Source organism: Phocoena sinus, chromosome 13 (genome assembly GCF_008692025.1).
Source record: "Phocoena sinus isolate mPhoSin1 chromosome 13, mPhoSin1.pri, whole genome shotgun sequence".
Lineage (NCBI taxonomy): Eukaryota > Metazoa > Chordata > Mammalia > Artiodactyla > Phocoenidae > Phocoena > Phocoena sinus.
This window is the reverse complement of record NC_045775.1, coordinates 76,976,277-77,120,455: the sequence shown is the minus strand read 5'-3', so window position 1 is coordinate 77,120,455 and position 144,179 is coordinate 76,976,277. Positions and strand designations below refer to the sequence as shown.

The 144,179-nt window shown below is 40.5% G+C and overlaps 3 protein-coding genes and 1 non-coding gene across 11 annotated transcripts in view; 2 read left to right on the top strand and 2 right to left on the bottom strand.

Annotated features, from left to right (window-relative positions):
• Positions 1 to 61,168, top strand: part of CHMP3 (charged multivesicular body protein 3) — an 80,742-nt gene extending 19,574 nt beyond the window's left edge. The window contains exons 2-6 of the mRNA XM_032652462.1: positions 5,016 to 5,076; positions 27,141 to 27,320; positions 57,451 to 57,572; positions 60,157 to 60,271; positions 60,624 to 61,168. Coding sequence (XP_032508353.1) covers positions 5,016 to 5,076; positions 27,141 to 27,320; positions 57,451 to 57,572; positions 60,157 to 60,271; positions 60,624 to 60,766 — 621 coding nt within the window. The 3' untranslated portion in view covers positions 60,767 to 61,168. The remainder of the gene's footprint in view (positions 1 to 5,015; positions 5,077 to 27,140; positions 27,321 to 57,450; positions 57,573 to 60,156; positions 60,272 to 60,623) is intronic.
• LOC116764587 (UPF0729 protein C18orf32 homolog) lies at positions 28,398 to 30,639 on the bottom strand. Its single transcript, XM_032653307.1, has 2 exons — positions 29,962 to 30,639; positions 28,398 to 28,411 (listed from the first exon to the last, which is right to left on the bottom strand). Exons 1-2 carry the CDS (start codon positions 30,197 to 30,199, stop codon positions 28,398 to 28,400), a joined length of 252 nt encoding a protein of 83 aa, XP_032509198.1. The 5' UTR covers positions 30,200 to 30,639.
• Positions 54,985 to 55,091, top strand: LOC116764856. The gene has a single exon (XR_004353063.1). It is a non-coding gene; the product is annotated as a U6 spliceosomal RNA (small nuclear RNA).
• Positions 61,169 to 74,336: 13,168 nt separating the features above from the next.
• On the bottom strand, positions 74,337 to 137,143 carry KDM3A (lysine demethylase 3A). 8 transcript variants are annotated; one of them, XM_032652319.1, is made up of 27 exons: positions 136,993 to 137,125; positions 136,245 to 136,459; positions 135,040 to 135,474; positions 128,622 to 128,777; positions 127,288 to 127,398; positions 124,270 to 124,372; positions 123,448 to 123,572; positions 122,768 to 122,840; positions 122,575 to 122,663; positions 116,152 to 116,315; positions 114,084 to 114,598; positions 103,232 to 103,436; positions 94,344 to 94,558; positions 91,322 to 91,474; positions 91,088 to 91,183; positions 90,584 to 90,711; positions 88,647 to 88,842; positions 87,192 to 87,364; positions 86,560 to 86,796; positions 85,111 to 85,282; positions 82,462 to 82,549; positions 80,836 to 80,966; positions 77,497 to 77,616; positions 77,277 to 77,416; positions 75,837 to 76,013; positions 75,621 to 75,755; positions 74,341 to 75,044 (listed from the first exon to the last, which is right to left on the bottom strand). In XM_032652319.1, exons 5-27 carry the CDS (start codon positions 127,396 to 127,398, stop codon positions 74,964 to 74,966), a joined length of 3,627 nt encoding a protein of 1,208 aa, XP_032508210.1. In that variant the 5' UTR covers positions 128,622 to 128,777; positions 135,040 to 135,474; positions 136,245 to 136,459; positions 136,993 to 137,125; the 3' UTR covers positions 74,341 to 74,963. The 8 variants fall into 8 exon arrangements, with proteins under 8 accessions (XP_032508208.1, XP_032508210.1, XP_032508211.1 ...); XM_032652320.1 differs by lacking the exon at positions 136,993 to 137,125 and adding an exon at positions 135,765 to 135,817 and having other exon boundaries at positions 135,310 to 135,521; positions 136,245 to 136,381; XM_032652324.1 differs by lacking the exon at positions 136,993 to 137,125 and adding an exon at positions 135,765 to 135,817 and having other exon boundaries at positions 135,310 to 135,517; positions 136,245 to 136,381.
• Between the last annotated feature and the right edge of the window lie 7,036 nt (positions 137,144 to 144,179).

The window sequence follows — 144,179 nt, the reverse complement described above, 5'->3', positions numbered from 1 at the left end:
TTTGACTGTTTGAGTGTTGAATTTTCTTTCCTGCTCTTTCTGAAAGTTCTGGTTAGATTATAACAGTGTCTTCATATTTCTGGATGTATCACCTACAGTAATTTTGAGTACCTGTGTTCCCCTTGGACATTTGTAAATCAGTATTTTATATTTTTATCATGAGTTTTAACAGTTGCAAATGGTATGATTTTTTGTATATAGTAAATGTTGTTGTGTTTGAATAGAATTGTTAGGACACTTCTAAAAGTATCACAGTGATTCGATACCTATCAATGTTCATTTAAAACATACATGCACAAGTTCTTATTTATAGTCAGACAGTTTTCATTATTTTTTTCTCTTTGAACGAGAATCTCTATTTTTTTCTATTCCACTTTCTCCTATAGATTTCTCGTAATGTAATACTTTTATGCTTGAAATAATTATACTTGGAACAAAAATATGTAAATACTTTTTATGATAAAAACACTCAGTGAACTAAGAATAGAAGGGAGCCTCCCTAACATGATAAAGGGCATTTATGAAAATTGACAGCTAACCTTATACTTCATTATACATTATTAATTGTGAAAGACTGAAAGCTTTTCCCTAAGAGCAGGAACAAGACAAAGACACCAGATGTTTTGCTACTAATCAACATTGCATTAGAAGTCCTAGCCAGAGCAGTTGAGCAAGAGGAAGGAATAAAAAGCACTCACACTGATAAGAAGTAAACCTATTAATTTGCAGATAACATGATTCCGCAGATAGACTATGCTAAAGATTCCTCACGCACCAGAAAATTAGTTATAAGTGAATTCAACAGAGTTGCAGGTTTCAAGGTAAATATTTTTAAAAATCAGTTGTGTTTTTTATACTAGCAATGAAAAATCTAAAAGGGAAATTTTAAAATTTCATTTACAGTAGCATCCAAAATGATAAAATACTGAGGGATAAATTTAACCAAAGAAACAGTACATTTGTACACTGAAAACTACAAAAAATTACAGGAAGAAATTCCAAGTTTATGGATTGCAAGACAATGTTGTTAAGATGGCCGTACCACCAAAGTGATCTGCAGATTCAGTGCAGTGCCTGTCAAAACTCCAAATGCCTTTCTTGCAGAAATGGAAAAGTTGAGCCACAAATTCACATGGAATACTACAACAGGTTCCAAATAGCCAAAACCATACTGAGAAAGAAAAACAAATTTGGAGGACCCGCAGTTCAAGATTCCAAAACTTATCATAAAGCTATAGTAACTAAAACTGTGGTAATAGCATAAGGATAGATGTATAGATCAGTCAATAGAATAGATTGAGATCCCAGAAGTAAACCCATACATCTGTGGCCAGTTGACTTTCTATAAGGGTGCCAAGATCATTCAGTGAGAGAAAGATAGTCTCTTCAACAAGGTCTGTGACAAGTGGATATCCACATGCAAAGAAACGAAGCTGGGCCCCTGCCTCACTCCATATACAGAAATTAACTTGGATCAAAGACCGAAATTAAAGTCTTTGACCTAAAACTATAAAACTCAGAAAACACATAAAGGTAAGTCTTCATGACCTCATGGAAATGGATTCTTTTGCCATAACACCAAAAGCACAAGCAACAGAAGAAAAAAATAGACAAATTGGAATTAATTAAAAGCTTTTGTGTATCAAAGTACATTATCAAACAAGTAAAAAGATAAACTATGGAATGGGAGAAAATATTTGCAAATTATATATCTGATAAGGGTTTACTATCAGAATATATAAAGTACTCATATAACTTAACAATAAAAAGACAGCTGAATGGATAGAAGACATCAATAGACATTTCTCCAAAGGAGATATACAAATGGCCAACAAACACATGAAAAGATATTCAACTTTATTGATCATTGAGCAAATGCAAATCAAAATCATGAGATACTCTTTCAACAGGTCCAACAGATTGGCTATAATCAAAAAATTGGAAGATAACAAGTGTTGATAAGGATGTGGAGAAATAGGAACCCTTGTACATTGCTTGTGGGAATGTAAAATGGTGAAGCCCCTTTGAGAAAAAGTTGTGGAGTTCCTCAAAAATATAAAATAGATCTATCATACGACCCAGCAATTTTACTCCTAGGTTTATACCCAAAAGAATTGAAAATAGGTACTCAGACAAATACTTGTATACAGATGTTCATATTCACAGTAACCAAAACATGGAAGCAACCCAAATGTCCGTCACTGGGTGAATGGATAAACAATTTGTGTTGTATGTACACTCAAGGTAATATTATTTAGCCATAAAAAATGTTGATAGGGACTTCCCTGGCAGTCCAGTGGTTAAGACTTCACCTTCCAGTGCAGGGGGTGAGGGTTTGATCCCTGGTCAGGGAGCTAAGATCCCACATGCCTCGCAGCCAAAAAACTAAACCATAAAACAGAAGCAATATTGTAACAAATTCAATAAAGGCTTTAAAAATGGTCCACATCAAAAAAAAAAAAAACAACTAAAAATGTTGATACATGGTACAACATAGATGAACCTCAAAACCACTATACCTAATGGAAAAAGCCAGACACAAAAGACCACGTATTATGATTTCTTTTATATTAAATATCAAAATAAGCATATCAAAAGACATAAAAGCAAATTCGTTTTTGCCAGGGAATGGGAGGGAGGATGGCCATAGGGGAAGATTATTTATAGGTTATAGTGTATTCTTCTGATATATTGAAAAATTTCTGAGACTATGGGGAGTTGTTGATTGCACAGCATTGTAAAGGCACTAAATGCCCTTGAATTGTACATTTTAAAATGGCTAAGTAGGGCTTCCCTGATGGCGCGGTGGTTAAGAATCCGCTTGCCAATGCAGGGAACACGGATTCAAGCCCTGGTCCAGGAAGACCCCACATGCTGCGGAGCAACTAAGCCCATGTGCCACAACTACTGAGCCTGCGTGCCACAGCTACTGAAGCCCATGTGCCTAGAGCCCATGCAGTGCAACAAGAGAAGCCACCACAATGAGAAGCCCGCACACCGCAACAAAGAGTAACCCCCGCTCGCCACAACTAAAGAAAGCCTGTGCACAGCAACGAAGACCGAAAGCAGCCAAACTTTTAAAAATAAATAAATAAATAAAATTTATTTTAAAAATGGCTAAGTATAGTTACGTGAATTTCACTTAAAAGTATATATATATTTAAAGCTAACATTAACTTTTAAAATTGTATAACCAGTTTTAAGTGCTTTAATATTTCATCTGGGTGGAGTTATTAGAGTTGATGAATAATAAATATTTTACAGCTTTTGTTAAATAATTTTAAAGTCATTAAAAAGTGAAATTTATTGGAAATACATCTTAAGGATATGAATTTTTTTTTTTTGCTGTACACGGGCCTCTCACTGTTGTGGCCTCTTCTGGTGCGGAGCACAGGCTCCGAACGCGCAGGCTCAGTGGCCATGGCTCACGGGCTCAGCCTTTCTGCGGCATGTGGGATCTTCCTAGACTGGGACACGAACCCGTGTCCCCTGCATCAGCAGGCGGACTCTCAATCACTGCGCCACCAGGGAAGCCCAGGATATTAATTTTTTAATGCCATTTAGTTCATGTATTCATGGATGAATGCTAAAGGGTTAGCATCAATTCCATTCCTGTTTTATTATTTTTTACCTTAAATCCCACAACCATTGCTTATTATAAAGGTGAACCCTGATCCTCATGATGGGCTTATTGGTAGGAGTTCTGGTAGTAATTGCAGACACCAGGGTCTCCAAATGTTTGAATCTGCAGCTACTAGCGATGCCCAGTCATACAGGATGAGGATGTCTTTTATCTTTTTGAAAGCCTATCCACATATTTCTGATAGTAAGATCACCAGGGCTTTGGAGGTGGACTGGTGGATTGCAAAAGCTGGGCTGTGTGACCACCACCCTTCACACAGACACCGAGGTCCATGCCAGCAAATTGCTCCTTGTCCAGAAGCAGAACCAGTCCCAGTAACTTGTAGCTGTATTGTAGCTGTGCGTGGTTGGATCATCTCTGGGGGTAACCCGTTCACCTAAGGAGCCAGTGTGCCATGGCTGTGGTCATCTTCTTGTGTCTGAAGGGCTGCGCCAACTGCAGGGGGTCCTTGGATGGCATGGCTGTGATGCAGAGAAGACAGCCTCACCGTGAGGAGTCTCAACTAGAAGAAAGCCCTATATTATGTTTTATTAGACTCAAAATGATGAGAAACATTGTTAATATAAATAAGTAGATGGTAGTGGAAAGGATTTTTCTGTGTCAGTGTCACTTAGTTTTTTGAACTTCTGTGTCATATGCCAAAAAGCAATAATTGATTAAATGTAAAATTTAGTTTTAATGATTTATCAGCTGATAACTCAGATTTTCCTTCATTTTTGAAACTGAAGAATTAGAAGGAAATGCATAAGAATTTGGTAATAATTAGAGTCATTCACTACTTTTTCAACACCTATAGCAGTATTTCTAGTTGGCCCTATGTTTAGTGCTTCAGAGGTTTTTGCCTCTCGGGGAAACCTATCATGGTAAGAAGAGACACATAGGTTAGAGGAATATATTTCTTTTGTAAAATGAAAAAGTGTAATTGTTAAAGGGGAGAAGGAGAAGGTGAATTCTTATCACATAGGCAGAGAAGTTTTTTTTTTAATAATTATGTATAGAAATTGAAAATCTTCTGATGCCCATAAAACCTTTCTATGCCCATGGCACCTCATGAAAAATGTTTATATACCTGCAGGGTACTGAACTTTCTTGGGGAGCTTGTATAAAGTGCTTCATACTGCCTTCAGATAGGAATCTTTGAATAGTTTGAGACTTCTATGTACTGTGAATAAAAAGATGGAAAAAAAACACAGAATTTGGTCAGAGAAGAAAAAAAAAGAATTTGGCCCTAAGGCTGTTTCTTTCAAAATAGATTTATATTCTTTCTAGCTTGTGTCAGAAATAAATGTAGAATTAATATAAAATTCTTTAAAATGTGGTGAATTGGGGATATTGACTTCTCTTATAATTCCTTTTGTAAAATTTTTCCCAGGTGAATGAATGGTCATTGAAGATAAGAAAGGAAATGAGAGTCGTTGACAGGCAAATAAGAGGTAAATTATTATTTTACATCTCCTATTCTTTATCTTGGTGTATTTTGCATTAGTTCATAAAAGTAAACTGTATCTACATCTATAAAACATAGTTTATATTAATTATTTATGGCTGCCCTAATTATTTGCTTTCTAATTATAGTAAGAAAAACAAGATATAATCAACTCAAAGATCTTTACATTTGATAAGAACTAAAATCTTTCCTCCAGCCTGGCATTGAGCTATTCAAGGGGGAGAAGCCATGTTCATTCATCTGTGATTTCCTAGAGTCCAGGTTACTGTTGGAAACAAAGCAGGCGCTCACATTCTGTGGTAGACAGAATAATGGCCTCCCAAAGATGTCCACGTCCTAATCCCCAGAACCTGTGAATATGTTCCCTTACATAGCAAAAGGGAACTTGCAGATTTGATTAAATTAAGGATCTTGAGGTGGGGAGATTAATCCTGGGCTATCCAGGTGGGCTCAGAAGAGTCCTTGTAAGAGGGAGGCAGTATGTTGAGAAAAAGTGAGAGAAAAGGAGATGTGACCACAGAACCAGATGTTAGAGTGCTATGCTTTGAAGATGGAGGAAGAAGACACAAGCTAAGGAATGCAGTTGACCTCTAGAAACTAGAAAAGACAAGGAAATGGATTCTTCCCTGAAGCTTCCAGAAGAAACACAGCCCTTCCAACACCTGGATTTTAGACTTCTTTTTTGTTTTTGTTTTTTAATATTTATTGGGCTGTGCTGGGTCTTAGTTGCGGCACACAGGATCTTCATTGTCGCATGCAGGATCTTTTAGTTGCGGCATGCAGGCTCTTAGTTTGCGGCATATGGGATCTAGTTCCCCGACCAGGGATCGAATCCAGGCCCCCTGCTTTGGGAGCGTGGGGTCCCAACTGCTGGACCACCAGGGAAGTCCCAATTTTAGACTTCTGATCACTACAATTAAAGAATAAATTTTTGTTGTTTTAAGCCATTTGGAAAAAAAAAGTAAATAAACCTCTTCCTACTTACAAAGAAATGGTTTTATGGAATTCAAATTAAATCAATTGTATGTAAGGAATGCAGTTCCATTTTTGCTACAGTTTATCTTAGCATGGCTGTAAATTGAGCAAAATATGTTTCTAAATAAAGTTGATTATTGTTGAGTACTACTTAAAACTAAGGTGACTTGCAAAGAGTAACATTTAAAACTTTTATGATTTTTAACACTTTCATGATTGGAGAAAAATTAATAACAGGTATCACCATATCACTCCTTTTAAAAAAGAATTAGAATAGCAATATAGGGGTAGGGAAGTAAAACGTATGAACTATTAGGTATAAAATAAGCTACAAGGAAGAAAAAATAAGCTACAAAGATATATTATACAACATGGGGAATATAGCCAATATTTTATAACTGTAAATGGAGTAAAGCCTTTACAAATTGTGAATCACTATCTGTACATCTGTACAGATGGTAACTTGTACATCTGTAACTTATATAATATTGTACAGCAATTATACTTCAATTAAAAAAATAAAAATGAAAAAAATACTTGTAAATAAGATATTCCAAAAGTAAATAAATAAAAAATAATTACAGAGGGGAATTACATTCATAGCCATGATGGAGTAATGGTTATGGATTTGAGCTTGCACTCCATTGTAAATAAAGAAAAAACTGGACAAAAGCTGTGAAACATCTGTTTTCAAACATTGGATAACTGTCAGTGCAGGATTTTGATCAGTGAGAAGAGGGAAGCAAAAGGAGAGAGCCCTAATATGGTCCTCATTTTCTGCCTAGGGAGACTTTCAAGGTCATAGCTGTGGAAGGAGATTCCAAGCAGAGTGTGGTGTTCTCACTGAATTGAGGAGGAAGAGACTAGGGTTCAGGGAGGCTGCAGTGGCTGGAACTTGTGGGGCAGAGTATCAGAACAAGAGCAATATCCAAAGAAAAAGCTGTAAATATTTGCACAGGGTCCCATTGAGTCTTTAGCTGACTACTAAGCTGTGCATACTTAGAATGAGATTTTAGGAGGCTAGGCAAAGAACAGTTACTGGGGACAGAACAACTACCAGGAGGGGGCTATAAGCTAGACAGTTCCCAGAGTTAACAGAGGATTGAGAGATGGTAGAGTTCTGACCAGACACAGTAAAGAGACTTTGTTGAATATCTGGGGCATTCAGTAGAGACTGCAGAAGGGTCATGCCTTAATATTAAGGTGAAAGTAGCCCTAGCTTAAAGGCTACCATATGCCCACACCAACGAAGCTTAAAAGCAGATCTGTTACTGTATAGCACAGGAACTCTACTCAGTGCTCTGTGGTGACCTAAATGGGAAGGAAATCCAAAAAAGAGGGGATATATATATATATATATATATATATATATATATATATAGAGAGAGAGAGAGAGAGAGAGAGAGAGAGAGAGAGAGAGAGAGAGAGAGAGCTGATTCACTTTGTTGTACAGTAGAAACTAACAACATTGTAAAGCAACTATACTCCAATAAAAATTAATTTAAAAAATAAAATAAAAATAAATAAAAATTAAAAGAAGTCTTGAAAGCTGAACTACCACAATAAAGCTGAACATTCTTTAAAGCTCTTTAAGGCTGAACTACCAAAATTGCAGATACTCCAAAATGAAACATTTAGAGTGTTCAACATCCAATGAAAAGTTATTAGGAAAGTGTGACCCAAAATCAAGGGAAAAATCAGGAAATATAAATAGACCCAGAAAAAAAATAGATGATCAAATGAATAAGCAGACAGGGATTTTAAACAGCTATTATAATATGTTGAGGGATTTAGAGGAAAACATAATGAACATATGTTTCAAAGGAAAACATGAACATAATGAAGAGGTAAATAGAAGATATTGAAAAGAACAAAGTAGAACTCAGATGAAAGATCTAGAATAAAGTGAAGTAAAATGAAAGCTTCACTGAATGGGTTAAACAAGCAGATTATACACTACAGAAAACAAGATCAGTGAAATCAAAGATAGTAATAGAAACTATCCAAACTGCAGTACTGAGAGAAAAAAGTAAAAAAAATAAAAAATCAAATGATCCAACATGTAATTTGAGTCTCAGAAGGAAAAGAGTCCAGAAAGGATCACATGATATAATAGCTGATGAAAACTGTAAACCCACAGATCCAAGGAACTCCAATTTCAAACGGGATAAACACAAAGAAAACCTTGCCAGGACGTATCATAAGCAAATTACTGAAAGGTAACAATAAAGAGATAAAACAGTCTGAGGAAAGGGTAATGATTAAAGTTTTATTATCAGAAACAATATGAACCAAAACATCTTTGATACAATAAAAGAAAAATACCCACATTATCCTAGAATTCTGAGTCCAATGAAAACAGCATTCAAAGGTGGAGTAAAGATACTTGTATACAAAAGCCAAGAGAATTTGTTGCTAGTAGGTCTACAGTACAAGAAACGTTAAAGGAAGTTGTAAGCTGAAGGAAAATCATACCAGATACAAATTTGGATTTACCCAGAGGAATGAAGCATGCTGGAAATTATAAGTATGTAAGTAAATATAATGTTTTTCTCTTTTAAGAGTTTCTTTTTAATGATTGTTGACTGTTTAAAGTAAAAGTAATAATATGGGGCATAAAACATATGTAGAACTATGACAATGTATGACAATAATAGCACAAACAGTTGATTCATGTCATCTTTAGAAACCACATAAATTCAGTTAGTGTCTCACAAACCTTGTTTATTCCTGTTTTGTGCTTTGCTTATTGTATACCTTCTCACATCCATAGCTCATTTATCTGGTTAAATGATCTTCAAGCTCTGTCTTTCTCCTCATGGTTCCTGTTATTTCTCATTCATAGCAATTTATTAGTTAACTAACTAACATGATATCAGAAAAATAATAGTGGGTTTTGGAGTCCTTACACTACCAGATTTAAACCATCACTGCTATCAATTAGCCACCCGTCCCTATTAAAATTCTTTGAATCTCACAGAACTGTACTGACAATTAAATCTGTGAATGTATGTAAAATGTTTAGGACAGTACTTGGCATATAGTAGACATTTTACTACATTTATGGTGCTACCAAAAAAGGAGGGTGGGGGTTACTTTAGACAAAGTATAACTTTGAAATAATGTGATTGCTTTAAATGTTACTTGCATATGAAGGTTTACCACTAAAACACTTTCAAAGTCTTTGATTTGTTTTTTTTTTTGTGTTTTTGTTCTTTTTAGATTACATAGCTTTATTTAGTCTTTGATTTGAATTTTATTTCTTTATTTTTGTACAGCAGGTTCTTATTAGTTATCTATTTTACACATATTAGTGTATATATCAATCCCAATCTCCCAATTCATCCCACCACCACCCCACCCCCTGCTTTCCCCCCTTGGTGTCCATACATTTGTTCTCTACATCTGTGTCTCTATTTCTGCCCTGCAAACCGGTTCATCTGTACCATTTTTCTAGATTCCACATATATGTGTTAATATACAATATTTGTTTTTCTCTCTCTTACTTACTTCACTCTATGACAGTCTCTAGGTCCATCCACATCTCTACAAATGACCCAGTTTCATTCCTTGTTATGGCTGAGTAATACTCCATTGTATACATGTACCACATCTTCTTTATCCATTCATCTGTCAATGGACATTTAGGTTGCTTCCATGACCTGGCTATTGTAAATAGGGCTGCAGTGAACATTGGGGTGCATGTGTCTTTTTGAATTACAGTTTTCTGTGTGTATATGCCCAGTAGTGGGATTGTTGGGTCATATGGTAATTCTATTTATAGTTTTTTAAGGAACCTCCATACTGTTCTCCATAGTGGCTGTATCAATTTACATTCCCACCAACAGTGCAAGAGGGTGCCCTTTTCTCCACACCCTCTCCAGCATTTGTTGTTTGTAGATTTTCTGATGATGCCCATTCTAACCGATGTGAGGTGATACCTCATTGTAGTTTTGATTTGCATTTCTCTAATAATTAGTGATGTTGAGCAGCTTTTCATGTGTCTCTTGGCCATCTGTATGTCTTTGGAGAAATGTCTATTTAGGTCTTCTGCCCATTTTAGAATTGGGTTGTTTGTTTTTCTCATATTGAGCTGCATGAGCTGTTGATATATTTCGGAGATTGATCCTTTGTCTGTTGATTCATTTGCAAATATTTTCTCCCATTCTGAGGGTTGTCTTTTCGTCTTTTTTATGGTTTCCTTTGCTGTGCAAAAGATTTTAAGTTTCATTAGGTCCCACTTGTTTATTTTTGTTTTTATTTCCATTACTCTGGGAGGTGGGTCCAAAAAGACCTTGCTGTGATTTACGTCAAAGAGTGTTCTTCCTTTGTTTTCCGCTAAGCGTTTTATACTGTCTGGTTTTACATTTAGGTCTTTAATCTATTTTGAGTTTATTTTTCTGTGTGGTGTTAGGGAGTGTTCTAATTTCATTCTTTTACATGTAGCTGTCCAATTTTCACAGCCCCACTTATTGAAGAGACTGTCTTTTCTCCATTGTATATCCTTGCCTCCTTTGTCATAGACGAATTGACCATAAGCGTGTGGTTCATTTCTGGGCTGCCTGTTCGTTTCCATTGATCTGTGTGTCTGGTTTTGTGACAGTACCATACTATTTTGATTACAGTAGCTTTGTGGAATAGTGTGAAGTCAGGGAGTCTGATTCCTCCAAGTCTGTTTTTTTCCCTCAAGATTGCTTTGGCTATTGGGGGTCTTTTGTGTCTCCATACAAATTTTAAGATTTTTTTGTTCAAATTCTGTAAAAAATGCCATTGCTAATTTGATAGGGATTGCATTGAATCTGTAGATGGCTTTGGGTGGTATAGTCATTTTCACAGTGTTGATTCTTCCAATCCAAGAACATGGTATATCTCTCCATCTGTTTGTATCATTTTTAATTTCTTTCATCAGTGTCTTATAGTTTTCTACATACAGGTGTTTTGTCTCCCTAGGTAGGTTTATTCCTAGGTATTTTATTCTTTTTGTTGCAGTGGTAAATAGGAGTGTTTCCTTAATTTCTCTTTCTGATCTTTCGTAGTTAGTGTATAGGAAGGCAAGAGATTTCTGTGCATTAATTTTCTATCCTGCAACTTTACCAAATTCATTGATTAGCTCTAGTAGTTTTCTGGTGGCATCTTTAGGATGCTCTATGTATAGTGTCATGTCCTCTGCAGGCAGTGACAGTTTTACTTCTTCTTTTTCAATTTGTATTCCTTTTATTTCTTTTTCTTCTCTGATTGCTGTGGCTAGGACTTCCAAAGCTATGTTGAATAATAGTGATGAGAGTGGACATCCTTGTCTTGTTCCTGATCTTAGAGGAAATACTTTTAGTTTTTCACCATTGAGAATGATGTTTGCTGTGGGTTTCTCATATATGGCCTTTATTATGTTGAGGTAGGTTCCCTCTATGCCCACCCTCTGGAGAGTTTTTTTCATAAATGGGGGTTGAATTTTGTCAAAAGCTTTTTCTGCATCTCTTGAGATGACCGTATGGTTTTTATTCTTCAATTTGTTAATATGGTGTATCACATTGATGGATTTGCATATATTGAAGAATCCTTGCATCCCTGGGATAAATCCCACTTGATCATGGTGTATGATCCTTTTAATGTGTTGTTGGATTCTGTTTGCTAGTATTTTGTTGAGGATTTTTGCGTCTATATTCATCAGTGATATTGGTCTGTAATTTCCTCTTTTTGTCGTGTCTTTGTCTGGTTTTGGTATTAGGGTGATGGTGGCCTTGTAGAATGAGTTTGGGAGTGTTTCTTCTTCTGCAGTTTTTTTAGAAGAGCTTGAGAAGGATGGGTGTTAGCTCTTCTCTAAATGTTTGATAGCATTTACCTGGGAAGAAATCTGGTCCTGGAATTTTCTTTGTTGCAAGATTTTATATCACAGTTTCAATTTCATTACTTGTGATTAGTCAGTTTATATTTTCTGTTTCTTCCTGATTCAGTCTTGGAAGGTTATACATTTCTAAGAATTTGTCCATCTCTTCCAGGTCGTCCACTTTATTGGCAAGAGGTGCTTGTAGTAGTCTCTTATGCTTTGTATTTCTGCAGTGTCTGTTGTAACTTCTCCTTTTTCATTTCTAATTTTATTGATTTGAGTCCTCTCCCTCTTTTTCTTGATGAGTGTGGCTAAAGGTTTATCAATTTTGTTTATCTTCTCAAAGAACCAGCTTTTAGTTTTATTGATCTTTGCTATTGTTTTCTTTGTTTGTATTCCATTTATTTCTGCTCTGATCTCGATTTCTTTCCTTCTATTAACTTTGGGGAGTTTTTGTTCTTCTTTCTCTAGTTCCTTTAGGTGTAAGGTTAGATTGTTTATTTGAGATTTTTCTTGTTTCTAGAGGTAGGATTGTATTGCTATAAACTTTTCTCTTAGAACTGCTTTTGCTGCATCATTTGGATCATCGTGTTTTCATCGTCATTTGTCTCTAGGTAGTTTTTGATTTCCTCTTTGATTTCTTCAGTGATCTCTTGGTTACTTAGTAATGTGTTGCTTAGCCTCCATGTGTTTGTGTTTTTTATGTTTTTTTCCCTGAAATTTATTTCTAATCTCATAGCGTTGTGGTCAGAAAAATGCTTGGTAGGATTTCAGTTTTCTTACATTTACCGAGGCTTGATCTGTGAGCCAAGATGTGATCTATCCTGGACAGTGTTCCGTGTTCAGTTGAAACGAAAGTGTAATCTGCTGTTTTCGGATGGAATGTCCTATAAATATGAATTAAATCTATTTGGTCTGTTGTGTCATTTAAAGCTTTTGTTTCCTTATTCTTCTGTCTGGATGATCTGTCCATTGGTGTAAGTGAGGTGTTAAAGTCCCCCACTATTATTGTGTTACTGTCGATTCCCTCTTATAGCTGTTAGCATTTGCCTTGTGTATTGAGGTGCTCCTGTGTTGGTTGCATATATATTTATGATTGTCATATCTTCTTCTTGGATTGATCCTTTGATCATTATGTAGTGTCCTTCCTTGTCTCTTGTAACATTCTTTATTTTAAATTCTGTTTTATCTGATATGAGTATTGCTATTCCAGCTTTCTTTTGATTTCCATTTGCATGGAATATCTTTTTCCATCACTTTCAGTCTGTATGTTCCCCTAGTTCTGAAGTGGGTCTCTTGTAGACAGCATATATACGGATCTTGTTTTTGTATCCATTCAGCGAGCCTGTGTCTTTTGGATGGAGCATTTAATCCATTCACATTTAAGGTAATTATCGATATGTATATTCCTGTTACCATATTCTTAATTGTTTTGGGTTTGTTTCTGTAGGTCCTTTTCTTCTCTCGTGTTTCCTACTTAGAGAAGTTTCTTTGGCATTTGTTGTAGAGCTGGTTTGGTCGTGCTCAAGCTTTTGATTTCTCCATCAAATCTGAATGAGATCCTTGCTGGGTAGAGTAATCTTGGTTGTAGATTCTTCCCTTTCATTACTTTAAGTATATCATGCCACTCCCTTCTGGCTTGTAGAGTTTCTGCTGAGAAATCAGCTGTTAACCTTATGGGAGTTCCCTTGTATGTTATTTGTCATTTTTCCCTTGTTGCTTTTAATAATTTTTCTTTGTATGTAATTTTTATCAGTTTGACTACTATGTGTCTTGGTGTGTTTCTCCTTGGGTTTATCCTGCCTGGGATTCTCTGCACTTCCTGGAGTTGGGTGGCTATTTCCTTTCCCATGTTAGGGAAGTTTTCGACTATAATCTCTTCAAATATTTTCTCGGGTGCTTTCTCTCTCTCTTCTCCTTCTGGGACCCCTATAATGCGAATGTTCATGCATTTGATGTTTCACCAGAGGTCTCTTAGGCTGTCTTCACTTCTTTTCATTCTTTTTTCTTTATTCTTTTCTGTGGCAGTGATTTCCACCATTCTGTCTTCCAGTTCATTTATCCATTCTTCTGCCTCAGTTATTCTGCTATTGATTCCTTCTAGTGTATTTTTCATTTCAGTTATTGTATTGTTCACCTCTGTGTGTTTGTTCTTTAATTCTTCTAGTTCTTTGTTAAACGTTTCTTGCATCTTCTCGATCTTCACCTCCATTCTCTTTCTGAGGTCCTGGATCATCTTCACTATCATTATTCTGAATTCTTTTTCTGGGAGGTTGCCTATCTCCACTCATTTAGTCATTTTTCTGGGGTTTTATCTTGTTCCTTCACCTGGTACATAGTCCTCTGCCTTTGCATATTGTCTTTCGTTCTGTGAATGTGGTTTTTCTTCCACAGGCTGCAGGATTGTAGTTCTTCTTGCTTCTGCCGTCTGCCCTCTGGTGGATGAGGCTATCTAAGAGGCTTATGCAAGCTTCCTGATGGGAGGGACTGGTGGTGGGTAGAGCTGGGTGTTGCTCTGGTGGGCAGAGCTCAGTAAAACTTTAATCTGCTTGTCTACTGTTGGGTGGGGCTGAGTTTATGTGGCTTTATGGTTATGTGTGTGATATATGTATGTATGTATGATATACTTCAGTAAAACATTTAAAGAAAAATAATAGTAACTTAAAGCAAAGTATAAATACAAGTAGTTCTTATCTTCTTATGGAGGACTCAGGGTAGTCCACATTTTTAGCTTTCAGCCGAATGTAACACATTTAGAGCACTCATAATAGGCAATACTGGAGTGAATTTAGAACATTCATTTGCCCCTCTCCTCAAATGCACATAGTTAGCTTGCGTTTTTACCCCCATGACTATAAAGGTAATAATACACACACTGATGCAGAAAAGTATAAATAAGCAAGTTAAAATCACTCTGAAATCCTACCACCCAGAGATAACAGCCACAAGCATTTTGGTGATCATCGTTTCAGATACATTTCTGTCTGTATTTGTACTTACATATAAATACTTGTTTATAAATGAATCATAGTATTCTTGCTGCCATTTTATTTATTACATTAAAATATACATAACAGAAGTTGACCATTTAAAAAAATTTTATTGAAGTATAGTTGATTTACAATCTGTTAATTTCTGCTGTACAGCAAAGTGATTCAGTTATGTAGATATTCTTTTTCATATTCCTTTTCATTATGGTTTATCACAGGATATTGAATATAGTTTTCTGTGCTATACAGTAGAACCTTGTTTATCCATTCTATATATAATGGTTTGCATCTGCTAATCCCAAACTCCCAATCCTTCCCTCCCCCCACCCTCCTGGCAACCACAGGTGTGTTCTCTATGTCTGTGAGTCTGTTTCTGTTTCGTAGATATGTTCATTTGTGTCATATTTCACATTCTGCATATAAGTGATGTCACATGTTCATAAATTGATCATTTAAACCATTTTGAAAAACACAGTTCATTGACATTAAGTACATTTACATTGCTGTGCAGCCATCACCACTGTCCATCTCCTGAATTTTTCCTTCATCTCATATTGAAACTCTGTAGCCATTAAACAGTAACTCTCCATTTTTCCTTCTCCACATGCCCTGGTAACCACCATTCTGCTTTCTGTCTCTATGTATAATTAGACTGTTCCAGGTACCTCATATAAGTGTAATCACAGAGTATTTGTCCCATTGTGTCTGTCTTATTTTACTTACCATAATGTTTTCATGACTCATTCATGTTATAGCATGTATCAGAATTTCCTTCTTTTTATAAGACTGAATAACGTTCCACTGTATGTAAATATCTCATTTTGTTTATCTGTTCATCTATCACTAGAAATTTGGGTTATTTCTACCTTTTGCTATTGTGAATAATGCTGTTATGAACATGAGTGTACAAATATCTGTTCAAGCCCCTCCTTTTAGTCCTTCTGTGTATATACCCAAAAGTGGAATTGCTAGGTCAAGTGATGATTCTTTATTTAATTTTTGAGGAGCCACCATAGTGTTTGCCACAGCACTGCACCGTTTTACATTCCTAACATCAAGGGCTAAGACATTCAAAAGCAACCACACTTACAGGGGAATATAGGTGGTCACTGTGCATGCCCAGGGAAATACACAGGCTCTGAAAAGGCTAACTTTACACCTCAGGATGATCTCCAGTACAGAGACACCATACAGTAATAAAACAAAATAACCATATCAAACCCTGAGGAAGTGGGAGAATCTGGTTTCCAAAGTTATCATCTTAAAAAGTTTAAATGTCCAGTTTTCAACAGTAACAACAACAAGATCACAAGGCATACAAAGAAACAGGAAAGTATGGCCCATTGAAAGGAAAAGAAATGAATAGAAAATGTCCCTGAAAAAGACCAGGTGACAGATTACTAAATAAAAACTTTAAAACAGTGATCTTAAAAATATGCAGGGCTTCCCTGGTGGCACAGTGGTTGAGAATCTGCCTGCTAATGCAGGGGACACGGGTTTGAGCCCTGGTCTGGGAGGATCCCACATGCCGCGGAGCAACTAGGCCAGTGAGCCACAGCTACTGAGCCTGTGCGTCTGGAGCCTGTGCTCCTCAAGAAGAGAGGCCCAATAGTGAGAGGCCCATGCACCATGATGAAGAGTGGCCCCTGCTTGCCACAACTAGAGAAAGCCCTCACACAGAAACAAAGACCCAACACAGGAAAAATAAATTAATTAATTAATAAACTCCTACTCCCAACATCTTCTTAAAGAAAGATGTGGACAAAGTCAAGAAAATGATATATAAACAAAGTGGAAGTATCAGTAAAGAGATAGAAAACATGAAAAGAAGCCAAAAATAAATTCTGCAGCTGAAAAGTATAACTGAAAATTTAAAAATTGCTAGAGTTATTCAGAAGCTGATTTGAGCAGGGAGAAGAATTAGTGAACTTGAAAATAATACAGTTGAAATGTTCAAGTCTGAGGAACAGAAGGAAAAGAATTTGAAGGAAACAGAGCCTAAGGGACCTGTTGGACAGCATCAATTGGATCAACATACACGTTGTGGGAGTCCCAGAAGGAAAGGAAAGAGAGAAGGGTGAAGAGAGATTATTTGAAGAAATAAAGACAGAAACTTAACAAATTTCCTGAAAAACATGAATATAATCATTCAAGAAAGTCCACACACTGTAACGTAGAATAAACTCAGAGACCCGTGCCAAGGCACATTATAATTGAACTATAGAAAGACACAGAGAGAATGTTTAAAGCAGCAAGAAATGACCTGTCACATACAATCAATCCTGAATAAGATTTTCAGCAGATTTCTCATCAGAAATGTTGAGGGCCAGAAGACAGTGGGTTGATATATTCAAATGCTGAAAGAAGATACCTATACACCGAGAATCCCATACCCAGCAAAACAAAGGAGAAATTTTGACATTCCCACTTAAACAAAAGCTATGGGAGTTTGTTACCACTAGACCTGCCTGGGAAGAAATGCTAAAGGGTGTCTGTACTTCAGGTTGAAATTAAAGGACTGTAGACAGTAACTGGAAACCATATGAAAAAATAAATACCTCCATTAAAGGTAAATACATGGCGGGCTTCCCTGGTGGCGCAGTGGTTGAGAGTCCACCTGCCGATGCAGGGGACACGGGTTCGTGCCCCGGTCTGGGAAGATCCCACATGCCGCGGAGTGGCTGGGCCTGTGAGCCATGGCCACTGAGCCTGCGCGTCCAGAGCCTATGCTCTGCAATGGGAGAGGCCACAAAAGTGAGAGGCCCGCGTACCAAAAAAAAAAAAAAAAAAAAAACAGGTAAATACATGGGCAATTATAAAAGGTAGTATTCTTGTAACTTCATTTTTTGCTTTCACATGATTTAGGAGCCATGTGCATTTTTAAAAAAGTAGGCTATATTTTTGAACACAGTGCAGAAAAATGTGCTTTTGTGACATCAGTAGCTGTATGGGGATGGGGACAGAGCTGTATAGAAGTAAAGTTTTTGCATACTATTAAAGTTAAGCTAATATAAATTCAAATTAGTGTTATAACTTTAGGATATTAAGTGCATTCACCAGGGTAATCACAAAGAAGGTAGATATAAATTATACACTAAAGCAAATGAAAAGGGACTTGAAGTTTCACCATAAGAAAAGAAACAGATAAATACAAAAGAAGACATTAATGCAGCAAATGAAGGATGAAAAAGCTGTAAGACCTACAGAAAAAATTGCAACATGGCAGAATTAAGCCCCTCCTCATCAGTAATTACTTTAAATGTAAATGAATTAAACTCTCCAATTAAAAGGCAGAGTTTGGCAGAATGGGGGCAAAATGACCCTAGTGTACACTGAGATACAAATAGGTTGAAAGTGAAAGGAAGGAAAAAGATATTCCATGGAAATAGTAACCAAAAGAGTGGAGATTGCTGTGCTGATATAACACAAAATAAACTTTAAATTAGAAAAGATTACAAGAGTCAAAGAAGGACATTATATGTTAATAAAAGTTTTAATACAGTAAGATGTAATCTATGCACCTAATAATAGATGATCAAAATATATGAAGGGAAGTAGATCTACAACAATAGTTGAAGATTTTAATAACCCATTCCCAAAATTGGATATAACCAGACAGAAGATAAATAAAGATAAAAGAGGACTCGAACAACACTATAATGAACTAACAGACACATACAGAATACTAATAGACATATACAGAATAGACATGTGCAGAATACTCAATGCAACAACAACAGAATACACATTCTTAAGTGCACATGGTACATTCTCCAGGATAGACCATGTGTTGGGCCAAAAACCAAGTCTCAATCAGTTTAAAAAAAATAAGAAGGAAAATTAGAAAATACCTAGAGATGAGTGAAAACCACAGCACTATATATCAAAACTTTTGGGATGCAGCAAAAGCTCAGAGGGAAATTATAGCTATAAAGATGCTTTACATTAAAAAAGAAGAAAGATATCAATCAACAACCTAACTTACAGAAAAAGAAGAAAAAACTCAACCTAAAGCTAACAAAAAGAAGGGAATAAGAAAGATTAGATCAGAGAAAAAGAAATAAAGACTAGAAAAGCAGGAGAGAAAAATCAAAGAAACTTAAAGTGAGTTCTTCAAAAGAGCACCAAAACTGATAAACCTTTAGCTAGCTTGATGGTGGTGGGGAGGGAAGAAGGGAGGAGAAGGGAGAGGGAGAGGGAATCAGATTCCTAAGATCAGAAATGACAGTTGGAGCACTACTATGATTCTACAGAAATAAAAAATGTAAGAGAGTACTATGAACAATTGTACGCTAAAAAAATTGGATAATTTAGATGAAATGGACAAATTCATAGAATTATAAAATCTACCAATACTGAAACACCAATAGAAAATCTGAATAGACTTATAACTCTTGAGATTAAATCAGTAATCAAAAATCTCTCCCAACAAAGAAAAGTCCTAGACCTGATGTATTCACTGGTGATATCTACTAAACATCTAAAGAACTAACACCAATCTTTCTCATACTTCTTCAGAAACTTGAAGAAAAGGGAACACTATCTAACTTCTCTAAGGACAGCATTTCCCATAGCAAAGCCAGACAAAGACACTACGGGAAGAGAAAACTACAGACCAATACTCCTTATGAACACTGATGCAAAAGTCCTCAACAAAATACAAGCAAACAGGATTCAAAAGGATTATACACCATGACCAACCGGGATTTATTCCTGGAATGCAAGGATGGTTCACCTATGAAAATCAGTCAATGTAATACACCACATCAACAAAATTAAAAAAAAAAAAACTATTCCAAAAATTTGAATAGGAAGGAATGCTTCCATACTCATTCTATGAGGCCATCATCACCCTGATATCAAAACCAGACAAAGATATCACACACAAAATAGAAAAGTACAGGCCAATATCACTGATGAACATAGATGCAAAAATTCTCAACAAAATATTAGCAAACAAATTGAACAGTACATTTAAAAGGATCATACTCCATGATCAAGTGGCATTTATCCAAGGATGGAAGGATGGTTCACTTTATGCAAATTAGACATTGTGATATACCACATTAATAAACTGAAGAATAAAAATCATACAGTCATCTCAATAGATACAGAAAAAGCTTCTGACAAAATTCAACATCTGTTTATTATAAAACCTCTCAACAAAGTGAGAAAAGAGGGAGCATCACTCAACATGATAAAGGCCATCTATGACAAACCCATAGCCAACATCATACTCAAGGTTGAAAAGCTGAAAACATTTCGTCTAAGATCAGGAACAAGACAAAGATACCCACTCTTGCCCTGTTTATTTAACATAGCATTGGAAGTCCTAGCCATGCAGTCAGACCAGAAAAAGAAATAAAAGGAATCCAAATTAGAAACGAAGAAATAAAACTGTTACTATTTGAAGATGACATGATACTATGTGTAGAAAATCCTGAAGGTGCCACCAAATAACTATTAGAAATAATAAATGAATTCAGTAAAGTTGTAGGATACAAAATTAATACAGAGAAATCTGTTGTGTTTCTTACACTAACAACAAACTGTCAGAAAGAGAAATTAAGAAAACAATTCCATCAGAAAGAATAAAATACCTAGGAGTAAATCTAACCAAGGAGGTAAAAAACTTGTACTCAGAAAACTGTAAGACACTGATGAAATAAACTGAAGATGACAGAAACAAATGGAAAGATATACCATGCTCGTGGATTTGAAGAATTAATGTTATTAAAATAGCCATACTACTCAAAGCCATGTATAGATTCATTTCAGTACGTATCAGAATTCCAGTGGCATTTTTCACTGAACAAATAATTCTAAAATTTATATATGGAAGCACAAAAGACCTCAAATAGGCAATAAAACTGATTTAAAAATGGGCAGAGAACCCGAATAGGCATTTTTCCAAAGAAGACATACAGATGGCCAACAGACACAAGAAAAGATGCTCAGCATCACTAATCATCAGGGAAATGCAAATCAAAGCCAGAGTGAGATACCATCTCACACCTGTGAGAATGGCTACTATTAAAAAGACAACAAACAAGTGTGGATTAAGATGTGGAGGATAGGGAGCCCTTGTGCAGTATTGATGGGAATGTAAATTGTGGCAACAACTACAGAAAACAGCATGGAGGTTCTTCAAAAAATTAGAACTACCATATGATCCAGCAATTTTACTTCTAGGTATTTTTCCAAAGAAAACAAAAACACTAATTTGAAAAGATATATTCACTCCTATGATTATTGCTGCCTTACTCACAGTAGCCAAGATATGGAAGCAACCTAAGTGCCCCTGATAGATGAATGGATAAAGATGTGGTGTGTGTATAGACATATATAAGCTAGAATACTACTTAACCATAAAAAGGACTGAAATCTTGTTGTTTGTGACAACCTGGATGGACCTAGAGGGTAATATGCTAAGTGAAATTAAAACAGAAAGAAAATACCATATGATTTCACTTGTACTTGGAATCTAAAAAACAAAACAAATGAACAAACGTAGCAAAACAGAAACCGTTATTGATACAGAGAACAAACGGATGGTTGCCAGAGGGGAGGGGCGCAGGTAAATGAGTGAAATGGGTGAGGGGGATTAAAGGTACAGACTTCCAGTTACAAAATAAATGAGTCACAGGGGTGAAATGTACAGAGTGGGGAATATAGTCAATAATAATGTAGTATCATTGTATGATGACAGATGGTAACTAGACTTATTGTGGTGATCATTTTGTAGTGTACAGAAATACCAAATCACTATGCTGTACACCAGGAACTATTGTAGTGTTGTAGGTCTATTATAGTTCAAAAAACCACAAACAAACAAGCTCATAGAAAAAGAGATCAGATTTGTGGTCACCAGAGTTGGGGTTTGGGGGGAGTGAGAATTGGATGAAAGTGGTCAAAAGGTACAAACTTGCAGTATAAGATAAATAAGTACTAGGGATGTAATGTATGACAGGATGAATATAATGAACACTGCTGTAGGTCATATATGAAAGCTGTTAAGAGAGTAAATCCTGAGTTCTCATCACAAGGAAGAAATATTTTTTCTGTGTTTTATTTTCTGTCTATATGATGATAGATGTTAACTTACTGTGATCATCATTTCATGATCTCTGTCAGTAAGTCATCATGCTGTGTACCTTAAACTTATACAGTGCTGTATGTCAGTTATATATCAATAAAACTGTAAGGAAAAAAACTTCCTACAAAACTGTCTAAATAAAACCAGTATGCTACTGGCATGAAGACAGTCATAAAGACCAGTGAGATAGAATAGAGAGCCCAGAAATCAACCCTTTATATGGTCAAATATATGTGAGGACCATTCAGTGAGGAAAAGACAGCCTTCTCAACTAATGGTGCTATGTAAACTGGATTTCCACATGCAAAAGAATGAGTTTGGACCCTTACCTAAAACTATATATGGAAATTAATTAAAAATGGATCAGAGACCTAAATGTAAAAGCTAAAACTAGAAAACTCCTAGAAGAAAACAGGGCCATAGCTTCACAACATTGGGTTTGGCAGTGATTTCTTGGATATGACCTGAAAGCCACAGGTAACAAAAAAATATAACAGACCACATAGACTTCATGAAAATTAAAAAGTTTGTGAATCAAGAGACACAGTAAAAAGAGAAAACACTAAAAGGGCAACCCATAGATTGGGAGAAAATATTTGCAGAATATACGTAGAACTGACCTCATAAAACTCAACTTTAAAAAGCCCTCTTCAGGCACTTTCCTGGTGGTCCAGTGGTTAAGATTGCACACTCCCAATAATGGGGGCCCGGGTTCAGTCCCTGGTCAGGGAACTAGATCCCACATGCCGCAACTAAAAGATCCTGCATGCCACAACTAAAAGATGCCACACGCTGCAACTAAAGACCCCACGTGCTGCAACTAAAGATCCTGCACACTACAACGAAGATCCTGTGTGCCACAACTAAGACCTGGTGCATCCAAATAAATATTCAAAAATGGACAAAGGACTTGAATAGACTTTCAAGTCTATAGGAATAGTTTTGAAGAAAACATACCAGTGGTCAGTAAGCACATGAAAAAGAATGCTCAACATCACTAATCATTAGGGAAATATAAATCAAAATCAGGATGTGCTACCACCTTATACCCATTAGGATGGCTGCTGTCAGTCAAAACGAAACATAAAGTAACAAATGTTGGCAAAAGGATGTGGAGAAGTTAGAACCATTGATCACCATTGGCAGGAATGTAAAATGGTGCAGCAGCTGTGGAAAACAGAGCTGTTCCCCAAAAGGTTAAAAATAGAATTACCATGTGATCCAGAAATTCCAGTTTCGAGTATTGCTGTGGGCTGAAGGTTTGTGTCCTTCCCAAAATTCATGTGTTGAAGCCCTAATCTCCAATGTGATAGCATTTGGTTGAGGGCGGGGGTGAGGGGGGTTGCTTTTAGCAAGTAATTAGTCCATGAAGGTGGAGCCCTCATGACGAGATTAGTGCTGTTATCAGAAGAGACACAAGACAAATAATAATCTGTCCTCCATGTGAGAGGACACAGCAAGAAAGGCATCCATCTGCAAACCAGAAAAAGGGGGCTTCCATCAGGAACTGAATTTGCCAGCACCTTGATCTTGGACTTCCCAGCTTCCAGAAACTGTTTGAAATAAATTTCTGTTGTTTAAGCCACCTAATCTATGGTATTTTATTATAGCAGCCTGACTAATCTCACTAATACAGATATTGGTACCAAGAAGCTGTAACAAACACATAAAATGTGGAAGCAGCTTTGGGACTAGGTTAATGGGTAGAGGCTAGAAGAATTTCGAGTTGCGTGCTACCAAAACCCTAGTTCGCCAGGAGTGGACCTTTAAAGATGATTCTGGTGAGGGCTTAAGGGAAAAAACAGAGCTGGAGAGAAACCTCCATCTTCTTAGAGAAACACATAAATAACCATGTACATAATGTTAGTAGAAGTGTGGATGGTAAAGGCCGTCCTGATGAGATCTCAAACGGAAATGAGAAACATTTATTGGACGGTGGCGAAAAGGCAATTCTTGATAAAGTGGCAAAGAACTTGGCTGAAGTGTGTTCAGGGTCTACTGTTTTTGTGGAAATTAGAACTTGCAAGCAATGAAATTGTGTGTTTAGCTGAGGAGATTTCTAAGCAAAATATAGGAGGAGTGGCATGGTTCTTCCTGACTACTTATAGTAAGATGCGAGGAGAGAGAAATGAGGAAGGAATTGTTAAGCAAAGTGGAACCAGAACTTATAGATTTGGAATAATCTCTGTTTGTCCATATTGCAAAACTGAGAAAGCTGGTTCAGAAGACACCAAGTGTATGGCTGACCTATGTGACTGACCACTTGATAAGATTAGTATGGGTGTGACCCATGGATTTTATCAGCTACTCCAGAGAGATCACTGCCAGTCTGAACTGATGGGGACGGATCCAGGTCAGAATAAAGGAAGGCTGTCTGACTTCTTAGATTTTACAGGACAAGACAGTAAAACTTAGGCTTTTAACTTGCACTTTTCTTCGGGGAAAGGAAAGAATGTCCCCAAATCTGATTCAGACATCATCAGGGCCACTACCTCAGTTCCTATATATGCTAGGCTGCCTCCAACCAAAGACCCCTTGCCTGGCAGAGCCTCAGCTTGGGTGGGGCCCCCACAGAAAGCTGCAGCATGGTGGTACCCCACCAGCCATCGTGGTGACATTGCCACCCTTGTGGGTCTGAAAGTCAGAATATCAAACCAAAAGAGGTTTATTCTTATTTTTTCTTGTTTGTTTGCTTGTTTTTATTGGAGTATAGTTGATTTACGGTGTTGTGTTTAGTTTTTGCTGTACAGCAAAGTGAATCAGTTATACATATGCATAAGTACACTCTTTTATAGATTGTTTTCCCATATAGTCCATTACAGAGTATTGAGTAGAGTTACCTGTACTATACAGCAGGTTCTTATTAGTTATCTATTTTATATATAGTAGTGTGTATATGTCCATTCCAATCTCCCAATTTATTCTCCCTCCCCCACCCCACCCCCAAACAAAATAAGTTTGTTTTCTACCTCTGTGGCTCTACTCACAGAGGATTATTCTTGAGTCTTAAGAGCTCATGGAGTTTGCCTTGCTAGGTTTTGGACTTGCTTGGGACCTGTCACCCCTTCCTTCTTTCCTGTTTTTTGCTTTTGGAGTAAGAATGATTATTCTATGCCTGTCACAAATTCGTAGCTGGAGAAGAATTTGCCTCAGGTTGAATCAATACTTCAGGTCCCACCCATATCTGATTTAGAGAATATTTAGATGAGACTTGGACTTAAACATTAAAGTTGATGCTGGAATGAGTTAAGACTTTGAGGCTGTTGGTTGGAATGAATGCATTTGCATATGAGAAGGACATAAATTGGGGGGGTACGCAGAGGCAGAATGCTATAGACTGAAGGTTTGTGTGCCCCTAAATTTCATACATCGAAACCCTAATCCCAATGTGAATGGTATTTGGAGGTGGGCCTTTGGGAGGTAATTAGGTCATGAGGGTGTAGCCCTTATGAATGGTATTAGTGCCCTTATAAGAGGAGAGACAAGAGGTGAACTCTCTGCCCTGTGAAGATACAGCAAGAAGGCATTCACCTACAAACCAGGAAGTAGGTTTTTACTAGGAACCCTGATCTTGGACTTCCCAGCTTCCAGACTGTGAGAAATAAATTCATGATTTTAAGCCATGAAGTCTATGGTAATATAAAGAATATACACAAATGATTTGAAAGCAGGGTCCTCAAAAAGATACAGTGTACACTCATGTTCATAGCAGCATTATTCACAATAGCTAAAGGTTGTGAAAGCAACCCAAGTGTCTGTCGATAGCTGAATGGATAAACAAAATTTGGTATATATATGCAATGTAATATTTGGCCTTTAAAAAGCAGGGTGTCTGATACATGCTCCAACATGGCTGAACGTTGAAGACTTTATGCTAAGTTAAATAAGCCAGTCACACACACACACACAAAATACTGTAGGATTCCTGTTACATGAGGTACCTAGAGTAGTCAAATTCATAAAGACAGGAAGTGGAATGGTATTTGCCAGGGGCTGGTGGGAGGAGGGAATAGGGAGTTATTATTTAAAGCCTTTGAGTTTCAGTGTTGAAAACTGTAAAGAGTTCTGGAGACGGATGGTGGTGATGGTTCACAACAATATGAATGTACTTAATACCACTGAACTGTGTACTTAAAAATGGTTAGGATGGTAAATTTGATGTTATGTATATTTTACCACAATTGGAAAAAATCTCTACTAATCATAAAGCACGTAACATAGACATATCTTACCTCTGGTTGATACTGATGTGATACTTTTTGTATGTTCAGGCTTTCCTTTAGTTGTAGGTTTTTATAAATCATTAATAAATGTACTGAGGTTGTACTCCTGTAATTGTGGGAATACTGCTTATTGATTATGAGAGCAAGCTCTGGAATTCATTTACAGTATTCTTTTTCTTTTTGGCCACGCCATGCGGCTTGCAGGATCTGAGTTCCCCAACCAGGGATTGAACCCAGGGCCATGGCAGTGAAGGGCTGAGTCCAACCACTGGACCACCAGGGAACTCCCTGCATTTACAGTATTTTTAAAGTTCCTTAGTACCAGTACCAACAGATGTTAGAATAGGCTTGCAAAGTCAGTTTTGAAATTTTGTGTAGTGTATTAGGATTTACTTTTCTGTTTGCTCTTTTTTTTTTTTTTTTTTTAAGGGCTTCAAATGCTTGGCTTTTTATTTGTTTATTTATTTATTTATTTATGGCTGTGTTGGGTCTTCATTTCTGTGCAAGGGCTTTCTCTAGTTGTGGCAAGCGGGGGCCACTCTTCATCGCGGTGCGCGGGCCTCTCACTATCACGGCCTCTCTTGTTGTGGAGCACAGGCTCCAGATGCGCAGGCTCGGTAGTTGTGGCTCACGGGCCTAGTTGCTCCGTGGCATGTGGGATCTTCCCAGACCAGGGCTCAAACCCGTGTCCCCTGCATTAGCAGGCAGATTCTCAACCACTGCACCACCAGGGAAGCCCTCTGTTTACTCTTATATTACTTTAATGTTTCCAGAAATAATGAATACCAACCACATTAATTATTTTTATTTAGTTTATATCCTCCTATCTGTTTTCCTGTTTAATAGATACATTTAGATCACAGTAAGAACAGATTTCAGTGCCAATAACTCTCCTGGTTTACCCTTAATTTTTTGATGTTCTGTCTTATGTTCTAAATTTAGATATCCAAAGAGAAGAAGAAAAAGTGAAACGATCTGTGAAAGATGCTGCCAAGAAGGGTCAGAAGGATGTCTGTGTGGTTCTGGCCAAGGAGATGATCAGGTCAAGGAAGGCCGTGAGCAAGCTCTATGCATCCAAAGCACACATGAACTCCGTGCTCATGGGGATGAAGAATCAGCTGGGTAAGACGGCGGTACCTTACAGTCACATCATTAGCTGATGCTCTTGCCGTTATTATGACACTGGTTTCCTTGAATAGGAAGGTCTTTTTTTTTTTTTTGACATCTTTATTGGAGTATAATTGCTTTACAATGGTGTGTTAGTTTCTGCTTCAGAACAAAATGAATCAGTTATATATATACATATGGTTCCCATATCTCTTCCCGCTTGCGTCTCCCTCCCTCCTACCCTCCCTATCCCACCCCTCCAGGCGGTCACAAAGCACCGACCTGTGCTATGCGGCTGCTTCCCATTAGCTGTCTACCTTAACGTTTGTTAGTGTATATATGAGGAGGGACAGTCTTAGCTCTGGTTTTTATTCCTTACATTGTCTTAATTGGAGTGTTATACAAAAGCAAAATATACTTATTACTCTCATTTTTATTTTATTGTTATTCATTTTCTTTTGCCAGTGTTGTTGAAATAATGGGAAAATCTCCATCTAAATGTACTTTGTTTAGAATTCAGACTGTATTTCCTCATGTGAACAGTGTTGTAAAGTGACCTGAGGGTTGAGTCATAGGCATAAGCAGTGCGCCCACACCTTAGAGGGAGGATGAAGGAAAGAGTTTCTTCGGCCCTAGGCCCAGAGTTGCCCCAGGCAGGATTTTAAATAGTCTAAGTTTGTCTTTGGCTTTCACTCACCTCCTTTTCTGCCTCATCTCTGACTTTCAACCTAATGCTTTCTTACATCTTAGGAACCTGCAGGCCCTGTATTGGGTATTCAGCATATATGTGTACTATCAGTGTAATTTTTTTTTTTAATGATATATTTTAAGGAAGTTGCTAGGGCTTCCTTGGTGGCGCAGTGGTTGAGAGTCTGCCTGCTGATGCAGGGGACGCGGGTTCGTGCCCCGGTCCGGGAAGATCCCACATGCCGTGGAGCGGCTGGGCCCGTGAGCCATGGCCGCTGAGCCTGCGCGTCCGGAGCCTGTGCTCTGCAACGGGAGAGGCCACAACAGTGAGAGGCCCGTGTACCACAAAAAAAAAAAAAAAAAAGAAAGTTGCCAGAAGGCTATACAAAAAGCTAATAGTGGTTGTTACATCTGTGGAGCTAGAACAAAGAAATGAGAGTAGAGAAAGAACATTAACTTTTCATTTAACCTGCCCTTGCATTGTTCTACTATGAACATCTGCTATTTTCATAATACAGTTTTCAATACCTTAAAAAACAAACTAAATTAATCAACTGGATTTAGTTGCTAATGAGAATTTATCTTATCCCTCAAGTAGGGTGGGGCAGAAAAGTTGAAACACATTTATATCAAAGGAAGTCCAAGGTGGATCAATGACTTGACCAGACACAGCTTCACAGAGCCTCAGTTAGGACTCAGGACTTCACTGGGGACCCAAGGCAGGGAGTCCTTTCTAACTTCTCCTTGCTTCAGAGAAAATAAATATTCTATAAAGATACATCTCATCGTCTTTGAATATTTATAGATCCTTACACTAAAATGAAGAGGCCCGGGATGAAAGATCATGTGGAGAGGCCCAGACCAGCAAATAACTGTGCAGTCACGTCACTGTTGCTGAAAACCACGAATTTTAGTGTCTTATTATGGAACAAAATGACTGATACAATCTAAACTTTAAAAAAGAAGAAGAAAAAAAATATTGCTTCTCCATAACTATCCTGATGCCATCACACTATTACAATCCTGATTTCTGATGTGGTTAAAAAATCTTACTTTTAAATATTTATATTTTAAAAGAAAAAGAACAACAAGCTAAACTGAATAGTTAATACATTCATAGGAATAGAAGGAATACGACAAGGATTAGAATTTTATAATATACATTAGCCATTTATGTTAAAGATGTTCTATTTTTCAGAGAGGTTACCCCATTTCCCTGTCTTTTCTGTCTTCCTCAGAGCAATAAACAGTAATTACTACTCTCATAGATAAGCTGCTCCATTGAGTTAGACAGTAATTCCATCTTTATGTTTCAAGTCATTATCATCTCCAAAAACTACCTTTCATTTCACCGCACAGTCTCACTGCACTGTTTCACAGTCAGATTATACTCCTCAAATTTGAAGAGCCTGCATAAAAACTAGAGGCCCAAGGATTTTTAGGGACTGATTCAGTAACAGTGTCTACTGGTATGAACCTTTTATTTATTCATATTTTTAAAACTGCAATAAAAGAAATGAAAGCTACTTTAATGAAAAAGGAACTCAGGAATGAGGTCATTAAATATAACTAGCTACATTTTAAATACAAATACCAGGTATTTCCTGATTAGTGTCAGGTAAATATGTAAACTATCTAGCCCAAATTCTGGTCTCAGGAAAAAAGATCAGAGACAAGTACAAAGAAGGTGCTTCATACTATCAGATCCATTTTATGTTTTGTTTTGTTTTTTTTTTTTGCGGTACGCGGGCCTCTCACTGTTGCGGCCTCTCCCGTTGCGGAGCACAGGCTCTGGACGCGCAGGCTCAGCGGCCATGGCTCACGGGCCCAGCCGCTCCGCGGCATGTGGGATCTTCCCGGACTGGGGCACGAACCCATGTCCCCTGCATCGGCAGGCGGACTCTCAACCATTGTGCCACCAGGGAAGCCCTATCAGACCCATTTTTAAAACAATGAGATCCTTTGTGACAGTCACTTAAGTCTTTCTTTTTATCAGAGATTTCTGTTGCTCCTCTTGTTGGTAATCCATTTATGTCTGCACCCTTACAGTCTATTTTGCCTTTGTTTTTATCATTGGATTCTCTTATAGCTTTCCTAGGCCACATACAACTAACAAAGGGGGAAATCAGAGGGTATGTATATGGTTCCAGGAACTTTTTGTAGACCCAGAGCACAACTAGAATGACGATGCAGGGAATGCACACCATTGTCCCAGGCTTGAGATCCTGACCTGCGACCACCAAGCCCCAGTGGCAGTGTCCACGCTTCCAGAGGGGAAGTCACAGGGGGACAGGCCACAGCCAACGCAGTGGGCACCGCCCAATTTAATTTTCAAAAACTCATTATAATATTTAAAAATAAACATAATTTAGTTACCTTTCAGTGTCCAGTATAATACCGTTGTGATCTTCCGCAGGCATCTGTCTCCAGATCACTGACAGCTTGAGGCATAGGTTAAATTTTACATCCAGTTGGTTTCTTTTCTTACTTATTTTCGGTTAAGTGAAGAAATCCTAACTCAGAATTAGAGTTCTTTGAGAATAGCAGCAAATAACTGTCAGATAATTAGACTGAGTACAGATTCAGAAATTACAGGGTAATTTTTCACTAAAGAATATCTTCAGGGAATGCCCTGGTGGTCCAGCGGTTAGGACTCTGCGCTTTCACTGCCGTGACCCAGGTTCAAGCCCTGGTCGGGGAACTAAGATCCCGCAAGCCGCACAGTGCAGCCAAAAAAAGAATATCTTCAACTCTGTCAGTTACTACATTGATGAGTACATCACACTCAAAAGTTAGAAGACTTGAATGTTTCAATGTAAACGCTGGTGCCAAATGAGTACTTAATTCATTGTTTGGTCGTACTTGGCTCTGAAGGTATTTCTTTATGTTCATTTTAACATTTGAGTGTGGTTTTTTTAATGTACCTCATAGTGAATATATGAGTTTCTTTCTCCAGATACTGAAGAAAACAATCCATGGATTAAGAAAGAGTAAAAAAAATAACACAACTGTTTGTACCATATCTTCTTAACTTTTAACAACTGTGTTATTTCAGCCCTAAAGTGATGTATCTAGGCTCTTTAAATATTGGATATATAACCTAGATATATGCCTTTTGGACAAGCCAAGTACTCAGTACTGTGGAGAAACAGTCTAATCTTATCTGTTATTTTGAAAGCTTAACTAAATATACTTGACTTTTACAGCCATCATTGAAAGCTTCATATTTACTCCCTATTTTTTCTGCAACATGCTGAAAAGATACATGTTCAGTTGACCATGATAAGCTTATTTTTAAATTTTTCAGCATTTCTTTTACTGAATCAACATCAAAAAACATATAGCTTATTTTGCCCTTTTTCCCCCTATGAATAAAGCATTGTATTCACAGACCCTTCTTCTCCCCAGGTGCAAAGATAGCAGTACACAGGCTAAGATAGCACGTGCTTATGTACCTAACACCCAGAACCAGCACAATTTGACATTTTGTTATATTTGCCTCAGTTTTTTTAAAATTAATTTTTATTAGAGTATAGTTGCTTTACAATGTTGTGTTAGTTTCTTGCTGTACAGCAAAGTGAATCAGTCATACCTACACATATATCCACTGTTTTTTAGATTTCCTTCCCATTTAGGTCACCACACCACAGCATTGAGTAGAGTCCCCTGTGCTACACAGTAGGTTCACATTAGTTATCTATTTTATACATAGTAGTGTATATATGTCAGTCCCAATCTCCCAATTCATCCCACCCCCACTTCTCCCCGCCTTAGTTTTTATATTGTAAAAGAAAGCAGTATTACTAAAGTTGAAGCTTCTTTAATACACCTTTGCAGTTCCATTCCCTTCTCTTTCAGCCTCCTCAGAGGTAACCACTATCATGAATATTAAAATTTGTATAAATGGTATTATACTGTGTGTACCATTCTGCATCTTTTTTTTCCCATTTATCATTGTCCTGTTGAAATATACCCATAAATATAATGATAAATATATTTTGATATGATGATAAATATATTTTGATAAATATATTGATATAATGATTATATAGTTTGATATGATAAATAAATATGTTTTTAACTACTGGGTGGTATTCCATCCTGTGAATGTTTCACATTTTATTTTTCTCTTCCCTGTTGATGGACATTTAGGCTGTTTTCAGTTTTTGCTATTACTAAACAGTGCTGGTGTGAATGTCTTTTCACTTTTACACATGTGTTTCTTTAGGACAGTTATATACTCAGAAGTAGAATTGCTGGGTTAAAAACAGCTGGGTTTAAATTTTGCTAGAATTGCAAAATTGTTCTCCAAGGAGACAAATTTGTATTCCCATCAGCGCAGATAAGGGTTCTTTTTTCCATACCTTTCCACCAACCTTTGTCAGACTTCTTAATTTTTGAGAAATGTTATAACATTTCCCTGGGAACTAGTGAGCTTGACCAGTCTCTTCTGTTCACCTTTTCTTCCTGTGTACTGATTCCAAACTATCTTTGCAATGAGTTATAGCTCACAAATATTCATTAATCTACATGAAAAATATCTCTTCTCCTGTAGCATGTACTTTCAGTAATGAACGTAACTGTAAACATAACGTATATCAAGAGCCTGTTTATCCCTTAAGTATACATCCATAATAATATATTATGTTGTTTCAAATATGTATTATATTGTGGCTTTATCACACCTGAAAAGTAAAATATCTGCTGTTTGGTACTTGTACGTTAAAATACTCTAGGGCTCTGTTCTAGATCCTCTGCTCTTTTCCATTTTGCCTCTCTCCCCATAGGGGATCTCATCTAACCTCATGCCTTTAAATGCCATTGATTTCCAAATCTTTATCTTCAGGCCTGACTTTATCAGTGTATAGTTGGCATCTCCACTCATATCTTAATGGATACGTCAAAATTAATAGGCCCATCCAAGAATCTTGGCTGGTCTTCATCTGTATCCCCGCCTCTCCCTATATTTTCCCCTGGGAATCCAAGACATCATATAATTTCATCTGCAGATATTTCGACATGGGTTTCTAAAAAGCAAGGGTTCTATCCCTTCTGTTTCTTTGTCCTTCAGTTCTTGGGTATGTCGATGTCTTCATTTCATTTCCACTATATTTTCTATTTCTTTCTGAAAGGAAAAGATTTTAGTCAGTTGTTAGATTTCCCAGACTGATCCTTTAATTTTTTTATCTTTCCTGTTTTCACTTTGGAAATAATCATAGTACCTTCCTCATAGAAGTTGTGAGGCTTAATTCAGTGCCTGGAACATGGTAACTGCTGTATATGTAGGTTCTAAATGTTATTGTCATTATCGTCATCAATTTGTCTTTGTGTTCTACTTTCTGAGAAATTTGCTCAACTTTATTTTCTATTCCTTCTCGAATTCTTTATTTTAGCTGTCTTAATTTTAATTTTCAGGAAAGAGTTCTCTGATCTTTTTTTAAAAAAATCATCTTGTTCTTATTTCATGAATGTAATTTGTTCTTTATTATTGATAGTCTTTTTTTTAATATATATATATTTTTATATTCCTTTCCATTATGGTTTCTCTCAGGATGTTGAATATAGTTCCCTGTGCTCTACAGCAGGACCTTGCTGTCCATCCATTCTGTATGTAGTAGTTTGCATCTAATAACCCGAAACTCCCAGTCCATCTCTCCCCCATCCCCTTGATAATCTTTTTTCTTCTTTGCTATTTTATTTATTTATTTATTAACATCTTTATTGGAGTATAATTGCTTTACAATGGTGTGTTAGTTTCTGCTTTATAACAAAGTGAATCAGTTATACATATGTCCCCATATCTCTTCCCTCTTGCATCTCCCTCCCTATCCCACCCTCCCTATCCCACCCCTCTAGGTGGTCACAAAGCACCAAGCTGATCTCCCTGTGCTATGCAGCTGCTTCCCACTAGCTACCTATTTTATGTTTGGTAGTGTATGTATGTCCATGCCACTCTCTCACTTTGTCCCAGCTTACCCTTCTCCCTCCCCGTATCCTCAAGTCCATTCTCTAGTAGGTCTGCATCTTTATTCCCATCTTGCCCCTAGGTTCTTCATGACCACTTTTTTTTTTTTTAGATTCAGTATATATGTGTTAGCATATGGTATTTGTTTTTCTCTTGCTGACTTAACTTCACTCTGTATGAGAGTCTCTAGGTCCATCCACCTCACTACAAATAACTCAGTTTCATTCCTTTTTATGGCTGAGTAATATTCCATTGCATATATGTGCCACATCTTCTTTCTCCATTCATCTGTTGATGGACACTGCAGTTGCTTCCATGTCTTGGCTATTGTAACTAGAGCTGCAATGAACATTTTGGTACATGACTCTTTTTGAATTATGGTTTTCTCAGGGTATATGCCCAGGAGTGGGAATGCTGGGTCATATGGTAGTTCTATTTTTAGTTTTTTAAAAACTAAATAGTGGCTGTATCAATTTACATTCCCACCAACAGTGCAAGAGGGTTCCCTTTTCTCCACACCCTCTCCAACATTTATTGTTCGTAGATTTTTTGATGATGGCCATTCTGACTGGTGTGAGATGATATCTCATTGTAGTTTTGATTTGCATTTCTCTACTGATTAATGATGTTGATCATTCTTTCATGTGTCTGTTGGCAGTCTGTATATCTCCTTTGGAGAAATGTCTATTTAGGTCTTCTGCCCATTTTTGCATTGGGTTGTTGGTTTTTCTAATGTTGAGCTTCATGAGCTGCTTGTAAATTTTGGAGATTAATCCTTTGTCAGTTGCTTCATTTGCAAATATTTTCTCCCACTCTGAGGGTTCTCTTTTCGTCTTGTTTATGGTTTCCTTTGCTGTGCAAAAGCTTTTAAGCTTCATTAGGTCCCATTTGTTTATATTTCCATTTCTCTAGGAGGTGGGTCAAAAAGGATCTTGCTGTGATTTATGTCATAGAGTGTTCTACCTATGTTTTCCTCTAAGAGTTTGATGGTGTCTGGCCTTATATTTAGGTCTTTAATCCATTTTTTTTTTTTTTTTTTGCGGTATGCGGGCCTCTCACTGTCGTGGCCTCTCCCATTGCGGAGCACAGGCTCCGGACGCGCAGGCTCAACGGCCATGGCCCACGGGCCCAGCTGCCCCGCGGCATGCGGGATCCCCCCGGAATGGGGCACGAACCCGCGTCCCCCGCATCGGCAGGCGGACCCCCAACCACTGCGCCACCAGGGAAGCCCCTTTAATCCATTTTGAGTTTATTTTTGTGTATGGTGTTAGGGAGTGTTCTAATTTCATTCTTTTACATGTAGCTGTCCAGTTTTCCCAGCACCACTTATTGAAAAGGCTGTCTTTTCTCCACTGTATATTCTTGCCTCCTTTAACAAAGATAAGATGACTATATGTGCGTGGGTTTATCTCTGGGCTTTCTGTCCTTTTCCATTGATCTATATTTCTGTTTCTGTGCCAGTACCATACTGTCTTGATTACTGTAGCTTTGTAGTATAGTCTGAAGTCAGGGAGCCTGATTCCTCCAGCTCCGTTTTTCTTTCTCAAGATTGCTTTGGCTCTTCGGGGTCTTTTGTGTTTCCATACAAATTGTGAAATTTTTTGTTCTAGTTCTGTGAAAAATGCCAGTGGTAGTTTGATAGGGATTACATTGAATCTGTAGATTAATTTGGGTAGTAGAGTCATTTTCACAATGTTGATTCTTCCAATCCAAGAACATGGTATATCTCTCCATCTATTTGTATCATCTTTAATTTCTTTCATCAGTGTCTTATAATTTTCTGCATACAGGTCTTTTGTCTCCTTAGGTAGGTTTATTCCTAAATATTTTATTCTTTTTGTTGCAGTGGTAAATGGGAGTGTTTTCTTAATTTCACTTTCAGATTTTTCATCCTTAGTGTATAGGAATGCCAGAGATTTCTGTGCATTAATTTTGTATCCTGCTACTTTACCAGATTCATTGATTAGCTCTAGTAGTTTTCTGGTAGCATCTTTAGGATTCTCTATGTATAGTATCATGTCATCTGCAAACAGTGACAGCTTTACTTCTTCTTTTCCGATTTGGATTCCTTTTTCTTCTGTGATTGCTGTGGCTAAAACTTCCACAACTATATTGAATAATAGTGGTGAGAGGGGGCAGCCTTGTCTTGTTCCTGATCTTAGTGGAAATGGTTTCAGTTTTTCACCATTGAGAACGATGTTGGCTGTGGATTTGTCATATATGGCCTTTATTATGTTGAGGAAAGTTCCCTCTGTGCCTACTTTCTGGGGGATTTTTATCATAAATGGGTGTTGAATTTTGTTGAAAACTTTCTCTGCATCTATTGAGATGATCATATCGTTTTTCTCCTTCAGTTTGTTAATATGGTGTATCACGTTCATTGATTTGCATATATTGACGAATCCTTGCATTCCTGGGATAAACCCCACTTCATCATAGTGTATGATCCTTTTAATGTGCTGTTGGATTCTGTTTGCTAGTATTTTGTTGAGGATTTTAGCATCTATGTTCATCAGTGATATTGGCCTGTAGTTTTCTTTCTTTGTGACATCTTTGTCAGGTTTTGCTATCAGAGTGATGGTGGCCTCGTAGAATGAGTTTGGGAGTGTTCCTCCCTCTGCTATATTTTGGAAGAGTTTGAGAAGGATAGGTGTTAGCTCTTCTCTAAATGTTTGATAGAATTCGCCTATGAAGCCGTCTGGTCCTGGACTATTGTTTGTTGCAAGATTTTTAATCACAGTTTCAATTTCAGTGCTTGTGGTTGCCCTGTTCATATTTTATGTTTCTTCCTGGTTCAGTCTCGGAAGGTTGTGCATGTCTAAGAATTTGTCGATTTCTTCCACATTGTCCATTTTATTGGCATACAGTTGCTTGTCATAATCTCTCCTGATCCTTGGTATTTCTGCAGTGTCAGTTACTTCTCCTTTTTCATTTCTAATTCTATTGATTTTAGTCTTCTCCCTTTTTTTCTTGATAAGTCTGGCTAATGGTTTATCAATTTTGTTAATCTTCTCAAAGAACCAGCTTTTAGTTTTATTGATCTTTGCTACTGTTTCCTTCATTTCTTTTTCATTTATTTCTGATCTCATCTTTATGATTTCTTTCCTTCTGCTAACTTTGGGGTTTTTTTGTTCTTCTTGTCTAATTGCTTTAGGTGTAAGGTTAGGTTGTTTATTTGAGTTGTTTCTTAAGGTAGGATTGTATTGCTATAAACTTCCCTCTTAGAACTGCTTTTGCTGCATCCCATAGGTTTTGGGTTGTGTTTTCATTGTCATTTGTTTCTAGGTTTTTTTTGATTTCCTCTTTGATTTCTTCAGTGATCTCTTGGTTATTAAGTAGTGTGTTGTTTAGCCTCCACGTGTTTGTATTTCTTACAGATATTTTCCTGTAATTGAAATCTAGTCTCATAGCATTGTGGTCGGAAAAGATACTTGATACAATTTCAATTTTCTTAAATTTACCAAGGCTTGATTTGTGACCCAGGATATGATCTATCCTGGAGAATGTTCCATGAGCACTTGAGGATAATGTGTATTCTGTTGTTTTTGGATGGAACGTCCTATAAGTATCAATTAAGTCCATCTTGTTTAATGTATCATTTAAAGCTTGTGTTTCCTTATTTATTTTCATTTTGGATGAGCTGTCCATTGGTGAAAGTGGGGTGCTAAAGTCTCCTACTATTACCGTGCTACTGTCAATTTCCCCTTTTATGGCTGTTAGCATTTGCCTTGTGTATTGAGGTGCTCCTATGTTGGGTGCATAAATATTTACAATTGTTATGTCTTCTTGTATTGATCCCTTGATCATTATGTAGTGTCCTTCTTTTTCTCTTGTAATAGTCTTTGTTGTAATGTCTGTTTTGTCTGATATGAGAATTGCTACTCCAGCTTTCTTTTGATTTCCATTTGCATGGAATATGTCTTTCCATCCCCTCACTCTCAGTCTGTATGTGTCCCTAGGTCTGAAGTGGGTCTCTTGTAGACAGCATATATATGGGTCTTTTTTTTGTACCCGTTCAGCCAATCTATGTCTTTTTGTTGGAGCATTTAATCCGTTTACATTTAAAGTAATTATCGATATGTATGTTCCTATTACCATTTTCTTAATTGTTTTGGGTTTATTATTGTAGGTCTTTTCCTTTTCTTGTGTTTCCTGCCTAGAGAAGTTCCTTTAGCATTTGTTGTAAAGCTGGTTTGGTGGTGCTGAATTCTCTTAGCTTTTGCTTGTCTGTAAAGGTTTTAATTTCTCTGTCAAATCTGAATGAGATCCTTGCTGGGTAGAGTAATCCTGGTTGTAGGTTTTTCCTGTTCATCACTTTAAATATGTCCTGCCACTCCCTTCTGGCTTGCAGTTTCTGCTGAAAGATCAGCTGCTAACCTTATGGGGATTCCCTTATGTGTTATTTGTTGTTTTTCCCTTGCTGCTTTTAATATTTGTTCTTTGTGTTTAATTTTTGATAGTTTCATTAATATGTGTCTCGGTGTGTTTCTCCTTGCGTTTATCCTGTATGGGACTCTCTGTGCTTCCTGGACTTGATTAACTATTTCCTTTCCCATATTAGGGAAGTTTTCAACTATAATCTCTTCAAATATTTTCTCAGTCCCTTTCTTTTTCTCTTCTTCTTCTGGGACCCCTATAATTCAAATGTTGACGCAGTTAATGTTGTCCCAGAGGTCTCTGAGACTGTTCTCAATTCTTTTCATTCTTTTTTCTTTATTCTGCTCTGCAGTAGTTATTTCCACTATTTTATCTTCCAGGTCACTTATCCGTTCTTCTGCCTCAGTTATTCTGCTATTGATCCCTTCTAGAGAATTTTTAATTTCATTTATTGAGTTGTTCATCACTTTTTGTTTGCTCTTTAGTTCTTCTAGTTCCTTGTTAAACGTTTCTTATATTTTGTCCATTCTATTTGCAAGATTTTGGATCATCTTTACTATCATTATTCTGAATTCTTTTTCAAGTAGACTGCCTATTTCCTCTGCATTTGTTAGGTCTGGTGGGTTTTTGCCTTGCTCCTTCATCTGCTGTGTGTTTCTCTGTCTTCTTATTTTGCTTAATGTACTGTGTTTTGGGTCTCCTTTTCGCAGGCCACAGGTTCATAGTTCCCACTATTTTTGGTGTCTGTCCCCAGTGGCTAAGGTTGGTTCATTGGGTTGTGTAGGCTTCCTGGTGGAGGGGACTAGTGCCTGTACCCTTGATAATCTTTAAAAATGTTTTTTCTTATGTTCCTTGCATTGTTTCTCAGAGCTCCTTCTCCCCATCTCTTTTTTAAGAAAGAGCGAAAGGGAGGTAAGTGAGTGGGGAGGCTGGATTAAGTGTAGGTTTCATGAGGACCTTCCCCAGTCTTCTCAGGCAGGTAGCCTAAGCTACAAAGAGAAAAATGATAATTCATTTCTTTTAGCCCCTATTATGTGCCAGATATATTGCTGGGGAGCAGGGATAAAATAGTGAACATTGTAGGCAGTCATTGGCCTTAACTATGGAATAAAAAGCAAAAAATAGATAAATTTAATTAAAATAAACAATAAATTAAATAATCAAATAAATGGATATTTATAAATGCAGACTGTGATGGGCACTAGGAGAGTGTAAAAGGGAAATGCACTCAAGGGTGGCTCCTTTCATGCCGTGATGATATCTGAAGGAGGATGAGTAATTAAGCGTTGGGGCAGGGGGGAACCTGGTTCCAAGCAGAGTGTTAGCCGGCATGTGTGAAGGCCCTGGGGCCGCAAAGAACTGTGTCCTCAGACACTGAAGGAGGTTCTGGGAGGCTGGGGTACCTGGGAGCAAGGGGGAGGGATGGTCGGAGAGGATGAGCAGGCAGCTGAGGAAGACGGTTGTGACAGCTGTTAGGAGAGCAGCGCTTTTCAGAGACAAGTTCAGATTGAGATGTGCTGTGGAGGTGCTGCAGATAAAGCTGTAGTGGGAGTTCAGAGGGAGAGCCATGCGGGAGAACCAGAGAGGTGTCTGGGTAGAGGGATTGGGGGCACAGAGGCACAGGTAAGGTAGTTCATGCTGTGTTCAGCAAACAGCCCTCCATCCAGTCCGACAAGAGTGCATGACAGGGGGCAGTGGGAGGTGAGGCTAGAAAGGTAATTTGGAGTCAGAGTTTGGAGAGTTCGGCTGAGGAGCGGTGACTTCATTTCCTAGGCAGTGCGGAGCCTCGCACACTGTAAGCACAGGTTGCAGATGCAGCCAGGCGGGAGGTGGGAGGACCCAAGAGGGGATGGGCAGGGCCGGGTGGGTTAGTCTGGTGGGATGAGTGGGAGAGAGCACACTGGAGAACTGTTCTGGGTGCAGAGTTAAGTGGACATGGTGAAGGCAGAAATAAGCCTGAGGTGCTCCAAACCCTTGACCCTGGAAAGACTGAAGGGCATTAAAAGACACTGGAAGCCCAGAGGGAGGAACAGGCCTCAGAGAGACAGGAGACTCCATCTGGGGCTGTCCAGACTGGCTCCATGAGGGTCACCCTGCTTCCCCAGCTCCTGAGCACGGTGCCTGGCAGGAGGAATCCCCAGGGAGGGGGTTGTTGAGAGGGTTTATAGTTGGATGTTGTCTGTTGGCAAGTTAAATACAACAGAGAAGGTAACTGATGATAGAACCCAGAACAGAGCAGGAGGGAGGAGTCTACATTTTGGGGGATGAGAAAAGAGAACACTAGAAATACTGTGACACAAGTTCCTGAGAGGTCTTTGTCTGTTTTGACCTCCAGTGTCCCCCGTCCCACCCCAAGCCTCTTGTTGTTTGAAAAGCCAATTTGATGAAGTCATTCCTTCTCCTTAAGATGTTCCTCTATTTGGGACTCGCTTGGTGGTCCAGTGGTTAAGAATCTGCCTTCCAATGCAGGGGACACGGGTTTGAGCCCTGGTCTGGGAACTAAGCCTGTGCGCTGCAACTGCTGAGCATGTGGTCCGCAACTAGTGAGAAGCCCGTCAGCCACAACAAGGAGCCCGCACGCTGCAACTAAGACCCGACACAGCCAAAAATAAATAAATAAATATTTAATTTTTAAGCTGTTCCTCTATTCAAGTGCAAATGTCCCTGGGAGGGGTAATATGTTAAGCCTTGTCAGCTCTTAATACATTTGTCACGATTAGATGTTTTCCAAGTGATAGCATTCTGACAGCAGTTTCTTGCAGAACAAGACAGATGATGAGTATGTTTTGGTTGGGGGAGAAAGTTAAGAGACAGGTAAAAAGGTGGGGCAGGAAATAGAATTGTCAAATGACCCAGAAATTCCACTTCTGGGTAAGTAAGAATTGGAAGCAGGGACTCAGATATTTGTACATCCCTGTTCATAACAGTGTTATTTATAATAGGCAGAAGGTAAAGGCAACCCAAGTGTATTGAAGGATGAATGGATAAACAAAACATGGTGTATAATACACACAATGGAATATTATTCAGCCTTAAAGAGGAAGGAAGGGACTTCACTGGTGGTCCAGTGGTTAAGAATCCTCCTTCTAGTGCAAGGGACATGGGTTCGATCCCTGGTCGGGGAACTAAGATCCCACATGCTGTGGGGCAACTAAGCCCATGTGCTCTAGAAGAAGCCCATATGCCGGAATGAAAGATCCTGCGTGCCACAACTAAGACCCGATGCAGTCAAATAAATAATTTTTTTTTTAAAAGGAAGTTCTGACATGTTACAGCATGGATGAACATTGAAGGCATTATGCTAAGTGAAATATGCCTGTCACAAAAGTGATTCTGCTTCTATGAGGTACATAGAATCGTCAAAATCATAGAGCCAGAAAGTAGTATGGTGGTTGCCAGGAGCTGGAGGGAGGGGGGATGGGGAGTTAGGAGTTTAATGAGGACAGAATTTCAATTTGGGAAGATGAAAACGTTTTGGAAATGGATAATGGTGATGGTTGCACAGCAGTACAAATGTACTTAATGCCACTGAACTGTACACTTAAAAGTGGTTAAAACAGTGAATTTTATGTTTATTTTGCCACCCCCAAAATTTAAAAAAAAGTGAGGCAGGCCCAGGTGTTGGGGCCATGATGGGGTCCTGGCAGCAGAGACCGAAGGGGAGCTCTAAGGTCTCGGGTGCTGGGGGCAGAGTGACTAGAGGGGCGAGGGAGGTAGTGAAGACGGAGAGCCAGGCGAGGGAGGTAGTGAAGACGGAGAGCCAGGCCAGGGAGGCTCCTCTCCCTCTGTACCTGCTGCTATTTCCTTCTTCGTTGTGTTTCTTTGCTTTGTTTCCTAGCTTTGATTAGCACACTTCAAGGCAACTTTGCAAAGTATGGGTCTTTCAGGTAAAACATAATGCTTTGAAATTTAAACCGATGTTGAATCAAAACTCGTTTTTCATAATTCTTTAGTATTTGTAATTTAAGTTATGCAGGCTTACTGTTTTAAAAAATTGCTACAGAAATATATAAAATAAAAAGTAAATGTTCACCATTTCCCTTGTCTGGGTCTCTGCCCTCTTGTCCAACAGTAACTTGTATTAGAGTACCACCTAAATATATATATTTAGTCTAACAGTATGTCATTTTATACACACACACACATTTATTTATTACCCAGGTCTACAAGTCCAAGCCCTTAAATAAACAAATAGGAACAGATTTTCCCCTTTACTTGGCATTTAATGGTTAACAGTGATATAACATATGTAAGATTAAATTCAGTTTCTTTAAGGCCTCCTGAACAATAGTAGTCTTCTAAAATAAATACACATCTGTGTTACTGTTGTCCATACTGATGTTTAACAATGGTTTTCAATGTTTTCCCTCAAAATTTTTTACAAATTCAAATTCTATAGAGCAAATTGTCTTTTTCAAATGAAATATTTTTCCTTTGCACAAACAAAATACAATATTAAGAGAAAATTTTTAAAGGGTGAAAAAAATCTATCTCCCTAACAGATTGATCGTTTCCATTTGTTTTATATTTGATTTTAGTCATTATTCATATAAATACTTACTTTGCTCAGCTGTAAATGTAGTGTAAGAGCCCGTGATTGGCATTAGGTGAGAGTGACTGGAGACAGCCGTCTCTGTAGAATTTAAAGCGCTTTTTATCCCTGCAGCAAGCGGGATCATCAGAAAGCCACAATTCCAGCCCTCTGTTTTGCTTCCTATAGAAATACCTTTGCCAGGCTGTGCTTTCATAGTATTCTTTTGCTTTTTTTTTTTTAATGGATAAGAAACAGCCATAGGACGAATATTTCTATAAATTTGATAGTTACTGGTACAGTCAGTAAAGATCGTGGTACAAAATTTATCTCGGAACCTAGTGCTGGAAAAAATGATCTTTCCTAGTAAGATAGTATGCTTCTACAGGTGAGTGTCCTAAACCCGCTACTAACCTTCGTGCCTTAGCTGTTGAAATGCTCAAAGCTAAGTTTATTCTCAGTTGCAGGAGCTTTACTAGCCCAGGTCAGTGATTCCCAACAGGGAGCAATTTTGCCCTTCCGAGGACATTTGGCAGTGTAGCATTTTGGTTGTCACAACTAGGCAAGGTAGGGTGTTGCTACCGGCATCTAGTCAGTAGAAGCCAGGGATGCTGCTAATGTCCTAGAAAGCATAAAACAGCCTCCTACAACAAAGAATTGTCCAGCCCCACCATTATTCACACCATTGCTGACCTACGTTTATGGAGTCAACTCACTCTTTCAAGTCTTTGTATTTATTTTATCATACCTGCTATACATGACTTTTTAATAAACTGCTTCAAATTAGTTTTTCAAATGGTAGCCTATAAATTATAAATAAACTTCACTTTACATTTTGAGAGTTTGGAACTTCCCTGGTGGCTCAGTGGTTAAGAATCCGCCTGCCAATGCAGGGGACATGGGTTCGAGCCCTAGTCCGGGAAGATCCCACATGGAACGGAGCAACTAAGCCTGTGCGCCACAACTACTGAGCCTGCGCTCTAGAATCCGTGTGCCACAACTACTGAAGCCCACGCGCCTAGAGCCCATGCTCGGCAACAAGAGAAGCCACTGCAATGAGAAGCCCGCCTACCACAAGGAAGAGTATCCCCTGCTTGCTGCAACTAGAGAAAGCCCACTCGCAGCAATGAAAACCCATCGCAGCCAGAAATAAATTTATTTAAAAGAATTTTTTGGAAAGTTTCCCAAATGTGCATAGCTCCAATAATTTTTTTATGACTGTAATTCCCTTTTATGGCCTTTGGTTTGGGTTCCCCATATTATGGAATGTTTGTACTGTCCTCTTTTCCTTTTAATTTTTATCTTTCCCTTCTTTATTTCTTAATATAACTGTTTTTCTTAACTTTGTTATAAGGAAGAAGTGTCTTATTCAAAGATACTTTCGAGGCTTGAATGTTTGGTTTTTTAAAAAATATTTATTTATTTATTTGGCTGCACTGGGTCTTAGTTGCGGCCCTCAGGATCTTCATTGCCGCGTGTGGGAGGGATCTTTAGTTGTGGCACGCAGGATCTTTAGTTGTGGCATGCATGTGGGATCTTAGTTCCCTGACCAGGGATCCAACCCAGGCCCCTGCATTGGGAGCACGGAGTCTTAACTGCTGGACCACCAGGGAAATCCCGAGGCTTGAATGTTTTTAATGTCACTTCTCTGAGCTTTCACTTGTCACTTCTGTGAAATGTGATTGTTAAGATTCCATATTTTCTTATAATTGTATTCATTCTGCTTATAATTGCCATATTTAAGATGGCTTTTAAAAACAGTCAGTCTAGTTTGTGAATGTTTGCTCTCCTGGGCCCTTGCTATCAGGGAGCTGCATTTTGCTGTTGATGCCATTTTTAATATTTAATTTCTTTTTCTGATTTTTTAATTTAACTGTAATTGCCACAGGAACCCGTGATAAGTAGAAAGAGCTTTGTGGTTTTGTTGCTTTCATTATTGGCGTCAGGTTTTTTTTTTTAAGGTCTTATTTTTTAATTTTTTAATAAATTTATTTATTTTACTTTTTGGCTGCGTTGGGTCTTCGTTGCTGCGCACAGGCTCTAGTTGCGGCGAGTAGGGGCTACTCTTGTTTGCGGAATGCAGACTTCTCATTGTGGTGACTTCTCTTGTTGTGGAGCACGGGCTCTAGGCACACAGGCTTCAGTAGTTGTGGCACACGGGCTCAGTAGTTGTGGCTTGTGGGCTCTAGAGCACAGGCTCAGTAGTTTTGGTGCATGGGCTTAGTGGCTCTGTGGCACGTGGGATCTTCCTGGACCAGAGCTTGAACCTGTGTCCCCTGTATTGGCGGGCGGATTCTTAACCACTGCGCCACCAGGGAAGCCCTGGCGTCAGTTTCTTTTCAGAGTATGTCTATTGGTCTTTGAATCTACTGATTATGAAGTCTGTATTTAGATACTTTGTTTCCATATTTGTTTATTGTTATTATAATATTCATAGCAGAACTTGTATTTTTTTCTCAGAGATCTCCTCTTTTAAAAATTTTTTTATTGGAGTATAGATGATTTACAACGTTGTGTTAGTTTCAGGTATACAGCAAAGTGAATCAGTTATACATATATTCACTCTTTTTCTTTTTCTAATTAGCTACAAAATCATATTAAAATACTTCAAAATAACAGAAACATACATGGCAAACAATAAAAACAACATTCTTCTTCAGAACTCTAACATAATTATGATATACCAAATAATTGTAATATAATACAAAGATAAGACTGTAGATACACTTAATCATATGAGTCTGAACCACATGAAACTGCCATTTTCTACCTATAAAAATGACTTTTTCGGGCTTCCCTGGGGGCGCAGTGGTTGAGAGTCTGCCTGCCGATGCAGGGGACACGGGTTCGTGCCCCGGTCCGGGAGGATCCCACATGCTGCGGAGTGGCTGGGCACGTGGGCCATGGCTGCTGGGCCTGTGCGTCCGGAGCCTGTGTTCCGCAGGGGGAGAGGCCACGGCAGTGAGAGGCCCGCGTACCGTGAAAAAAAAAATTTTTTTTTCATTATCCATTCTTTTTTAGATTCTTTTCCCGTGTAGGCCATTACAGAGTATTGAGTAGAGTTCCCTATGCTATAGAGTAGGTCCTTATTACTTATCTGTTTCATGTATATGTCAATCCCATTCTCCCAATTTATCCCTCCCCCACCCCTTTCCCCCCTGGTAACCACAAGTTTGTTTTCTACATCTGTGATTTATTTCTGTTTGTAATAAATAAGTTCATTTGTATCATTTTTTTAGATTCCACATATAAGTGATATATTTGTCTTTGTGTGACTTACTTCACTCAGTATGACAATCTCTAGGTCCATCCATGTTGCTGCAAATCGCTTATTTTGTTCTTTTATGGCTGAGTAATATACCACTGTATATATGTACCACATCTTCTTTGTCCATTCCTCTGTCGATGGACATTTAGGTTGCTTCTATGTCCTCGCTATTGTCCATAGCGCTGCAATGAACAATGGGGTGCATATTTCTTTTCTTTTCTTTTGCAATTTGTTTTCGGTTCTTTTTTTTTTTTAATATCTTTATTGGAGTATAATTGCTTTACAACGTTGTGTTAGTTTCTGTTGTACAACAAAGTGAATCAGCTATATGTGTACATATATCCCCATATCCGCTCCCTCTTGAGCCTCCCTCCCATCCTTCCTATCCCACCCCTCTAGGTCATCACAAAGCACCGAGCTGATCTGCCTGTGCTATGCGGCTGCTTCCCACTAGCCATCCATTTTACATTTGGTAGTGTATATATGTCAGTGTTGCTCTCTCACTTTGTCCCAGCTTACCCTTCCCCTACTGTGTCCTCAAGTCCATTCTCTACATCTGCATCTTTATTCTTGCCCTGCCACTAGGCTCCAGTACTGTTTTTTTAGATTCCATATATGTGCATTAGCATACGGTATTTATTTTTCCCTTTCTGACTTACTTCACTTTGTATGAAAGACTCTAGGTCCATCTACCTCATTACAAATAACAATTTCGTTCCTTTTTATGGCTGAGTAATATTCCATTGTATATATGTGCCACATCTTTATCCATTCATCTGTTGATGGACATGTAGGTTGTTACCATGTCTTGGCTATTGTGAATAGTGCTGCTAGGAACATAGGGGTGCATGTATCTTTTCAAATTATGATTTTCTCCAGACATACGCCCAGGAGTGGGATTGCTGGATTATATGGTAGCTCTGTTTTTAGTTTTCTTATGGAACCTCCATACTGTTCTCCATAGTGGCTGTACCAATTTACATTCCCACCAATGGTGTAGGAGGGTTCCCCTTTCTCCACACCCTCTCCAGCATTTATTGTTTGTAGATTTTTTTGATGATGGCCATTCTGACTGGTGTGAGGGGTGATACCTCATTGTAGTTTTGATTTGCATTTCTCTAATAATTAGTGATGTTGAGCATCTTTTCATGTGCTTTTTGGCTGTCTGAATGTCTTCTTTGGAGAAATGTCTATTTAGATCTTCCACCCATTTTTTGTTTGGGCTGTTTGTTTTAGAACTTGTATTTTTATGTGTATTTTTTTTTCATTTGTGTCTCTAGCAGGCATGGAAACATAATGTTGTTTGTTTTTATATACTCTTCTCAGGGTTTTTTTAAATTAAGTTTTTAGAGAGTTAATAGATTCACATACATGCAGTTGTAAGAAATAATAGAAAGATTCTGTGTATACCCTTTACCCATTTTCCCCAGTGGTAACATCTTGCAGAGTTAAAGTAGGTATCACAACCAGGCAGTCAGCACTGATACAGTCAAGCTTTAGAATGCTTCCAGTTTCCATCACTACAGGGATCTCTCATGCTGCGCTTCTGTAACCAAACCCACTTCCCTCCCATCCCCACCCCCTCGTTATATCTGGCAATCACTAATTTGTTCTTCATTTTATAACTTTATCATTTCAAGAATGTTATGTAGGACTCAGACTGGATGTAATCTCTTGGGATTGGCTTTTTTCCCTCTTTTTCTTCTTTTTTTTTAATTGAAGTATAATTGGCATGTAATATTACAATAGTTTCAGATGTACAGCATAGTGATTTGACATTTATATACTTTACAACTTGATCACCTCAATAAATCTAGTAACTGTCTGTCACCCTACAAAGTTATTGCAATATTCTTGACTATAATTCCCTGTGCTGTACATGACATCCCCATGACTTATTTATTTTATAACTGGAAGTTTGTACCTCTTAATCACCTTCACCTATTTTTCCCAACACCCCCTTAGATTGACTTTTTTTCACTCAGTGTACTTCTCTGGCAGTTAACCCAGGTTTTTGCATGTATCAGTAGTTCATTGCTTTTTTATCTTGCTGAGTAGTATTCCATGGTACGGATGTACCACAGTTTGATTAACCATTCACCTGAAGGATATTTGGGTTGTTTCCAGTTATCTGCTACTATGAATAAAGCTGCTATAAATGTGTGTAGATTTTTGCTTGAACATAAGTCTTCACTTCTCTGGGATAACTGGCCAGTAGAACAATTGCTGGGTTTTATGGTTGCATATCAGAAACTGTCAAGCTGTTGTCCAGAGTGGTGGTACCATTTAAAATTCCCACCTGCCAGTGTATGAGTGATCCAGTTTTTCTGCATCCTCAAAATTGGGTGGGCTGAGGCGGGCTGGAGCCGGGCGAGGAGAGAAGTGAGCCTGCTGCGCCCAAGACTTGGACCCCAGGCTGGTCTCCCATTTCCCAGGGAGTGGTGGGAACTGCCAGACTGTTTTCTACAGCAGCTGTACCATTTTGCATTCCCGTCACCTGTGCACCAGGTTCCAGTTTCAGCAGATTGGAGCCATGTGGCACACAGGGTCTTGGTACTCCGGTGGGTGTCAGGCCTGAGCCTCTGAGGTGGGAGACCAAGTTCAGGACATTGGACCAACAGAGACCTCCTGAAACCATGTAATAGCAATCAATGAGAGCTCTCCCAGAGATCTCCACTCAACACTAAGACACAGTTCAACGACCAGCAAGCTCCAGTGCTGGATACCCCATGCCAAACAACTAGCAAGACAGAAACACAGCTCCACCTATTAGCAGCGACGCTGCCTAAAATCATAACTTCACAGACACCCCAAAGCACACCACCAGACTCAGTCCTGCCCAACAGAAAGACAAGATCCAGCCTCATCCACCAGAACACAGGCACCAGTCCCCTCCACCAGGAAGCCTACAGAACCCACTGAGCCAACCTTAGCCACTGGGGCAGACACCAAACACAACAGGAACTGCAAACCTGCAGCCTGCGAAAAGGAGACCCCAAACACAGTAAGATAAGCAAAATGATAAGACAGAGAAATAGGTAGCAGATGAAGGGGAAAAGTAAAAACCCACCAGACCAAACAAATGAAGAGGAAATAGGCAGTCTACCTGAAAAAGAACTCAGAGTAATGATAGTGAACATGATCCAAAATCTTGGAAATAGAATGGAGAAAATACAAGAAATGTTTAACAAGGACCTAGAAGAATTAAAGAGCAAGCAAACGAACAACACAATAGATGAAATTTAAAAATCTCTAGAAGGAATCAATAGAAGAATAGCTGAGGCTGAAGAGTGGATAAGTGACCTGGAAGATAAAATAGTGGAAATAACTACTGCAGAGCAGAATAAAGAAAAAAGAATGAAAAGAATTGAGGACAGTCTCAGAGACCTCTGGGACAGCATTAACTGCGTCAACATTCGAATTATAGGGGTCCCAGAAGAAGAAGAGAAAAAGAAAGGGACTGAGAAAATATTTGAAGAGAAAATAGTCAAAAAGTTCCCTAACATGGAATAGGAAATAGTCAAGTCCAGGAAGTGCAGAGAGTCCCATACAGGATAAATCCAAGGAGAAACACACCAAGACACATGTTAACCAAACTATCAAAAACTAAATACAGAGAAAAAATATTAAAAGCAGTAAGGGAAAAGCAACAAATAACATACAAGGGAATTCCCATAAGGTTAATAGCTGATCTTTCAGCAGAAACTCTGCAAGCCAGAAGGGAGTGGCAGGACATATTTAAAGTGATGAACAGGAAAAACCTACAACCAAGATTACTCTACCCAGCAAGGATCTCATTCAGATTTGACAGAGAAATTAAAACCTTTACAGACAAGCAAAAACTAAGAGAATTCAGCACCACCAAACCAGCTTTACAGCAAATGCTAAAGGAACTTCTCTAGGCAGGAAACAAAAGAGAAAGAAAAGACCTACAAAAACAAACTCAAAACAATTAAGAAAATGGTAATAGGAACATACATAATGATAATTGCCTTAAATGTAAATGGATTAAATGCTCCAACCAAAACACAGACTGGCTGAATGGATACAAAAACAAGACCCATATATATGCTGTCTACAAAGACTCAGACCTAGAGACACGTACAGACTGAAAATGAGGGGATGGAAAAAGGTATTTCATGCAAATGGAAATCAGACGAAAGCTGGAGTAGCCATTCTCATATCAGACAAAATAGACTTTAAAATAAAGACTTTTACAAGAAAAAAAGGACACTACATAATGATCAAGGGATCAATCCAAGAAGAAGATATAACCACTGTGAATATTTATGCACCCAGCATAGGAGCACCTCAATACACAAGGCAAATGCTAACAGCCATAAAAGGGGAAATCGACAGTAACACAGTAATAGTAGGAGATTTTAACACCCCACTTTCACCAATGCACAGATCATCCGAAATGAAAATAAATAAGGAAACACAAGCTTTAAATTACACATTAAACAAGATGGACTTAATTGATATTTATAGGACATTCTATCCAAAAACAACAGAATACACTTTCTTCTCAAGTGCTCATGGAACATTTTCCAGGATAAATCATATCTTGGGTCACAAATCAAGCCTTGGTAAATTTAAGAAAATCGAAATCGTATCAAGTATATTTTCCGACCACAGTGCTCTGAGACTAGATATCAATTAGATGAAAAAAACTGTAAAAATACAAACACATGGAGGCTAAACAATATGCTACTGAATAACCAAGAGATCACTACAGAAATGAAAAAATACCTAGAAACAAATGACAGTGAAAACAGTATGACCCAAAACCTATGGGATGTAGCAAAAGCAGTTCTAAGAGGGAAGTTTATAGCAGTACAATCCTACCTCAAGAAATAAGTAAAATCTCAAATAAACAACCTAAAACCTACAGCATTTAGAGAAGAAGAACGAAAAAAACCCCAAAGTTAGCAGAAGGAAAGAAATCATAAAGATCAGATCAGAACTATATGAAAAAGAAATGAAGGAAACAATAGCAAAGATTAATAAAACTAAAACCTGGTTCTTCGAGAGATAAACAAAATTGATAAACCATTAGCTAGACTCATCAAGAAAAAGAGGGAGAAGACTCAAATCAGTAAAATTAGAAATAAAAAAGAAGTAACAGCGGACACTGCAGAAATACAAAGGATCATGAGAGATTACTACAAGCAACCGTATGCCAATAAAATGGACAACGTGAAGAAATGGACAAATCTTAGAAAAGCACAACCTTCTGAGACTGAACCAGGAAGAAATGGAAAATATAAACAGACCAATCACTGTGACCAAAACTGTGATTAAAAATCTTCCAACAAACAAATGCCTAGGATTGGATGGCTATTTCTATTAAACATTTAGAGAAGCGCTAACACCTATCCTTCTCAAACTCGTCCAAAATATAGCAGAGGGAGGAACACTCCCAAACTCACTCTACGAGGCCACTATCATGCTGATACCAAAACCAGACAAAGATACTATAAAAAAAGAAAATTACAGACCAATATCTCTGATAAACATAGATGCAAAAATCCTCAACAAAATACTAGCAAACAGAATCCAACAGCACATTAAAAGGATCATACACAGTGATCAAGTGGGTTTTATCCCAGGAATGCAAAGATTCTTCAATATACGCAAATCAATCCATGTGATGTACCATATTAACAAACTGAAGGATAAAAACGATATGACGATCTCAATAGATGCAAAAAAAGCTTTCAACAAAATTCAACACCCATTTATGATAAAAACCCTCCAGAAAGTAAACATAAGGGGAACTTACCTCAACATAATAAAGACCATATATGACAAACTCACAGCCAACATCATTCTCAATGGTGAAAAACTGAAACATTTCCACTAAGATCAGGAACAAGACAAGGTTGCCCACTCTCACCACTATTATTCAACGTAGTTTTGGAAGTTTTCACCATAGTAATCAGAGAAGCAAAAGAAATAAAAGGAATCCACATCGGAAAAGAAGAAGTAAAACTGTCACTGTTTGGAGATGACATGATAGTGTACGTAGAGAATCCTAAAGATGCTACCAGAAAACTACTAGAGCTAATCAATGAATTTGGTAAAGTAGCAGGATACAAAATTAATGCACAGGTATCTCTTTCATTCCTATACACTAAAGATGAAAAATCTGAAAGAGAAATTAAGGAAACACTCCCATTTACTACTGCAACAAAAAGAATAAAATACTTAGGAATAAACCTACCTAAGGAGACAAAAGACCTGTACTCAGAAAACTATAAGACACTGATGAAAGAAATCAAAGATGACACAAACAGATGGAGAGATATACTGTGTTCTTGGATTGGAAGAACAACATTGGGAAAATGACTCTACCACCCAAAGCAATCTACAGATTCAATGCAATCCCTATAAAACTACCAATGGTATTTTTCACAGACTAGAACCAAAAAATTGCCCAATTTGAATGGAAACATAAAAGACCCCGAAGAGCCAAAGCAATCTTGAGAAAGAAAAATGGAGCTGGAGAAATCAGGCTCGCTGACTTCAGACTGTACTACAAAGCTACAGTAATCAAGACAGTATGGTACTGGCACAAAAACAGAAGTATAGATCAATGGAACAGGATAGAAAGCCCAGAGATAAACCCACGCACATATGGTCACCTTATCTTGATAAATGAGTCAAGAATATACAGTGGAGAAAAGACAGCCTCTTCAACAAGCGTGCTGGGAAAAACTGGACAGCTACATGTAAAGAATGAAATTAGAACACTCCCTAACACCATACACAAAGATAAACTCAAAATGGATTAATGACCTAAGTGTAAGGCCAGACACCATCAAACTCTTAGAGGAAAACATAGGCAGAACACTCTATGATATAAATCACAGCAAGATCCTTTTAGACCCATCTCCTAGAAAAATGGAAATAAAAGCAAAAATAAACAAATGGGACCTAATGAAACTTAGAAGCTTTTGCACAGCATAGGAAACCATAAACAAGACGAAAAGACAACCTCAGAATGGGAGAAAAATATTTGCAAATGAAGCAACTGACAAAGGATTAATCTCCAAAATATACAAGCAGCTCAATATCAAAAAAACAAACAGTACAACCAGAAATGGGCAAAAGACCTAAATAGACATTTCTCCAAAGAAGACATACAGATTGCCAACAGACACATGAAAGGATGCTCAACGTCACTGATCATTAGAGAAATGCAAATCAAAACTACAATGAGGTATCACCTCACACTGGTCAGAATGGCCATCATCAAAAAATCTACAAACAGTAAATGCTGTAGAGGGTGTGGAGAAAAGGAAACCCTTTTGCACTGTTGATGGGAATGTAAATTGATACAGCGACTATGGAGAACAGTTTGGAGATTCCTTAAAAAACTAAAAATAGAACTACCATACGACCCAGCAATCCTACTACTGGACATATACCCTGAGAAAACCATAATTCAAAAAGAGTCATGTACCACAATGTTCATTACAGCACTATTTACAGTAGCCAGGACATGGAAGCAACCTAAGTGTCCATCGACTGATGAATGGATAAAGAAGATGTGGCACATGTATGCAGTGGAATACTACTCAGCCATAAAAAGAAATGAAACTGAGTTATTTGTAGTGAGGTGGATGGACCTAGAGTCTTCATACAGTGTGAAGTAAGTCAGAAAGAGAAAAACAAATACCGTATGCTAACACATATATATGGAATCTAAAAAAAACAAATGGTTCTGATAAACCTTGGGCAGGACAGGAATAAAGACACAGATGTAGAGAATGGACTTGAGGACACGGGGAGGGGGAAGGGTAAGCTGGACGAAGTGGAGAGTGGCATGGACACGTATACGCTACCAAATTGTAAAATAGATAGCTGGTGGAAAGCAGCTGCATAGCACAGGGAGATCAGCTTGGTGCTTTGTGACCACCTAGAGGGGTGGGCTAGGGAGGGTGAGAGGGAGATGCAAGAAGGAGGGGATAGGCGGATATATGTATACATAAGCTGATTCACTTTGTTATACAGCAGAAACTAACACACTATTGTAAAGCAATTATACTCCAATAAAGATGTTCAAAAAAAAATAAAAGTTAAGGGCACCATGCCTAATAGACTAAATCTCTGGCAATAAAAATTTGAAAACAAAGCAAACAAAAAAATTGGGTGGTGTCACTATTTTTTCTTTTAGCCATTCTGATGGGTGTGTAGAGCTATCTGATTGTTGTTTTAATTTGTATTTCCCTAATGGTTGATGATTAGGAACATTTTTTCATATGCTTATTTGCCATCATGTCTCTTTTGGTGAAATGACACTTGCCTACTTTGTGTATGTTTGAAATTCTTCACAATGAAATGCTAAAACATTAATCTCTTTAAATCCGTTTATGTTGTTTTTGGTTTTAGTTTCTTTTACTACATCTACTGATCTGTTTTTGTCACAAGTATGCAGTCATACTGTGTCTGTAATTGAAAACTCGAGGAGAGCTAGTTTCTGTTGAGATCTCTCACCCTCCTTTTGCCATCTGAAATTGGTTACTGTTTTACTTATTTCTGTAAAGAAATGTTCTGGAATTTTTGTGGTCAGTACAAAAAACGAAAAACCTATTTCTGACCTAATACTAAATATTTCATTTTATGTAGGACCACTTGAGTCTTTATAAAACCACCTCAGTGCTGTTTACTATTAAGACACTAATATGTTTAATTTCTTTACCCAGTTTGAATATCACAGTTCTCTGTTGTTTTCAACCATTCATTGGTTTATTCAACAAATATTTGAGTGTCAGCTGTGTGAGGGCACAGTGCTAGGCACTGGGAATAAAATCGTGAGTCCACCTCCAAATAAAAAACAAACCTAGTGCTGTCTTGGGCAGCACAGGTACCAAAATGGGAACCTTACTGAGAAGGTCAGCATGGCCTCTGAACAAGGATGATGTGCAAATTCATGAAGGGTACCGTATTTGAAGAACAAACAAAAAGGAAATCCGCCCACCAAGTCCCCACTCTCTAGAGATGTCAGGGGGCCCTGGCACTGTGCAGAGGGATGCCCTGAAGGTGGAGGGAGCCTGGGACACTGGAGGGCCTGCAGGAGGCCTGGGCGGGGCTGCTGGGAAGGAGCTGAGCACAAAGAGCTGTAGCCATGAAGCGCTACTCATTGTGTTTCACAACCCCCTGTGTGTGACTTTGGTCTTTCTAAGTTTAAATGTCAGCTAGTTTTTATAATGCTAACTTATTAATGTTTTCTGTAGAATTTTAACCTTTTTATTTTGGAGATTCTTATTGTGAAATGTATACAGCTAAAATTTTTCTGTGATCTGCCTATTCATCCCTCCCACCCTTAACCCCTGGCAACCTTTTTACTGTCTCCATAATTTTCCCTGTTCCAGAATGTCATATCGTTGCAATCATGCAGTATGTTGCCTTTTAGATTGACTTCTTTCACTTAGTAATATGCATGTAAGGTTTCTCCAGGTCTTTTCATGGCTTGATAGCTCATTTCTTCTTAGTGCTGAATAATATTCATTGTGTGGATGTACCACACTTCATTTATCCATTATTATTGTTCACTTACAAGCAATATCTTAGTTGCTTCCGAGTTTTGGCAATTACGAATAAAGCTGCCATAAACGTCCATGTCCAAGTTTTTGTGTGGACATAAGTTTTTAACTCCTTTGAATAAATACCAAGGAGGGCTATTGCTGGATCATATGGTAAGAGTATGTAGCCAGGACATGGAAGCAACCTAAGCATCCATTGACAGATGAATGGATGAAGATGTGGCACATATATACAATGGAATATGACTCAGCCATAAAAGGAAATGAAATTGAGTTATTTGTAGTGAGGTGGATGGACCTAGAGACTGTCATACAGAGTGAACTCAGAGAAAAACAAATACCATATGCTAACATATATTTATGGAATCTAAAAAAAAAAAAGTTCTGAAGAACCTAGGGGCAGGACAGGAATAAAGACGCAGACATAGAGAATGGACTTGAGGACACGGGGAGGGGGAAGGGTAAGCTGGGACGAAGTGAGAGAGTGGCATGGACATATATACACTACCAAATGTAAAACAGATAGCTAGTGGGAAGCAGCTGCATATAGCACAGGGAGATCAGCTTGGTGCTTTGTGTCCACCTAGTGGGGTGGGCTAGGGAGGGAGGGAGATGCAAGAGGGAGGAGATATGGGGATATATGTATACATATAGCTGATTCACTTTGTTATACAGCAGAAACTAACACACCATTGTAAAGCAATTATACTCCAATAAAGATGTTAAAAAAAATAGAGTATTAGTTTTTTAAGGAACTGACAAACTCTCTTCCAAAGTGGCTGTACCATTTTTCATTCCCATCAGCAATGATTGAGCGTTCCTATTGCTCCACATCCTCACCAGCATTTGGTGTTGTCAGTGTTTTGGATTTTGACCATTCTAATAGGTGTATGCTGATATCTTATTGTTGTTTTAATTTGCATTTCCCTAATGACATAGGATGTTGAACATCTTTTTATGTGCTTTTTTGCCATTTGTATATCTTCTTTGGTGAGTTGTCTGTTTAGGTCTTCTGCCCGTTTTTGATTGAGTTGTTCATTTTCTTATTGATGAGCTTTAAGAGTTCTTTGTATATGTTAGATAACAGTCATTTATCAGAAATGTCTAATGAAAATATTTTCTTCCAGCTTTTGGCTTGTCTTCTCATTCTCTTGTGGGGGTCACTATTTTTATTTATAAAATAATTTTATCTGCCACGTGTGCTTTTTCCTTGTGGAATATAGCAAATACATTTTGGTCCAGTATTTTACTTTTCTCACATATCAATATGTATCTTCTTGGTTTTGAGTTTTTGTCTTTTTATTTTTACTAATTCAAAAAAGTTTACTGAACACATGTCATATTCAGCCCCTCTCTCTGGGATACAGACTCAGGATGCAAATTAGGATAAAACATATATGCCTGTGTAGACACCAAACTTGTATCATTCAAGCAGAACTATATGGAGTTCGCTTTATTTTTTTTTAATTTTTTAATTTTAATTTTAATTTTTATTTTTTTTTTGTGGTACACGGGCCTCACTGTTGTAGCCTCTCCCGTTGCGGAGCACGGGCTCTGGACGCACAGGGTCAGCGGCCACGGCTCACGGGCCCAGCCGCAACGCGGCACGTGGGATCTTACCGGACCGGGGCACGAACCCGTGTCCCCTGCGTCGGCAGGCGGACTCCCAACCACTGCACCACCAGAGGAGCCCTTGACTGTCTTTCTTTATTCCATCCTGCGTCACATTCTGTTGAGCAATCCTGACTGTCATCTTTCCTTTTCAGCGGTTTTGCGAGTGGCTGGTTCCCTGCAGAGGAGCACAGAAGTGATGAAGGCCATGCAGAGTCTGGTGAAGATCCCAGAAATCCAGGCCACCATGCGGGAGCTGTCCAAAGAGATGATGAAGGTGCCCTGGGGCCACCCTATGTCCTGTTCCAAAGCGCTAAGAGTCAGCAAGCGGCAGGGGCTATAGGGCTGGGGCTGGGCAGGAGTAGACAGGCCACTGTTGCCAGACAGAAATGATTTTGAGGACAGAGGAGCAGCTGTTAGCATTGGATGAAACTGTCTGAGCTGAGCATGGCAGAGGCTGGGTCAGATTGCCAGGGTGTTCCTTAGAAGAAGCGATAGTATACCCAGAGCTCTAGGGGAGGTGGGAGACCCGGGAAGCAACTGCGTGGGATTCGGCGACCTAGGATTTATGGGTTCTGACATGAACAAGGAAACAGAAAGAAACCCGGGTTCCTCTGTTTGTCCCAGGGGAGTGTTGGCAAAGCTGGCAAGGGAGGTGTCAAGACCAGGGACGGGCAAACTTTTTTTGTAAAGGGCTGGATAGTAAATGTAGTTTCTACTTTGTGGGCCATACGTCTCTGTTGTAACTGCTGAGCTCTACTTGTAGAATGAAAGCAGCCGTAGATCATGTGTAAACAAATGGTCGTGACTGTGTTCTTATAAAACTTTATTTATGAAAGTAGACAGTGGATTGGGTTTGGCCTGCAGGCTGTCGTTGGCTGACCCCTGTCTTAGACTAGAAAAGGAAACTGAGAACCAAATAGAAAGCAGTAAACACCTAGTGCCCCGGGATCAGGGCCGGGCAGGGACCTGTCCTGGTGGCCTTCAGATGGGGGACAGGGTGTAGTTACTGAGCCCCCATCTGCCAGTGGTGCAGCACACATGCTCTCCTAGAAAGTCCTCCCAGCCACCTTGGGAGGTAGGGATTTTTTCCCCCATTTTATACAGGAGTAGGAAACTGAGTCTTCAAGTTGCCAGGTAACTTATCTGAGTGACCTTGGTAGGAGGTGACAGATCTGGGGTTGGAGCACAGATGCCTGAGCTGCCTCAGAGGACATGGTGATAAGACGTGCCTGGTCAGGTGCTGTTTCACACTTGGAACCCGTGGCCTGAGAGCCCAGACGGTACACCTCAAATTCTTGTTTGCAGCTTGTGCAGAGAAGCTGCCTCCCTTCCTCCTAGGGAAGTTTATGTATGAACTTGAGTTCTAAACAGGGCTCTAGGGCATGGGAGAGGGGAACTGGAGAAGAAAATTGATAGAAAAGAAAGGCAACATAAAAAGCCCAGAGCCCAGGTCTTTGGAATGAGAAATCCTTGGGCAGTCATCAGGAGGGCACCAGGTCGGCGGGGTCTGTCCTTTACAAGTGGCGTGTGGATGTCTCATCGCCCAGGTTGTGATGCCTGTCCCTCTAGAACTGGGCAACAAGGTAATTCTGAAATGACTTCAGGCCTGCTCACTCTGGCTTACGTAGCCACCAGGATCTGAGGGGCGGAGTCTTTTTTTAGAATCTGGGATCTTTTCCACAAAAGTTTCTGAATACTGAGCATAGTGTAGATTTGGAGGAGGGCCTGCATGTAGTAGATAGTAAATATTTCCTGAATTCATCCAAGGGTGCATCTCCAGGTGCAAACTGAAGCCTCTGGCGGGGTCCCAGCGTGTCGAGGGCAACGACATGATCTCAGTCATTCCATTTGTCCCCAGACCCTGGCCTGGCGTGTGGCACAGAGCATACATTTGACAAATGTTTGCTGGTTGGATGAATGTGTAAGTGAATGGCCACTTGTCCCTCCAGGATGTGGAGGGCTGTTAGTCAGTCTGCCCTAGGCTCTTTTAACTGGGATGGTGAGTATGTATTGAGCCTCTTTTACACTAGCCTCCAGCACTAAGATCCATTCACCCAGGCCACAGGGCTCCACTTGTATCCTTGAATGTGAATTTGCTCCTTTTGGTTGGGAGCGAAAGGTCTGAGCGTGGGCAGAATGTGGAACTAGCTAGATTCATGCCATTAAGAGTCACTTGAGTGGTCTGACAGCAGGACAGGCCGGAGAGAGGGCTTGCTTTAAATCTGATGCCATCAGCATGGTCGGTGAGAGTCATGCCCTGGCTGAGTGCAGGAGAGCCAGGGCTGGAGCTGCCAGACGTGACCTTGCGCTCGCATGACACTGCTCATTCGGGAAGACCGCAGGGTCTGCTTGTGTTGGCTGGTGTTGGAGAGCAGTTTTCTCGCTTGGAGACACCAGAGCTCGGTTGATGCTGGGCCCATAGGGGCGCCTGCTGGGAATGGATTTAACAGTTGTGGGGGCTTCCCTGGTGGCACAGTGGTTAAGAATCCGCCTGCCAATGCAGGGGACATGGGTTCGAGCCCTGGTCTGGGAAGATCCCACATGCCGCGGAGCAACTAAGCCTGTGCACCACAACTACTGAGCCCGCGCTCTAGAGCCCGCAAGCCACAACTTCTGAGCCCGTGTGCCACAACTCCTGAGCCTGTGTGCCTAGAGCCCGTGCTCCGCAACGAGAAGCCACCGCCATGAGAAGCCCACGCACCACAACGAAGAGTAGCCCCCGCTCGCTGCAACTAGAGAAAGCCCGCGTGCAGCAATGAAGACCCAACGCAGCCAAAAATAAATAAACAAAAAATAAATAAATTTATAAAAAAGAATAAAACAGTTGTGGGAAGTGACATGGTTTATTCTGTGTTTAGGCTGGGATCATAGAGGAGATGTTAGAGGACACTTTTGAAAGCATGGATGATCAAGAAGAAATGGAAGAAGCAGCAGAAATGGAAATTGACAAAATTCTGTTTGAAATCACCGCAGGTATGACCCAAGATCCTTCCTCTTTCCCCTCTCCTCTTATGGCCGTTCTTCTTGCATCCGCAAGATTAACTAGTAGCTTTTTCTTTAGATTATAACTCCCTTCTACATTTGTTATGTTAGAGTAGAACCAAAGTTCTAACAATCAGAATCCGTAGTTATTATGACTTTGGTATCATTAGAAGTTGGTGTTGGCACACATCTGTGGTAGTGAGCAAAACCCCACCAAAACGGCTGTTTTATTGCCCCTTTTCTGTTTCTTGTCAAACAAGAAACAAGGTATGGAGGACAGAGAAAATGAGGGACCACTTGCTTAAGCTGATGTTTTGTTGATCTGCCTGCTGTCTCTTTACAGGGGCCTTAGGCAAAGCACCTAGTAAGGTGACCGACGCCCTCCCAGAGCCTGAACTTGCAGGAGCGATGGCTGCCTCAGAAGATGAGGAGGAGGAAGAGGCCCTGGAGGCCATGCAGTCCCGTCTGGCCACGCTCCGCAGCTAGGGCCGCCCAGCCAGGCCCGCAGGCTCTCCTCCGGCCCTGTCACCGGGCGCGCACTCCTTGAAGCCTCCGCCGTTTTCTGTATCTCTTGCACTACACCTCTGGGTGAGGCACTGCGTTCTGGAGAACGTTCTCTGCTAATCTCTCTTCACTCTCTGCAGAGGTTTGGGGATCTCAATGGAATTGTTTTGAGAGGCAATGTAATAAATGCATCACTTTCAGGGGAATAAACAGAAGTATCTTTTGGGGGATGAGGGCAAAGAAGTGTGTCTTCTCACGAAGCACTTCTGAGAATAGAGTCAATTGCCTGAATGTTGAGGACTCTGTATATTTTTTTTTTTTTTGTCTGTAAAACACTATATAAATGGATTTTAATAAATTTCTGCTTTAACATTTGGTCTCATTGTAGATTGTTGGGTGCAATGAACTTTCAAGGTGTTTGCTGTCCCAAATTATTTTATATGTTGGCCTTGGAAAGAGGAGGTGCTATAGCAGGGCACATGGGATTCGGAAGCTCAGCTGAAAGGGCTTCTGCTCTGTGGACCCTGTGCTCCCCAGCCTTCACAGATGTGCTGTGCGAGCTACTCTTCTGCTTTTTGTCATCTGTGTAAGCAAAAGTACGCTTGGGAATTGTGACCCCTTATCTTGTTGGCTGGGGAACTATATCATGATATAGTCCTGTGAACTATATCATGTGTGTGTCTGTAGCTTTCCTCCCTTTCCTTCCCATTGCAAGTTGCAGACAGCTGTGAGATTAGGACTCTTTCACCCTCTGATTGCCTTTCCCTGCGTTAAGCCGATTGTCTTGGATGCATGGGATATGGGCGTACATATCAGTGCTTTCTCAAAGCCAGGAGCTGACCGGTGAAAGAGGCATGGTGTGGTCATGCATTGTAAACGACTCACACACTTCTAAGTTATATTTTGAAATCATTCAGCAGTAGCAATTTATATTTGTGTGGGCCTGACAGTTTACAAAGCTGTTTAACATATGTAATCATTCAGTCTTTACAAATTAGGAAAACAGCTCAGCTTGCTGAAGTGACGTATCCTAAATCACAGTCACGAAGTGGCAGAACTGGGGTTCAACCCAGGTCCCTCTGGTCCAAGTCTTGTGTGCCCTAAACAGGTTGGAAAAAAACCCCAACCACTCTCTCCCAGGTTGGTTTTGTAGATTGTATGGAGAAACCCAAGTGTATCTGATGTGCTGCAGCGAGGGCCTTCTAGTCTCATCCTGCAAAATGGGAATCTTCAATCCAGGGGACCGTCCTATTGCTCTGGATTTCATCTTTAGGATACAGTTTGTTATTTAAGTAAACATTATTTTTCAGAGAAGTTTTAGGTTCAGAGCACAATTGAGCAGAAAATAGAGTTCCCATGTACACCTCTGGCCCTGACACAGGCACCGTCTCCCACTTGTATGTACTGACATCTCACACCCGGCAAGTACATTTACTCCTGGAATCATACAGTACGTAGCCCTTTCACATTGGCTTCTCACACTTAGTAATATGCATGTAAGTTTCCTCCATGTCTTTTCGTGGCTTGACAGGCCACTTCTTTTTAGTGCTAAATAATGTTCCATTGTCCGCATGTACCACACGATCCACTCACCTACGGAAGGACGTCTCGGTTGCTTCAAAGTTTTGGCAATTATGAATAAAGCCATAAATGTCTGTGTGCAGGTCTTTGTGTAGACATGCATTTCAACTATTTAGGTGAATACCAAGGAGCACAGTTGCTGGATCTTATGGTAAGAGTATGTCTAGTTTTGCAAAAAACTGACAGTCTTGCTGAGTGGCTGTACCGTTTTGCATTCCCGCCAGCAGTGATGAGCGTTCCGGTTGCTCCACACCCTCACGAGCATTTGGTGGTTGTTTTGGATTTTGACTATATCCTAATAAGTGTGTAACGGTATCTCGTTTTAATTTGCATTTCCCTGATGATATATGATGTTGGACATCTCTTTATGTGCTTTTCTGCCATATGTATATATTCTTTGGTGAGGTATCTGTTTAGAACTTTTGCCCGTTTTTAATTGGGTTGTTTCTTATTGCTGAGTTTTAAGACTTCTTTGTATATTGTGGATAATAGTGCTTTATCAGAAATACATTTTGCAAACATTTCCTCCCAATCTGTGGTTTGTTTTCTTATTCTCTTCACATTGTTTTTCACAGAGCAGTTTTTAATATTAATGAAGTCCACCTTAGCAATTATTTATTTCATGATAGTGCCTTTGATATTGGATCTTAAAAGTCATTGCCATACCCAAGGTCACCTGGAGTTTCTATGTTATTTTGTTAGTAGTCTTATAGTTTTGCATTTTACATTTAGGTCTGTGATCTGTATTAATTCTTGTAAAGCATGTAACGTCTGTGTCTAGATTGATTTCTTTGCATGTGGATGTCCAGTTATTCCAGCACCATTTGTTGAAAAGACTATCTTTGCTACAGTATACTGCCCTCACTGCTTCATCAGAGATCAGTTGACTATATTTATGTGGGCCTATTTTGGGGCTCTCTATTCTGTTCCATTGATGTATTTGCTTATTTTTTTGCCAGTACCAAATTGTCTTGATTACTGTAGCTTAATAGTAAGTCTTGAAGTCAGGTAGCATCAGTCCTCCAACTTTGTTCTTCTCCAATAGTGTTGTCTATTCTGGGTCTCTTGCCTCTCTATATAAACTTCAGAATTCATCTGTCAATATCCACAAAACTTGCTGGGATTCTGACTGGGACTGCTTTGAATCTGCAAGTCAAGTTGAGAGGAACTGACATATTGACAGGATATAGTTTTATGATCGCATTTATCTGGCTGATTTATTCACAGAATGATTTTGGAATTAAGGAATGCTCATAACCCCTGAGCATTTTTGTCCTTATGTGGATAATCAGTGTTTATCCAGGTGCATGGCTGGGCAGAATAATGACAAGCACTCTTTCCACCATTCAGATAAAATCATCTCAATGTAGGGTTGGTTTGTTTGAATTGTTTAAGAGGTCCTGAGTTTTCCATTCCTGTTTTCAGGCTGAGGAAAGAGCATTATTGGCTTGTTATCAGGCCGCATCTTCCATTTCCCCTCAGTACTCTGTTGGGTATCAATGGAAACAAGCTGAGTCAGATACTCTTCTGGCCCTGGAAAGGTCTGCAATCCGGAAAGGGAAAACCATGGTATCAACGCCTGCAATAAAAGTTTTCCTCTAAACCTCAGGCCCTTGATTTAGGTCCAGCACAGCGCCAGCTCCCACTCTCCCCACCCCATCCCCAGATGAATCTGCTTGGTGCCCAAAAAAACCCAATTTAAAGGGTTGCATTCCAGAATAGCATTCCACACTGCCAACTCATTTGTGTTGCCTTCAAACACAGCTTACTCTTTAAAAATCACTGTCAGCTTATGGTGATCACCCAGCAGTTCGTTCTAGGCAGATGATAACTTTCCTTTCTCTGTCCCTCCCCACTCTCCCCATGTTGTCTGTCAAAGACACCTTCCTGAGCCCCTGCCGGTTGTACAGCTCACCTGGCCTTAGGCCCTTTGTCGTGTCATATACTTAAAGGTGTGTCTCAGAGCTCCTGGAGAGAAGGGGTTATGACTCATATTTGCTCCAGAATAGTACTAGTCATGCCTGCCTCTGCACCTCCCTAAAATCCAACCCCATAGCTGTATTTATGGGAACAACTGTGAAAACTCAAAGCTCGGAAAAACTGGACAGTTTTCCTTGTCCTACCCTAGTGACAGATGCTCTTCAAATGCTATTCTGTATTACCAATAAGAAAGGCTCATAAGTGAAAATAAACTTGCGAAATGTTTGGTTGAAATAAACATAAAGCAGGTTTTTTTTTTTTTAACTTTTCACAGCCTTTCCATATGCTTTTACCAATTTATTTAACCAAGCAGTTTCCTTTTGAGATACCAGAATGAACATTCCCTAGCCACTGAACCATTTCAGAAATCCAAGTCTAAACCCCAGTAGGGAAATACTTTTTCTTAAGGAAGTTCTCATTTACATATAATTAATTATAGTTTTATAATATATTTATAGAGTTGTCAGCAAAATGGAGGAGTAGACAGGTCCAAACACCCATCCTTCCAAAGAAATGTTGAAAAAAGTACCAGCAACTGTCAGAACCAACTTTTTCAGAACTCTGGAAAACAAAGGTTTATAGCAACCAAGAAGATGCTGTATTAAGAAAAAAAACCTTCAAAACAGAAAGAAAGCTTTGTGGCATTTTCACTTGCCCTGGACAAACCTCTCTCCCGGCTTGGCAGCAGTCTTGAAGACGGCAGCCCACATTCTCAAATGTGAGACCCTGGTCCCTCTAGTCCCAGGGAAAGAGAGAAGACCTTATTCCTAAATTGTCATGTTTGCCCCAATCTAAGGGCCATCCTGAAAGACTAAAGGTGCTCATCTCTGGTTTGCCTATCTTGGAATTTATTCAGGGTGGAAAAGCAGCAAGTTTTGCTGGAAAACATGTTAAGGATTTTTTTTTTTTTTTTTTTTTTTTAATTTGCAGAGCCACCTGGGGCAAAAGATTATAAGAGACTGCTCAAAACCTGGGAGGAAAAGCCAGGGAGAGGATTTCTTTGGGATATTAGTGCATTCAAAAGCAATTGTGTATACTGGGGAATTTAGAAAAGCAGGACAGGAATTATGCTCAGAAAAGACCTGAAAAGACCCCAGTTTTCATCACTGCTTGACCTATAGGCTTGGTGCATTCAGAAAGTGAAGGCTGAGGCAGAATCATAAATGGTCTGGCTAAGTGTTAAGACTGTCCCAGCACAGAGCCAATCCATAGGAGATTGGAAGAGGTGTTTTTGTTTGTTTTTTAAGGTTCTGAAATTCAAGGAAATCTCTGTCAAAACATTGGCTGAACACAGCTAAGCCTTCAATAATTCAGAACAGAAAAATCCCTGGGAAGGGGGGGGGATTCTGATTTCCAGAATTATTCTGGAATATTGGAATGTCCAGTTTTCAACAACAACAAAATCACAAAGCATACAAAGAAAACGGAAAGTACAGCCCATTCAAAGGAAAAAAATTAAATTTACAGAAACCATCCCTGAGGAAGCCCAGATACCACACTTGCTAGACAAAGACTTTAAGCCAGCTGTCTGAGATATGCTTAAGAAGTAAAGAAAACCAGGAAAATAATATACAAACAAAATGAAAATATCAATAAAGAGAAATAATAAAAAGGAACCACATAGAAATTCTGCAGCTGGAAGGTACAAAAACCGAAATGAAAAAAAAAATACACTAAAGGGGTTCAACAGCATATTTGAGGAGGAAGAAGAAAACATAGGTAAACTTGAAGACAGAACAACTGAAATGATCCAGTCTGAGAAGCAGAAAGGAAAATGAACACCGCCCAAGGGACTTGTGGGAGACCATCAAGCTCACCAACACGTGCATTATGGGAGGACCAGAAGGATAAGAGAGCGAGAAAAAGGAGCAAAAGGAATATTTGAAGAAATAATGACTGAAAACCTCCCATATCTGAAAGATACTAACCTATACATGCAGATAGCTCAACAAATTCCAAGCAAGATAAAATCAAAGGGATCCACGCTAAGACACATTATCGTCCAACTGTTGAAAAGAGACAGAGAATCTTGAAAGCAACAAAAGAGAAGCAACTCCTCATGTTCAAGGGATCCTCAATAAGATTTACATCTAACTTCTCATCGGAAACCATGGAAACCAGAGGCAGTGGGGTGACGTATTTAAGGTGCTGAAAGAAAAAACTTTCAATGAAGAATTCTACATCCAGCAAAACTATCCTTCAAGAATGAAGGAGAGGGACTTCCCTGGTGGTGCAGTGGTTAAGAATCCGCCTGCCAATGCAGGGGACACGGGTTCGATCCCTGGTCTGGGAGGATCCCACATGCCACGGAGCAACTGAGCCCGTGCGCCACAACTACTGAGCCTGCGCTCTAGAGCCCGTGAACCGCAACTACTGAAGCCCACGCGCCTAGAGCCTGTGCTCTACAACAAGAGAAGCCACCGCAATGAGAAGCCCGAGTACCACAACGAAGAGTAGCCCCTGCTCGCCGCAACTAGAGAAAACGTAGGCAGAACACTGACATAAATCGCAGCAAGATCTTTTTTGACTCACTTCCTAGAGTAATGAAAAAAAAAAACACAAAAATAAACAAATGGGACCTAATTAAACTTAAAAGCTTTTACACAGCCAAGGAAACCATAAACAAGACGAAAAGACAACCCTCAGAGTGGGAGAAAATATTTGCAAATGAAGCAACTGACAAAGGATTAATCTCCAAAATTTACAAACAGCTCATGCAGCTCAAAATCCAAAAAAAAAAAACCCAATCAAAAAATGGACAGGGCTTCCCTGGTGGCGCAGTGGTTGAGTCTGCCTGCCGATGCAGGGGACACGGGTTCGTGCCCTGGTCTGGGAAGATCCCACATGCCGCAGAGCGGCTGGGCCCGTGAGCCATGGCCGCTGAGCCTGCGCGTCCGGAGCCTGTGCTCCGCAACGGGACAAACACATGAAAGGATGCTCAACATCACTAATCATTAGAGAAATGCAAATCAGAACTACAGTGAGGTATCACCTCACACCAGTCAGAAAGGCCATCATCAAAAATCTACAGACAATAAATGCTGGAGAGGATGTGGAGAAAAGGGAACCCTCTTGCACTGTTGGTGGGAATGTAAACTGATACAGCCACTGTGGAGAACAGTATAGAGGTTTCTTTGAAAACTAAAACTAGAACTACCATACAACCCAGCAATCCCACTACTGGGCATATACCCTGAGAAAACCGTCATTCAAAAAAGAGTCATGTACCACAGTGTTCATTGCAGCTCTATTTACAATAGCCAGGACATGGAAGCAAACTAAGTGTCCATTGACAGATGAATGGATAAAGAAGATGTGGCACATATATACAATGGAATATTACTCAGCCATAAAAAGAAACGAAATTGAGTTATTTGTAGTGAGGTGGATGGACCTAGACTCTGTCATACAGAGTGAAGTAAGTCAGAGAAAAACAAATACCATATGGTAACATATATGTGGAATCTAAAGAAAAAAAATGGTTCTGAAGAACTTAGGGGCAGGACAGGAATAAAGATGCAGATGTAGAGAATGGATTTGAGGACACAGGGATGGGGAAGGGTAAGCTGGGACGAAGTGAGAGAGTGGCATGGACATATATACACTACCAAACGTAAAATCGATAGCTAGTGGGAAGCAGCCACATAGCACAGGGAGATCAGCTCGGTGCCTTGTGACCACCTAGAGGGGTGGGATAGGGAGGGAGGGAGATGCAAGAGGGAGGAGATATGGGGACATATGTATATGTATAGCTGACTCACTCTGTTATAAAACAGAAACCAACACACCATTGTAAAGCAATTATACTCCAATAAAGATGTTAAAAATTTTTTTTATTTAATACGCTTAACCTACTAGGTTACCCTAGCCTACCTTAAACGTGCTCACAACACTTACATTAGCCCATAGTTGGGCAAAATCATCTAACACAAGCCTATTTTATAATAAAGTGTCGAATATCTCATGTAATTTATTGAATACTGTACTTGAAAGTGAAAAACAGAATGGCTGTATGGGTACTCACCAGTAATGTACCCAGCTGAAAGCACACTGGATCTGAAGAATTTTGAAGGATTGAACTACAGTTAACTGCTGGATGATGGGGATGCTACAGCCACAGGGTCATCAGTCTCTCTTCTGATGAGGCTTGAGAATAGCCGGTAGAAAGACCTGGGGCATTGACACTTGGTTTAGCAGGCATACTGTTTGTTCTTCAAGAAGATAACCAGTTTTGACTGCATAGTTTTTCTTCTCTATGGTAAGCAAGAGCTTCCCGTATCTGCCTGCCAGGTCTTGCCAATCTCTTGTAATTAACATCCATTTCTTCTAACTTCCGTACACCACTGGTGATAGCAGCAAACGCCTCTGCCAGTTTCTTTGCTGTGAACTTTCTTGGTGCCTCGGGTATAACTTCTTCCTCTGCCTCAACTTCTTTCTTCCTCCAGTTCAATCAGCTCTTCATTGGAAGGCTCTTCAGCCTCGATGCCGAGAAGCTCGTGAATATCCTCTTTATCAACGTCCAATTCTAGCTGCTTCCCAAGCAGTAGCATCTGGTTACTTTACTGTTTCGGCAACAGTAGAATCTTCGTTAAAAGCCTTTCAGTGCGTCCATGTAGGTCTTCAGAACCTCCTTCCAAATGCCATTCACGCACTGCTGTGTGACTTCTTCCCCTGCTGCAGTGATGGTTCACATTTAGAGCGTGGTTGTGTTTGGGAGCGAATACACAACCTTTACATCAGGATGCATGTCACAGACATGCTGTGGATGCCCTGGAGCTCTGTCCAAGATCAGCTGGAAGGGGATGTTGTTTTGCCTACAATATTCTCTTGCCTGTGACAAACAGTTAAAAAAAAGTCTCCAAACAATGCTACTGTTTCCAGGCTTTCTTATTATGGTAATAACAAATGGGAAGTTGCTCACATTCTTGAATGCTCTAGGATTCTCTAATGGGTACATTAGGAAAGGCTTTAATTTGAACCCTGCAACATTTCCACCCCAAAGCAGTGTTAAATGGTCTCTGAATGCCTGACATTGTCTTGGACTCTTCATGAATGTATGTGTGTTCTGGCATACAGTCCTAGGACAAGCTTGTTTCATCAATATTAACTTTTTGTTCCAGCAAATACTTCTCACCCACAGTCGTCCTGTATAGCTCTTCCTTAAGAGCTTCAACACCTTTAACATCGGCACTTGCTGCCTCACTGCTGAATTTCACATTATGAAAATTATGATGCTTTTGAAGCACTGAAACCTCCCATGACTTGCTGTAAACACTTGTGTATAAAGAGTGAATCGAAAAGACTGCTTGCCTTAGCCTGGGTCATCAGTCAGCTAAGTGTGCACGTTTCTGTATCTGGTCTATCACGTGACAAGTCATTTTTCAATATCATCAATTAGCCCAGCTCTTTTCTTCGTGATCGTGGTGTATTTAACTGATGCTGTTTCACTGCATCGTTGATTCACTTCTTATCCTTTAAGATCTTTATCATCAATGGAAAATTCCTAACTCACGTGCGATGATCATTACTGGCTTGCCACCTTCGTGCTGGGCAATTACCTTGAGTTTTATCTCAAGAGTAATCGCCTTCCTCTTCTTCCTACTAGAAGCAGCAGATGCAGACGGGCGTTTTGCAGACATTACAGGATGTGAAAACACAAACCACAGTCTGTAAAAAATGCAAACCACACAGTACACTGAAGAGTATTGGTTGTTTACCCTCAGGATCATGTGGCTGACGGGGAGCTATCAACATCCATTTCCAATAAAAACTCTCAACAAAGTGAACAGAGAGGGAACACACCTGAATATATATGGCGTCATATATGACAAGGCCATAGCTAACATAAAACATACAGTAAAAAATAAAAAAGGAAAATCTGAGTAGTCTTAGATCTGTTGAAAAAACTGAATCCTCTGTTAAAAATCCTACTGCACGTTTTCATCGATGAAGGGCTTCTACTGAACGTTTTAGAAAGAAACATTACTTCACATACATTTTAAAAAATTATTTATTTGTTTATTTGGCTGTGCCAGGTCTTAGTCGTGGCCCGGCAGGATCTTTGGTTGCAGCGTGTGGGATCGAGTTCCCTGACGAGGGATGGAACCCAGGCCCCCTGCATTGGGAGCACAGAGTCTTAGCCACTGGACCACCAGGGAAGCCCCGTACACATACATTTAAAGCTATACATTCCCATCTAAGCACTGCTGTAAACTGAATTCCACCACTTTTGAATGGTTGTATTTTTATTATTCCGTTCCAAGTATCTCATTTCCATTCTGATTTTTTCTTGATCAGTGGGTTACTTAGAAGTATGTTGCTTAATTTCTCGACATCTGAGAATTTCGTAGTTACCTTTGTTTTGGGGCAGTGTATGGTTGTTCTTGAATAAGCAACGTGCGCTTGAAATGAATGTGTATTTTGCAGCCACTGGCTTTAGTGTTCTAATAAGTGTCCATTTGTTTGATAGGTTCAAATATTTTATATTTGTTTTATATGTTTATTGTATCAATTACAGAAAGGTGGGTGGGAATCTTCAGCTGTAATTGTGAACTTGTTTTCTCCTTTAATTTTGTCCAATTTTGCTTCATCTTACTTTTAAGTTCTGTTATTAGGTTCATACTCAGGATTATTGTATCTTCCTGCTGAATGAATCCTTTCATGATTGTGAAAACAACTTCCCTCTGGTAAAACCCTATCTTAAAATCACTTTGGTATTAATAGAGCCATGTGTGCTTTCATAGTTAGTGTTTGCACGATATAACTTCTTCCGTGCTTTTACTTCTAACCTACAAACTGTGTCTTTTGTAAGTAGTATATAGTCAAGTCTTTTACTTAATCTAGTCAGACCATCTTCATCTTGCAACTGGAGCACAAGTATCGTCCACTTGTTGAAAGTTCGCTTCACTTTTACGAAATACCTACATTAGTACCTGTTTTTGCTAACTGAAAGAAATCTGAAGAGGATTTCTGCTTTTACCAAAAAAACAGGCAAAATGCGAAAGCAGCATTCAGCGTTTGTTTTGCAGAGAGGTGTTACAGAGGCAGCATGCATCCTGAACAGTGAGAGCGGCACTGCCAAGCTCCTTCCCAGGAAACTACACTCAACGTCAAGGCGCCATAGCTTTGAACTATGTCTGTGAGCCTCTGTGCTTTAAATAGACAAAATAAATATGTCTATTTATTTTGTGCATCCATTAGCAAGATGTGTCCTGAGGTACCTGCTCCTACGCTCACGAAAGGTTTCAGAGGAAACCTCTACTTTCAATACTTCTGAATAGTGGGGAGACTTGCATTTAGAGAAGTCCCACTTCTTCCTTCTTTCCTACCTTTTTAATCAATTAAAACAATAAGGATGTCATTTTCTCATTCAACTCCGCAAGCTTTTCCTACTTGGAGTTAATTTTTATTTTGGTTAAAATACACGTAACACAAAATTGACCATTTTAATCATTTTTAAGTGTACAGTTCAGTGGCAGTCAGGACATCTACAATGTTGTACAACATCATCCCAAACAGAAAGTCTGGAACCGTCAAACAGTAACTGCCGGTCCCCCTTGCTCTCAGCCCCAGTAACCATCATTCTACTTCCTGTCTCTACTCTAGGAACATGACTGTCCCGCATATAAGTGGAATCATACAATATCTGTCCTTTTGTGTGTCTGCCATATTTCACTTAGTGTATTTTCAAGACTCATCCATGTTGTAGCCTGTGTCGGAATTTCTTTCCTTTTTAAGAGACTGAGAAATGTTCCACTGTATAGATATGCCACATTGTTTATCTGTTCATCTATTGGGTTGTTTCCGCTTCTTGGTTCTTGTGAATAATGCTGCTATGAACATGAGTCTACCAGTACCTGCTTGAATCCTTGCTTTCAATTCTTTTGAGTATAAACATAGCAGTGGAATTGCTGGATCATGCGTTAATTCTATGTTTAACTTTCAGAGGAACTTTATCCGGACTTCTGAAAACATTGTTCCACTGTTGCTTAAGATTACCCATGAATTCACAGTTTCCGTTGCACACCGTTTTTTCTTGCATCATGATGTGGGTTACTTTTTTTCCTAAGGATATTCTTTTTTTCTTTTTCTTATTCTTTTTTTTAACCCTGAGGATATTCTGAAAAGTTCCTTCAGCAAGGGCCTGAAGAGAAACTCTGGCTTTTATCTGAAAATGTCAGTTAAGAACAGGGAAAATCATTTTGCTGTGTCTAGACTTATTTTCAGGCACGTTCTCTGGCACAGTAAGAGTGGCATCGACTTTCTTGACTCCCCCTGTTGTTGTTAAGAAGTCAGCTGTTAAGTCTGTCACCTCTTTGAAGGTTTACAATGTTTTTCCCCATTCTGGGTACTTTTTTTTTTTTTTTTTTCTTTTTTTTGCCGTACGCGGGCCTCTCACTGTTGCGGCCTCTCCCGTTGCAGAGCGCAGGCTCTGGACGCGCAGGCTCAGCGGCCATGGCCCACGGGCCCAGCCGCTCCACGGCATGTGGGATCTTCCCGGACCGGGGCACAAACCCGTGTCCCCCGCATCGGCAGGCGGACTCTCAACCACTGCGCCACCAGGGAGGCCCTCTGGGTACTTTTAAGAACCTATTTGTTTTGGGCACAGGTGTGGCTATTTTATTCATCTTGATTGATTTAGTTAGGCTTCTTCAATCTGACATGTCAGTACTGGAAAAATTTCAGTCTCAGAATGTCACCCTCCCTCACCAGTCTCTTAATTCTCTGTCACTGATGGTCAAACCTATACTTTTCCGTGTCCGCCTCATAAGTTAACACTTCTTTACAGTTTCCTGTTACTCAGTGCTGTCTTGTGTTATTTTTACCAATCTTTCAGTTTGTAAAAGAACTTTTTTCTGCCACTTAACTCATGTGCTGAATTTCTAATTTTAACCATCATGTCTCATTTCTGTTAAGTTCTATTCAGCTTCTTTCCAAATCTGGTCATTTCTGGCAATCTCATTCTTTCCTCATGTCCCTCTACTCTCATTTCTTCAAGCATACTAAACACTTCAGAATATAAAGCAAGTGCTGGGTCATTCCAGAACCTACAGACTCGGCACGTTTAATACGGCAGCTTCAGGGTTGCACTGACTCTCGCTCGTGGCAGCTTCAGTTTTCCTGTTTGTGGATACGGTGCATTTGACTGTGCATAACGGCCCTTGGAACTATCTGTGGGACTCCTCTGAGGCCTGGCTTGAAGGTGATTTTCTCTAGAGAATGCAAGTTTTCCTCTTCTTTTGCCTACTGGAGATTTCTAATCAACAGTGCCAACTCTGGATCCAAAACTGTATAAAGAAGCTTCTGGTAAGAAAGTCCCAGGGAAGACGTTTCCCACTAAGATAGGTAGATATTTCTACTTATTCTTTTCAGAAAACGTTGTTTTTGAAAGTTCATCCATGAAAGGTTTTGGTTTGAAGTGGGCTGACGTTAGGCGGGGATCTTCGCTCTCCTACCCTGAGCTCACAGGTAAAAATCCAGGCTCTAGGCCTTTGTCTACACGACTTGATTTCAATTTAATTCCTTTTAGTACAGCTACAGCTGTCTAGGAGAATCAATGAGCTATAGGAAAGTGGCTTCTTTATTTTCTTCCTTCATAGAGATGATTATTTTAGATACTACTGTTCTAAAACTTCTAATAATTTCATTTTCCTTTGTAAACTCTTAAACTATAATGGGTCAGAAGAGAGACAAAGACTTTTGATCTCTTACCTTTTCAGAACCATTTAACCCGTCACTATTTGGTTTTTTGGTTAATTGTCACTTCTAAAGGTAGTTAATCAGTGGTGTTTCTTTACGGAAGTGTGACAGGAGTTTCAACTTGGCTGGGGAGAAGCTTGTTTCCATGTTAGCATTGTAATAACCACTCAGAAATCAATAGAGCATCAAATTTCTGTGCTTTTAAGATGAGCTCCTGGCGCAAACTCTTACACCTGTAACACTGATGAAGTGTGTGTTGACTGCAGCCAGAGAATAATGCCAATAAACAGAGTCCAAACATTATATGAATACTTTAATGCAAAATGCTTAACACTTAAAATTAGCAAAGCTTCATTTAAATTAAAACTCCGTTTAACTAAAGATGGTTAACCCCAAGAATGGTGCAGTAGTTGACCTCTGCTATATAATGCCAGTCCTAAGGCAATACAACATCCAAATGTCGGTGGTCGCTTCCTCCACTGCCCTTCTGAACCCTAAGGAGTCGGGGAGCGGGTACTCAGACACAACAAAACACAACCCAAATGAACTGCGCGGTGATTCCTAAGAGTTAGAACCCATTTGACTAAGCTGTCCAACCACACGGCTGGGGAGTAACTGCAGGTCTTGTTCCAGAGCTAATACGGGGTTCTGTTTTTACAGCTGGGTGGAAGCTCTGCACTAGGTGAGAAGTCACAGTTTAAGGATGCATGTTCTGTAAATAGTTACTACATATACACATTTAGTGTCTGTAAACACTAGAAATATACATTAGACAGAGTACCCGTACCAGGTGGGTACAGTTTAAAAAAGAAGATGAGGTAACATGAGTCTCAAAGTCCACAGGATTCCTGCCTGAAGAGTTTGAACAGCTGCCAGTAATTCACTTCCAATGTGCAGGGGTAAGGCGCCTCTGGGACCCTCAGGGTTTGCCAAAACTGGATTCACTGGCTTTCAGCATAGCAACTGCATCTTTCACTGCATGGTAGATAACATTCTTCACCTGAGAAGACGAGAGAAAATATGGTCGGTTTACCATGAGATCTCAAATCTGTCCGTAAGAATAAACCTTCCCCCTACCAATTTTATACCATGCTCTCGAAATTTAAAACTCAAAATTCAATATGAAATGTTAATAATACTTGAAAGGCCCCTGGGCTCCTTTAGGCTGTTATTTTATACACATTTTAAACCCGTGCCTCCTTTGAAGAACTTAAAAGCTCATTTTCCCCCTTCCAGAGGCTTTGATCCCACGTGGCCCTGCCCCCAGTGAGTGCAGACACAAGCAAGCCCCAAGGTACAGCTCTGGTTTTCAGAGTTCATCTGTTTCCCTAGTTTTCCAAACATGGAATCATATGTTAGATGATTCACTACTGAAAGCCTCTAAACCAAAATGAGATTTCCTCCATGTTTATTCCTCCTTTGCCTAAGTAGGTAGCAGGACTGGACATAAAGCCAGTTCATCAACTCACTGTACCAAGTGTGGTGGTACGGCCAAGTCTGCTGATGATTTTTATAGGGTCGGTAATGAGCTACGGAGCCAGAGTCAGAGAACGCCAGGAATCACGGCCATTTTTACCTGTAATTTATCTTCATGATTTGTATGAGTCTGTGACAGATAGCGGAATTCCTGAGTAAGCCAGAAGCAGTGTTTAACATGCTCTGGAGAAACAAAATCTTCAGCCACTTTGATACAGCTATATAAGTTATGAACCTGGAAGACAACAAGCCACACAGTCACACATGCCGAAGTTTACAGTGTAAGGAGAATAAAGACCAAAGTAATGGTTCTTGCCTGATGTGGAGCTCCTGCTGGGATAAATACCACATCTCCAAGAAACTGCACGATGGCCCAGCCCTGAACTCCATACTCCTGATGGAGACGCTTCCTTAGTGATCGGTCTAAATACCAGCTCTGATCATGAATGGGATCATGGTCTGCGGGGTTTTCTTGACCTTGCTCTTCTGATACCTAGAACACATTCCAAGTATTATGAAACTGAGTGACATGCTGGGTCTCCGTGAGGGCATTTTGCCCCCTGGACAGTGTGGGCAGTCAGTCAGTAAATGTCAGGCCTTCTTTAACACGTGTCCCTGTTGGCAGAAAGAAAATAGCACTCAAAGACATTAACTGAATGACCCAAGGGGAGACTGAAAGAAAATGTGGGTTCGTTCCCTTCTGTCACTTCCTGTAAACCGTGAGCGGCAGTCTGCATATTTTTGTAAACACTGTGTCAGGACAGTATTTTGGCCTAGGCTTTTGAATGTCAGTAGACTTAAGCTCCTTAGAAATAGACTTGCTGCACTGCAGTTCTTAAACGTCTGTATTCACTTGACAACTTGAGTTATGAAGCAGCCCCACAGCTGGCTGCAGGTTAACCTCGTTCACTCTAGACCCAGTATCTGGCAGCACAGACGCAGGGTGACGCTATCAAAGGGACAGTATGGCGACCGGCAGGTTTCTGGAAGAGTCAAATTATCCTTAGCGAGAAACATCTTGATTGAAGCAGATGCTGGTTAAGGGTCTAACGTGGCACCAGGCAGCAGGCTAGGAGCTTTCCTATCCACTCCTCATGAACAACTGAAGAATACCAGCCACAAATATCTGGGCCGCAACTAGCAGCCTCAGTGGCGAACAGGTTAAAAACCGAATATGCCCATCTTTCCAGTTGCCTAGAACTTCCACACAGAACCCTTGCTGAACAACCTGCTAACTACTGGAAACCTGGAATCTTCAAAGTCCCTGTATCCCTTTCCCGCATAAGCTAATGGCCACAGTAGGGTGTGAGGTCTTCCTGACCTACTACTAAATGAGGGTGGATAAAACCAACAGGGACCTTAGTAACTCACTTGGAACACAGTTATCAAGAGCAAAGAAATGTTACACGGACTTCTGAAGTGCTTAGATTTTTAAGGCAATAAAAACAAATAGACACTACGTGATCACCAGAGGAACTACCTTGAAGGGGGAGAGTGCAAAAACCTCCAAATGCACTATGACATAACACACAGACGTAAGAAAAAAGATAAGTTTCCCTCTTTTCAGAGGTGTGAGCCTCCTCATCTAGAAATCGTTGTTCCTTAGCAACCAGCTTCAGCCTATCCAATCTGAGATGCACAGATCTAACTTTCGAAGCTGCGATTATTCTCCAGTAACCCAGTCAGGTCTCGACATGGAGTATAACACTGCTATTCTGCATCTCTCTCTTCACATGCCATAGGGTAAGGAGCACACCTTTTTAAGAAATTCTCGTATCTTCTCTGTGTCCTTAGCAGCATATATGTGCCAGAGGGCTCCTGGCTTCTCTTTTCCTTCGATAAATCGCTTTATCGTGAGTTCATCAGAATCTCCGTCTTGGATGGTCTTAAGGACTTCTGGAGCAAGAGAGAGCAAACATCAGACCACAACGTCCCAGCTCAGAGAATAAGCCCCGCTTTTACGCTCAGCACCCTACCTTCTTCTTGGTCACACTGTCCTTTGGGAATTCCCACATAGACCATGACATTAGCCGCATCAGATACATCTAAGTGAAGATTTGTCGTTCCATATTTCCGATCTTCTGGAGTAATTAATCCTGCGAACAGAAAATGCCTTAAATTTACCGAGACAGCAAAGACTGCCTGAGTCTTTCCCACTCCCTGGAATACGTGGTCACAAAACTTAAAAGCTACCTTTCTAATCATGTAAAAGTAATGGAACAATATTTAACATTATTTTATCCTTTCAACTTTGGGGGAAAAAGTTCTTATTGAATGTTTATTTGTAAGAATAAAAAACCAACTCCTAACACTAGCACTTGTTTCTGGTGATAGGCAAAATAGGTTTCCTCCTGCTGAGAACAACTAAAAATCCTTGATGAAATTATTTTTAAACATATTTTTTTAATGAGTCAATATGCTGGCAAGAAGAGAAGAAAGCCAAACCTAGAAAGCAGGACTTGGGAACAGTACGGTGGACTCTACTGAGGCTGGGATTTGCCAGAAGGATGTTTGCTCAAGCAGGGGGGCTCAAGCTTTGGTTGACACAGACTAGAAGGACTCTGGGGTAAGATGTAAGATGGGGAGTCTAACAGAAACCCCCCTCAGAAACGTGTAAAGCTGGGACCTCAAATGACTATGTACTCAGTGCAAGAAGGAACGCTGCCCACATGTTCCTTGGATCCCTCAACTGCGAAAGAGGTGAGCCTGAGCTCGAGGTCCACGCTGGTACTCATAATCCGAGACACTAACTCTCACCCCAGGAGAAGGCTCATTTGTTCAGCATTCACCCTGAGGCTCGTCAAGCCCTGCGGTTACCTTGGACGCACATCCTGACATGCAGTCACTGTTTCTTGAATGGGCAGCAGAGCCAAGTATAGCTCGGGTGGGCAAGCCGAGGCTGTTTTCTAACCTGCCAGGCCCTGAAGCAGCCCTGTCTCGTTCGGAGGCCAAGGAACTTCTCTCTGGCTTGCAGGGGCCTGTGGTTTAGGAGCAGCTATACACAGGAGAGGGGACCTTATCATTTCAACCGCGGACCATGGCCCTAGGGCTCTGCTGCACTTTCCCTTCTTTCCAGTTTGCTGAAATATCAGCCCTAGGAGGAGGTAAAGCAACAGATATTGGACAAAAATCATAGGATATATGAGATTTCCTTTAAAATAGTAAAGGAAAAATATATAGGGAGGAAATAAGGAAACAATTATGGAAAAAGAACCTGAGAGCTGTTGTTAACTGGGGGATGAGTATATGGGAAGTCACTGTCCTGGACTCTCACGTTTTCAGTGCATTTGGAAACTTTTCTACAGTACAAAATAAACAAGTAAAATCTGAGAAGAGAAAAAAACAATTAACACGAGAGAAGGCAAACGAATGAAATGAACAGTTATTCACGACGGCACGGAGGGACACCCAGAGGTCTGATTGCATTTATATAAAGCGCAAAGGCAGGTTAAACACTAAAGAATGTTCTGCAGGAACACGAACATACGGTAAAGCTATAAATGTAGGGAAACGATAAACACAAACGTCAGGGTGTTGGTTAACACGGGGCAGGAGGAAGGAGACAGGGCTGGGAGGAGGGAGGAACGGTGAGCAAGTCTCAGAGCCTCGTCAGAAGCCGCTTGCTGGTTTGGCTGTTGCCAAACTGAGTAAAAAGTGTTCCGCAGAAGAGGAAGGAAACGACACCTACCCAGCCGTCAGCCCCAAGTCCAGCCAATCCCAGCTACGGGTGATGGCACACTGATAAAACCAGGCTCTAAACTGAGAGAGCCTGAACTCAGATGGAACCAAAAACAACGGTCCCAGGGAAAGGATTCCCAGGAAATAGAAAATCCTGAAACAAAACACACCATGGACTTTTATGAAAAGAACACAAGCTGACACCGTAGGGGCTGCTGGGTGACAGAGCACTGGGGTTGGAGGCTCGGTGAAGCCTAGAAATTAGGAGACTTAAGTCCTCCTCCCAGACCTGCCACTAGATGCCCCTTGGATATCCTGATCAGGTCACCGTCCCCTCTATTGTCCGGAAGTCCTGGTCCCCATGTGTAAAACTGGTGCTGGTGCTGGAGCTGGAGAGAGGGTGACTGTATGGTCTTTCCAAAGAGCCTCTCACTCTACGTCGTCTGTAGAGGAGTCACAGCTCAGTCACCCAACTTTTGAAAAATGACTGCTCTTTAATGATGTTTATGATAAGGTGTGAGGTGTTTGAAAATGAACACGTTTTCTTTATTTTCAATCCCTAACTGCTTACTCTGAACGGGAACAATTTTGATAGGAAAAGCTGTTATAGAGTAACACTGCCCTCTATCTGCTGGTATCTAGGAGGAAAAGAGTTGCTGTCAAGCCATTTAAACCAAGCCGACTATTTATTTTGAGAACTTCTCAGATAACCACTTCTACCCTGTAAAGCTGCATCATTTCTACAAGGCATGGATAATCAATCACTCTGCAACATTACACCATTTGCTTTAGTGGAAAAATGCTTCCATTTACGTAAATTCATTGCAAATCTTCCCTGTGAACAGAATATGCCCTGAAGTCCCAGCCATCCAGCTTCTTTGAAGGGCTCGGGGGAAGGGAACGTCTGGGCATCTAGGCTGTGGCAACTTCCCAAGGTAAACTCCCCTCTTGGAATGTCCCCTGAGCTCACTCCAGGCGCTTCCCCGGGCGACCCCATCGGAACAGAAGAAGTGGGGGGGCTGAGGTCCAAGCCCTCCGTCTCCCAACAGCATCTGGAGAACGTGGCGAAGCTGCCAGAAGACTCTGGCCTGCCACCCTCAAGTCTGAGAGACTGGAGTTGGGATCATTATGGGAGGAAGGAAATAAATCGGAGAAATACAATTCCAAGGTGTTTTCAGTACTAGCTTAAGTAGCTAACTACTACCCACCAACACAGAACATTGAATTTAAGAGTAGCAGATGCTGAAACAGCTGGAATGCTAGCAGACTGACCTAAACGTCCGGCAACATTAAAACAATTAATAAAATTACATTCATTCAATTATGTACCATGCAACCGTTAAAAACGATCACACTAAAAACCATTAAGCAACATGTAAAGATTTTACTGTATAATATTAGGTGTAGGAGAAACCTTTTAAACGGCATATGCCCTACAACTGCAACTATGAAATGGAAATATACATACACGTGGCCAAGGAATGAAAGGAAATATGCAAAAATGAAGACTACTGCTGTGTTAAGGGTTAGGGTTATAGAAGTTCTCCATCTCTCCCTCCCCAAAAATCAATGTTCCAAACATTCTGACTTGCCTTACTTCTGTAATAATTTTTTCAAGTGAGCCATTTCTTCCTTACCATAAGCGTTATACATCTTGGGACCCAGATCTGGCCTAACAAAGTAGTTTGGCAGCCTTGAGGCCAAGTTCAGTTTGCCATCTCTCCTTGTGTACTCAGGCAGTGGAATGTTGGCCATCAGATCATCAAACCTAGGACAAGAGAACCGTGAATTTGCAAAATAAGCTTGTGTTTCTGATATATCGTGGGATTTGATTTGTTCCTTCTACACCAAGAGGAACAACGAAAATATCTGTGCTCGTGAAGATGGAGATAGCGATCACTAACAACATTTAAGATTAGCATATGATATCGGGCTTCCCTGGTGGCGCAGTGGTTGAGAGTCTGCCTGCCAAGGCAGGGGACACAGGTTCAAGCCCTGGTCTGGGAAGATCCCACGTGCCACGGAGCAGCTGGGCCCGTGAGCTATAAATACTGAGCTCTGCGCGTCTGGAGCCTGTGCTCCGCAGCAAGAGAGGCCGCGACAGTGAGAGGCCCGCGCACCGCGATGAAGAGTGGCCCCCGCTTGCCACAACTAGAGAAAGCCCTCACACAGAAACGAAGACCCAACACAGCCAAAAATAAATAAATGAATAAATAAATTTATAAAAAAAAAAAAAAAAAAAAAAAGATTAGCATATGATATCACTTATATGTGGATTCTAAAATATGATACAAATGAACCTATCTATGAAACAGAAACAGAATCAGGGACATAGAGAATAGACTGGTGGTTGCCAAGGGGGAGGGGGTTGGGAAAGTGTAGGAGTGGGAGTTTGGGATTAGCAAATGCAAACTGGTATATATAGGATGGATAAACAACAAGGTCCTACTGTAGAGCACAGGGAACTATATTCGATATCCTGTGATAAACCATAATGGAAAAGAATATAAAAAAAGGGTGTATGGATATGTATAGCTGATTCACTTTGCTGTACGGCAGTAATTAACACAGCACTGTAATTCAGCTAGACTTCAATAGAAAATAAATTTTAAAAAACCAGTATTTAAGGTGAGAATCATAGTGCTTATGAACAAAGACATCTTCTTTCTCTCCTACATCACACATATATATCAAAATGACAGGGGACATGGGTTCGTGCCCCGGTCCGGGAGGATCCCACATGCCGCGGAGCGGCTGGGCCCGTGAGCCATGGCCGCTGAGCCTGCGCATCCAGGGCCTGTTGCTCCTCAACGGGAGAGGCCACGACAGTGAGAGGCCCACGTACCGCAAAAAAAAAAAAAAAAAAAAAAAAGATCTCGAATACTGCAGACAAAAATCTGAGCAGCAAATTCCTGATGATAAGTAGTGACACCAAGGGATATATTATTCATTAGTTCTGAGGATTCTCTGCGAGGTTCAAGCTCAGTTCAGGACAATGGATCTAGCAATTCCGCTGTCTTGTCTAAAGCAATGTAATCACCGTATTATACCCCACCCCAGCACGTCTGATCTCACTCCTGCCTCCAAATCAGCGTGTGCACGTCTGAGTCGGCCTCTTCTCTGGCAGAGCACTACAGTGGAAATGCGTGAGTTTTCACTAGTGAGCCAGATTTAAAAGTCAGTAACTTCAGCTTACCACCTCAAGAAAAGTTTATCCTACCAAGTCAAGGACAGGATCATCTCTCCCCTCCCCATAATCGTACCTGGAGGGCATCATATCTCTAAAATCTTCTCCTGGTGGCCAGTCCTTAAGTTTCAACACCATTGGCTCTTTTTCATTTTTCAAGCGGTCTGCAAGGTAACCGGAATTACTGAATTGCTACCGTTCATAACTCGGAAACAGACCAAAATGGATGGCAAATTAGCACTTTAAGCCTTAACAATGCAAATAAAACTCATCTCTGCAAGATCTTCATAACCTGATACGTCTGGTATACAAATATTAGTTTTCAATATTCCCCTCCTGCAAATGGCCAATTATTTTATTTCTACAGTGCCGAGAAATCCATTCATACCCAGGAAGCAGCAAGGGGGAGCAGACTGAAGATCACCAACTATTTTGTATTACAGCCCTGTCTTTTCTAAATGCTTATTCAACTGCTACTCCTTGAGATTTCAGCCACTCCCTTTTGTCTATTCCACATAGGCGGTGTTTTGACAGATCCAGTCTCCTCCTATACAGTGTTCTAGAAGACGTGAGCAGCCCCCCAACTAACGAAGAGCAATTTAACAATCAAAGGGCCACAGATTTTAGAAAACCCGGTTTTCTGAGTCCAGCACGAAATAGAAATGACTTACTTTGCTCAGAGACTGAAGCTACCTGACGTTCTGTCCAGGGACAACTAGGGCTAATAGGGCCGACTCTCCCCCGCCTCCCCATCTTCTAGGTGACACATACAGGGTTTAGTCAGAACTATTTTTTTGTAATGGCACAGTTACCCACTGCAGGTAATGTGAAGGAACCCAGAACCAAGGAGCTCCAATTGAAAAAAATATGCTGACAATTAGGATTAACAGCAACGGTAACTATTATTTCACTTCTTGCTGTGTTCCAGTCTCTGCTCAAGTGTTTTAACCATTTAGTCCTTACAACTAAATCCAACATCCCAGTGAGATCTGGCACTATTTAGTATTTCTACTGTTGGATGAGGAAATTGACATATGCCCGAGGCCATCCAGCTATTGAAATTAAACAGCAGAACTAAAACTGGAACCCAGTTTCAAACCTTATATTCATAGCGTCCTGTAGTCAACCGAGTCCCATAACCTAGTTTGAACAGGTGCACACTCCAGGAGACAAGAAACGCAGGAAAACACGGGTACAGTGTATGTTCTGGACACCAGTGGCGTCTCAGCGTGGGTGGTGTACCGGGGGGTCTGGGCAGCGGGATCATCAGTATGGAAAAGGCAGGCTGCGGTGGACTCTGGGCTGCCTTAACCATTTGCAGGCATGAGGAAGTGTGAGCCCCAGAAAGATGCAATTACCGAGCTCACGTACACAGCAAGTACATATCAAGAGTCAGGATTTGAACCCAGGCCTAACTGGAAAGCACACTGTAGTACGTGTGGCCCTTGATCCCCTTTCAAAGGACCTGCTGCCCAGACACGGCTTTGGGGTCTGCGTCAGCTGCAGAGAGCTGTCCCACCAGGTCATGCCCTCCCTGGGGCACCAGCACCTGGAGGCCCAGGGAGGTGAGGGGATGAAGGCCCTGACTTTCCCCACTTCAGCACAGTCTGAGACAATGAGAGGCGATGCCTGCTACAGAGCTCCCTGCCAGGCTGGCTGAGGCTCCGCTGGCCTCCGCCGCAGCCCGCCCCTCCGCCAGCCCGGTCCTGCTTCCTCCCCCATCTCAGACGTTGATCCCCAGGGAAACACCTTACGTCTGAAACCCAACCTTAACCTCCACGTGTGGAAACCCCCATCATGCCCTACTTAGAGTCAGCTATACCTTTGACCTAAAGTTCGTTGAAAGTGCGGGCCATCACCTACAAACGTGGGTAATGGGAAATAAGGAAGCAGGAGATTACAAGGTAAAAATATGTCGTGAAAGGATGAGAATGATAAATGAGCAAAGTTGGATTACTGAGTCTAATAAGAATGAACTGGCCGGAGGCTTCCCTGGTGGTGCGGTGGTTGAGAGTCCGCCTGCCAATGCGGGAGACGCCGGTTCGTGCCCCGGTCCGGGAGGATCCCACGTGCCGCGGAGCGGCTGGGCCCGTGAGCCATGGCCGCTGGCCCGCGTACCACAAAAAAAAAAAAAAAAAAAAAAAGAATGAACTGGCCAAGCCCTCCAGTGCGGGTGGGAGCATGAGGCCAGGTGCCTGTGCTGACGAAGGGGTTCTTGCAAACAGTTCACTGACTGGCCAATGCACGGAAAGGGCCCAAGCTCAGCAGCGGGCACTCAAGCCTCCTTACCACCACCATCCCCCCTCACCCAGGTGAAGCAGGCAGTGACCAGGGTAACGTGCGTTCAACGGATTCACGTTCCCTGGCACTTTCAGTTCTACTTATCTTGTTAAACATAATTCAATTTTTTAAAAAATAAAGAGGCTACATAAAACCACGAGCTTTGAGTCACAAGCCCTGGCTCTGTGCTCCCCTCCCCTTGGGCACGTTTCTGTCACAGGACAGACCTGAAGCCACCTGAAGAAGAGGGGACTAAAACCTCACTCTCTCAGGAACTACAAAGCGAGTCTGCCTCTGCAAAAGCATAAACTTTGTAAAAAGAAAGGGGAAGAGGAGATAAGACACGGATTTTAAACTCCAGTCACAGAGAATGCTGCCGCTGCCGCTGCCCCCGGGCCCCCTCCGTCCACAGCCTCAACCCCCTTGAGAGGCCTTTAATACGTACTCGGGACATCTTCAAACCCATCCCAGAAGTCTCCTACTGTAGCTCCTGTGATGATCTCATTGGTTCTGCAATTAACGAGGTCAACTTCCTGATTTCCAAACTCCTTCCTGAAGGATTCCGGTTTCCAGAGTTCGGTGTTCAGTCTATGATGCACTCCTGACACCATCACTGGCTAAGAGGAGAGAACGAAGACTTTAGTTTGAACTCCCCCCGCTCCGTCCCTTCACCCGAGGCAGCCCTTCCTCCAACAGCTGCTGACGTGTTTCTCTGTGGCTGGTCCCCAGTCTCAGATCCCAAAGTGACAGCTTAGTCCCCTGAGTCACCTGCTACACACACCCCTCAAACTACACGAGTGAGCTTCTAAGAGCAAGGATCAAGGATCACACCTTCCAACTCAGATCCCACTACTCACAGAATACCAACGCCAAGGCCCAGGGCTGGGCAGGGGATGTGAAGCAGAGACAAAGGCAGCGAGAGCGCCCGGTCCGAAGAGGATGCTGCCTCTGGCCTGCAGCTCATTGTTAGCAGGCAGGGATATGGCCCTGGATTGCCACGTCTTTGGTTATCCAAGACAAGCCACAAATCCTGATCTTTATGTGAAAGAGCCTGACTAAAATACTGGCAACAAGTTCAACTTTTAAAAAACATTATCTAATCTAAACAGAACATGCTGGTGGACTGTATCCGGTCTGTCATTGTCATCGTGAGCAAATCTCGTTAGAACACAGGACTGAAAAAAATAATTTTTTCTTTGGTTAAATACATACATTTTTCTATTTGGCGATTCCCCAAGTCCTGGCCTTGTCCAAGAGCAAAGTGTTCCTTTACTGAGGACTCCATTTGGCCCAGAAGAGAAGACAAAGATCCAGAAAACATGAACCAAAACAAGAAGGCAGGGGAGCGGGTCTGCGAAGCCACGCATCTCCTGAACTGTCAACCAAACCTTAAGACTGAACATCGCTGCCCTTTAAAAAGCAGGCTCCTTCCCTTGGGAGACTGCACACCAATTCCAGGTTGACACCACATGGCTCAGGGCCACCTAAGGTTGTCTTCAGCACAAGGTTCTAATTCATGGAAGAGGGACGCCTGATTTTTATCCTATTTTGTGTAATCCCCCAAACCCCACCAGCCGTAGTCATATTCCCACTTCTCCTATTGAAGTTTATCACGCAAGAATCACCAAGAGCCCAGAATGCTCTCATCAAAAATCCAAGGATGACTGGTTGGAAGCAACCAAAACCTCATCAGAGAATACGGAATACAGCTCAGGAATGTCTGTGACGCATAGCTACACTCTGCTCCAATTGTATTCACAGTAAACAATAAAAAGAGATAAAGTATATGCCATTTATAATCCAGGAAGGGGGCGGGGGGGGGGGTTGTCAGGAGTCTACCAAAGGCACCAAGACGGGGATGTGAAGTGGGTTGGAAAGCAGAGGCCCCGCTTACCTGCCCTTGCTTCCAGCACTCCCTGAACACATTCCAGTTGCTCTTGTTGTTGGGATCTTGCAGGCACAGCAGGCGGCTGTCACACAGCCAGTAGTGAGGAGTGTCAAAGCCCAGGATGCTGGGCTTGATGGTCAGTCCTTGCGGCCGCTTAGATAAATCGGAGCAAGTCTTATTTTGCACCAGAGAGGCAAAGATGTCATCAAGGATTTTTGGTGTATTCTTGAGTCCATTTTCTGTCTGAATTTGAAAAAAAAAAAAAAACCACGAGTCTTAAATATGTCATTTCCTACCATCAAAAACCCCATTCCTATTATGGTAGGATGAGCGTACATTACATATCCAGGAAAGAAGCTAAGCCACGAAGGAATCTTACCCTCAAAAAGGTAAGTCCTCTTCCTCTACCTGACATCACAACCCTCAGAAGTGGGTACAGGAAAAAGTGTTAACAGGTGAAAATGACCCAGCCCAGAGTTCTAACCTGTGAAGCCCATGTGCCAATGACGCAGCCTCTGTACCCGCGAAGGAAAGCATGGGACTCATCCTGCTTTCTGCTTTCGATTTCACTTCCTCCCTACTCTAACTCCAATTCATCTTTACAAGGTGGAGTAATAGACAACAAAATAAATGCGTACCTTTCCTGCAGAGGAATTCAAGAGATTTCGGAGGAAACCAGAATTGTTGTTGCTTACAGGTGTCAAAATTGTGCTGTTAAAGGTGTGGAGGACTGTGTTGGATTTGCTCAAGGGGGGTAGGGGTGGAAGGCATTTGATTTCATTCTTTAAAATTGGCATCATTGGTTGTTTTTCTAAAAACAAATCAAAAACATCCAGGTGGAAAAGCATTCTGAAAAGGCAAATCCCTTACTAGCCTTCTACTGACAGAATTACTCTGGAACTTGGTTTTCATTTACTAGAACCCAAAAAACGTAAGAGGATAAATGACATTACTGATTTACACATGGATTTCCAACTGCTGTTAAAAAAATAAATATCCAATAATATCCAAGGTGATCCTATGGTAAACTGCATTTTTTATTTGTTTGTTCCTGGTATACAAAATACAATTGATTTTTATAAATTAACATTGTAACTGTCAACCCTGATAGATATGTTTACAAATACAGATTCTCTTAAGACTTTTCCCACGTATAATTAGATTGCTTAAAAATACCAACAGTCCTATCCCTTTCTTTCCAATCCTAACATCTCTTTGTTTGTTTACCTTAGTGACTTAAATAGCTAAAACTTCCAATACAATGTTCAATATAGGAGTGAAAGCAGGAATCCTGTGTCATGCCTGAACACAGAGGGAAACTTAAAAATTATTCAACGAATGAAAAACTTCAATCATAATTTAGGATGTCTGTTGTTAGTTTTATTGTAGAAACTCATTAGATTAAGGACATTCCCTTCTATTCCTAATTTAAGGTTTTTTTAAAAAAAATTATAAATAGGCTTTGAATTTTACTCTTTTTCTGTATCTCTTCACCTGACTTTTCCCCCGCTTTTTTAATGTTAAAACTACAGCTGCATTTCTGAAGCTCTGCTTGGTCACCCTGTATGATTCTTTTATTTATAGTGCTAAATTCTATTCACTGAGATGTTATTTAGGATCTTTGCATGAAAGAAACTGATCTGCAATTTTCCTTTCTTTCACACAGCCAGAAAGCAGAATCACCAAAATCCTAATCTAACCACCTGATTCCAAACCCATGTTCTTTATACTATCATCAAGCATCTTCAGACAACAGCACAGATGAAAAAAATAAAGCTGAAGCCAGAACGTTGCAACTTAGACAAAATAGGAAATACACACAGGGTTAAAGGCAGAAAGGCAAAAATCACTATTAAAACACACACGTCTCAGCCCACTCCATTCTTGCCAGACACAATCTCAACCTTACCTAGAGTTCTATCGTAAGCAGAAGTTCTCTCTCTGGCGCTGCATGTGTGTCAGGTCTCAGGGCGACTACAGGGAACCACTTTCCACTCCACACTACTTCTAACCGCTCTGTTCTCACCGTAACTAAGGCTGCCAGGACCCTCTGGGAACAGATGAAAGTCCTCAGGGAGGCAGGAAACACTCACCCTTGTTTTCCTTGTTGACATTGCCGCTGGTCAGGTCTGCCAGCCAGTTCAAAGGAGATGTGCTGGCCGGACAGGCAGGCTTCACGCTGCTGGCCGGCTGGGACGCAGCCTCCCCACCTACAGCCACGGGCTCCAACACCGAGGGGCTCTGCTGGAGCCCGGCACCAAGAGTCGATTTTTCTCCAACCAAGGAAGTCTGTGGTGAGTGCAGAAGGAGAATCTTGCACAAGCTGAAAAATTACGTTTCCCTTTTCTTACCTTCTCCCCTAACTGCTCACCAGTAAGAGAGAAATATCCAAAACAAAACCACCTAATAGCCCTGGACATCACCACCACTGCAGTAATCTCTCAACAACAGAGCAGAACTATGTAGGAGAGATTTTAATCTTTTAGCTTTTAAGTATTACTAGGAAAAATATAAGATGCAAGTGAAGAATGTAAATACAGCAAGATATCCACCCCCACCCTCGTATCCCCATCTCATGCTTGTCCATGTCCCTATCACTCCGTTCACCATTTGGCTTTGGAACGCCCAGTTTGTGCCCATCTCCCCTGAGAACTCAGCCCTGTATCATGAATAGGCACTCAAAACCCAGTGGCTGAGTGAGTGAACGAATTAATGAGGCAAGGTAGGAAATACAGCTGTGAATTCAGAAGGAAATGGGATGCAGAAAAAAGAAAATGCTCTTTTGATTTAGCACAGTGTAGTAGGCTTTAAAAATTGATGAACGTGGGCTTCCCTGCTGGCGCAGTGGTTGAGAGTCCGCCTGCCGATGCCGGGGACACGGGTTCGTGCCCCGGTCCGGGAAGATCCCACATGCCGCGGAGCGGCTGGGCCCGTGAGCCATGGCCGCTGAGCCTGCGCGTCCGGAGCCTGTGCTCCGCAGCGGGAGAGGCTGCAACAGTGAGAGGCCCGCGTACCGCCAAAAAAAAAAAAAAAAAAATTGATGAACAGCCCTAAAAAGAATTCAAAACATAAACTGAACAAGAACAACAAAAACTGGACAGACAGAACACACCACTTATTTTTCTATTACTTAAAAAACTGCCTTGACAACTCAGCTAGTGCGTCTATACATACGTAAGAAGGAAAAAGGAGAGTCAAATTCCTGTTGTGGTCCAGGCCCTCACTTTACATGTGATATAATTCTGTGATGCCCAATTACCAGCACTATTTACTATTCCTCTGTTAATGATGAGGAAGCTGAAGCATATATACATCAGTTCATTTGAGCCAAAGTTATACAACTGGAAAGTGGCAGAAAAAGAATTCAAATTCAGTCCTGACTACAAAGATCAAAACTCTTCTACCTATGCCGCCTTCAACATCACAGCTTTATGAAAATGTAAACTAATTTCTGATTACTAAAAGCAATGTGGGATGATGATTACTGGGGTGAGGAAGAAAAAGGGAGACAGCTGGGGGGTAGATGGGATGGTGAAGGTTAAGGGAATGTCACCAGGAAGAGGCATGTGAGCACCAAGGACATGTACATTTTTTATGTGGAGTGAGAGCTACGTAAAGGTTTGTTTCAGGATTATTTCCTTCAATTCTTCATATATATTATGGGTAAAACAGTTAGTAATTAAAAAATTTGTAAAGCTTATCTGAATAATTTTTACTGTGTAAAACATGAGAAGTTAAAAAACCTATACAAATTTGACAGCAACTTATTAGGTAGACTATAATAGAAAAGGGTTTTGCTTTTTCAAGGAACAAAATTAAAAGCCTAGTCAAAGAGGCTACAAACGAGGCCCACAAAAATAATGTGAAACTTGAGAATGGGTCTATAAAATATCACGTGAACCATGAACTATCTCTTTCCACTGACAGCTCTCCCCATGTTCCTTTCAAATATACTACAGGAATCCTTGGGTTATTTGAAAACAGACAGACAACAAGCACAAGATGGTGAATCTAGCATAAACAGTAATACCTGTTTTATGTCTTCCTTTGAGGCTGGCTTTGAAAAGAGTTTGAACTGCCTGTTTGAACAGGGACAATTTGCCTTTATTCCCCATTTTGCTCTTACAGAATGAACAATGTCTCCAACATCATAGAGGGCTAAAAAAAGGCACAGGCAAACATCTGAACAAGGATATTAGGTACTTTCAACCTCAACATTACGAAACAAAAGCTTATATTTCTAACAGGATAACATTTTTTTTAGCAGCATTTTTTTTTTTAGTGTGCTTACAACTCCCCCCTTTACGTCCTAAGTATGCCTTGCCCCAAATGTGCCATTTTCTTTCCTTTTACAAAACTATTTACAAGGCCTTTACCAGAAAGTTTGGGGACTTTAATACATTACTCAACAATTTATGGTACATACAAAAATAAAGTCAGCAAGTGATTGTACTACACAAAGTAAAACCGAACTACCAGCCCCTATGATACCCAAAACACAGGGAAAGGAAAAGCATTGCACCACACAAAATACCTTTTCCAGGAATGATCTGCGTAGGCATGAGGTTCTCTGGTTCATGTATCTGGCTCTTCACACATCTCAGCCAAGAGAAAGTCTTGTAGGCAGCGCCTGCAAATAACTGATTTGTAGTAATTGCTCTTTATGGACTCTGGTCCCGAAAGTTTCAGAAATCCATCAACCACAAATCAATGAAAGGCTTAATTTAAGAGTATAAGGGGCTTGGAGAAGAGTCAAGTCAGTTCTCACCCTGTTGGCAATTTTTCCTCTTCATCCGATAGCAATCCACACACACTCCAAACCCACACCGAGGACACACCCAGTGCAGGTTGAAGATGGTGGTGTCACACACATCACACATTTCTCGAACACCTTTGACAGCTCGCTTCCAAGCAACCTGTCCTACAAAAATCAATAAATCACTTAGTCTTGGGGACGAGAGGGCTCCTGAAATAAAACATGAAGTGGGAGGGGAGCTGATGCCATTCCTCCCTCTCACTGGAGTTCCCATTAACTGTTCAGCCTCCAGAGCCCATCTCAAATCCCCCACCACCGCCATGAAGCCCTCCTGGATTCCTTCAGCACTCCCATCAACTTGTATTTGTACTTCAGACTCAGGCCTCTTCACACTGTACGCAGTCAGGTGCAGTTTTACTTCCCTGTAGGAGACTAAACTCCGTGCAAGCAGAATTCCTGCTCAGGCTGTACCCTATCCCCACACCCCACCCCACCCTCCAAGGAGCTCTGCATAGTAAGTCCTGCTGAGTAAGTCAGTGAAAAAAGCAGCATTAGTTACACAAGCTGGAGTTCGGACACAAATATAAAGGAGCAGTGGTTCTTCACATTTTGGGTCATGAGACCGTCTGAGACTCTAAAGGCAACACGGACCATGCTTTCTCCAAAGGAAAAATAATTGACTCAAATACACAAACCCAACCTTCAGTGTCGAGTGTCAGGTTATTCACAGATGCCCCGAAACCACTCAGACTGCCCATTAAAAACCCCAGGGCGCTGAGGGAAACCTGGTGGGAGCAGCGCATTAACTAGTGGGGCGCACAATGGTCCAAAGTCGGTTCCGTCATAGGCCAGTGTCGGAAACTCAACTTTTAGAGCCAGGAGTGATGCAGGCACCCAGGACCGACTCATACTAACCAAGTAGCGCCAACAGATTGAGGCACAATCACGAATTCTATGAAGTAGCATCTTCTGTTCCAGTGGCCAAGCCCCAAAAACTGGAGAGAGGGGCCTTCCAGGACTGGGCAGGAAATCGTACCCCACCCCCCGACCATGGAGGAGTGCCACATACGGCATTAGAAAGCTTCAAGGAGTAAGAGCAAAGGGAGGACATTTTCCTGCGTCACAGAAAAGCCCAACGTCTGCTGATCAGAAGACTGTTTTCTGTCTCTCTCTCTCGAACAAGACGGGATCAATACTGTCACATTCGTGTTCTACGGAGAACATCTTTTCCTAATCCAGTCAGTGGTTACTTCTTTCTTCAGACTGCCCACAAAAGAAATGACTAACTTCAGTTTGCTTTAAGCTCATCCAACTGCTGAGTGAGCCTCTGCCGTTTCATTACAATGTAAAAGCTCAGTGCACAATACGTAGAAGTTGAGGCATTTTACACATGAGATTTTATGAACTTCACCTTGGTCACCTGGATTAGACTTTTTACTAGAGAGTAGTCTTAGATCTCTTAGCCACCTATTTAATGATCATTTGTCATTGCAAAGACAGAATAGATGTATAAAAGCTGAGACCTGCTTCCTAATCTCAGGATCAGAGGGTACCCTCCACCCCCCTCTCTAGCGACACCTTGTGGTGGCATCTTTCAGTATCACTCACAGTGAGTTCCTCTCTCCAGCTGACCAGCTTGTCACAGAGGAAATAAAGAGGAACAGGATAATCAAATAGGCAAGGAGGAAACATTAATCACAATTACATCTTTAAGGACACATTTTTCAGACGACTCACCTTGAGCAAAGAAAAAACATCAGTAGCTTAAAACAGCCCTTCCGATTCAGGAAGCTACTAATACATTCCAAAAAATTGTTTTTGCAACCCAGTCATTCATATACTACCTCTAGACCAGTTACTTAAGAACTTTTCTTTACATCTTCTCTTACTTAAAAGTATACAAGAAGAAAACTTTTGTATCTCTACTGAAAATGGAAAACCAGTATCACTCGTCCTAAATAGATTATAGGAAAAACAACTTTAATACGATTCTTGACTTATCAGAGTCTCTACTACCCCAACAGAACAGTGATTATAAAGCTGCTCTTCACTTTAGCAGGACTCTGGCTGCCCATGGAGCTCACAATCCCATACCCCACCCAGATCTGAATTCCCGCTCCTGGGAACGTCAGTTCCCATTCCTTGGACTCTGAGATGTAACAGTGTTCAAACTTATCCAGTAAGTGATTGTGGTGCGTAAGCCAGCTTCAGTTAGTTCCTGGGGCCTACAACCAAAGTTCTTAAGATCAGGACGTGTGGACGCTTATACTGAAACATATTTGGCTATGCAAAGTCTGAAAAGATATCTACCAGAGGGATGGAAAGGCTTCACTTTTAACTTGCCACCATTCGGAAAAGAGAAAATGATGGAACAAAGTGTGAGACTTAAAAAGACAGATGCCCCTTGGTGCTTCTGGCTGGATATCTCACTTCTAAGGGCACACAGACAAGAGGTGTGCTGTCCTCTTCGACACCGTACCTTGAGATGTCATGAGGGAGGTCTGGCTCTAATGTGTCACCCACACTGATCTCTGTGGTTTACCGCACACCTGGCTGGAACCTCCAAGTTTTCCCTGAAAACCTTGACTCTAACAGAATCATTTTCATCTGCGCTTGTTCCCATTTTCATGCCTGGGTGCCAGCCTCCTCAGACCCTGATTCAGTAGGTCTAGGGTACAGCCTGTCCATTATCTTCTTTGAAATGTTTTCTTAAGAACCTTTGTCTTAAAATAACCCCCTTTTGGTGAGTCCACACTTGTCGGTAAGGCTATGCAAATTCCACCGCCACCTCACCTTTACCGTCCTTAACAAAAAATTTAGTAATTGCCCTGAAACAAACCCCACAGATAGATCACTGACTTTGATGAAATCAACAGGCAGAATCTGTTACAAAAGGAAAAATGCAACTTCATTATACCAAAGTCATCTACACTTCTGGGTGAAAATGAAATCCATACAATTAGGACTTAGGTGTCATTTAGGAACAAAAATCAAGTTGGACTCAAAACTCCTACCCCCTAAGAGATGCTCTTACTGTGTGGCTCAATAGTTGACATAGCTTCCTTTTCAGAAATCACCATTTGACAGAAGTGGTCTCCAATGTTGGCCAGGATATACTTTGCTGTGTCCAAATCAGTCCCAACAACATTTTTGGTTAAAGGCAACCACAAGCCAATTGCTTCACTGTCATACTTGTTTGGTGTTAAGAAGCCTTCTACCCGCAATACACCGTGTTTGTTGAACTGTAACCTAGAGGGAGTGAAAAAATAAAAAAAGGATGTTACGTACATGAAATAGTGGTTTACATCTCGTTGTTACTTTTTAAATGTTATTTAAATCAGGCATTTCCTTCCCAGTTTTCTATAATCTCCATGGCTAATTACAGCCACTTGCTACTTGGCAACATCCATAGAAAGATTTTTAAAACTTCCACGTTTTCCCCCAGAAGACATGGGGGGTTGGCAGGGAGAGGGAGTTGTGCTTTCCACTCAAACCAAGATCTACTCATGTCATTTCCAAGGACAGCTACTGAACCTGCCTGACTTGGAACTTAATAGCAAGAATAATCACAAGTCACCACAGAAGTAAACTGTTAACAAACAGAAGGTGACAAATAATCTGACCAAATTTGAATACAACTACTGCTTCAAGAATAATGCTCAGGAGGGGAAGGCTAACCCTAGACAACACTGAAGCCATGACCATACAGATCCATGAGGTATTCAACACCCTTAGGAATCCTAGCTACAAATTACCATGCAAGCTTCTGGAATAAGAGGCAGTGGTTAGGATGCGCCTCGGTATCTAAGAAGGTGGAGCAAAAAGCAGAATATTTTCTCAGCATTCTCTTTCAGCATCTTTGACATCTGCCATGTTTTTCCTAAGCTATGCAATAGTTTTGGACTTATTTAAACACAACATTGTATGTCAATCTAGCTGGAGACACAGAAGTAGACATAAAACACCCAGGGAAGTAGGGTATGACAGGTATCATAACAGTCATTGAGTCTTACAGGAGTCAGAGGAAGAAGTGCCGACTATGAGTTCTGTGGGTCTTATATGAAGAAGACTTCATGTTAGAGACAATAATTAAGCTTGGCCTTGCAAGAAAAATGCAGGGACCTTGATTTCTTTGCTAGTCATTGGGCAACTGCCGAAACTTTTTGAGTCCACGAGACACACATAAAGATGTGCTTTAGGAAAAGCATTTGTCCAGAACTGTGTAGAATGAACTGGAAGGACACTGGGAGTTGCATGACAGATGCAAATGTTTCTGCAAACATTTGTTTGCAAAATGTTTTTGCAAATTTCTAGAAGTCCAAAGGATAGATGCAAGCTTTTAATTGATAGCCCAAATTAGAGCTAGTCATAGTTCCAAAAAATAAATTTGGAAGCCATTTCAAATGGGGAGGAGATGGAAAACAGGATTTGGCAACTGAGCTTTACCACTGAGACCCTACCCCCTCCCATTTAATCTGCAGAATTTAATGAGAAACAAATTTGATAAGACTAATGACAGTGTCGATCTTCACTCTAAACATCAGGAAAAAAAGGCTTTGCTTTTACAACCATGAAATTCTTTTTACCAGAGAAGTGAGTTTGTTTGAGTTTCTAATACACTGACTTCTGTTAACAGTTGTCACAGCTCTAAGTGCTACACACACATTTTATCATGGTGCTTCTACAATTTACTCAGGAATGAATGCGACAAACTACCATCTAAAAAACTCTTAAATAAACTCTTCATTAAATAACGGTGAATCTGAAAGTTATCAGCACAGATATAATTACTGATCATTAAAATGCCCGTGCATTTAATTCAGTTCATCAGCAATCTTTAATCTTGATAAAACTAAAGGAGAGGAGAATAGGAAGAAATTAAAGTCAACACTGCTGTTCATGATTAGAACTAGTTGAGACTGCAACTACCTAGATTTCTGGAAAATTGTAAATTATACATCACAAAGACCAGAAGGCTACCTTTCTCTTCACTCAGGATGGAAGAATTTAAAGAAAATTTGACTTAAAGAAAAAAAAAAACGCAATGTAAAAATGAAAGTTTTTGCCTATAAAAGCAGAAAAGATTTTTTAAAGATACACCGGCTGGCAAAGGTACACGGAGACAGGAATGCTCAAACCCTGCCAGTGGGCATGGATGCAGGTGCAACCTTCCTCCAGGGCCATTTGGCAGAACTTATTTATCAAAGCCTTAAAACACACACATCTTCTGACCCAGTAATGCCACTTCCAATAACCTTTCCAAAATAAATAATCAGAGATGAGGACAAGCTGATGATCATTTCTGTATTATTTTTACTGGCAAAAAATACATAATAATCTTAACACCAACAAGGGAATTGGTTAAGTGAATTTTCCAACACTGTTATTATGGGTTCTTGCATAGTTATTCAAAAGTATTTGCAAAAAAAGTTAACATGATCAAGTGGTTCCTATTACGAACTGGGAAAGTATGCACTGGAGAAAGTAAAATTCAAAACAGTATATAGGGACTTCCCTGGTGGCACAGTGCTTTTGAATCCGCCTGCCAATGCAGAGGACTCAGGTTTGAGCCCTGGTCCAGGAAGATCTCACATGCCGCAGAGCAACTAAGCCCGTGCACCACAACTACTGAGCCCACGCTCTAGAGACCACAGGCCACAACTACTGAAGCCCATGCACCTAGAGCCCATGCACTGCAACAAAAGAAGCCACCACAATGAGAAGCCCACGTGCTGCAACAAAGAGTAGACCCCACTCGCTGCAACTAGAGAAAGCCCATGCGCAGCAACAAAGACCCAACGAAGCCAAAAATAAATAGATAAATAAATTTATTAAAAAGAAAAAAACAGTATACACAACATGCCAAGTAGGTATGCTTGAATATATTTTATGACCACGTAAACACTAAAATGCACTGAAAAGTTAACAGTAGTTATTTGTGGTGGTGTTTTAGAACCTTCAGAATTTTTCTATGTTTGTTACTTTTAAAAATAGAACTTTAGACACCAGGCGGCCCTGTGCTCCTCAGGCCACTGCCCTACCCCTCGAGCAGCTCCAGTCCCCATCGCCGCACACCAGCCAGGCGGTTCCAGGGATTTGGATGTCCGTGTCTTTGAGGGACCACTACTTCACCTGCCACATGCTTGCAGGATCGTGATTCCCAGGCCGGAGGTCGGGCCCTGTGGTGGGAGCTCCGAGTCCAAACCACCAAACTAACAGAGAACCTCAGACCCCAGGGAATATCGACTGGAGTGAGGCCTCCCAGAGGTCCTCATCTCAGCACCAAGCCCCAGTTCTATCCAACTGCCTGCAAACTCCAGTGCTGGACGTCTCAGGCCAAACAACCAGTAAGACAGGAATACAGCACCACCCACCAAAAAAAAAAAAAAAAATGAAACGACAAAAAAATACATTATGGACGAAGGAGCAGGGTAAAAATCTACAAGACCAAATAAATGAAGACGAAATAGGCAACCTATCTGAAAAAGAATTCAGACTAATGATAGTAAACATGATCCAAAATCTCAGAAACAGAATGGAGAAAATACAAGAAACATTTAACAAGGATCTAGAAGAACTAAAGAGCAAACAAACAGTGATGAACAACACAATTACTGAAATGAGAAATACTCTAGAAGGAATCAATAACAGAATAACTGAGGCAAAAGAACGGATAAGTGAGCTGGAAGGTAAAATGGTCGAAACAACTGCAGGGAGCAGAATAAAGAAAAAAGAATGATAAGAATTGAGGACAGACTCAGAGACCTCTGGGACAACATTAAACACACCAACATTCAAATTATACGGGTCCCAGAAGAAGAAGAGAAAAAGAAAGGGTCTGAGAAAATATCTGAAGACATGACAGTCAAAAACTTCCCTAACATGGGAAAGGAAATAGTCAATCAAGTCCGGGAAGCACAGAGAGTACGACACAGGATAAATCCAAAGAGAAACACGCTGAGACACATATTAATCAAACTATCAAAAATTAAATACAAAGAAAAATATTAAAAGCAGCAAGGGAAAAGCAACAAATAACATACAAGGGAATCCCCATAAGGTTACCAGCTGATTTTTCAGCAGAAACTCTGCAAGCCAGAAGGGAGTGGCAGGACATATTTAAAGTGATGAAAGGGAAAAACTTACAACCAAGATTACTCTACCCAGCAAGGATCCCATTCAGATTCGATGGAGAAATTAAAACCCTTACAGATAAGCAAAAGTTAGGAGAATGCAGCATTACCAAACCAGCTTTACAACAAATACTAAAGAACTTCTCTAGGCAGGAAACACAAGAGAAGGAAAAGACTTACAAAAACAAACCCAAAACAATTAAGAAAATGGTAACAGAAACATACATATCAATAATTGCCTTAAATGTAAATGAATTAAATACTTCAACCAAAAGAGAGACCAGATGAATGGATACAAAAACAAGACCCATACATATGCTGTCTACAAAGTCTCACTTCAGACCTAGGGACACATACAGACTGAAAGTGAGGGGGTGGAAAGAGATATTCCATGCAAATGGAAATCAAAAGAAAGCTGGAGTACCAATTCTCATATCAGACAAAATAGACTTTAAAATAAAGACTATTACAAAAGATAAAGAAGGACACTACATAATGATCAAGGAATCAATCCAAGAAAAAGACATAACAATTATAAATATTTATGCACCCAACATAGGAGTACCTCAATACATAAGGCAAATGCTAACAGCCATAAAAGGGGAAATCGACAGTAACACAGTAATAAGAGGGGACTTGAACATCCTACTTTCACCAATGGACAGATGATCCAAAATGAAAATAAATAAGGAAACACAAAATTTAAATGACACATTAAACAAGATGGAATTAATTGATATTTATAGGACATTCTATCCAAAAACAACAGAATACACTTTCTTCTCAAGTGCTCATGGAACAGTCTCCAGGATAGATCATATCTTGGGTCACAAATCAAGCCTTGGTAAATTTAAGAAAATTAAAATCGTATCAAGTATCTTTTCCGACCACAACACTATGAGTCTAGATATCAATTACAGGAAAAAAACTGTAAAAAATACAAACACATGGAGGCTAAACAATACGCTACTAAATAACTGAGAGATCACCGAGGAAATCAAAAAATAGCTAGAAACAAATGACAATGAAAACAGGACAACCCAAAACCTATGGGATGCAGCAAAAGCAGTTCTAAGAGGGAAGTTTATAGCAATACAATCCTACCTCAACAAAAATCTCAAACAACCTAACCTTACACCTAAAGCAATTAGAGGAAGAAGAACAAAAACCCCCCAAAGTTAGCAGAAGGAAAAATATCATAAAGATCAGATCAGAAATAAATGAAAAAGAAATGAAGGAAAGGACAGCAAAGCTCAATAAAACTAAAAGCTGGCTCCTTGAGAAGATACACAAAATTGATAAACCATTAGCCAGACGCATCAAGAAAAAAAGGGAGAAGACTCAAATCAACAGAATTAGAAATGAAAAAGGAGGAGTAACAACTGACACGGCAGAAATACAAAGGATCATGAGAGATTACTACAAGCCAATAAAATGGACCACCTGGAAGAAATAGACAATTTCTTAGAAAAGCACAACCTTTCAAGACTGAACCAGAAAGAAACAGAAAATATAAATAGACCAATCACAAGCACTGAAATTGAAACTGTGATTAAAAATCTTCCAACAAACAAAAGCCCAGGATCAGATGGCTTCACAGGTGAATTCTATCAAACATTTAGAGAAGAGCTAACACCTATCCTCCTCAAACTCTTCCAAAATATAGCAGAGGGAGGAACACACCCCAACTCATTCTACGAGGCCACCATCACCCTGATACCAAAACCAGACAAGGATGTCACAAAGGAAGAAAACTACAGGCTAATATCTCTGATGAACACAGATGCAAAAATCCTCAACAAAATACTAGCAAACAGAATCCAATGGCACATTAAAAGGATTATACACCGTGATCAAGTGGGATTTATCCCAGGAATACAAGGATTCTTCAATATACGCAAATCAATCCATGGGATACACCATATTAACAAATTGAAGGATAAAAACCATATGATAATCTCAAGAGATGCAGAAAAAGCTTTTGACAAAATTCAGTACCCATTTATGATAAAAACTCTCCAGAAAGTGGGCATAGAGGGAACCTATCTCAACATAATAAAGCCCATATATGACAAACCCACAGCCAACATCGTTCTAAATGATGAAAAACTGAAACCATTTCTCAGGGCAACAAGACAAGGTTGCCCATTCTCACCACTATTATTCAACATAGTTTTGGAAGTTTTGGCCACAGTAATCAGAGAAGAAAAAGAAATAAAAGGAATCCAAATCAGAAAGGAAGTAAAACTGTCACTTTTTGCAGATGACATGATACTATGCATAGAGAATCCTAAAGATGCTACCAGAAAACTACTAGAGCTAATCAATGAATGTGGTAAAGTAGCAGGATACAAAATTAACACACAGCAATCTCTTGCATTCCTATATACTAATGATGAAAAATCTGAAAGAGAAATTAGGGAAACACTCCCATTTACCATTGCAACGAAAAGAATAAAATACTTAGGAATAAACCTACCTAAGAAGGCAAAAGACCTGTATGCAGAAAACTATAAGACACTAATGAAAGAAATTCAAGATGATACAAACAGATGGAGACATATACTATGTTCTTGGATTGGAAGAATCAACACTGTGAAAATGACTCTACTACCCAAAGCAATCTACAGATTCAATGCAATCCCTATCAAACTACCAATGGTATTTTTCGCAGTACTAGAACCAAAAATTGCACAACTTGGGGATTCCCTGGTGGCGCAGTGGTTGAGAGTCCGCCTGCCAATGCAGAGGTTGCAGGTTCGGTGCCCCGGTCGGGAAGATCCCATATGCCGCAGAGCGGCTGGGCCCATGAGCCATGGCTGCTGAGCCTGTGCATCCAGAGCCTGTGCTCCGCAACGGGAGAGGCCACAGCAGTGAGAGGCCTGCGCACCACAAAAAATAAAAATAATAATTTAAAAAATTGCACAACTTGTATGGAAACACAAAAGACCCCGAATAGCCAAAGCAATCTTGAGAAAGAAAAACAGAGCTGGAGGAATCAGGCTGCCAGACTTCAGACTATACTACAGAGCTACATTAATCAAGACAGTATGGTACTTGCACAAAAACAGAAATACAGATCAATGGAAAAGGATAGAAAGCCCAGAGTAAACCCATGCACGTATGGTCACCTTATCTTTGATAAAGGAGGCAAGAATATACAATGGAGAGAAGACAGCCTCTTCAGTAAGTGGTGCTGGGAAAACTGGACAGGTACATGTAAAAGAATGAAATTAGAACACTCCCTAACACCATACACAAAGATAAACTCAAAATGGATTAAAGACGTAAATGTAAGGCCACTATAAAACTCTTAGAAGAAAACACAGGCAGAACACTCTATGACATAAATCACAGCAAGATCCCTTTTGACCTATCTCCTAGAGAAATGGAAATAAAAACAAAAATAAACGAATTGGACGTAATGAAACTTAAAAGCTTTTGCACAGCATAGGAAAACACAAACAAGACGAAAAGAGAACCCTCAGAATAGGAGAAAATATTTGCCAACGAAGCAACTGGCACAGGATTAATCTCCAAAGTATATAAGCAGCTCATGCAGGTCAATATCAAAAAAAACAAACAACCCAATCCAAAAATGGGCAGAAGACCTAAACAGACATTTCTCCAAAGAAGATATACAGATTGCCAACAAACACATGAAAAGATGCTCAACATCACTAATCATTAGAGAAGTGGAAATCAAAACCACAATGAGGTATCACCTCACACTGGTCAGAATGGCCATTATCAAAAAATCTACAAACGATAAATGCTGGAGAGGGTGTGGAGAAAAGGGAACCCTCTTGCACTGTTGGTGGGAATGTAAATTGATACAGCCACTATGGAGAACAGTATGGAGGTTCCTTAAAAAACTAAAAATAGAACTACCATATATGACCCAGCCATCCCACTACTGGGCATATACCCTGAGAAAACCATAATTCAAAAAGAGTCATGTACCACAGTGTTCATTGCAGCACTATTTACAATAGCCAGGACATGGAAGCAACCTAAGTGTCCACTGACAGATGAATGGATAAAGAAGATGTGGCACGTACACACAATGGAATATTACTCAGCCATAAAAAGAAACGAAATTGAGTTATTTGTAATGAGGTGGATGGACGTACAGTCTGTCATACAGAGTGCAGTCAGAAAGAGAAAAACAAATACCGTGTGCTAACACATATATATGGAATCTCAAAAAAAAATATGGTTCTCATGAACCTAATGTCAGGACAGGACTAAAGATACAGATGTAGAGAATAGACTTGAGGACACGGGGAGGGGGAAGGGTAAGCTGGGATGAAGTGAGAGAGTAGCACTGACAAATATACACTACCAGATGTAAAATAGATAGCTAGTGGGAAGCAGCCACATAGCACAGGGAGATCAGCTCGGTACTTTGCGACCATCTAGATGGGTGGGATAAGAAAGGTAAGAGGGAGACGCAAGCGGGAGGCGATATGGGGATATACATATGCATATAGCTGATTCACTTTGTTATACAGCAGAAACTAACACAACACTGTAAAGCAATTATACTCCAATAAAGATGTTTAAAAAAAAAATGGAAGTTTGTATTTTTAAGCTTCTTTGCTTTAAAAAAAAAACCTGAAAAGGAGAATGAGAAGGAAAGAATGTGTAATAAGATCTAGATTCCTAAATCCACAGATTAAAAAGTGTAATCTGTACTCTTTTCAGTTTTAGACTTACTGTTGCTAGAAGAGGGAGAAAAGTACACTACAGGGCCCAGGGTATCTCAGCTTTTCCCCAAATGGCTCACCTCCTGAAGTGAAAGAAGCGGCAAAACACGGGCGAGTCTTTCTGCTGCTCCTTATCCTTTCGGAGGCTGTCCAAGCGACACTCCCGGCACTTGGGCAGCTGTGCAACGATGTTCACGCAAGAGTCGTCCTGCACAAAGGCCTCACCGCTCTGCTGCAGCTTCTTGAGTTTGGCTGGGTCTGTCAAAACCGACTTCCGGGATGGGGCTAGAAAAAAAGATGAAGGAAAATGGGACCTCAAATTTTAAAAGTCACATCAATATTTGACTGAATTCTATTCAAAAGGTCAGTTTTCCCAAAGGGAGAACTCCTCTTCTCAATTACTGGTTCAACTGTAGTAATTTCTAAAAATGGCTTAATAGAAGACAACTGTCAGAACAATTGGAAGTTTTATTCTCTTTATAAAATACATCTCATTTGATGAGTCCATCTGGCAACTTAAAACCCCAGACCCACAATTCCAAGTTAGTGCATACCTCTATTCACAACCCTAGATAAGAAGAACGCTTCAACAGAGGACCGTGCGGGAGTCAACTGTGTCAGTTTTCACACTCAAAAAGACTGGTTTGAGATGTGTTTTCCAAAGCATTCTGCAAAAGCTAACCATTCCAAACGTCACAGGCCCCCTGGCCTATAAGTGATCCTCTAAATGCTTCTAGGAGATGCCACTTGACCCTTGACATATCTTCTATTTCCTTCACACATACGTTCCATTCAAGATTAAGAGCACTGGCTAAAGAGAGGATTTTGATTCTAAGTAAATGCATGTTTTAAGTTTTAACTTGTAATGGGCAGGTGAACTTGAAAGGAAAAGTGAAGATGGTTTTTAAGAAAAAGGGAGACAAAAATAGAGATGTAACATTAAAGAGCAACCACTGTGTCAGACCAAATAACACAGAAAGGAATCCATTTCTAGGTCAAGAGCCTTAAGGCATACAGTGGGCCCTCTACAACCGTGGGTTCAACCAACCATGGATTGAAAATACTACACGACCTGTGGTTGGCTGAATCTGCAGATGGGAATGGGAAGGCTAACTGTAGGGGACTGGTGCATTTTTGGTATCCACAGGGGGTACTGGAAATGATCCCTCTCAGATACTGAGGGACTGTATTTCATATAAAACCGACAGAAGGCGGCGGAGGGGAAGATGGCGGAAGAGTAAGAGGCGGAGATCATCTTCCTCCCCACAAATACACCAGAAATACATCTACACGTGGAGCAACTCCTACAGAACACCTACAGAATGCTGGCATAAGACCTCAGACCTCCCAAGAGGCAACAAACTCCCCACGTACCTGGGTAGGGCAAAAGAAAAAAGAATAAACAGAGACAAAAGAATAGGGACGGCACCTGCACCAGTGGGAGGGAGCTGTGAAGGAGGAAAGGTTTCTACACACTAGGAAGCCCCTTCGCGGGCGGACTGCGGGAGGCGGAGGGGGGAGCTTCAGAGCCGCAGAGGAGAGCACAGCCACAGGGGTGCGGAGGGCAAAGCTGGGAGATTCCCCGCACAGAGGATCGATGCCGACCAGCACTCACCAGCCCGAGAGGCTTGTCTGCTCACCCGCTGGGTTGGGCGGGGCTGCGAGCTGAGGCTCGGGCTTTGGTTGGAGCGCAGGGCGAGGACTGGGGTTGGCAGCGTGAACACAGCTGACCCCAGAGACAGGTGGGAGACGCGGTTAAAAGCACGGACCCCAGAGACGGGCGGGAGACGCTAAGACTGCTGCTGCCGCCACGATGGGGCCTGTGTGCGAGCACAGGTCCCTATCCACACCCCTCTTCCGGGGAGCCTGTGCAGCCCGCCACTGCCAGGTTCCCGGGATCCAGGGACAACTTTCCCGGGAGAACACACAGCGGGCCTCAGGCTGATGCAATGTCACGCCAGCCTCTGCCGCCGCAGGCTCGCCCCGCACGCCGTGCCCCTCCCTCTCCCCGGCCTGAGTGCGCCAGAGCCCCCGAATCAGCGGCTCCTTTAACCCCGTCCTGTCTGAGCAAAACACAGACGCCCTCCAGCGACCTACACGCAGAGGCGGGGCCCAATCCAAAGCTGAGCCCCTGTGAACTGTGAGAACAAAGAAGAGAAAGGGAAATCCCTCCCAGCAGCCTCAGAAGCAGCGGATTAAAGCTCCACAATCAATTTGATGTACCCTGCATCTGTGGAATACATGAATATAGACGAGTCATCCCAAATTGAGGAGGTGGACTTCGAGAACAAGATCTATTTTTTCTCCTTTTCCTCTTTTTGTGAGTGTGTATGTGTATGCTTCTGTGTGAGATTTTGTCTGTATAGCTTTGCTTCCACCTCCACCATTTGTCCTAGGGTTCTATCCGTCCGTTTTTTTTTTTAATTTTTTTTCTTAATAATTAATTTTAATAACTTTATTATACTTTACCTTCTTTCTTTCCCTTCCTTCCTTCCCTCCCTCCCTCCCTCCTTTAGACAATGAATGATCCCAAATTGAGGAGGTGGACTTTGAGAGCAAGATTTATGATTTTTTCCCCTTTACCTCTTTTTGTGAGGGTGTATGTGTATGCTTCTGTGTAAGATTTTGTCTGTATTGCTTTGCTTCCACCATTTGTCCTAAGGTTCTATCCGTCCCCCCTTTTTTTCCTAAATAATTATTTTTTAATTTAATAACTTTATTTTATTTTAGTGTATCTTCTTTTCTTTTTTCCTTCCTTCCCTCCTTCCTTCCTCCCTACATCCCTTTCTTTCCTTCTTTCCTTCTTCCTTCCTTCCCTCCTTTCTTTCTTTCTTTCTTCATAATTCTACTAATTCTCTCTACTTTTTCTCCCTTTTATTCTGAGCCGTGTGGATGAAAGGCTCTTGGTGCTGCAGCCAGGAGTCAGTGCTGTGCCTCTGAGGTGGGAGAGCCAACTTCAGGACACTGGTCCACAAGAGACCTCCCAGCTCCACATGATATCAAACGGCGAAAATCTCCCAGAGATCTCCATCGCAACACCAGCACCCAGCTTCACTCAATGACCAGCAAGCTACAGTGCTGGTCACCCTATGCCAAACAACTAGCAAAACAGGAACACAACCCCACCCATTAGCAGAGAGGCTGCCTAAAATCATAATAAGTCCACAGACACCCCAAAACACACCACCAGACGTGGACCTGCCCACTAGAGAGACAAGATCCAGCCTCATCCACCAGAACACAGGCACTAGTCCCCTCCACCAGGAAGCCTACACAACCCACTGAACCAACCTTAGCCACTGGGGACAGATGTCAAAAACAACGGGAACTACGAACCTGCAGCCTGCAAAAAGGAGACCCCAAACACAGTAAGATAAGCAAAATGAGAAGACAGAAAAACACACAGCAGATGAAGGAGCAAGATAAAAATGCACCAGGCCAAACAAATGAAGAAGAAATAGGCAGTCTACCTGAAAAAGAATTCAGAATAATGATAGTAAAGATGATCCAAAATCTTGGAAATACAATGGAGAAAATACAAGAAACGTTTAACAAGGACCTAGAAGAACTAAAGATGAAACAAACAATGAAGAACAACACAATAAATGAAATGAAAAAGACTCTAGATGAGATCAATAGCAGAATAACTGAGGCAGAAGAACGGATAAGTGACCTGGAAGAGAGAGTAGTGGAAATAACTACTGCAGAGCAGAATAGAGAAAAAAGAATTAAAAGAACTGAGGACAGTCTCAGAGACCTCTGGGATAACATTAAACGCACCAACATTTGAATTATAGGGGTTCCAGAAGAAGAAGAGAAAAAGAAAGGGACTGAGAAAATATTTGAAGAGATTATAATTGAAAACTTCCCTAATATGGGAAAGGAAATAGTTAATCAAGTCCAGGAAGCACAGAGAGTCCCATACAGGATAAATCCAAGGAGAAATATGCCAAGACACATATTAATCAAACTGTCAAAAATTATATACAAAGAAAGCATATTAAAAGCAGCAAGCGAAAAACAAATAACACACAAGGGAATCCCCATAAGGTTAACAGCTGATCTCTCAGCAGAAACTCTGAAAGCCAGAAGGGAGTGGCAGGACATACTGAAAGTGATGGCAGAGAAAAACCTGCAACCAAGACTACTCTACCCAGCAAGGATCTCATTCAGACTTGATGGAGAAATTAAAACCTTTAGAGACAAGCAAAAGCTGAGAGAGTTCAGCACCACCAAACCAGCTTTACAACAAATGCTAAAGGAACTTCTCTAGGCAAGAAACACAAGAAAAGGAAAAGACCTATAATAATGACCCCAAAACAATTTAGAAAATGGGAATAGGAACATATCAATAATTACCTTAAATGTAAGTGGACTAAATGCTCCCACCAAAAGACACAGATTGGCTGAATGGATACAAAAACAAGACCCATATATATGCTGTTTACAAGAGACCCACTTCAGACCTACAGACAAATACAGACTGAAAGTAAGGGGACAGAAAAAGATATTCCATGCAAATGGAAACCAAAAGAAAGCTGGAGTAGCAATTCTCATATCAGACAAAATAGACTTTGAAATAGACTATTAGAAGAGACAAAGAAGGACACTACATAATGATCAAGGGATCGATCCAAGAAGAAGATATAACAATTGTAAGTATTTATGCACCCAACATAGGAGCACCTCAATACATAAGGTAAATACTAACAGCCATAAAAGGGGAAATCGACAGTAACACATTCATAGTAGGGGACTGTAACACCCCAGTTTCACCAATGGACAGATCATCCAAAATGAAAATAAATAAGGAAACACAAGCTTTAAATGATACATTAAACAAGATGGACTTAATTGATATTTATAGGACACTCCATCCAAAAACAACAGAATACACGTTTTTCTCAAGTGCTCATGGAACATTCTCCAGGACAGATCATACCTTAGGTCACAAATCAAGCCTTGGTAAATTTAAGAAAACTGAAATCGTATCAAGTATCTTTTCCAACCACAACACCATGAGACTAGATATCAATTACAGGAAAAGATCTGTAAAAAATCCAAACACATGGAGGCTAAACAATATACTACTTAATAACGAAGTGATCACTGAAGAAATCAAAGAGGAAATAAAAAAGTACCTAGAAACAAATGACAATGGAGACACAACGACCCAAAACCTATGGGATGCAGCAAAAGCAGTTCTAAGAGGGAAGTTTATAGCAATACAAGCCCACCTTAAGAAGCAGGAAACATCTCAAGTAAACAACCTAACCTCGCACCTCAAGCATTTAGAGAAAGAAGAACAAAAAACCCCCAAAGTTAGCAGAAGGAAAGAAATCATAAAAATCAGATCAGAAATGAAAAAGAAATGAAGGAAATAGCAAAGATCAATAAAACTAAAATCTGGTTCTTTGAGAAGATAAACAAAATAGATAAACCATTAGCCAGACTCATCAAGAAAAAAAGGGAGAAGACTCAAATCAATAGAATTAGAAATGAAAAAGGAGAAGTAACAACTGACACTGCAGAAATAAAAAAGATCATGAGAGATTACTACAAGCAACTCTATGCCAATAAAATGGACAACCTGGAAGAAATGGACAAATTCTTAGAAATACACAACCTGCCAAGACTGAATCTGGAAGAAATAGAAAATATGAACAGACCAATCACAAGCACTGAAATTGAAACTGTGATTAAGAATCTTCCAACAAACAAAAGCCCAGGACCAGATGGCTTCACAGGTGAATTCTATCAAATATTTAGAGAAGAGCTAACACCTCTCCTTCTCAAACTCTTCCAAATATAGCAGAGGGAGGAACACTCCCAAATTCATTCTACGAGGCCACCATCACCTTGATACCAAAACCAGACAAGGATGTCACAAAGAACGAAAACTACAGGCTAATATCACTGATGAACATAGATGCAAAAATCCTCAACAAAATACTAGCAAACAGAATCCAACGGCACATTAAAAGGATCATACACCACGATCAAGTGGGGTTTATTCCAGGAATGCAAGGATTCTTCAATATACACAAATCTATCAATGTGATAAACCATATTAACAAATTGAAGGATAAAAACCATACGATCATCTCAATAGATGCAGAGAAAGCTTTTGACAAAATTCAACACCCATTTATGATAAAAACCCTGCAGAAAGTAGGCATAGAGGGAACTTTCCTCAACATAATAAAGGCCATATATGACAAGCCCACAGCCAACATCATCCTCAATGGTGAAAAACTGAAAGCATTTCCACTAAGATCAGGAACAAGACAAGGTTGCCCACTCTCACCACTCTTATTCAACATAGTTTTGGAAGTTTTAGCCACAGCAATCAGAGAAGAAAAGGAAATAAAAGGAATTCAAATCGGAAAAGAAGTAAAGCTGTCACTGTTTGCAGATGACATGATACTATACATAGAGAATCCTAAAGATGCCACCAGAAAACTACTAGAGCTAATCAATGAATTTGGTAAAGTAGCAGGATACAAAATTAATGCACAGAAATCTCTGGCATTCCTATACACTAAGGATGAAAAATCTGAAAGTGAAATCAAGAAAACACTCCCATTTACCACTGCAACAAAAAGAATAAAATATCTACGAATAAACCTACCTAAGGAGACGAAAGACCTGTATGCAGAAAATTATAAGACACTGATGAAAGAAATTAAAGATGATACAAATAGATGGAGAGATATACCATGTTCTTGGATTGGAAGAATCAACATTGTGAAAATGACTCTACTACCCAAAGCAATCTACAGATTCAATGCAATCCCCATCAAACTACCACTGGCATTTTTCATGGAACTAGAACAAAAAATTTCACAATTTATATGGAAACACAAAAGACCCCGAATAGCCAAATGAATCTTGAGAACAAAAAATGGAGCTGGAGGAATCAGGCTCCCTGACTTCAGACTATACTACAAAGCTACAGTAATCAAGACAGTATGGTACTGGCACAAAAACAGAAAGATAGATCAATGGAACAGGATAGAAAGCCCAGAGATAAACCCACGCACATATGGTCACCTTATCTTTGATAAAGGAGGCAGGAATGTACAGTGGAGAAGGGACAGCCTCTTCAATAAGTGGTGCTGGGAAAACTGGACAGGTACATGTAAAAGTATGAGATTAGATCACTCCCTAACACCATACACAAAAATAAGCTCAAAATGGATTAAAGACCTAAATGTAAGGCCAGAAACTATCAAACTCTTAGGGGAAAACATAGGCAGAACACTCTATGACATAAATCACAGCAAGATCCTTTTTGACCCACCTCCTAGAGAAATGGAAATAAAAGCAAAAATAAACAAATGGGACCTAATGAAACTTCAAAGCTTTTGCACAGCAAAGGAAACCATAAACAAGACCAAAAGACAACTCTCAGAATGGGAGAAAATATTTGCAAATGAAGCAACTGACAAAGGATTAATTTGCATAAATTTACAAGCAGCTCATGCAGCTCAATAACAAAAAAACAAACAACCCAATCCAAAAATGGGCAGACGACCTAAATAGACATTTCTCCAGAGAAGATATACAGACTGCCAACAAACACATGAAAGAATACTCAACATCATTAATCATTAGAGAAATGCAAATCAAAACTACAATGAGATATCATCTCACACCAGTCAGAATGGCCATCTTCAAAAAATCTAGAAACAATAAATGCTGGAGAGGGTGTGGAGAAAAGGGAACACTCTTGCACTGCTGGTGGGAATGTGAATTGGTTCAGCCACTACGGAGAACAGTATGGAGGTTCCTTAAAAAACTACAAATAGAACTACCATATGACCCAGCAATCCCACTACTGGGCATATACCCTAAGAAAACCAAAATTCAAAAAGAGTCATGTACCAAAATGTTCATTGAAGCTCTATTTACAATAGCCCGGAGATGGAAACAACCTAAGTGCCCATCATCGGATGAATGGATAAAGAAGATGTGGCACATATATACAATGGAATATTACTCAGCCATAAAAAGAAACGAAATTGAGCTATTTGTAATGAGGTGGATAGACCTAGAGTCTGTCATACAGAGTGAAGTAAGTCAGAAAGAGAAAGACAAATACCGTATGCCAGCACATGTATATGGAATTTAAGAAAAAAAAAAATGTCATGAAGAACCTAGGGGTAAGACAGGAATAAAGACACAGACCTACTGGAGAACGGACTTGAGGATATGGGGAGGGGGAAGGGTGAGCTGTGACAGGGCGAGAGAGAGGCATGGACATATATACACTAACAAACGTAAGGTAGATAGCTAGTGGGAAGCAGCCACATGGCACAGGGATATTGGCTCGGTGCTTTGTGACCACCTAGAGGGGTGGGATAGGGAGGGTGGGAGGGAGGGAGACGCAAGAGGGACGAGATATGGGAACATATGTATATGTATAACTGATTCACTTTGTTATAAAGCAGAAACTAACACACCATTGTAAAGCAATTATACCCCAATTAAGATGTTTAAAAAAAAAAAAAAAAAAATCCCCGACAGAGAAGACCTTTTCTCGGGGTCCAAGGGAGCTGAGAAGAGGAAAGTTGATTCTTAGGCAAACAAAAAACAAAAACACAACTTCTGGGGACCCAGTCAAGAGATGGGTAGGAGATGGTGGTAAGGAGTCTTGAAAGAAACTAGAATAAAGATCTCAAACCAAAGAAGGCTTTAAATAATATAAGCACCTTTAATAATTACCTTAGACGTGTTCTAATCTTACCTCTCTTTTAAAGCATGACTAGAGCACAGTGTAAAATGCTAAATGGATGCCATCAGGCCTTGACCCCTTAAACATTCGCATTCAGTTAGTGAAAGAGAAGGTAAAGCAAGAAAGGAGGGAAAATAAAGAAATCAGTAGTTCAGGATGGAATTTTAATTACTCAGATATTGGAAACACATCATTCTTTGAGTGGACCAGTTTTTCCCAGACCGAGTCCAGAGATTATCTTATCTGTTCGGCCTGGGCTTAAAAGAGGAAATACCTAGAAATAAGCAAGTTGAACTATCTAAATCTAGCTCTTCAGTGAGGAGGGGAACAGCTGATCCCCAATCAAGGACTCAATTCAGAGCAGAGTCAAGGGAAAAAAGCAACACCAACTTCTGAGGAGCCACACGTCTACTAAACAGAAAGAGGGCAGCTGTTCAACTCCAGCTTGTTTTTGTTTTCTAACCCCTAAGCAAGCAAGGACACACATAGCAGAGGAACAGTTTCCAGTCGAGTCTCTCCATACCCACAAGCAATACTGGTGGAAACAGCACAGAGATCCTGGCAGGCTTCTGATCACACTGTTTTACTCCTCAGCCAAAAGTCCCAGTAGACAGCATGCACCAGGATGTGGAGTGGCTTTTTCATTTCTCTTAAAATCATTTTAGTTGGAGCATAGCTGCACAACATATTGAAAAAGACAAAGCTGGGCTCTGAAACTCACTTCTATACCTATAATGTGCTTACCGGTCCAGAATTTGTTTCTTCACATATTAAAATAATTTGCCTTAAAAACTAGCTGAATGTGAGGGCTGATGACTCAAAAAGAATAAAGAAATAGAACAGGGACATGGTTATGAATATTCGCTTTCTTTGGGGAGTTACATAACTCCTGAGGAACAGCAGTACCTTATGCAGTTAATTTTGTGCAAATTACCAGCTGTACCGACTTAAGCCTCGAGAACGAACAAGCTGGGTTAGAAGTATTACTCAGCAAGGAAAGTTGTTTTCCAATTCCTCCAACTCTACTTCAAAAAGACCCCCAGTCAAATCCACCTCTAGTTTCAGAGGCCTGTAGGAAAAGCTAGAGTGTGGATTATTCATTTGTTACTTACCCAAATGAATAGCGTTTTCATTACGGTTTTTTTTAAGTTAATTTTCCCACACAGCTGACAATTATCAAGTCTATTTTTAAACTGTAATAGGCCTGAACCTTCTGACACACTGAAGCCATTTAGTTCTATTAATTCTAGTAAGAGAGCATCTGGTAACTACCATCACTGATATTCATCCTCAAACTTAACATAAGTCGTGTGAAATACATGTGCCATTTTCTCTATAAGAAGAGTACTTAGTTCTAAATTGTGGGCGCAGCCGGACCTCCGCTTAAGCAAAGAGACTCTGCCTGGTGTTTCAGCACTGTCCTTAAATTCTTTAACTAAAAATCCCTTTTCTAGAGGTGGTGATGCAATTCCCTTTTTTTTTTTTTTTTGCGGTACGCGGGCCTCTCACTGTCGTGGCCTCTCCCGCCTAGGAGCAACAGGCTCCGGACGCGCAGGCTCAGCGGCCATGGCTCACGGGCCCAGCCGCTCGGCGGCATGTGGGATCTTCCCGGACCGGGGCACGAACCCGTGTCCCCTGCATCGGCAGGCGGACTCTCAACCACTGTGCCACCAGGGAAGCCCGCAATTCCCTTTTTAAAAGAATTTCAAATCTGGACTACCTGTGTGAGCATAAAATTTCAATCACTTCCTTCACTCCAACCTGGATGTCACAGAAAGATAAGGAATAGGCTGAAGATAAGGCAATCATCAGATCACTTTAGATTTTATTTCAAAATTATTTTCTTAAACCAAAAACTGGGAACCACCTAAGTCATACGGTAAATGCATATAATGGAATCCTTGCAGACTTTAAAATGTTGAGAGGCACCTACACTAATGCACTGGGTAAAACTGTTGGTATGAACCCATTTGTGTAATGGTTTATCTGTGTTTCTATATACATGGAACTAAGTCCACCAAAATGTTAAAAGTAATCATTTCTGAGAAGATTTAGGGATTTTACTTTCTTCTTTGAACTTTTTTGATTGTATGAACTTTTTCTACAGTCATTTTCTCATAAGGTAGGAAGAAGATATGTGCGTACTGACAACCACTTCTTACCTTCTACCAATAAAGATATGCAGAAACACTCACCATTCTGGATTTTATTGTTGCTTCTTGTATAACAGCTCTCAGTATCTACTTTTGCTGAAGACTCCTTTAAATTCTGTGACTGGCAACCTAAAGTTGAAGGTTCTACCTTTTTTTCTACACAACAATGAGGACTATTACTGTTGACATCTGCCTTCTCTTCTGGCTTATTTGAAAGGACATCAGATGTGGAAGGTCCATGTTCGAGATGCTTCTGCAGTTCAGGAGTACTGGCAATTTCCAGTTCTGCCGTAGAAGAAGCCTTTGTAGGTAAGCACTCCCTAGGAAGGTCAGTCGATGATGGAGGAAAAGATTCCAAGCCGCTTTCCTGGTCAGTGTTTGTCTTCAGCTGGGTATAGCTTCCCTTTGGTTCACTCAGGGTTTTCAAGTCTCCAGTTCCAATCTGAGAGGACTTGGAAGAGAGCAACCCTACTTTGCAGACAACATCTGGTGTTCTCAGTATTTCAGGCTTTGTATTTAGACAGGAAGAAAGTTCTGGTAAAATCTGTTTATGACTTCTGAAAAAGAGTAATATGAAAACTAGCATCTAGGATTCTTTTATCTCTTCCCTACCTTCCAAAAGTAATTGCTTGGTTCCCTAAAGTAACCAGTATGAAAGAGAAAAGAAAACCGCTTATATTAGAGAATTTATGATAGGTTTCTATGGGCTGGAGTTAAAAGTAATCAGTCAATGGCTCTGCAAAAATATATTAAACACGAAGAAAAAGATAACCCTAAATCCTATTTGCGTGTTCTCATAAATCTGTAACTACTTCAAGTTAGTTCTACTTCTCATAGCAAAATGAACCTTAGCTTTCCTTCAAAGCAAACTGAGTATCACATGGAACCCAAATCACCAGCAGCGCAAAACCCTATCTGACTATGAACGTGTTACCAGCCTTAGCACTGGACTATTTCACTCGTTTGGTCAGTGATCAAGACCCAAAGCAAAGAGAAGAGCCAGCTGATTATGTACTTGTTCACAGAACCATCTGGTACTCCCTCCACCCCCAATAGGGGTTATCCTTAAAGAAACTTTGTTTCTCTGAAATTCATCCTAAAGTTCTTTCCCCAGCAAAATGCAAAGTCCTTTTTTCCTGTTACACTCGTTTTCCTGCCTCTAACAAAGGATCTCATCCTGGAGAAGCTGTTCTCACTTAAGTACCCATACTAGACATCTTTGCTTGGGTACCACCGAACTTCTTACGGCTCCCTCTTTCTGCTCTGAAGACCACTCCGCCCTCTCTCTGACTGCTATGTGTCCCTCCTCCAAGCTCTCTCCCAAGCAGCCCGCTGTCCTCCCAGTGAACCGATGTGCTCACCCACCCTCCCACCTTACTGCAGTGGCCTTCCAAGCCTACCTTTCTATACCAGTCTCTGACCCCTATCTTAGGTTTTTATCCACTGCCTGCACAGGCCACCACTCCTCCTAAGAGATCCTTCCCTTCAAACTCTTCTCTCCATTAACCTTGTAGCCACTTTAAATCTCTGATTAAATTTTACATTTCTTATTATCTTCACCTATAACTTAGTAACTATGCCTCATGGCTTAGTATTTTCTCTACTGCCACATTTCTCACCTATACTTGAGGTCTGGGCTGATGAGAACCACTCACTGGAACCCTGTCTCCCTCTTCTCCACACTCCCACTGACCTCGGTCTTCCACATACAACCAATCTGCTCCCTTTTCCTTGAAAGTGGACATTATTCTACAGCTGTCTGTAGTATTTCAATTGACCATTCTCCCTAGATCACGTCAAGAAAGCGCCTCTTTCCTCACACCCCTTTCTTTTCTGTAACCCTTTAAATGTTGTCCTGTATGCCTACTACACTTACCACCTCTGAAGGCACCTGACCAACCTGGAAACTCTAACCTCCCTGGACAACCTGAGATACACTGAATGGCAGGTAATTACATCAAATTTTAGCTGCACTAAGGGTCTCTCTATAAACACTGAACGTAGGGTCCGTCTTGCCACCTGAGCAATGTCAGCTCAGACAGGAAGAACCATGGCTAAAATAACCGTTCTCTGTATTATGATTAAACATTTTTAAATCGTAACTGCTCACCCTTGAGGAATTTTTGCTCCAAGGTTAGGTGGAGAGTTGGCAGCCTGGGGAGTACTCTGATGTCTCGGGTCCTTACTTGGCGGAGTTGCTGCAGTGCAGCCGAGCAGTATCTCCTTAAAAACTGTTGTGGGAACAGACTGTACAGGACACACACTGGGAGAGGCCTAAAAGATACCAAACCAAACGGGTATTAAAAGGAAAGCCCCTAGTTGAGGCATTACGAAATGCTAGCAAGATTCAAGTTTATTCGCTCGGTTTAGTAGTAAACAAGCACACCAAAATCACCAAATAAAAAGAACAGGACGGTAGAACAAGTAATAAATCACAAATTAAGGACTTATACCTGAGAGCTATTAAATAAGTCACTCCAGCTTTTCACGAAACTTGCGTCTTCCTTTAAAAGATCACAAGCTGATCTTTCAGACCTCTGAATCATTATGCCAGGAAAATGCAGCCACGTGGCAATTACTTTACTAATGCAAGCGCAGAAGTGAGCTTTTAATCGACAGTCTTCAAATGGTGGCAGCTTCACATGCATTCAGTTCGACATTACTAAGTGCCCACCACGCACTTACTGCGTAGACTGGCAGGAGACCAGACCACATAGGACTCTTGCAGGCAGTGGTGCCTACTGGGTACCAACTTAAGCCTTTACAATGCAATAAAGGTTGAGGACATGGTTCTTGCTGGTTTGTGGCTCATCAAGTCACAAAGGTCATCCCAAGCTGCAAAAAATATCAAGTCATGACAGGCCTGTGGGACAAAGTTAGGACACTTGTCCCCTTCCACTTTCGTGTACTTTTAACTTTACAAAAATATTAATAACGGACCAAATTCTACCCAGTTTATACTATCCAGTTTATACTTTCCCACCATGGAAAGAGAAGGAAGAGATTAAACTCAACTCCAGACAGCTAAACAGTCTATGGCTTAACCAGGTGAAACCCACTGACCATCTTCACCAGCCTCTTCATCGTGTGCTTAAATTTGAAGTCACATTGTCCTTTTCAATTGCGTCTCTTTCATACCACAATGACCTTTACATTCACCTTACCAAATCTAAACTTGCAAAATCTTCAAAGTTTCATCTTCTAGTTACTAACTTCTAAAATTTGATGCAGAACCTCTCTGAGTAAATTTTTAAAACCTCACAATTCTGTATACAGACTATGTAGTCTACTCATGAATCTTTTTCGCAGACATTTACTCTGACAGCCTTGAAAATACTGTCTAGTATATGCTAAATACGAATATCTGAAAAATAAGAATTTTCTTAATCGCTATTACAGTTTCGGCATAGCTTCCAACTATTTCAAGGTATCAATGCTAAATCATCTGATCGTATATTACACTAGGTTAGCTCAGTTTTGGTTAAATATTAGCAGCCTAGTGTTCCCCAGAAGGATTGTTTGGGGGAGGCTCTGGCTATTACAAGGACATCCTTGGGCTAGCCAACTTTACATCTCTGGGCCTCAGCTTCCTAATCCTTAAAATAAGGAAATCAGATGTTTTTATTCGTTTTATCCATTGAACTGCTCGAGCCAAAAAACCCTCCAAGTCATTTCCCATACCTGATCAATGAACCAGGAAATCTTGCCTCTATTTCCAAAATGTTTCTGGGATCTATAAATTTCTTTCCGGGCCACCATGACCACCATCTTTCCCCTAGACTACTATGTGTATACTAACTGGCCTGATTCCCTTCCATTTCTGCCTAAAACTTTTGCCTCCTATCTGAAATTTATTCTACCACAGAGCAATCTTTATAAAACATAAATCAATCAGATGGTGGCACTCCACTGCCTCCAAGAATTCTACACGGTCTGGTCTCTGCCAACCCTGCCCCTCATCTCACTCCATTTGTTTACGGTGCTCCAACCATACCGGCTTCCTTTCTGGTCTTCAATGTTCTAAGTTCTTTCTTGCCTGCCCCTTTGTACTTCTATCCCCCCTGTCTGGGCAGTTTTCATGTGGTTGGCTGGTTCCATCCTTCACCCTCAAATCTGCTCAACTGTCACCTCAGTATCTCTGATCGCTCTTTCCAAAGCAGTGTCCCACAAGCCGCTGCCATACGCTTTATTAGATTGCCATGTTTCTATCTTTCACTGTACTACCACACTGTGAAAATACCTTAAGTTACTTCTTTTTACTGTCAGTCTCCTCACAATGAAAAGTAAACCCCTATGGACACAGACCCTGCTCTTGTATCCACCGTTACACCTTTTAAAGCCAGGCACATAGCAGATGCTCAATAAAAAAGACTGGTGGAATGCATGAATGAATAAATGCTCTTAGCACTTAATATTTCAAAGAGCTACAACTAAGTCTTGTGAGATACCTCAAGAACCAGGCAGTAATGCTCACCAATGTCTAGCACATATTACGTGTTCAATAAATATTTGTTGGAAAGCAGGATGGAGGAATAGAGGGAAGGGAGGAGGACTCTGCTGTTTTTACAATGGTGCCTCACCATACCGAGGAAAGGTTTTGTAGAGGAGTGGCAACGACAGCACGGTGGCTAAGAGCACTGGGTTTCGGTGTTAGACCCTGGTTGGAATCCAGTCTCTGACACTTCCTAGCACATTCTTTAACCTCTCTAAGCTTCAGTTTCCTCCAGCATAATGAGGAGTAATGAATGACAGTAATGAGAAAAAAGGAGAGTAATGAAGCATACTGTACAGGGCTGTGCTGTACCACTAGTGCCTGGCACACAGATTAGCTGTCTCAAAGCAGGAAAATACCCGGAGAAGTTTCTTGGTGCAGTCACCATGTGTTAGAATTACCATAACCTGGATGCTTTTCCTTTAAGAAGATGAAGTATATCACTCTACAACTTTACTGAGGTTTAGCTCAACAGGGATAGGGCTCCGATTCCAAAACCCATCTCCACGTGCACACCACTGCATTGGCCTCTGACTTGACAAGGGTCAAAGTTTCTTCTTACCTGAAGAGTTTTCCCTGAAGGTCTTCTATACCAGTCATGGCAATAGTTCCTCCCTGCCAGCAGACGGAGATAATATAATTGAGCGTATAATGATATTCCAAAAAGGACACTGCTGGCTCACACTCCTTAGCAGACTCTCTCAATTAACCAGGCAACGTCCTAACTCTGAGGAAGAGTCTGCTAGGCAGAGAAGACCTTCAAGGAGCCAGATGTTACTGGCAAACAGGTTTACCTTATCCAAAAGTATTCATCCCAGTAATCAAGAGTGTTATCAACCTCAACCTAAACTCCTGTCATCCAAAGAGCACCAAACTCTTTGCCAGTCCAACACATCTGGAAAGTGCAGACACAGTGAGACGTGCACCAAGTGTGTTACTGTACTCACCTTTCACTCACACGTGTAAATGAACTCTCTTTCTTTCCCCACTTCTCCCTTTACCTCTCCATCTCCCCTGAAATCTAGGCTAGGCCAGTGTTTCCAAAAACTTGCCTGATTGCAAGGATCACCCAGGATATGGAAAAATATTCACAATATACTGTAAAGGAAGCTACACAAGAGTATGGCTTTTAGTTTACAAAAAAAAAAAAAAAAAAAAAAAGCCTCCACGGATATACAGGAAAAAGAAAAAGAAAAAAAAACAGGAGGAAGACAGGTATTCCAAAATGTGAATAGTGAGAGTCTCTGAAAAGTATGATTATGAGTGATGTTTCTTTTCTTTCCCATGTTTTTCTGGGTTTCCTAAATATCTTTAAATGAGAATAACTTTTTTTAAAATGTAAGAATCTTTATTTTGAAAACAAGTGTAATATAAAAGGAGAATAACTTTTATAATTAAGAAAAGAATAATAATTTCTAAAACGTCAATACTCAGGTAAAAATTTACCATCTCCAAATTCCTTTAGAATGTGAAGATGACTAGGATAGTTCTTAAGAGCTGCAACAGACATTTTTTTAAACATCAAATTTATTTCCACATTTTAGATGCTGAAGTTAAGGCTCAAATAGGTTGAGGAACTTATCTCCCAACCAAAGTTCAGGCTTTTTGGGAAAACAGCTTCTACTGTGTCCCGTAATCAGTAGCACACAAACCTACTGAGCTGGACAGTATGCTGACAGAGAGCAAAGACACAAGCTCCCTGCCCTTCAAGAGCGTGAGTCAGGAAGACAGGATCACTTACGTACGTAACCATATTTTACAAGCACCTCCTTCAAGGTTATAAATTTACTTGCTCAACTGCCTATTACATCACGGATAAACTTGACACTTTGAAGAACTGGCACCTTCCCCAACAGGAGGTCCCCACTGACCCCAGTCCTGCTTGTACCCCAGGTTGATTTCTCCATGATCCATCAGGATGCCATTTCCTCAGGTCTGGTCCCCACCTCACATAACATCACGTGGCTGGCTCTCCTTTTCATCTTACTGAATGTCTACAGTGATGCCTTCTCCAGGACAGGCAACATGCAATCAACTCCTCCAAACTGCCCTTTATCACCTCTACGCAAGACTGTTAACAATTTATCCAGAACAAAACCTGACAGGTTACCATTCTGCTCTGTTTCTCTTTCAGCTTCTAATACCATGGATTACTTGACAGTATCCCCTGTGAGTCTGCCTCTAAGAGGCAATAATCACTTGCCTGACATCCTCAATTTACAGTCCTTACTACATTACTTCCCCTTCATAAACTTTAAGGCAAAATGAAAAGGTAGTAATGCTAATTTCCGTAATTACCTCTTCATTCTTTCCTGAACCACCTGAGGTCAAGCCTGCACGTTTGGAAGGAAGACAGAGGTATCAGACATCCTGGTTTACAAAGTTCCTCATCAAGTATCAAAGTTCCTGTGCCCTGTACATAGGCGTAAGACTCAGGAAAGCCAATCATCTTAGCCACCCAGATTCTTTAGTATTTGTGTAGCATGTGCTTGCTTTGGTTCTAGTTGATGTAGTCCAGCCTGCCCTGATCCAGAGCCTTAGATGCATTCACTGACCCTGACCCATTCTCATGCCATCTCTCCTTGCCCTGCCCCCACCCAGGCTCCAAAGTTCCCTCTACAATGCTGCCAACAACCTTAACAATATCCACTTGATCAATTTTAAAATTCTAAACTCCAGGGACTTCCCTGGTGGCCCAGTGGTTAAGACTCCGCGCTCCCAATGCAGGGGTCCCGGGTTTGATCCCTGGTCGGGGAACTAGATCCCGCAAGCCACAACTAAAGATCCCACATTCTGTAACTAAGACCTAGTGCAGCCAAAGAAATAAATATTTTTAAAAATAAATAAAATAAAATAAAATTCTAAACTCCAGCCTGGAGCAGAGCATCATAAAGGCGTTTTTGACAATTATAACACAGTAAACTTTCCATGTAACACAGTGCATTTGGATACCTAAGTTGTGAGAAAGGTAATCTGTACTGTAATAGGACCTAAGGATTCAACTCAATTAAAAAAGAAAAAGCCTTAAGTTTCTTTTTTCCCCCCAGATTTCAAAATTTGACCCTGTCATTTATACCCTCCCTTGAGAAGTCTACCCCAGTCCCCCATCCCCTCATTAGGCTAGTCTGTCTAGCCTAATCTTTGGGGAATTCTGAATAAAATTGCCCCATTGTGTACACTGTGATGTCCTGAAGACATGTACGAGTAATTACAAAGCATAATAAATTAGGGAATTTGACCTAGTCTGGGATATAGGTTACAGTGATTGTAGAGATGTTAGGTATGGCTTCCTGGAGGAAGCAACATCACATCAGAAAGATAAATGGGAGTTAATTAGAGTGAAGCTAGGATTAGAAGAGAAAGGAGAACAGTGAGTCCTAAGGTTGGAGAAAGCATGAGGACTTGAAGAGCTAAAGAAAGCCAGCTTCTCTACAACAGGGAGGAGAGGGAAAAGCTGAGAGCCTTAAGTTTCTTGATCCAAATCCTATTTCAGGATAGAATTAAATCCAGTACTTGAACTCAACAGTGCCATTCACAGAAGCCTGTAGTTTTCTAGGCAGAAATTAGCAATGGCAAACCAACCACTTCCTTCAAAAAGTGAGTATGTTTTTTCGCCCAATCATAAATGACCAATCAAACCTCTCAATTATTGAGGGGGGAGTCCTATTTCAACACCAAATCTACTCAGAATTCTAAGCTTCCTCCCCTCCTCTCATGCAAGGCATTCTTCTGATTTGACACACACAACTCAATTGATCTTCAAAAATACCTCCATATGGTGAAACTGTCAAATCTATTGACAATTTTCAGGAAACATCAAAACTAAAACCTTTTTCTTGACAAAAATAGTGAACCAGAAACTTATATTATCTCCATCTGCTTGAGTATAGAAATTACGGCCAAGATCTGGGACTAGCAAAGAGCAGACACAACAGCACAGAAGAGCAGAGCAGACAGCTTTATTACCACTAAACAAACTGGCCATGCACTGTGAGAGTTAGAGAAAGGTTTACACAAGTGACAAAAATAAATCAAGGTTACCTCAGAGCAAGATTTTGCTTGTTTGGAAACCAGGCTTCCATTATTCTCAGAAGATTTGCGTTTTATAGCCCCAATTCTTGTAGAATTACCTAAAATATTTAAAAACAGGTAAGTTGGTGTCCCTGTCTCTCTTAATGTGAGAAGGATAAAGGGGAAAGGAGAACAAAGATTTTAATCAAACAATGTATCTTACCACATGTCACAAAGTTATCATGTACAACTTCAACATGAATCAGTGATGGATCGACAATTTTCAGTGCTGGAATCTTAAAAACAAATAAATAAAGATACTAGGAAATTTTAAAATGCTCAGGAACACACCAGAAATTAGCTCTATCAACATAACAGTAGGGGCTTCTGGGACTTCCCTGGTGGCGCAGTGGTTAAGAATCCACCTGCCAATGCAGGGGACACGGGTTCGAGCCCTGGTCCGGGAAGGTCCCACATGACACGGAGCAACTAAGCCCATGTGCCACAACTACTGAGCCTGCGCTCTAGAGCCCACAAGCCACAACTACTGAGCCCGCATGCCACAGCTACTGAAGCCCGCGTGCCTAGAACCCATGCTCCACAGCAAGAGAAGCCACCACAGTGAGAAGCCCACGCACCACAACGAAGAGCAGACCCTGCTCGCCGCAACTAGAGAAAGCCCGTGCGCAGCAGGGAAGACCCAATGCAGCCATAAATTAATTAATTAAAATTTATTAAAAAAAAACAAATAATAGGGGCTTCTTACATATAATTGCTTTTTAAACAGTTGTTTTTTTCTACTCTGATATTTTAATATAAAATAATAAAGGTGTTTAGCTCCTATAAGATACTATAATTCCTTTTTATAATTATCTTTCCCTGTCAAGTTATCATCATCCTTACCTCCTCACAGTTGACTTGAAGAGTTTTTGATGTTGGGTTTCCATTTACAATGGTTGCAGAAAACCACTGAGTAGATGGGTCCAAGCTATAAATTTTTACTTCTGAACCAACTAAGTTTTTGTCACCTTAAAAAATAAAAATTAAAAAAAATCCTTAGAGCAATATGCATTATCTCCCAACAGCACCATTATCCAGGATAATCTTTTCCCAAGTCTTTAAAAATGCAGTAGACAAAAAGTAAACATTAAAAGGTACTGCTATAAATGCAAGAAGACAGACATTTCAGCAAAGCTAGGAGAAAATTTAAACTGTCTATTTTAAAGCTTCACTTTTCTATTGATTTATCTTAGACTTGCAATATATTTCTTCTAGTATTTGTATCAGACCATGTAGTATCAGATAACACACTGAGACGTAACTCATTCTCCTATGCAGAGTTTTAGAGGATCCAAATTCAGGAACCTCAGCAAAACTGCTAAGTCTGATAAAATACTTACAATTGTGAAATTGACCAAGAAAATCATTAACAGTAAATGGCAAGATCAAGCTTACCAAATTAATGCTTTATTAATTTTATAAGACTGAAATTCCAAACATATCAAATTCCATGTCAAAATATAACTGAGCTTGTTTAATACCTACTTCACTTTTATAGTCTTCACATGATCCCTGAGCTCTCCAAATTTCAGAGGCTTTAGAATACATTACAGAATAAAGTCCTCCACTCATCTAGTTGCATGGGAAAAGCAGCAAAAGAATTCCTAACAAATTAGAATTTTTAATGAGCCAATGAGTGAGAAGGGCTAAAACATAGCTTCTTACCTTGTAAAAGATGGCTTTCATCCAAATGTTTCACAATCAAAGCTTGAAATTCTTTACTGACATTCTGATTATCGATAAGTGAAAGTCGAAGATTGTTTACATCCTGAAAAATGGAAAATCATTACATTTTAAGGTAACAAGAAGAGTTGTTTAAATTCCAGTGGATATTTCGATCAGTTTAGTCACAGGGATTAAAGTAGTGTCAATTAGCCATTTGATGGCAGCAAACCATTGCAACTCCAATGAATTAGACTGGTCAAATAGTAGGAAACCATCAAACCATCACAAATATAAGGCAGACAGAAGTAAAGCCACCCCAAGCTAAGAGCAAGACAGATACTAAGAGTGGCTCAAATTTTAAATATAATAAGCAAACAAACTAGCTAGTCAGTTCACGTCAAAAATACTCTGTATCCCAAACTCTATGGATTAGGGAAATCACAGCTCCAAATGCAAGGGGCCAAGGACACATACACAGGAATCACTTAGATCCAGTGTCAATTCACTGAAATTGCTGTTTTTCACAAACATCATTTCACACAGATTCATTTCCCCTAACTAGAATTCCAAATGCATTCTTGTTTACGAAGGGGGGCGTGGGGGGGGAGGAAGGAAAAAATCTGAATGAATAGCGTTAAGTCTTCAGCTAGCCAGCTTTGAAACATTCAATTCTTGGCAGCTCTATTTTTGGCACTATTCCACAGTGCTCTGGCTTTGTGTGTACACTCAGTTATGATAAATGTATACAGACTGTCAATAGGAGGAACCTGCCAAACCCAAACTGCATAGCACAGAAGCCCTTCCAATATCAGGCCTTCATACTTTTCTGCATGTGAAACGGGTACACAGTGGCCAAAATTAGTTCATCCATTTCTCCCATTGGAAAGAACAGTCTTTTAGAGAGGCCATGCTGGAAAAATTTCTTAAGCCAAATAACATCAGACTTGAACTAGGGGTTTCATAAGAGCTCAACATTAATAACCAGAACGGGCCGTGTGTTTTGTTTTGTTTTGTTTTTCATGCTACTGCAATTTCAAAAAATTTAAATGTGTTCTCCAATTCCTACTACAAGGTAAAATACCACATCAGTGGGGCAGGCCACAAAGGGCTCTTAAATAAATAAAACTTACTGACCTTTTTCAACCTCAAGAAACAAAACTGAAAAGGTTAAACACATGAAAGATATGAAACAGAACTGTCCCGAAAACAATGCTAAGAAGTAAAAACTGCTCTACTGCTCAGTGAAGCAGACATCCACAGCCCCTGCTGTATGTTCCTTGGTCCTTAAGAGCAGTCATTCTGCCTTGTAATGTAGGAAAAATATCAAGATGCCTATTTGACATATAAAGATAACCCGTGTCTGCAATTAAGTAAAAGCATCTTCCTCTGTTCCGTTTACTAAACATTATAAAAGAGGGTTCAGAGTGTGAATCTTGTTTTCACTCACTTCGAGGACACGGAAGTAAAAGTAAGACTTGCATAGAGAAAAGTCAATGCCAAGGCCCAGCAATGGCAATGACTCTTGGTCCTAAACTGTCTTTCAGCAAATAAACTGGTTTAATTGTCCTACAGGCCATAGAAACAAGTCCGGTCACAAAACAGAAGTGGGTAAAGGGGATGACTAAGCTTCACAAATGACATATAAAAAAACCAGTGTTAGGGCTTCCCTGGTGGCGCAGTCGTTGGGAGTCCGCCTGCCGATGCAGGGGACACGGGTTCGTGCCCCGGTCCGGGAAGATCCCACATGCTGTGGAGCGGCTGGGCCCGTGAGCCATGGCCACTGAGCCTGCACGTCCGGAGCCTGTGCTCCCCAGCGGGAGAGGCCACAACAGTGAAAGGCCCGCGTACCACAAAAAACAAAAAAAACCAATGTTATCATAAGACCAACATTATTCCCAAGGTAGTGATCTGTGGCAGTAATCTGTGTGATCTTCCCCTCCCTCCCAACATTTTTACAATAAAGGAAAAAATCACACACGAGCAAGAACCAAGAGCCTAAATGTTGTGAAGAAAAAGGAGGGAGTTCTGCAAGTTAATTGGAAAGAATATGAATGAACACACACACACACACACACACACACACGATTCACACTGTTTGTGGTAGTTATGTTAAGTCACCACAAACACTGAATTAGTGAATACTGAACCATTCCTAGGGGAACGATGGGGTTAGGTTCCTTCAAGCCTCTGGTCACAATACTGTCGTCAACCAATCAATACATAACCTTGTTTTATGTGTTTCTGTTGAAAAACACATTATTTAGTATATATTGCTGCAATACTAACCTCGAACCCATGGCCACTATACCTCACGGCTGAATGAAGCTTATCTAACACATGTATTTTCTCCCTAAGACACATCACAGCCTCCTTGCGCTTAGGAACACTAGAGAGCACTTCAGCACTGCCCCTGGGGCCATTTTAAAGAGTGAAATCACCGACTAAAAAGCACAAAAATGCAGTACTAAACAGACCTTGAAAAGGACGCTTGTTTACATGAGAAGAGAGGAAGTAAGAAGGCAGAATGTCACCTTATTCAACCTCAGCTGGGAACATGTGTCAGACAACTGAAAATTTTCACCACTCTGCACATGTCTGTGAATGACCATGAAAGCACCAAAGTACTGACTGGGGGGTTACAAATATATTTTAGCAAGTAAGCCAAGTTCCCAAATACAGGATGCTTAAATAATCAGGTCTGACATATATATATATATATACACACAGATATATGTACATATATGAATGATAGTCTTAGAAATGATCTTCGTATCACCTAGGTGTTTCTATACACACACACATCAACTGTAGTACGTTTGTCCTTCCAACCCCAAATAAACAGTACCAACCCAACGGCTAACGCTGAGCAATGATGTCTGACAGCTTAACTGCTCGTAAGATGGGTCCTTTTCTCTGTTAGATATCTGAATGAGGGCAATCAACATCAATGTGTTAGTTCTCATATTAAAGGAGTCTGTCTTTCTATTTTTGGGGTTTAATATTGTTTCCGTGTTTTACCTGTATAGGCTTTAAAAGGTCTTTAGAAAGAAATACTCTTTGTTGATCTCCTAAAAAGCGAACAGACGTTATGGATCCCAAACCAGCTTTGTCCAGCAGAGGTCTGTACATCTGAAACAGAAGAAGATGTTCTGGCATCGTAACTGCTGCAGCGTAATTCTGAAAACGGGGACTGGCAATATTCCATTCACGTGGAGAGAGATAAAGCCATTCAGTCGTTTATTTACTACCAGTACCTCAGTAATAACTATTCATGCAACCACAACAGGAGCACGTAATTTTTACCCAGAATCCATCATTTAAATGCGATACACATTTGAGAGTCATTAACATATAGGTCTGGGGCCACAGATGCATGGCTTCCCCCAAATCTATGCAAAATATTGCTTTATGTACATTTTTGTGGGGAGACAGGGCCATGTTTTTAGCAAATTTTTAATAGATGGGGGAAAAATACAAAGAGCAAAATACAACTTTAAACAAAACCCGACACCACTCAAAAATCTCCAGCAGCTCTTCTGACCCATGGGCAAAATCTTAACTTTGCTCATACGGGCATGCAGGCCCTTCACAAGCTGGTCAGCCTTTCAATCGTCCTCTTAGCCTTTCAACTATCCAATCTGCCCCTTCCTCCTTCAAGCCCCAGCTCTCAAATAGTCTGAACTGTCCTCTCTTGATCACTATTTTCCTTTAACTGCACCAGACTTATGGTGTGGGAATGGCACAGTCATATACTGACTGCTAGCATCTTTAAAGCCAAAGAAATATGAGCCAGAGGGAAACTTAAAGATCATGAGACCCAAAGAGGAAACCCTTACAGGGGCCAGGCAACAGCTACTTTTCAGCTTCAGCCTACTGCTGCAACAAGGAATTGCTATGAGGCTCCAGTGTTGCCATATCTTGCCATTTCTCCAAGAAAAACTGGAACTCTAGATTTTTAAGGACATTCTCTACATTTTTTAAATGTAGACAACTAATTTAGATTTTCTTAAAACACTGTGAGGGTCAAACCAAAAGGATCTGTATGTCTGTATGTATCTGCTGGTTCCTAACCACTGACCTAGACTAGACGTTCCCCACATAACCTCCACCTCCAACTTTTCAAGTGAAGAAACTGAGGCCCAAGAAAAGTCAGGGGTCAGAGTTGCAGGGTTCCTAGCAGGGCTGACAGGAGGTTCTGGGGGTTTTTCTGAATCTTCTACATTGTCATATCTCTGTACTATTATTTTCCAGAGGACCAAATATAGGCATTACGTATAGATTTTCCCTGTTTCATTCATAATGGGTGAAATACCCTCTTTTCAGGAGTTAAAATAAGCCCGAGTTTTACTCACTATCGCAGGCCACTGAACAATTCGCTCAGAAACTTCAGGAGACTTTCGTTCAGCCAAAACCAAGTTATGTTCCACTAAAAAGGCTCTCCTTAGAAGGCTGTAGACGTCTATCCATCTTCTCTTCCTCCAAGATTCCCCATCAAACTCCACACACACCTAAGACAAACAAAATTGAAGGAAAGCAGACTTGATTAACAAAAATAAACATGAAAAATGCCTAAGTTGAATTATACCCTCACCATTCTACTCGAGTCTTGTACCTGAATACGCCGCCCCCGACTCCTGCTCTCTTACTTACCTTTACCACAATAAACTAACCAGATCTGTTAGAACCAACAACCTTTGGCTCCCAAACCACTTTGGCAAGCAGAGTCAAGGGATACGGAGACCAGTCTCTGCCCTCAAAGTAACCTCTGGGAAGCCTTAACAAAAAAGAACCCCCATGTAGAAGGTTTTTACATATGTTAATTAGACATCAGAGCTTTGAGAATTCAAAGACAGAAATCTGAAACCCAAAGTACTTCTCGCAGGGCATTGTAATTCTATGTTGACATTGTCAGTGAGTTTAAGATGACCGCCCATCAACACAATCCACCACTGGCTTCTGAATCCCTCTGGTAGCAGTAGGACCAGGCGCTTTCAACACTTTGAGTTGAATAAACTGGGAAATTTACCTCCGAGTTTGAAATCCAAGACAACTTTGCTACATATAGAAACAAGTAATTGATAAAGGACCCCAGAATTTCCCAAAACTACCTCTAACTTCTTACATGAAAATTAAACTACCTTTGAAATACTATTTTCCAAGTAACTATGAAGTTTTCTGCTTCTGATCTGCAAAATACCGTTTAGCTCTAAAGTTAAAACCCTTATAATTTGTACAGATATTTTAAAACATAAAAAAAGAATTCAGTCCAAAAGTGGGTCTCTGACAGTAACCCATAAGTAGGAACCAGTCACAAAACCTTAAAAGTCATATAAATGTAACCAAACACCTTAGCTTCCTTAACCCATTATGAATACGCTACCGTTTCATTTACTCTAAGTCTTTTAAAATGTTTATGTTTTAACTGAGATACAATAAACTCCCTCAATATTCAGTGTAAAAATCACTATTTTGGGCTTCCCCGGTGGCACAGTGGTTGAGAGTCCGCCTACCGATGCAGGGGACACGGGTTCGTGCCCCGGTCCGGGAAGATCCCACATGCCGTGGAGCAGCTGGGCCCGTGAGCCATGGCCGCTGAGCCTGCGCGTCCGGAGCCTGTGCTCCGCAACGCGAGAGGCCACAGCAGTGAGAGGCCCGCGTACCGCAAAAAAAAAAAAAAAAAAAAAAAATCACTATTTTAATTTCATTTAAAAGCTCTCCTCTTAATAGAGTGATGTCTCATTTTTGGTTTCAAAGAATTAGTTAATAAATCTATCAACACTTCATAATTTCATAGGCAATCATATCTCCCTTTTCAACCTTTAACTTAAAAAAGTTTATTTAATTTCCATTTATTCATCAGAACCCAATTCAAAAATCCTTTCCTCAAGCCTTCCCTTACCAAAGAGCCCCTCTCTCTCCCAAGAGAAGTCCCTTGCTAATTGTACTCAAAACTCTGTACTCTTCTTCTGTAGCACTATTCCACATTTTGAATTATTTATTTGTGGTCAACTGATTGACATATTAAAAACTCTAATCGGTCGAAGTCTGTCTTTGTTAACTTACCATGTATTTCATCAGTCAGTACTCAAATACTTGTTGAATGAATACATTTCTCTCTGAACTGGGCTCTTACCTTGTTTCTCTCATCCATTTGGAAGGCAGGAAGTTCCCAACTGATATACCACTAGCCTCAATCCCAAACTTTTCCAGTTTTATGGCTATAGACTATCTTTAAAATCAGTGAAATTTGAGACCCATCCTATCCTTCTCCCCCAACCACAACATATGCACCCCTAATTTCCCAGGCAACTTCCCCTGAGAAGCTGCATATCTTCTTGGTATGGCAGGCTTTTAACCTTGCAGTTGTTACAGAATAAGTGTAAATGTGTTAAGCACCTACTATGTGACAAGGCCCTGCGTACTCCACCTTGGTTCTATGTATTCCATCACCATAACCAACCAGTCCTTCACATCGGGCTTCAGAGACTGCCCATCTTCCTTTCTGTTTGCCTAGCCACAGAATCCAGGGCTTCTGACATCTCCCCTAGTCTTTTTGCCCCACAGCACATCAACCTCAAACCCAACTTAGCTTTGGATGACAGTTTTCCCATCAACGTAGTGTAAGAGGAATGCACATCCATACACATCAGAATCAGAGAGATCTGGGTTTGAATACCAGCTATGTTGAAGCTTTCTTAGAATGATTTTACGTGCATAAAATAAAATACGTAGGATTACAAAGGAAACCAATTAACTGTACCCAGGTCAAAAAGCTAAGCTCTCTGAATCTTGTGTTCTGGTAGCTTCAAAATGAAAGTACTAAGACCCACCGTTCACTGAATTGTTACGTAGATTTTAAAGGCAATTTATGTTAAGTATCTGGCAAGGAGACTAGGTAGGTTTTTTTTTTTTTTTTTTGCGGTACGCAGGCCTCTCACTGTTGTGGCCTCTCCCATTGTGGAGCACAGGCTCTGGACGCGCAGGCTTCAGCGGCCATGGCTCACGGGCCCAGCTGCTCCGCGGCGTGTGGGATCTTCCCAGACCGGGGCACAAACCCGTGTCCCCTGCATCGGCAGGCGGACTCTCATCCACTGCGCCACCAGGGAAGCCCGAGACTAGGTAGTTTTAAGACCTCCGTGGTAATTCAAATCTTAATTTATCAGAGTATCACTTCTTCAATTAGGAATGGGAGGAGGAAGACTTCAATATGATTATCTAACATCTACTCAGAAAAAAAGTAATCTATGATCTTAAGTGGCTTCCCAAAACGTATGCAATATCACAGTTCTTATCATATCTATAAGCTATCTATAAAGCTTCTGATCAACCCTAAACCAAATTTTAGACAAGGTGCCTCTTTATATCTCAATTATTTTAATATAAATTTATTTATTTATTTATTATTTACTTTTGGCTGCATTGGGTCTTCATTGCTGCACACAGGCTTTCTCTAGTTGCAGCGAGCGGGTGCTACTCTTTGTTGCGGTGCATGGTCTTCTCACTGTGGTGGCTTCTCTTGTTGCAGAGCACGGGCTCTAGGCACGTGGGCTTCAGGAGTTGTGGCACACGGGCTCAGTACTTGTGGCTCACAGGCTCTAGAGTGCAGGCTCAGTAGTTGTGGCGCACAGGCTACATTGCTCTGCGGCATGTGGAATCTTCCTGGACCAGGGCTCGAACCCGTGTCCCCTGCATTGGTAGGCGGATTCTTAACTGCACCACCAGGGAAGTCCCTATATCTCAATTTTTGAGTAATCTGAAAATTAAGTTTAGTTCTTTAAAAATAAATAAATTTAGTTTTTTAAAAATAAATAATAATACTTTGAAGTATTAGGTTGTGTTGGTCAAAACTTCACATTTAAAAAGATGACTTTTAAGGGGCTTCCCTGGTGGCGCAGTGGTTGAGAGTACGCCTGCCGATGCCGGGGACACGGGTTCGTGCCCCGGTCCGGGAGGATCCCACATGCCGCGGAGCGCCTGGGCCCGTGAGCCATGGCCGCTGAGCCTGCGTGTCTGGAGCCTGTGCTCTGCAGCAGGAGAGGCCGCAGCTGTGGGAGGCCCACATACCGCCAAAAAAAAAAAAAAGATGACTTTTGAAAAAATATAATAAAACCAACAAGTTGTGAGCTTTCTTAAACATTCTTTAAAAAGTTTCCTTTTTATCATAACTACGTATCTTTCATTTGTGCCTTGAGGTCTGAAGTTCTATATATAAGGACACACACCCCCACCCCCACCCCCCACCCCCAGCACCAAAAGCCTCTTTTACAGAAATTTCTATTTAAGAAAAACCACGGTAAGAATTCAAATTCAGGGGGAACTAATGTGATTTGACCAAGCTCCCGCAAAGTGACAGATACGACTAGTTCTCATTCTAAATGGTGTTCTTTCCTCCACCATCCCTTGGTCCACAAAGGAGATGTTATCTGTGCTGTCTGACTCCAAAGGCCAGAAAAAGGCCTATTAGTTACAACTTACTACTTATAATTCCCAAATTTCCTATTTAACAAATAGGGCATTTTGTAAATACGTGCCTATTAGCTTATAAAATTTCTTGACCAGATGTTGGATATTTCAAGTTAATTATTTCAAGCTGTTCTTCCCAGAAAGATAAATCTCTTTCCTTTAAGATATATGAATTAATATTATCTAATCAAGCTAATCTCAAAACCTCCACTTTTAGTATACACTAATCTTACGTAAGTATATGATTTTGAAAACTATCAGAATGGCCAAGTAAAATGCTTCCAAGTTTAAAAGTAGGCACTTACACAATGGCATGGTTTTTAATCACGAAGTTTTTAATGACATATCTACTCTATGCCCAGTACTACGGTACAGAATATCACTTATTTCACTACTTCACAAATTAAGAATTAATTCATTATACTTCTATTTATGTCTTCTTACACCTAGACTCTTATCTAAAATCCCAGAGTCTAGCATTCAATTATAGGGGTAAACACTTTTTATTATTACACTGTGCTAAGTTTCTCATTTTACATGGGTTGACTGTCAACAGAATCCACCAACATTCAAGTTTCAACCGTATGCAAGGATGAAAAAACTAGGCATTGATTGGTCAAGGTATCCAATTGCCAAAAAGCGCTTTAACAGCAGAAAATGGTACATAGAGTTGGCAAGTACTACTCATCTGCTAAGGACATCCCAAAGAACTAAGAAGGGGCAGAAGACTCAAGGAAAAAGTAGGTTCAAAGCAAGGAAAAGACTTAGACAAACAAGTTGGGGAAGGAGGGCATTCCCAGCATGCGTAGAACAAAGCCAGTTAAGAAGCAATCTGCCTCACACTCAAGTAAACAGAGTAGCATAAAAAGAAGGTTAAAGAAGTCCTTATAATCACACCTAATTAAGATCTGTTGTTATCCAAGTTAAAGAGAATGCCAATGCTCCATCGGAAGATAATTTCTGAACAGCTTTTCTATATACGAGTAATAATTTTATGATTCCTTCATCTGTTCAAATATTTTAGCAAAAACTACATGCCAAGCAATGTTCTCAGTGCTGGGGATACTGAACCCAGCAAAACAGAGTTGCTCTAACCTCACTCTATCTGAATATTAAAGCCTAGTGTTTAAGGTCTGGGGACAAACTTGGGCAAGTTATTTAACTTGTTTAAGCCTCAATTTCTAACACTAAAAAATGTGGTTTACTATCTAGGAATTTTGAGAGGATTAAATAAAAGTATTTACTGCATGATAAGTATCTATTATGTCTTCACCTAACTTCTTTGTAATCAACTACTAAACATTGTATCTGAGTAAGTGACTTTGTTCCAAAGTCTTTCTCTAGATGAAACAAAGTTAACAAGCCTTGGTCTCATTCATTTCAACCTCAACTAAGGAAGCAAGTCAGTCTAGACAGACTTGTACTTCTATCAGTACTAAAACAGTTGCACACTATTTGAATTTCATTCGTTCATATTCATTGCAGCCCCCACAACCCACTCCCAAAAACTCAATATCCCTAAGCCCAGGTCTTAGGCATTGTCTTAGTTACTCAGTTCCTGCCTGCATCTGGCCAAACACAATAGGTTTCAATGTTTCAAAAACTGTGTTTTTGCTAACACAACATATCCTTAAACTTACACCAATTACTTTATCTGCTACTCAATTAAGGAATGCAGCAATAAATCATGATTCGAAAAGAGAAACTGAGTAGATTTCTTACATGAGGGCTGAGTTGTGAAGTCTGTAGGTAAAGCAAAAAATCCACTACAGTCAAAATTGTTTTTGAATTAAAATCCCTGTCGTCTCCAGGTTAGGCCCCTTAGTGCAGTGGAAGACACACATAGCCAAACTTGGATTCCAATGCTCCCTCTGTCACTTAGTAGCTAACTATCCAAGTCTGGACAAGATTTCCTTTCCTAAATCTATTTCTTTATTCTGAAAATGAAGATACCACCACCACTTCAAAGGCTGGGGGTGGGGGAGATGTGGAGATTTAAAAGAACACACATAAAGGACCTCCTAGGTTCCCTTCCCAACCCAACAGGTCTGCAATCACTGCTGAGTAAGGAAACACCTAGTCTCTCATCATCTGCCAAAGAACTAAAGACTGTAAGGATCAATCCTGTTTCCACTCAAATCGGGTAAAAACAAATGCACTGGAGAAAATTTTACTTGGCAGGTGAAATAAACCGCCACAACTATGACTGAAATCTACTACACAAAGCCCATTTTATTGAGAAAGATTATTAGCCTAAGCAAATAGGCTGTAGCACATTACCTTCTTTCTGTAAACATCAAAACGCACCTTGCTAGGAGTGAAACCAAATTTCACAGTGTACGACAGGAGTCCTCTGGTGGCAGAGCCTTTGATCAGGGAGCACGATGATTAAGAAGGTGGGCTCAAGGGTCAAAACTTTCTGGGTCAGAACACAGGTTATGCCAATTCCTTGAACAGTGTTTCAGCAATCAACACATATTCAACTGCCAATGCGAAAACTTGCTTCCCTTATTTGAGCAGTTTTCAAGAAAAAGCAAAGATAATGACCAAGTGAAGATACTGAAACATATCCGTTACTCAGGATGGAAAGCTCTTCTGTTCTGACAAGCTTCCTTCAAGTTATCACCACTTCGGAGTCTTTGTTGGGGACCTTTTTTCAGTTATTTTTGCACAAAGGAGTCTTTGTTGGTACAATGGCTTCCTCACTGGTAGTTTCCACACAATCCTTTCACACCAATACTTCTATTAGGGAGTACGATCAGAATTCATCTCTTTTTGAAAAGATCTAACTGAAAAAGGTTCTGCGTGTCATTCTGATTAAAAATCACTGGCCGCACTCGTTCCCATTTCTCTCCCTCCCCTCAAACACCCAAATGGAATATTTCAAAGCCATCCCTCCAACACACCATATAAGGGGCAGCTCCACCCCAGCCCTCCATATATGGTCATATCCCACACCCACTCACAGACTCATCAGAGACAACCAGGAACCCACTCCTGCCCTGACCCACCATATACGGACAAATACCCACCTTAATATACTGAAGAGAATTAAGCTCCTTCCTCTACACTCACACTTCTAAGTCTGAAAGTTTAAGAAGTTGGGTGAAGAAATTAGAAGGAACAAACAAAAAACCCGACTGAAAGCACTTCTAAGCACTAGTGCTCAATTCTCAATGATTCCAAACGTCACCCAGTTGCCCAACTTGATATTAACAACACTCCCCCTTCGGAGAAATCATCGTACAGCCCTAATGAGGCACAGCGCGTGCAATAACTAATCATGTCTGAGCAACCCTAAGCCCATTATTAAACACGGGCAACTCTAGGCCAAACACACCTCGCTCTACACACCATTTCAAAGACTTTCAAGGTCTACTTTTCTGCACCTTCAGATCAGATGCCAACTTTCTGGTCGCCTTTTCAGAAAAAGGGAGGGAGGGTTGCTGGCTGTCTCGTTACCAAGGTAACTAGGAAACGTCCGACTGCCGAGGCCCGGGAGCCGGTTTTACCTTCAGATCCTTCTTAGTAACGTCGGTGTGGGAGACGGCTCGAATGGTCCCGGAGAGCCAGGGCCACTCGGCGACGCGCTCCAAGTCCCAGCTGTCGTGGCCGCCGTCGCTGCCGTCGGCTGCGGACAGACTGAGGAATCGCTTCCCTACCAATACTGGCCAACTTTCTCCGAGCGTGAGCACCATGGCTCCAACGCTGCAGGAAGGGCTCCTCCCTGCAAAAACACAAAAACAAAATGCAACGGGGGCGGCCGGCGGGAGGGGGCCGGGAAGAGAGGTCGGTGGGGGAGGCCAGGGCGGAGGAAAGGGTCCTAATCCCGATCGGAGGAGAGGACCCCAGGCGGCGGCGGGTGAGACGGAGGACCCGCACCCGATCTCTCCACCCGCGCCCTCCCCGCCCCCCGATCCCTCCCCCACCGCAAACACTGGCCCAAGCGTCGCGTGACCCTGGCTCTCCCAAGTTTCGCTTTTCCAAAACCTGAAACCTAAATGCAGACAGAGTGAGGGGAGAATTATTCGTGGCTTAAGTGGATTTTAAAGTGTTCGCCCCTCACCCCGGAAAAGGCCCCGAAGCAGAGGCCCCGTCCCAGGCGGCCGGGTCCCCGCCCCGGGCAGCCCCGCGGGAGGGGCGAGCCCGCCGTTCCGCACTTGCCCCGCCGCCCCGCCCCGACACCCTTCTACTCCGCCGCAGACCCCCAGCCTGCGCCGCAGCGCGGGGGCGGCGGGGCCGCGGGCTTGGCGCCTTCACCTTTCTTCCTCCGATCCCTTCAGCCGAGGCCGTGGCGCTCTTACCCCGCCTCCCGCCTCCCGCCTCCCTGAGTCACCGGCAGCGGCCACCGTTTCCAGCCGCCCAGCCGACTCTAGCTCTCTGACTTGGTTCAAGAGCTCTCACAAGACACGCACAGCCTCCCGGGCCCGCCCCCTCGGAGCCGCTTCCATCGCTCACTGGCTGAGTCCAAGGAGCTGGGCGAGACTCGTGGGGAAGGAGCCCATCGCCATTGGCCGCCCCGGCGAGGGCGGGGCGAGAGAAAAAAACAATTCCTCGGCTGCCTCCTCCCTTTCCCCTCCCCCTTCCGACTCCCGGACGACCCCCATTAGGTTAAAGTACACCGAGCGTAAGCGAGGGATCCCTCCGCCACAGCCATTCTTTCCATTTGTTGCCTCACGGGATGCAAAAAAGTCCAGAGAAATCGGTCATCAACTTTAGTACCCAGAGGAAAATTGCACTGGTGCACAGATAAGACTGAATGGCGAACCCCAGGGCTGTAAGTGCTTATTGGATTGCTTTTCAAGTGCGTAGGCTGTCGACCGAAGATAGGCTTTTCACTTGGCGGAAGAATCTCACAGGAAAGGGGTGAGGGCGGTGCAGAGTCAGCGGGGGAGGGAAGGGACATGAACGTGCGGTTTGAAGCGTACTCAGTTAGAGGGAGGAGCGACGGTGCTCTAGAGACTCTCGTGCGCAGGCGCTTCGCGGAGCAGAGGCTGGAGCTTGGGCTGCTGGGCGAAATGGCCGCGGGAGGCGCAGGCGCACGTGGTGCTGATCATGGAAGTCTAAAGTCCGCCATTTTGAAGGAAAAATGAAGAAAGGCATGGAGTCCCTGGGAAATGACGTTAATTAAATCTAAAGCAAAACATGCCGTTCAGTACAATGCAGAATGGGTTTTTTTCTTTTTGTTTTTCAATGTAAAGGGAGGATGAAAAGATATTCTGAGTCTTACAGTGAAATGGAAAGACTAGATCAAGGTCATAATGATGTGAGAGATATGAAGAGGAGGTGACTCTGAAGGACAAAGGAGTTGAGGGGTGATTGTGTCTTTTGGACCTGAAGTTTTTTGGTTGAATGAAGAAAAAACGGAATGAAGTAATTGAAGATCTCTTATTTTATAAAGGCTGGTGCTTGACCTGGCATCACATTTAATCTTTAAATGAAGATTAAGTGAAGAACTCAAGCTCCCAATTTTACAAGTGTGAAAACTGAGAATCCGAAAAAGTTCAGAAATGTATTCAAGGAATTATAGATAGAAGTTAAATCCAGGTGTTGATTTTCAACATATATGTTCTGAATACATGACATTAAATAAAAATTTTAATTAAGAATAAACACTGAAGAATTAATTTGATTTGTAATTTACAGACCATTGAAAAGGGGGAAAATGGAACAGAGAAAACTTGTCCAGTACAACATAAGTCAGAATGGGAAGAAGGGAGGAATAAAAAAAGAAAAAAGAAAAAAAACCTAAGCAGAAATATGGTAAATACTAAAATAAAATAAAATAAAATTAGAGGAGTAAGTCTAAATATCAGTATTTACAATAAATATAAGTGGGTTAATTTACTCAGACCTTAAAAAGACACACTGGATTAAAAATGAAATCCATCTATAAATTGACCACGAGCAAACTCCAACAACAACACAGAAAGCTTAAAAATAGTGGGTTAAAAGAGTTTGTAATCTAATGGTAATTGAAGGAAAGCGATATAGCAATGTTAATATAATTGAAAGCAAAGGCATCAAAGAGAAAAGGATTTTATACTAATAAAGGATAAAGTCCACAAAGATAACACACACCCTTGAACTATTGTGACTCTGGGAACATATTCTAGCCTATGCTAAGACTAAACTTATTAGAAAATTTTGACAATTTGTAATAAGAGTACAGTGAAGATATTTATAAATACATCTACCCCAGAAATAGACATCTCAGATTTTTAAAGTAAGTGAGGGTATGGAGGATCTAGATTACATAATTAACTATTAATGTGAAAAACAATAGCTGGGAACAAGTTCTATCAAACTTCAAATAACATGTAATTCCTAGGTTACATTCATGGTTCCAGAACTTAAGAAAGATGGAAAGTTATCCAATGCATCTTATAAAACTTGCAAACCCCTATTATCCAATCTGAACCAGTAGAATACAAGAAAGGAAAACGATAGTTCAATCACACTTATGAACAGAGATAGAAAATTCTTATATAAAACATCAGCAAGTTAAACCCAGCAGCATATTTTTAAAATAATCACCGTGATTAATTAGGATTATTATATGAATATGAGGATATTTCAAGATTAGAAAATTACTATAACTCACCACAACAGGTTAAAAGAGAAAAATTGTGTTCCTTTTAGTAGAGGCTGAAAAGAACACACACTCACAATGAACACTGAACTACCATGAAAACTAGGAATATTAAGAGCACACACATATTTAATGCTTATTCATGATTAAAAAATAATTTTAAACTTCCTAGAAACCTAGGAATATAAGACACCCACCTTAGAAAAACACCTTCAAATATGAACTAGGAGACATCGACAAAGTTGTTCATTTCAGCATTGTTTGTGGCTGTGAAAAATTAGAAATAATCGAAATGTGCTTCAATTAAATAAATAAATGAAATGTGATACATATAGTGAAAAGCTGTAGAGCATTTGAAAGGGAATGAAATATAGATGTACAAATAACGATAGATTAGCAAAACACATTTTGAATGAAAAAGAAAGTTCCATTTGGCAATATTTGAAAATACACACACACAACTTACCCTATACATGTTCTATGAAATATATATATTGAGACTCATAACAATGGTTACTAGTATTGGAGGGTGCACACTAGTATTGGGGGTGTTGGTCAAAGGTGATTTAGCATTGTTTGTAATTCATTTTTATAAGGCAAAAATATTCATGTTACTTTTGAAATTTAAAGCTATATTTTAAATCCTATGAATGTAGTTTACTACATTAACACTCAAGAGTATTCATGACAAATTATTAGAACTAATACAAGCATCGAGAAGGTGATGCAATAAAAAATCAACAAAAAAAGGTCAAAAGAATTCCTATTCCTCAACAAGCATCAATTACAACAGAAAACAGAAAAAAAGAAACCATTTATGATTATGAAACTACAGAATACCTTGGAAGAAAACATAACATGAAATGAACAAAACCTGTATGAAGAAAGCCGTAGAACTTTACCAATGGAAAGATATCCATAAAATACATGCATAAAAGAAGATTTGAAAAATTCCATTTCCTTATATTACTTGATAAAGATGTCATTTCTCCTCAACTTAAACTACTTTCAAATTACATTTCTTTCAGTGAATGAAAGAATCAAAATAGAAATACAGCAAGTCCCCTACATACAAACAAGTTCCATTCCAAGAGTGCATTCGTAAGTCCAATTTGTTTGTAAGTCCAACAAAGTTAGCCTAGGTACCCAACTAACACAATTGGCTATATAGTACTGTACTGTAATAGGTTTATAATACTTTTCATGCAAATAATACATAAAAAAACCCACAAAAAACCAAGAAAACATTTAAAATCGTACAGTCCCTTGAAGAGTACAGTAGTCCAGTACAACAGCTGGCATCCACGGGCTGGCATCGAGTGAACAGGCAAGAAGAGTTACTGACTGGAGGACGGAGGGGAGGTGGGAGATGGCAGCGCTGAAGGATCGTCAGCAACAGGAGACAGAGGGGAAGCTGCAATTTCACTCACGCCTGACGTTGATGGCACAGGTTCTGGTTCCTTGCTGGATTCAATTCTGTCTACCCTCTTGAAAAAGTGATCCAGTGATGTCTGGGTGCTAGCTCTTTTTTTTTCATCATAGATGACATAGTAGCACTGGATTGCATTCTGAACGGCTGCTGCAACCTTCGTGTACCATTCTAGGTTCGGGTCCTCTGCCTCAAAAACTAACAGTGCCTCCCAACTAAAGAAAATCCCCTTGCCATTTCCTGCATCGTGAATCTCTTTGGTTCTTCAGTTACTTCTTCCTTTTGTCTCTCTTCCTTCTTTCTCTGGGCCTCCAATTCCATCAGGTCTTCAGTGAAGCTCCTCGTGTTGCACAGCAAGGAGTTCAATGAAGTCATCCTCTTGTAGATCTAGCTTGAAATAAAGATACTCTACTACTGTACTGTATACAGTACCGTACAGTAAAATACACAAAAGCACAACCACTTGTAGAGGATACACACACGTGACAATGTACGCCAGACACGTGAACTAACTTAAATGATTCGTCATGTGAACGCACGTTGGCATCTTTGAAAGTTCGCAACTTGAAGGTTTGTATGTAGGGGACTTACTGTATGTAAATAATTAAGAGAATACATAAACAGATCCATGTATATATGAACAATTAATTTATGATTAACACAGCATTTCAAATGAATGTAAACAATAAACTATTCAATATACGCTTTGGGGTCTATTTGTTATCCATTAGGAAAAAATAACAAAGTCAGATCCCCACATCAACGTTCACAAACATAAGTTCCAGGTGAATCAAAGAGCTTGATATTAAAAATCTAATAAAATATTTTAAGATTCCTTCCCCTTTTCCTTCCTCCTTCTCTTTCTCTTCCTCTTCCTGAACATTTCAGTCCTAAAGCCATTAGGAGTGCAGAGTAAGGTAGGTTTTCATAAGAAGAGGAATGGCATGGAATGTTTGAGCTAATTAGGAGTTATGGCCCGGCATCCCAGAGCCCAAGTGGGATGAAAAGGGTAGATATACAGAAGGTCGACCTGGCATGGGATACCTAGAGCCCAAGTAAGGTGAGGTGGGCATCCATGAATGAGGATCACCTGGTGTGGTATGTTAGAGTCCAAACAAGGTGAATAGACTGCTCTCGTTGGGGGAAAGCATGGGACTGGAAGTTAGAGCCTGGGGAAGGTAAGGAGAGCATTCACTCAGGGACCAGCAAAGGACACTGAGAAGACTAAGAGAGACCTTAGAAGTAGGAGGAGAACAGGAGACAGGTGCATCCTGGAAACAAGGCAGGAGAGAATTTCAATATGGAGAACCATTCACAGAGGTCAAAGGATAAGCAGAACTCAAGGCAGATGGAGGACTGAGAAGCAGGATATTGACACTTCCAACAAATATATTTTAGCCTGGAGGTATTGCCATAAATCGCTTCTATTAGTTTGTAAAAACTATCATCCAAGCTCCAGCATAAACATTACACTCAAAATCCTGCCGCTAATTAAATGAGTTGACTTTTACCCCAAGGGACATCAGAAGTTTCCAAAAGCCCTTAAGAAAGTTAGCAACTAGAAATATGGAGTCTGTTTGGACCTTGATTTCTCAATTGCAGAACAATTAGAATACAATTTTCTGTCTAAATCTGCTTCTCTTAAATAGCACAAGAATAGTGTTTTGTGTGAAAATTTAAATGTTTTATGTCATTTCTGTTAATGCATTGCACCTGTGACAATTAATGAAGCCGACCATCAGTACTAAGCTCCTTGCCTCCTTTTTTTTTTTAAAGAATTTTTCTGTTGAGGAATCATTTCCAGAGAAATGCACAGATCTTAAGTGACCAGTTTCTTCAATTGTACAAATGCATACATCCGTATAACCCACACCCCATCAAGATGTAGAACAGGGGTCAGCCAACTACAGGCTACAGGCCAAATCTGACACACCACCTAATTTTCTACAGCCTATGAAGAATGATTTTTACTTTTTTTTTTTGGCCCAGCCATGCGGCTTGTGGGATTTTAGTTGCCAGATCAGAGATCGAACCCAGGGCCCCAGCAGTGAAGCACACCAAGTCCTAACCACTGGACCACTGGGGAATTCCATATTTTTACATTTTTTTAATGTTTGGAAAAAAAACCAAACAGTAGTAATATTTTTTGACCATGAAAACTGTGCAGAATTCAAATTTCAGTGTCTATACATAAAATTAGAACACAACCTGTAAACAGAGGGACCTCATAATTTATTTTCTTCTGTAGTTTCCTTAATGTCTTCAAAATTTGGTCCCTAAATATCTCTAGATAAATTCTCTGGATTAAGTCCACTGGAAAGGCTAATACGCCTCTCCCATCCCCACACACAAAAGAATCTCTTTCTTAAAATCATATATTTCAGTTACTGACTTCTTACCATCTGGCTGAATGACTCTGTAAGTGACCAAATATTGTTTCAAAAGTTTTGTAGAACTTGTCTTTTAGTTAGTTGACTTATGGCTGAATATATTGTTATTTCTCCCTCTGTTTTCTGTTCTACAACTCCGACCTCAACAATCTGTGCAATGAGTGGAAAAGGGAAAGAGGGAATATTTCACATGAGACAGTTCCTAAATGCAACCTCCTGTTTTTTTTTTTCCCCTATGCTTTATTATGAAAATTTTTAGATATTACCCATATGCCTACCATCTAAGTTCAACAATTAACATTTTGCCGTGGTTGCTTTATTTATATAATTTTATTTACATGTATATATATAATTCTTTTCTGAACCACGAAAATTTGCAAACATCATTGAACTTCACCACTAGATACACCAGTGTGCATCTTCTAAAAATAGTCTTTTCTTACAAAACTGTAGTATTGTTATCTAATATAATTTAACAACCTGTCAATTTTCAACTTTCTCCAATCATTTTGAGTTTAATCTTGAAAAACAGACATTCTTGGATCTCAAATATTCCCTGAAGGAAAGAGATGATAAATAATCTATAATTAAGAAGTTTGGATCTTTCCCTGGTCTCTAAAACAAGGTGGGAACTAAAGGGATTTAGTTCATCAAAGCTGAACAAACAATTCTTTTATGCAAATCTTTCTGTCTCCCTCCTAAGAAATCACAGGGTAGTAATCATCCCTAAGAAGTTTTCCAAATAAAAGATTATAGGGCTTCCCTGGTGGCGCAGTGGTTGAGAGTCCGCCTGCCGATGCAGGGGACACGGGTTCGTGCCCTGGTCCGGGAAGATCCCACATGCCGCGGAGCGGCTGGGCCCGTGAGCCATGGCCGCCGAGCCTACGCATCCGGAGCCTGTGCTCCGCAACGGGAGAGGCCACAACAGTGAGAGGCCCACATACCACAAAAAAAAAAAAAAAAAAAAAAAGATTATACATGTTTGGATTCTTAATATCTACCCCACTCCCCCAACAAAAAGTGATTAACTGATTTT

What these genes read in the sequence shown, in the direction of transcription:
- KDM3A (XM_032652317.1), bottom strand. Translation starts at nt 136,430, where the DNA reads ATGGTGCTCACGCTCGGAGAAAGTTGGCCAGTATTGGTAGGGAAGCGA. An exon ending in TTACTAAGAAGGATCTGAAG is followed by an intron (nt 128,778 to 136,244) that starts GTAAAACCGGCT and finishes TGTTTGTCTTAG; the next exon opens with GTGTGTGTGGAGTTTGATGG. An exon ending in AGAGATATGATGCCCTCCAG is followed by an intron (nt 80,967 to 82,461) that starts GTACGATTATGG and finishes CTCTTGTCCTAG; the next exon opens with GTTTGATGATCTGATGGCCA.
- LOC116764587 (XM_032653307.1), bottom strand. Translation starts at nt 30,199, where the DNA reads ATGGTGTGCATTCCCTGCATCGTCATTCTAGTTGTGCTCTGGGTCTAC.